This window comes from Spermophilus citellus (assembly GCF_964194105.1).
Source record: "Spermophilus citellus genome assembly, chromosome: 4".
NCBI lineage: Eukaryota > Metazoa > Chordata > Mammalia > Rodentia > Sciuridae > Spermophilus > Spermophilus citellus.
Genome location: NC_138185.1, coordinates 22916928 through 23061106, shown reverse-complemented (window position 1 = coordinate 23061106; position 144179 = coordinate 22916928). Strand labels below are relative to the sequence as shown.

Here is a 144179-nt window from a genome sequence, read left to right as displayed (position 1 = left end):
AGAATGCTGGAGACAAAGTCAGATGGCAGTGAGGAGAAGGTGAGGAGGGGAAGTTTTTGAGAAGCCCAAGAGTGAAGGGAAGGAGAAATGGGTGATAGCCAGAAAGGAATGAAGTTTTGTTTCAGATGGGAGAGAGTTAGGGTTTGTTTCTGTTTGTTTGAGAAATATCTACAGAAGCTATTCAAGCTGTTTGAGAGACCAATTCACCCCCAGTGTGGTGGTGCACGCCTGTTATTCCTGCAACTTGGAAGGCTGAGGCAGGAGCATCACAAGCTTGAAACTAGACTCTACGACTTAGCAAGATCCTGTTTAAAAATAAAAAGATCAGGGGGAATCTGGCTCAGTAGTAAAGTGCCCCTGGCTTCAATTCTCAATACTGGGAAGGAGAAAAAAGAAGTATAGGAGACAACAAGCCATTCACTCCATTGGAAAGAACTGGAGTGAAGTTCCAAAGGTGGTGGTAAAGGATCAGAGCCCAAGCTCAGGTGGAAGCAGATGACAAGAGAGTTAGCAAGGATCAGAATAGGCAATGCACCCAATTGTGGAGCAAGGATCAGTTCATCCCTTTGGAAAGTCACTCTGTGACCGAATCATCTCTCTGATCTCAGCATGTTCATTTGCAAATGGGGAGTGTTGGATTATGGCTCTCAAATTCTAGATTCCATTATTCTAAGCTTTAAAAACTTGGTGAGTCTGGGATTTTATGATCCTAAAATTCTGTTCAAACACTTACTATTCCTAGGATTTTTGATTGTGAGACTGTGAAGTTCTGAGATAGTATGTTTGAAGACTCCTATGATGTGTGTGGACTCCTTTGGCCCTGTGGTCTCACGAGTGAGCTGGTTAGAAAACCTGACTGTCTTTCCAGGCAGAGGTTATTTTGAGGGCTTTGCACCGGCCTCATGGCAGTGCATCCTGGGCCAGGAGCACTGGTATCTCTGCTGAGGCACCACCTGGCCTTAGATTTTGCTAAGTTCCAGAACACCCCAGGCCTGTTGGACGGGGTTCAGAGAGTAGCAGGTGGACAGGGAAAGGGGGAGGCAGAGGGAAGTATCTGAGGGAAGAGGATGGCATTTCCCATTTGCAATTCTTCCTGCAACTCTTTGTAGAAAGGCAGGGAGCAGTGTTCTGGAAGCATGTGAAGGAGGAGGCTGCTCTCCATCCACACCAGAGTGGGATGGATGTTTGGGGTAGAATTCAGAGACCTGAGTTTTAGCTCCAACTCTGTGACCTTGGGCAATTGCTGCCTTTCTCTGGGCCTGTTTCCTTCCCTGGGGTCTTTCCAGTCTGGCCCAGCCTTTCAGCAGTAGAGGTGGCTCTTGGTTCTCTTCCCAGGGACTGTTGGTAAAAGGAAGCTAGATTAGCAATTTCAAGTACTATTTTTGAATGTCTACCTTGGGAAATGTCACACATTTATTCAATCACTCATTCATTCTGTCAACAGCATAGTTCATCTAGCTCAACCTTGTGCTAGGTTTTAAGAGAAAAAAATAAAAACCCCAGTCTTTGTTTGATAAATTACATTAATTAATTAATAGCTTATTCATTTAGCTAAGTTCCAGTCCTGCCTTGCTGTTTTCAATGTTTTACAAGTTACTTGATTTATCTTTGTATCTTTGCCTGAAAATGGGGATAATAATTTCTCATTGCCTCACTGGATTGTTTTAAGAATCAAAACTTCCAAGCCAGGCACAGTGGTACACGCCCTGTAATACCAGCTACTCTGCAAGCCAAGGCAGGAGGATTGCAGATTGAAACCAGCCTGGGAAATTTAGCAAAGCCCTCTCTCAAAATTTGAAATAAAATAAAAAGTTCTAGGGATGTAGCTCAGTGATAGAGAGCTCCTGGGTTCAATCCCCAGTATAGGAAAAAAAATTTTTTTTTGGTGCCAGGATTTGAACCCAGGGGGGCTTAGCCACTGAGCCACATCCCCAGCCCTTTTTGGGGGGGCGGGTACTGGGGATTGAACTCAGAGGCACTTGACCACTGAACCACATCCCCAGCCCTATTTTGTATTTTATTTAGAAACAGGGTCTCACTGAGTTGCTTAGCACCTTGCTCTTTACTGAGGCTGGCTTTGAACTCTCAATCCTCCTGTCTCAGCCTCCCAGTCCTTTTTTATATTTCATTTAGAGACAGGGTCTCTCTGTGCTGCTTAGGGCCTCACTAAGTTGCTGAGGCTGGCTTTGAACTTGGGATCCTCCTGCCTCAACCTCCTGAGCTGCTGGGATTACAGGCACGTGCCACCTCACCTGGTGGAAAATAAAAATCTAAAGAAGTTGTCACATTGTTTGAGGTCAGCCTGGGCAACTATGTCTCATAAAAATAAAATTCTCAAAGAATAGTAATACTGTGAAAATTATAAATGTCTAGATCAAGGAATGGTATTGCTATCATTATATCTATTGTCATTGGTTTATGAGTATGGTTCACTCTCTAAGCAATGTAAAGCACACAAAGATGAGTAAAACCCTGGTTAATTCCATCAAGGGTCTTTTAATATTTGATCAAAATAGCCTGTTTTCTTGTCTTCACATTGCCAATGGCAACTGCTTTTAACAGCTGGAAATGAAGTCAGACTGTTTTTCCTTCCAGCAATGCTGAGGTGTAGTTTAGCGGATTGCCATCCTCCTGGTGGAGAGTTCTGATTCATTCATTTTGTCAGTCAGTCACTTAACAAACCATTACTCAGCCCCTTTTGTGTTAGGCACTGTGCCAGCCCTGGGGATACAAAAAATGTTCCCATCCTCATGGAGCTCAGAATCTGATGGGAGAGAAAAAGAATAAAAAAGAATGCAAATATATAATTTCAGGGAGTGATGAATGCTATGAAGGAAAATTAAGCAAGATAAGTGGATAGGGTGAGATGGGGAGGTTATTTCCGATAAGACGGGCAGGAAAGTCCTCTTGAAGGGCAGAGGCCTAATGAAGAAGAAGTGTTGCAAGTGGAGGAAATGGCAAGTGCAAAGACCATGGAGTGGGAATAGGCTTAGCAAGTCCAAGGAACCGCAAGAAGATTGATGACTGAGCACAGTGTATGAGGGGCAAAGGATGATGGCTATTGAACAGGTAGGCAGGGCTAGATTGGGCCAGACCTGTTGGCCAGTGTGTTTGGATTTTGTTCTAGATGTTTTGGGAAGTCATTGAAGGCTTTACCCCATGGAGGCCGTGAACTAATTGCATTTAGGGAGACTTTTCACATACACTCCTCCCTTTGAAACTCTTCTGCAACCTACAAACAGCAAGAACTATAATTCTCAAGTCACTTGCCTGGTCCTAGATTAGGGGTAGAGCTGGAACTTATCAGTTCTGGAACTTAAGCCAGTTCTCCTTATTCCCAATCTCATATTCAGCAATGTTTCTTCATATTTTGTTGCAAATGAATGAATGTATCAATCAAATTCCTGTTGGGAGTCATTCTGAGCCAGGATCCCAGAGGATGGGGATGCACACTGCCTTTCAGACTGAGACTGGGGACTATGCAGTACCTTCCTCAAGAGTGAAATGACCACAATATATTTGTGTGTATGTCTTCTCTCTGACCAGATGGATGAAGAAACCCCGATGCGGTGTCCCTGATCACCCCCACTTGAGCCGAAGGCGGAGAAACAAGCGCTATGCCCTGACTGGACAGAAGTGGAGGCAAAAACACATCACCTACAGGTGCCTTGACTCCCTCTCCATCCCTGGCCATGGTGCCATGCCCACTCTGTTTTTCCTGTCTGAATATCAGAAGCTTACACAGTAGATGTTTGGAGTTTGGACAAGGTCCATTTGCGTGGGCATTAGGACCAGATGTTGAGAGCCTGTGACTTTTCCTTCCTTGTGGCTTCTAGAGGATGCTGACTCCAACTTTAGGTTTTCAAATTGACCTCGTCCTTTGGGGGCTCATTAATTGTATTCTGTTCAGACACCTGTAGTATTTAGTAACAGAAAGTGGAGTCTGGACTGTTCAGTGACTCTCAGCTATATGAGGACCCATGGCAGAACTCGTTCTCCCTGTGAGTGCTTGTCAAACTCCACTTCCTCTGATCTAGATCCCTTCCCCACCCCAAATTAGCCTGATAGTTTTCACCCGAGATTGCCAACCCAGAATCCCAGTTATTTCTTAAAGAATATAAAAAATAAGAACCTGAATCACAACAGTGTCATTCCTTGACTGTCTGGGAGGGTCAAGGCAGAGCAGGATCAGTATCCAACCAAGTCAGACCAAGTGGAGCTCATCACAGCAAATTCAGAAACTAGAATTCAAGTGGGACTGGGGCAAGGACCAGGCATAGGGCAGGCTCGGGTAGGCTCTCAGTGGCACCTCTCAAAGTGCTGATTCCATTTTGGTGGATTCCCTGGATACAGGGGAAGGACTAAGACAGCAATCCTTAGAGTTAAACTAAGGGCTCTCCTACTGACAAGCTGTTGAGAATAGGACTTTTTCCAAGAAATCTGACAAGAAAAATAAATTTAAGAAGAATCTAGGTTAGAAAGTGGCTAGGTTCTTGGGTCTCCTGAAGAGATTAAGTGGATCAAGAGAAAGAAGTTGCGTTCTAACCCAACTCTGACTTTAACTTTTATTACCCCACCTCTCTGGGCCTCTCTTTCCTTACTTATAAAAAGGGTATGGTAATTGGTGCCCCAGACTTTCATGAGGCAGAGTATTCATAAGTAGCGATGTTCCTTTGAGGAGAATCATGCAATATGGATAGAGTAACCTTAAATAGCTAAATCTATAATGGATTAAATTAGATACCGCCCTATACCAGTTTCTAGGTAGACAAGCTGTAGTTGGTGCCCAAGATTTTTTTAGAGAGACTTTTCTCTTAAACTCCTCTCTACTGTTGAAATATTTTTATAACTATTATAAATGTAGCTATGTTATGTGTTGGGAGGAAAATTAAAACTTTAGAAAATGCTATCAACCAACCTATTTTTTTCCTACAAAGTGGAGTGAAATCCTTTATTCATCACAAATTTTGTCAGATATAAAATGAAAACAATGATTAAAACAAAGCTATCCTGACTGATGCATGTGGTGGGTATTCAGAGTTCTATCTACTTAGGCCCTTCTTTGACCTCTGGGGCAGCTATCAGTACTCTAGAACACAAATGGTGGGGATCACTAGGCTGTATTGTCTCTGACATCTCTTTTAGCTCTCCTGTCCCTGGTTCTCTGTCCCCCACTAATAATCTTCCCCTTTCTTGCCAGCATTCACAACTATACCCCAAAGGTGGGTGAGCTAGACACTCGGAAAGCTATTCGCCAGGCTTTTGATGTGTGGCAGAAGGTAACCCCACTAACCTTTGAAGAGGTGCCATACCATGAGATCAAAAGTGACCGGAAGGAGGCAGACATCATGATCTTCTTTGCTTCTGGATTCCATGGTGATAGCTCCCCATTTGATGGGGAAGGAGGATTCCTGGCCCACGCTTACTTCCCTGGCCCTGGGATTGGAGGAGACACTCACTTTGATTCAGATGAGCCGTGGACGCTAGGAAATGCCAACCATGATGGTAAGGCCATGAGGGGATGGGTGGTTGCTTGGTTGTCAGAGAAAGAAGCTCCAAAGAAGAGCTCAGTGACCACCATAGATGAAATTCCTGCTTTCTAGAGCTTCCTGTCCAAGAACCAAGAAGTGGTGGGAACTGTGATCTCTGAGGATATTCAACTACTAGGGCCAGAGCCACAGAGATTGGTCAGATTGCTTAGGAGATGGACTAGTTGAGCTCAGGCAGGGTTAAGTCAAGAATAAGATAAAATGTTTCAGAAGCTGAAGAACAAGATAAAAAGGCACTGATGCTAAAAGCAGCCAGCTCTGGCCCCAGTTACTCTAATAGGCGCCATAATTACTCCAGATCCTTAGACAACTTGCCCAGCACCACTATGATTCAATAAATATTCATTAAGCTGGAATCAAAATTGTGCAGTAACAGTAAAAATACCCTTTAGTGTTCCTTATACATATTTACTCACAAGGCACTTGCTTAGTACATAGGCAAGGATACCTGATTATACCCAATTTTAAGATGAAGAGTTCAGGGCTCAAATGGCATAAGTGGTAGGTGGAAACACTGGAGATCAAACACTGGTTCAACTACCTGATGATGTTATAGGGACAAAAAATTCACCTTTAGAATTCTTGTGTGTAAAGCAAGAGCTGCAGTAGGTGATCTTTTACTCTAATGTGACAGGATACAAAGTTACACAAAAGACCACAGGAGGATCTGAATGTTAAAAAAATAATAATAAAAATAGACATGGTCTCTGTTCTCTTGAAGTCGAGACAATATGTCCAGAGAAATAATGACAGTCACAAGGCAGACCCTCCTGAAGGCTGATGCAGATATACCAAGAAAATGCAGTGGGAGTCTGGAGGAAAGAGAAATGGTTCACCTTTTAAATTATAGTAGATAACAATCAGTGGATATGTTAACATTTTAAGGCCCATACCAAGTATTTTTCATATCGTAAGTAGACATTAGCATCTCCATTTTATAGATAGGTAAACTGAGGCATAGAGAACCATTAAGTTCCCATAGATGGAGAGTGGTGAAATAAAGGCTTTAAACCTGAGCATTATTACTCTGGAGTCCATATTCTAAGCCACCATGCTAAGTTTTCATGGATCTCAAACTGCAGGGCACATCAAAATTACCTAGAGACCACTTTTAAGAATGCAGATTCTAAGCTCCAGGTCCCTACCCTTTTGCCATTCTGATTCTCTGGGTCCAGAGTCTGCACATGGCCTGATCAGTTAATTCCCCTAGTGCTTCTGATGCAGGTGTTCTGCCACCTTGAGAAATACCATCTTCATCCCTGACGTTTCCCTAACCAGTCCAATCATAAAGAACCGACTAAGGATCTTGTAGAAACATGGGTTCTAGGCCCTTCCCCTGGAGATCCTGATTTTAAAGCTCAAGCAAGTTTGGGAAACAGTGGGCATTATTTTCTGCCCTTGGTGCTGCTTCAGGCTGCAAGCAGACTCTTCCAAGGCTCAGGTAGGGACGTCCTGCTTGAGAACATTCCAAGTTATTGCATGGGTCAGGGGCTGGCCACTCAGGTAATCTGTCAGAAATTGGTTTAGCCAGAGCTCAGCCTAAACATAGTTATGAAACTGTTGAATTTTTCTCCATCCTTTTTTCTCTTCAGATTTTTGAACTCTTTCCCATGAAGCACTGTTTCCTCTGCCCTGGTATCTCTCCCCAAAGTTTCCTGGCTTTCTGCATACCTATTTTTTATCTCATTCTTATATTCTTATATTTTGACTTGTGTCAACAAATGGCTACCTGTGCTGATAAGATGTGAAGAGAAGAAAAATAATATTCTGATCCCCTTTTATGTGCCAGGCACTGTTAGCTGATAAGGTTTTAGTTATAGCCCTGATAGAGACAAATGAATTTTCAAAGGGTTGTTGTCCAAAGGAAGTGCTAGGAAGATATCCTACTCCTTTGGCTCCCCTTCTGCCCAGTTCTGGGGGTTGCACTCCCATACTTACTCCCTGATATTGGACAATTTATTGGCCCCAGACCCCAGATCCCAAGAACTAATGGCATGTGTGGGAAGGTTCTGGAACCTGTGGATGGGTACCATCACAGAACCTCACCCACCTCATTCCAAGAACAGCTAACATCTTCTTTGGACAAGAGTCGGGACTTTGCTCTTGAAATCCAGGCATGAACCAGATGCAGATCATAATATAGCAGTAGACCCCTGGCTGGTGAGCTGGTAAACATTGCCCCAAGATGGGTTTTGGAATGAGAGGAAAGAAATCAAGATTTTTTGAGTACCTGTGTATTGTCTCATATAATTTCCACAGAGACTCAGCAAGGGAAGGTGGGGAATAGGGTCTCCTGGGAAATTTCTGATTATTGGTTTTCTTTTTTCCTAAAATGTCATTATGGAATATTTCATACTCATACAAGGACGAAGAATGATTATGATCCCCAGGTACCCACCACCTGCTTCAGTGATCAACACTGTAAAACTTCATTTTACTATCCCCTCCCACTTTTATTTTTTGGATGTTGTTTTAAAGAAAATCCCAGGTGTAATATCATTTCACCTGTATATACTTTAGTATATGCCTCTAACAGACACTTTCTTTTAATATAACCATTATCAAACCAAACAAAATTAAATCTAGTATGTTTTCACCTTTCCAAATTACCTCAAAAACTTCTTTCACATTTGTTTGCTTGAATCAGGATTCAATCAAGATTCACACATCACACATGGCTGTACTGTCAGAATCCCCCAGTCCCAGGGTATTTAAATCCTGTGGAATCACTGAATTATGATACTGGTTCTATCTAATTCCCCACCTTGTTGGAGTCTGTGAAGGGGCAAAAGCTACCCACAACACCTTTAAGCCTGTTTCTGGTGCTAGTTCCAGAAACTTACTGTGTCCTCATTTCTTTCAAATGAGTCAACTAGTCGAGGTCAGCAGACACTAAGCTCTGCTGGAGAGGGAGCCCAGCCCTGTGCTGCTCCTGCATTGGGAAAGGTGACAAGACAGGACGAGCCATCATGACCAAACCCTACTTCCACACTTAGGTCACTAACTTTTTCCCCACAGTGGGGAGGAGGCGGAGGCAGGGCAGCAGAGATTATAACCTTCATTTTACAGATGAGAAAAGTGAAGTTTTGCTGAGGGGTTCAGAAATTCCCCAATTGTAAGGAAGTGGCAGAGCCAGGTGTGAATCTGGGACTCTGTATGTCTTTAACATCCTTCCCCACGCAGGAGCTTCTGCTGCAGGTAGCCCAAAGATCACTCCTAGGAAAATACTGAGATTTTGGCACTGATGCTTCCTGGGTCTGAAGGATTGGCCTGCCGAGCCAGAGCTTGCCCCATGGAGCTCGCAGTCCTGGGGCAGTGAGAGTGTGCACTAGTGGTATAATTAATGCAGGCTGGAGAGCAGCCAGCGGCTAAAGATGCTTCAGAGAGAATGCTGCCAGAGTGCGGAGGAGTTCACAGCCAGCTGGGAACTCCAGGCAGACTTCCTGGAAGATAGGCGTTGAGCTCATTGTTGAAGAAGAGAGGGTATTCCAGGTGCAGGGAACAGCACTGGCAAGAGAATACAGGTGAAGGGGATTCCTTTGGAGAGTTGGGGGAGTCAATGAGAAAGGGATCGCCAAATAGGGAAGTCCTGAGGGAAGTGAACAAGTAGCTGGTGAACTGTTAGGGACATTCCAGGAGGCTCAGGGACTTTGGGAGCACTTGCTATTGAGGAAGCTGGTCCTCACACAGCTCGGCACAGCTCTCCTAATTAATGAGATACCTCTGTGCAAGGAGCCAGTATAAGCACTTGACATACCTTGCCTCATCTTCACCCCATTCTTAGGAAGATGGTACCATTATTCCCTTCATTTAACAGAGGAAGAGATTTAAAATGTCACACTGCTAGGACATGGCAGAAATGGGATTCAGAGCCAGGCTATCTGGCTGCCAGAGACTACACTCCTGACCACTCTGCCTCCTGCCTCCAACCTCTTGGGGAGAGAAGACCCTGAAGAGCCTTCTGCCTAGAGTCTTCTCCGTAACAGACCTGGGCTAGTACCTTTGCTTTGCTCACAGATTCAAGTAGTCCTCCTGCCCCTCTCCTTCCCTTTCCTCCCTAGAATTCTCTTGGATTTTTGTGCAGTAAGGTACTGGCTCCCCAGCTCTTCTCTCTCCCTTGATCCCTGGAAAAACTCTGTAGATCCCCTTCCTTCAAGGGGTTCTTCCTCTTCTCTGCAGACGCAGGCTCAGGCAGAGGACAGAGGCTGAGTCCGCCCATGTGCTCAGAACCCTGCTCCCAGCTGAGATCCCTGTGGATGGCCCCCAGGGAGAAACCTGGTCAGGAGACAGGCAGTGAACAGCTTGTCCCAGGGCAAGGAACAGGCCAGGAGCAGAGCCAGTACTGGACCCCAGGAAGCAGAGCTGCCTTCCGCTGGCTCTAGCAGCTGCCTCTGTTTGGGATGAAGCTCAAAGATGAGCTCATGCCTCCCTGTTGCCAGAGGGACCAGGACCTAAGGAAGGAGCTGGGGGCGGCCTGGCCTTCTCCTGCCAGCCTGCCCTTCCCAGCAGAAGGCCAGCCCCAGGCTTTTGGCCAACCTTGTGTTGATCTTGCCCATCCTCCTTCCTCTCTGGTGCTCAAAATCAGCCTTGCTGAAGACACTGGTGATGCCAGTGGAGTGGCAGGCTTGTGCTTCCCATGGCCTGGGTCTGCCCCAGGGGTTCTTCTCTTTTCCCAAGACCTTAACCAGAAAAGTCAAACAATTCCCACCCCCGTCTGACCCTCATAGGAACTGGCTGGACTGGGATAGGGCTAAAGGGCTTAGCCAGGGGGGTGCTGGGGCCAGAGCAGGCATCAGGATTTCTGACTACTTCCCAGGCCCTGGTAGCCTCCCTGGACGTAGAGGTAGCTAGAAGAGGCTGAAACATGCCTGGGGCTGGGAAATACGAGGCGGGGCTCAAGGGACACACAAATGCCTGAGGTCAAGGCAAGCAGGGGTCTGCAACAGGGCAGAAGAGAGCCAGGACTGTTAATACAGTGGATCTCTGGTTCTGGCATTTCTTTCCCAAAGCTGAGGTTACTTAATCTCCCCCAAATTCAGGCCTTGCTCTGTCCTAGGACTAATACAGAAGCTCAGGGGAGCTGGCTCTCAGAGTATCTGGTTGCTGGAGCCTCACAGGCCTTGCACTTCCTTTCTGGTTGATGAACTTGTTCCACTAACTGAGCTTCTGTCTTATGTACAATAACAACAGCAATAACTTTCAGGTCTGTACCATGAACTTCACATATGTCATCTTATTCACCCCTCGCTCAGTCCATGAGGTAGGTTTGATTCTGCCACTTTACAAATGGGGACATGGAGGCTCAGGGGGTAGCCCTGCTGGCCAAGTTCCCAAAGCTGGGAAGAGGAGAGCTGGAAATGAAGGTGATCTCTCTACCCTGGAGATGCTCATCATCACCGCGTCATGCTGCCGCCTCAGTTTCACACCAGGATACTGTGTCCCACTTTCAGCACCTGGATTGTGTTTCTACCCATACTTGAATCCTCTCTTTGATCTTGGCCAGTAGTTCGTTTCTTCCAGGACTGGGGTTTTGCTGAGAATTGCCCCACACCTAGGGCCCTATTCCTGAGGACTCCTGAAGTTGAATGCCAGCCGGCCAACCCCAGGACTTCCTCCACTTATCCCCAGTGCTGCTGCCTTGGCTCAGGCCCTTTTCACCTTCCACTTGGACCCTGGTGCCAGCTTCAGAATTGATGCCCCTGGTCCCCCTGCCTCAGGTCTCATTCTGCTTTAATCCTCCTTCCAACTGCAGTCTGGGTGATTTCATCACACTCCCACTTCCACTCCTGCTCACACCCCCCACCAGCCAAGAAGCTGATCCAAATTCCTTTGTAGGGCATTACAGAGCCCTGCTTGCCAGCCTGGCTGACCTCATCTCTCTCTCTGGCCCTCCCTTCATGCTTTGTTCTAGAGCCAAGTGGAATGAAACCGCTTGTCCCTGGACCTGGCTCATATCATTCTCTCTGCCAGGAATGCCACCCCACCCACTTCCTCCCTTGAATCCATTCTTCTGACCAACTTCCTACTTTTCAAGACTCACCTTTATGAAACTTTCCCTAAGCATCTTCCTCCATGTTTAAATGACCCCTTCCTCCTCGGAATTCCTTTTGACCCTCATAGAACTCTGTTAAAGCACCTGGAACCCTGCACTGCTTACATTGTTTCTTACTCCATGTTACTCTCTATATCAAGAAGTCTGGAAGGCAAAGATTGTGGCTGATTTCTCTGTATATCCCCAATGTCCAGCAGAGGGCCTGGTACAAGGCATATGCTCAGTGTTTGCTCAAGTAATAGATTGACTGACTGATATATACGTGGTGCCCTGGGCACCTTCCATGTTTCTTTGCACAGGGAATGACCTCTTCTTGGTAGCTGTGCATGAACTGGGCCATGCGCTGGGACTGGAGCACTCCAATGACCCCAGCGCCATCATGGCACCCTTCTACCAGTACATGGAGACGCACAACTTCAAGCTGCCCCAGGATGATCTCCAAGGCATCCAGAAGATCTATGGTGTGTGGTAGGGGAGAGGGGCCACGGCTTTTTCTATAGGGCTAGGCTGTGGCTGCCTGCCTATGTGGGAAGCAGGCATGGGGTAGGGAGCTTTGTTTCCGATCATGTGCCACCCTTCAGGAGGCTTCCCCTTGGCATACTCGGGAAACCTAGAAAAGGGTCCTCGCTGTGACAGGGAGTGACGAAAGTGAAGAGTGACCCACACATTTCCTCTTCTTCACCCTCCCCTCTTCTAAACATCTTCCTCTCATCTCCTGTACTCCATGCCTTCCCACTGGGCACTCTCCTGGGTCTCACCTCCAGCCAAGGAGAGTCACACATCTGCCTGAAAAACAATGATATAGTGTGATGAGTATCATAACCAGAGCTGAGATCTTAAGAAGCCTTCCACCAGGTCTCTCTCCCAGCTCAAGTCACTCTGGCAAGCAAAGTTCTTATTCTGGTCAAATTAACTGAGATGGGAAGACCATATGGGAGCAAATGCTTGTCAACAAAGCCCAGACCCCAGGCAGTGGAGCTCAGGAACAAGACTCCCTCTGAAGGACGTGCCCCCACTAGAGCTCCAGACTGTAATAGATGAAGCAGCAGAGGGCCAGATGCGGGTGGCAAGCACAGGAAGGTGTTTCAAAGTAGAATGGACAGGATCTGCTAACAGATCAGGTGTGGGGATGAGCGGGAGGAGGAGAGAGGCAAGGATAACACCAAGGGTTCTGGCATTTGTAATTGTGGGACAATGGGATTTACCAGGGTGCAACCAAAGACCTAGGCTGGGACACTGGCTTGGGATCTTTAATGTCCAATACAACAGATACTAGTGACAAATGGCTACTGAAATTGAAATGTATATTAATTAAAATTAAATGAAGTAAAGTTTCAGGGGTCTGGGGATATAACTCAGTTGGTAGAGTGCTTGCCTTGCATGCACAAGGCCCTGGGTTCAATCCCCAGCACCACCTAAAAAAAAAAAAATTTAGTTCCTCAATCACACTAAGAATTAGTGCATGTGGCTAGAGACAGTATAGACAGAGGACAATTTTTCCATCATCAGAAAATGTCCTAACTGACAGCTTTAAAACCATGAGCCTGGATGAGCCACCTAAGACAGTGATTAGCAACTTGGTTGCCCATTGGAATCACCTTGGGATTCCAACAAAAAACACTGACACCCAGCCCTTACCCCAGAGATGAGGATTATGTGGTCTGGGGTGCTTCCTGAGCAGGAAAAGTTTTAAATCTCCCAGGTGATTCTCATATGCAGCCCAAGTTGAGAGGCAGGGATGAAAGAAAATGTTGAGAAAGAATAAGAGAAACCTCAGGATATCTGACAGCCCCCAAAGAGGCTGAGAGGTAACAACTCATGAGGTAGCAGGAAAAACATGAGGGTGCAAAGCCTGGAAAAGGAGGAAAGTGTTCCAAGGGCAAGTGTTTACAGGATCTTGCTGCTCAAATGTGAGCCTCAGACCAGAAACATCAGTATCACTTGAGACCTCAAAGACATGCATAATTTCAGGCCCCACCCTAGGCCCTTTGAGTCATAATCTGAATTTTATCAAGATACCTGCATGATTCATATGCTCAATAAAGTTTGAGTCAATAACTGTTGGATTCAACAACATAAAGGTCATTGGCGAGTGGTTTGGGTGGAGAATGGGGCAGAGTGATATTAAGTGGACTGAAGGAATGGAAATGGATGAGAATATGAGGCCTGTGTGAAGGGGAGCAGAGAAAAAAGACATCCTAAAGAAGGACAAGTTTGCTCTTTTAACAGGAGAGCAAAAGCCTGTTATAAAAAACAAAACAAAACCAAAAAAACCCAAGATGTTAGATTTGAGGGTAGAAAGATGAGGTCTCCATCTAGTGGCTGTTTTTATGTATTTCCTCAAAGTTAAATAAGGGAGAGGGGACAGGAAGCCAAAAGGTGACAGAATAAACCTGGAGCTGCCTGGGTGATGATGAGGCAATGGCAGAGGGAGGCAGGGAACAGCTGGCTCCCTCTCTCAGATGTGGCTCCTCTCTCTAGGACCCCCAGCTGAGCCTCTGGAGCCCACAAGACCCCTTCCCACGCTCCCAGTCCGCAGGATCCACTCACCGTCTGAAAGGAAGCATGAGCGCCAGCCCAGACCTCCTCGGCCACCTCTTAGGGACCGACCATCCTCTCCAGGCACCAAACCCAACATCTGTGATGGCAATTTCAACACAGTGGCCCTCTTCCGTGGAGAGATGTTTGTATTTAAGGTAGGGCTAATGGATTGGCACCACCCAGGTGGTCCCCTCCCATTCCTTCTTCCATCACTCCTGCCCTGGAATAAGCTTCTATGGAGACTGGACAGGAGCTGGCCTAGTGTCCAGGACCCAGGGTCTCTTTCTGGTGCTGCGGGGTAAAACAGCTTGTTTCTAGTAGGTGAGCAGGGAAGATTGGTGATCTTGTACCTTTCCAGGGGTTAACGCTAGGGGAAAGGCTGGAGATGGCTTCTAGTCTGTGACCTTGAGCAAGTCACTTCCCTTCTCTGGGCCTCAGTTGTTCATCTGAAACCTGGGGTGGCATATCATTACTCTAACAAGGAGTATATGAATAGCAAATGAGTGACAGGCTCTGCAGACAGCTAGTTTGGAGTGGGGGCTGAGCCAGAGTGACTGAATCTGATTGCAGATTCTTGTTTTTTCTTTGTTTGCTCCACTGGGGATTGACCCCATGGGCACTCTACCACTAAGCTACATCCTAGCCTTTTTTATTTTTATTTTTTAAATTTTGAGACAGGGTCTTAGTTGCAGAGAGTGGCCTTAAACTTGCAATTCTCCTGCCTCAGCCTCAGAGTTGCTGAAATTACAGGAGTGAGCCACCACATCCAGCCTGATTGCAGAGCCTGCCAGCGCCTGAGAGCCTGGTACCGATCAGACTACATCTTGTCAACTGTCCTTTGCCTGCCACTTTAGCCAAGATCTGACTGGACATTAGCCTGCTTGGTGTGTTGCAGGCTGGGTCCTCAGCAGAGCAGACTCCTAATCAGAACGAAGGATTCTGATTAGGGAATAACTCCAGGATCAACATCTGTGGGCAGGAAGAACAGGAAGCAGGACAGGGCAAAGCAGCAAGTTGAGCAGCAGCATTAGCCTGTTGCAGACTTGACCACTCCCACAGGGAGCTCTGGAGCCAGAATGGCCCACTGGAGGCATCCAAGCCGTCAGAACTTTATACCCTCTGCCTCATTCAGTCATTTGGAGAGAAAGGGTTTGACCTCAGGGATGCTCTCTGAAGCCGAGACCAACTCCAAAGGGACTGGTAGTTGAAAACTACCTGCTGGTAGTACTCCCAGCCACCCATGGAAATCTGGATAGAATATTTCTCCACACTTTCTGGAGTTCTACCCAGAAAGCTTCAAGCACTAAGCAAGAATGGGGCAAGGTGGGTCAGCTCGTGATCTACCTCTCACTGAATGGCTCCCTGTCACTTGACCTTCTTTAAGACTGTTTTTATATCTCAGATTGACTTAGAGTTGTGGAGGTCAAAATAAAGTTTGAAAACTGTACCTGGAAGTGCTTTGTAAAATACCTTTAAAAATACTGGCTTTTGTACCATCTTCTATGAATTATATTCCTTCTTTACTTGTTTTTTTTTCTTTTTTTAAAATTTTAATCCTCTCAAAATATTCAAGGTCAAATTCAGATTTAAACACCCCCCATTTACCAGTGTTGGGTTTCCCACCAGCCTGAGGCCTGGCCTGGGTGTTGTCAGTGACTCTCCAATGCCCTCCTGTGGTCACTACGGGCCCCAGCACTTCCTTTCCAGCTTTTCCAAACTTCCTCAGGAAGACCGGGCCTGTCTGCTATCTGTCTCATGGTCCCTGGAGCAGCAAGAACCATCAGGAGGTTTAGGTGAAGAGTTACATGAGCATCCTGTTTTCTTCTGAGAGTTGGAAGCAGAAGATGACAGACTGCATGGAGGGTTGTGAGGCTTGGCCCAAAAGATAATGTGGGGTTGTTGGACCTGAGTCCCAGAGCTGAAGTCATTGGTTCAGAGGCAGGGCCTTACTCCTCTGTTTCCCCAGGACCGCTGGTTTTGGCGCCTGCGCAATAACCGGGTACAGGAGGGCTACCCCATGCAGATCGAGCAGTTCTGGAAGGGCCTACCTGCCCGCATAGATGCAGCCTACGAAAGAGCTGATGGGAGATTTGTGTTCTTCAAAGGTAATGTAACCTATGCTACGGGACCTGGGACAATTTCCTGCACTTCTGGCTTCTTGCCCCCAAGCTCTGCTGGGGCCAAGGAACCAAAGGAATTGACACTCTGGCTCTATGGGCAGAAGATAAGCAAGTGGCACTAGCTACAACCTCTGCCACCAAGTAGCTAGGGAAGACTAATCCTGATCTCTTGCCCACAGGCGACAAATACTGGGTGTTTAAGGAGGTGACAGTGGAACCTGGGTACCCCCACAGCCTGGGAGAGCTGGGCAGCTGCCTGCCTCGTGAAGGCATTGACACGGCTCTGCGGTGGGAACCTGTGGGCAAGACCTACTTTTTCAAAGGCGAGCGGTACTGGCGCTACAGCGAGGAGCGGCGGGCCACAGACCCTGGCTATCCCAAGCCCATCACCGTGTGGAAGGGCATCCCTCAAGCTCCCCAAGGGGCCTTCATCAGCAAGGAAGGGTGTACGTAAGGGCCAGGGCCACACAGGGCTGGGGGGCTGATTTTATGTGGTTCTCCTGGGGGCCCTGAACATATTCTTAGGATCCCCAGGTTTGATAAATGCCCAGGTTTGATTGGCAGCAGACAATCGCCCTGTGTAACTCATAGTGAATTCCCCTGCTTACCAGGTACCAGAGCCACGTTTCCACCTGCAGGATGATTCACAGTAAGCTTTTCCCAGAGGTCAGGCCGGCAACCAGTCACCATGGCTGTCATCAGGTGCTCACAACCTGTCTCTCCATCAATCTAAAAGCTTCTCGGACAGGTCAAGTTTTGCCAGGTGCAGAGTGGGCATCCATAATTATCTGATGATCTGGTCAAAAGCACAGACTAGCTGGGTACAGTGGCATAAGTCTGTAATCCCAACAACTCTGGAGGCTGAGGCAAGAGGATCACAAGTTCAAGACCAGATTTGGAATGTAGCTCAGTGAAAATGTGGCCCTGAGTTCAGACCCCAGTATAAGAAACAAACAAACAACAACAACAACACACACACACACACCAAAAAAAAACATAGACTTAAGCCAGGTTGAGTAGGTTCATATACCACCCCCTTTACTTTGTATGTTTGGGCAAATCATTTAAGTTTTCTCTGTCTCCTCATCCTCAAAATGGGGATAATAATGGCACTTACGCTTATGTAATAGCTTTGTGGTGATTAAAAACATCACACAAAGCATTAGCAGAATACCCACCATATGGCGTATACTATATAAATTTAGCTGCTATCATCATCATCAGCTTGGTGTGTTTCCGTTTATTCAGAATGACAGAATTCATTCATTCCCTCCACAGTAGAAAGCCAGGTGTGTGGGAGGGGCTGGCGATAGAGCAGTGAACATCACTTCCCTAGCTCCTAGTCTAGTGGCAGAAAACAAATGAGGTGGCAACAAAAGCTAGAAGAGAAATTAATGCTGTGAGAGAGTAACCAGGCAGAGGACAGCATATTAGGGACAATTAGGGCTTTCTAAGGACGCATCACAGCTTAGAAAGCCAATGGCCACGGGGCAGAGCTGCTATTTGCTGGCTGTCTTGTGTACTGGGCGCTTTACAAATGTGGTCTCCTTTCAGGGGAGTCTCAGAGACAGGTGACATCAAGGACTTTGACCAATGACAGTCTGAGCCAGGGTGGGGAGCCAGCCAATGAGGAGAGTCTGAGTCAGTTGCTTTGCTGTCTGTGGAGTTGTTGGGCTAGTAGGGTGGTTGCTGCTGATGGCTGCCTAGGGAGTGATTAGCAGAGCTCCCAGCCTGCCCTCCTCCTTTCCTTTCAGCCTTTCCCCTAGAAGGGTCCCAAAGACGGCACTTTTTTTTTTTTTTTTGCACATCTTTTGAAAAATGAAAAATGCTAAGTAAAAAAAAAAGAAAGAAAGAAAGAAAGAAAAGAAAAGAAAAGTCCCTTAATTGTGGAAGGTGTTGTCTCTTGTCAGCAGAAGAAATCTTGCTCCATCTCCCATGGCTCAGGCAGGAGCTGGCCTGAGGCCCTAGAGCTCTGGAGACAGTACTATCAAAGCCTTAAATTGAGGGCTTGATCTGACCCTTGTGGGGAGTATGAAAGAGCTGTGTTCCCAGGCTTAGAATGGTCTTCTCTGGGTTTTTGAGCCCCGTCCCAGTTCTACTTGAAGCCCTTCAGTTGTTTCTCAATAACTTTGAGCTTACAGGAGGGCTGTTCCGGGTCCTGGGTGCCCCTCTCTGCAGATGTGTTGTTTATTCTACAACCCACCAAGCACTGCACCCCTTCAGCTCCATGATTCTGCTCCTTCCACCTAACATGCCACCCCTCCCTCAGAGCTCCCCTCTGCACACTGCCACAGTATCCTGTGTCCTCACATTGCCCCAGAGCAGGTACTGGGAAGTGTCCGGGAGTAGTGATGCTGGGCCCTATTTCTACAGATTACACCTACTTCTACAAGGGCCGGGACTACTGGAAGTTTGACAACCAGAAACTGAGTGTGGAGCCAGGCTACCCACGCAACATTCTGCGTGACTGGATGGGCTGTAACCAGAAGGAGGTGGAGCGGCGTAAGGAGCGGCGGCTGCCTCAGGATGATGTGGACATCATGGTGACCATCAATGATATGCCAGGCTCTGTGAATGCTGTGGCCGTGGTCATCCCCTGCATCCTGTCCCTCTGCATCCTGGTGCTGGTCTACACCATCTTCCAGTTCAAGAACAAGGCAGGCCCTCAGCCTGTCACTTACTATAAGCGGCCAGTCCAGGAGTGGGTGTGAGCAGCCCAGAGCCCTCTCTATCCACTCAGTCTGGCCAGCCAGGCCCTTCCTCACCAGGGTCTGAGGGGCAGTTCTGGCCACTGCCCACAGGGGCCAGCAGGGCCCTAGGCCAGGGTCATACAGCTGAAGTGGTGAGTGCATTGGCCTAGGCTGAGCATGGGGGAGGGGAGTGATGGGGGTTATGCCCCAGGATAGGTGTCTGGCACCCCGCTGCCAGCCTTCTGTCCTCGGTAAACTACTCTTTACTCAAGGGAATAGGCCAGGCCCTGTCAGGAGCAGAGACCATGCCAGAAGAACCCCTGTGGCCACTGCATCCTGTGGTGTCCATGAGGCACCACAGCTCGTCCTGGCTGGGACCCAGTACCCTCCATGGGAAGCCAGCACTAGCTCTCATCCCCTATCTGGGAGATGCCACTAATCCCAGTCCTCTTCTGCCAACACCTGCTGGTCAGATGTCCCCCCATACCCAGCCCACTGTCCTTGAAGGCTATAGGACCCCTGCTGCCAACACAGTGGGCCACAAGACTGGGTTTCCCCTGCTGGCAAACAGCAGATCCCTCAGGAAACCTGCTCTGTTTGTCAGGTCTCCTTTGAGACCTAGGTTTAGGGTCACATGCTGCAGGCAGGGCTGTGGCCCAGCTGGGTCTGACAAGGACCCAGCTGTCACATCGTGAATATTTAAATGTCCTGTCACTATTGTTTAAAGTCCCATTTTGCAAAGGCTGCTTGAGGCTTTAGGTGAATTAGAAGTGACTGTTTTGGTGATGAAGCCAGCTTGGTGGCCCTCCCCCAGGTGATAAGGACCAAGGTGCTGTTAAGGCCACTCTAGCATCCCAACACTAGCTGTGGCCCTGCTCATGGGGCTCAAGAGTTGGGGCAGGAGCTGACCACATTTCCAGAGGCAGACTTGAGTTTGTGATGTCCTCTACTCCCCCTTCTATTAACCCTGTCCCTAGCCCTGCTCCATCCTGTTGCTTGTGGCCTGGAGGCTCAGCCTGACAAGTCAGGTGAAGCAGAGATGACTTCAGGGTCACTGCTGTCATGGCCTTGGAATAAGGGGCCCCAGGCAGCCTTCTGAAGCACTCAGTGCCCATAACCCCCAGCTATATTAAGGCAACTCAAACTCTCAGTCCAGAAGCGGTATTTAGGCCTTGAACTTGACCCTAGAAACCCAGCTCACTGGGCCCATCTTCTGCATTGCTCTTAGGAAAAGGGCACCCCCAAATGGTAGCAGCCCCAAGCCTAGGGGCCTCCCTTTCTGACCTTCTTAGACCTACCCTTCATGTCTGGCAGGAGTTTCCAGGCTCTGCTAGCCTTGCTACAATCTGGCAGAAGCAGCCCTGTTTGTCACTGAGGAACCCTAGGCAAGACCAGTGGGTGCAGTGGCTCTCTGCCAAAGCCAAAAAGAGGTGTTAGGCAAAAAGAGGTGCTGGCAGGGTCCAAGATGCCACTCCTGTCCTCTGAGCCTGCATGGGCCTTGCCCCCACCCTGTGACCTCTGGGCTTTGGTTCGGCTTATCCTGTAGCACTGACAGGGACTCCTGCTGCCCTGGGAAGTGTCTTGAGTAAAATCTCTTGTCCCAGAGGCACCTTTGTGGGTCCACTGTGTCCCCAGTCATCATCATCCTGTTTTTTCTCATTTTGGCCAAGGGCAGGCTCCCTGGGGCAGGCGGGGAACAACTGCAGAGATATTAGCGATTCATAGGTTTGTACAGTGTTTTATACTTTGCAAAGCACTTTATTAGCTCACACCTGTCCACTCACATGAAACTCGTGTAGGCCCTGGGAGGCCAAGGGTAACTCTCATCATGCCCTCAGATGAAGCACAGAGAGGTTGTTACTTGACCAAGCCATCCTATGAGCTGGCTGGGTCTTGTGTTCCCCATCTGTGGACCCCTTTAGGGTCTGAGATAAGTGTCTCCTCTACCCATCTCTTCCTGCCCATCTCCCACCCCAATCCCTCTCCACTCCTCAGGTTGGTGCTCTCACTTATTGAAAGCTCTAGCCATGCCCACCCCCACCCCCGCCCCCCAGGCTCCTTGCTGGCTCCTGGAACAAGGCCAGCTGTCAAAGAGCAGGGGATGGAGGCAGGCAGCCCAGGCTGCAGAAGTGAGGGATGTGAGGCCAGGCCCAGAGAGGGCTCAGCCTAGAGGCTTCCAATCTGGGATTCTCCTGCGGTCATCTGTGTGTCCATCACCCCAGGACAGGGCAGTCAGACAGAGGGGCAAAGTGCTGGTGGCCCCAGAGCCCAGCTTCTCCTCAGCCTGGGGGAATATCACAGCATTTCAGTGTCGGTCACATTTTAAACTGATCAGCCTTTGTATAATGTTTTTTAAATCATTTATAAATAAAACAGAAATACAAAGTGTGTCATTTCCCTGGGGTGTGGGAATAAACATCAGGGTCTGAGTGGCCTTAAGAAGCTTGGGAGAGAACAGGGTGCTTCGCGGTGTAGTGCAGCTGGCCCATCTCAGGCTGGGGAGTAACACATGGAGGATGGGGAGGGTCGCTATGAATGAAATGAAGGCACAAGGAACAAGTTCAGTTCTAGTAATATGGGACAGACACGCCGTAAGGTCAGAAGCCTCAGGTTCTTACTAGGCCCGGCCCAGTTCTGGTTCTGGTTCAGGGAAGCCTGCCCCAGGATGCTGGAGAGAGGACAGGGGTGAGCACGGAGGTCTGAGCTGGGTTTGGGTGCAGGCTGGAGGTGAAAAGTTCGGGGTTAGGGAGAGAGGGTGCCCTCGAGGCGATCGTGCCGAGATTTCCTCCAGCCCCGCGGGACCTTTCTGGATTCCTTGCCGGCTCCTGGCGCCGGGGTGTAGGAGGTACTGGGCGTTGAGAGCCAGGCCGAACAGGGCTGAGGACGGAGGCTGCCGTCAGTACCAGGAGGTGCAGGCGATGAGGAAGCGCACGTCATCCAGCGGCCCCCACGGGTCGGGCTCGGGCTGCCGCTGCGGCTGCGGCCGGGGCCGCTCCGGGCCCTCTGGGGCCGCGGGCTGGGGCTGCGCGGGCTCCGGGCTGCCCTGGCCGCCGCTCAGTTGAGTGCCCATGATCTCTACAGGACAAGAAACCCCCAGGTGCTGGGTCAGCAGCCCCAACCCCGGCGGCCCGCCCTTCCGCCCCGCCCTCACCTCGGGGAGCCGGGTCCCTCACAGACCTTGGGAGGAGCTGCGACTGAAGTCACTGACCTCACTCTCCAGCCAGCCGCCAGAGCGGAAATGAGATATTTGCACCCGGGGGCGGGACCCGTGGACACGCCCAGCCAATCCCGCCCCAGCACCCTGAGGCCCCGCCCCGCAGTCTGGGAACTGAGACCGCTGCCTATAACACTTAAGCTCCAAGTACCTGAGGGATCACCTCCAAGTATTTCAGGTCAGAGGGCAAGAATGCCCTATGGCTGGGTGCCCGAGACCCTTCAGAGGGTCCCCACACTGGCCTGGGAGAGGTAGAACAGATTCATACCCTCTGAAGGCCAGAGAAGACAGGAGGCATAAGTTGGGTGAAAAATACAAGAACTAGAGTGAAGAGTGCTTCTTTTGCTCTGGGATAAAGTCTTCTATCCTGATGACGACGGATAGGGCTATGTATGTCCATCCCACCCAACCTTCATAGGACCCTAGAACGACTGGGAGAGGGCCATTCAGGCAGAGGTTCTCCCAGCAGCACATTCGGAATGGCTAGAAGGCAAGGGGCTCAGTGAATAATGCTTGCCTAGCATGCACCAAGTCCTGGGTTCCATCCCCAACAAATACACACACAAGAAGGACCAGAGAGGCAGCTGCCCTTTAATGGGGTGGCACAGGACAGCAGAACCCTCATCCAGGAGCCAACCAGCATTAACAATCAGCATGACATTGCAGGTTTTTAGAGTAACAACAGATTCAGGAGATGGCACAAGTGAGGGAGCTGGGTGCCCATCCACTCGGTTTCGGTGAGCTCCCTGCCACACCTTGCCAGCATCCAGTACAGACTAGGTGAGGTGTGAGAGGGAGCCAAAGTCCAGAGGCCGAAGCCCATGGAACAGCATGGAGGATGACTCAGGTGAGGCTGTAAAGAGAAGAAGGAACACTGTCAATAGACTTTTCACAGGGCACACCTCACCCCCACTCCTGGACTTTCAATCGATCTCAGTCTTGAAGAGCCACTTTCAGAGAATGACCTGGTCCATCATCCAAGTTGCAACTGCATCCCATGTCACAATCTAGTTTAGAACTCTCAGTGCTTAAAGACTAAAAGTAACTCTTTCCCAATTCAAGTGGGCCAATTTGCTCAACAATTTATTTAGCTATTGATCATAAGGCAGTCTCAGAATATTAGAGAAGGAAGCAAGGGGGCTCAGTTTAGAGGAAAATACATGCCAGATCACAAGTCCCCAGTGGTAGGTCTGGGACCAGAACTTTTGGCCTCCTTTCCCAGAATTCTGCCTTATCAGCACTAAGTAAATACAAAAAGTCACAAATACTACGCTGGAAAATAGTTCTGCTCTGTAAGGACTGGGGTGAAAACACTCTTACTGAAAGTGATAATCATTATAGGATTTTAAAACTGAAGTATGTATTTCTAATTGCCTACCTGGCATCTTCATCATGAGGTCTAATGGGCACCTCAAACAAAATGTGTCCCAAAACCAAAGACAAGTGAGTGATCTACCTTGCTCTCCAATACCCATTTTTTTTTTTGGGGGGGGGGGTGTTACTGGGGATCAAACTCAGGGCATCCCGCCACTAAGCCACATCCCCAGCCCTATTTTGTATTTTATTTAGACAGGGTCTCACTGAGTTGCTTAGTGCCTCACTAAGTTTCTGAGGATGGCTTTGAACTCATGATCCTCCTGTCTCAGCCTCCTGAGCCACTGGGATTACAGGCGTGCACCACTGCACCGGGCTCCAATACCCATCATCTTTACATTATCTAACTGCATAGGCAAGAACTACCAGAAAAACACTGACTAGTGTAGCAATTCTACATGGCTTTAATGGCAGCTTCTAAAATTTTACTGTTAAATGCAACATTTGCTATTTTTTTTTTTTTGGTAGGTATCAATTATCATGTTATGCTATCAATTATCATGTTATAGAAATTCCTTTTCTGTTCTCAGGTTGCTAAAAGCATTTTTGTTCTTCAAATAAATGATTAATTGTATAAGTACTGCCTTCCTTACAAGAGGGGATCTATTTTACTCATTATCACATCACTATTGTCTGGCATATAAAAAGTTGTTGCAGACTGTGGATATATCTCAGTGGTAGAATGTTTGCCTAGCACACAAGAGGGTCCTGGGTTTGATCCTCAGCACCACAGAGAAAAACAAAACAAAACAAACTTTCAGTTGTTCACCTGTACTAACAGCAAAATTAGTATGGTTCCCAAAGTGATCCCATCAAAATTATCCAAGGGTAGCTTATTTAAAAAACAGACCAAAGGGCTGGGGTTGTGGCTCAGTGGTAGAGTGCTCTCCTAGCACTTGTGAGGCCCTGGGTTCGATCCTCAGCACCACATAAAAATAAATAAATAAAATAAAGGTATGTGTCCAACTACAACTAAAAAAAAAAAAAAAAACAGACCAAAACAAGGCCCTACTTCAGCACACAAAAGCTCAAAATTGCAGGCTGACAAAATTTCCTGACATGGTCATGTGGGTGTTCAAAGTTCTCAGTTCTCTGAGAATACTCTCTCCTTCATATTCTCTCTCCATAATTTCTCATCTCTATGTCTGAGGGTTTTCCTTACTCATCCCTGAACAAATACCTACTCATTCCTTGAAACCAGAATAAATAACCTGTCCTTTATGAAACTGCCATATGAAAGGCTTCTCATCAGAGATACCCAAGTCAACTTCTGAGGACAATTACAGTATTTTTTATTTCTCCTCTGAAGACAGGAGAAAAAAGTTATCTGTGGTCACTGTATCTTTTTCCCCCCCTGCTATATTGTAAGCCCCTCAGAGGCAGAATGTAGAACTCAGTTGCCTAACTATCCCCTATGGAGTCTGTTCCTTAGGGATCAACGAACATCAGGCAAACCAATTAAGGAAGAAGAATGAAGGGAAGTTTTACCCATGGAAAATAGTTGTTCAGTTATTTGACATTTGCTCTCTTTTGGTGTTTCTATCCTAAATAGAGACCCCAAACAATTTAATTAAGTTTTCTATCTCCAGAGTTAGGGCTCCCAGTTTTGTTTTGTTTTTTAACCCACAGAAGTCCAGATTGGAATTTTGATGCACTATTCAGCTCCAACCAGTGCCTCAGGTATCAGGTATCTGGGGTCTCTTCAGTAATTAAGAGTAGCTTTCCCACCTTCCCTAGCCAAAAGCTCTTTTCTATTTCAGATCTTGGGCTACTGGCTAAGATACTGACACATGGGCAAATACAAACTGCAAACAAAACACAACCGTGAGCTGGGTGCAGTGGCACCCCTCTGTAATCCCAGTGGCTTGGGAGGCTGAAACAGAAAGATCATAAGTTCAAAGCCAGCCTCAGCAATTTAGGGAAGTCCTAAGCAACTCAGAGAGACCCTGTCTCTAAGAATTAAAATACCAGTGGTTAAGTGCCCCCGAATTCAATCCCTGGTACCAAAAACAACAACAAAACAAAACAAACAAACAACAACAACAAAAAAAAATGGTCAGTAAGCAAATAAGAAGGACCACAGGTCTGCCTACAGAGCTCAGTCTTCAAAGATGAGGATTAGTGGACGCTCAAGAAATGTTTACTGGCTGTATTCCATATTCTGTGACTACAAAGCAGCACGTAGACACAGTCTCACTTGAGGAGAACCTACTAGTACAAACACAATAGGGCTCCCACTCTAACTGGCATCTTTCTTCCCCTTCCCTCAAAAGGCAAAGTATGCTCCTCCCCTGGCCCCAAATACCTGTCAATGAGGGAATCCCGCATGCTAGTGGCGATGGTGCTAGGCTGGGCTTCATTCAGTTTGAAAACACTCTCCACTACCGACAGCTCCGTGCTGGTTGTATCCAGGCCACAGAAGGCACACCAGTCGTTTACCACCATCCCAGCAGCTATCACCTCACTGCCGCGGTTCACGGTGCCTGCCTGCCGTGGGATGGGCTTGGTTTAAGTCATGGTATCAACAGTCAAAGCCTCTCCCTTCCCTATTGAGGACAATCCCACAAAACCACACTCCCCTAGGCCACAGTCCCAATTTCAAACTAGTGCAGGTAATGACTCAGATTCCCAAACACTGGGAGGGATCTGCCTCAGCAGGAGACAGAGGTCAGAGAGCAGGAATCCTTACCACAAGGGGGACCTGAAGAAGAGAAGACAGCTCATCCTGGTCTTCAATTGAAGTCTTGGGATGCACCAGCCCTCCCTGATTGCTAAAGACACAGTAGCTTCCTACTAGCACCTGGTCAGCCACTGTCTGTCTGAAGACTTCCACCTTGAGCACATCAGCCAAGATTTCTTCTGTTTCCTATTAGCCAAAGGTACTGTGATTAGGGCCCAGAACTTAAGGCTCAAGAACCAGGGGTTCTCCAAGCCAGAACTATTCCAGGTTCAGCTCTGACTCCCTCATTTCTCTGCTTTGGAAGCCTCACTCAGAGAAAAGAGAAAGTAGAGCTTACAGCAGAGTCTAGGCCAGCTGCCGAGCACTTAATACCCATGCATGCCCTGAACTGCTAAAGGCCAGTCTCCATATCACCTTTTTTCCTCTAAACCACACTCAATTTCAATTGTCAAGCATTTATCTTGATTCAGGATAAATCAATGGGCCAATCTTTGTGATCCTGAAGGATTAATGCCTTCCAAAGCTTCTGACATTGAGCACACCATGTATGAGCTGTGTCACTATTCCTGAGTGCCTAAAATTTGAGAGCCCAGATATAAGGAGATATCATTTATGATACCTCTAACCTGTGGGACAAGAACAGTGCCTAACCAAAGAAGGCTGGTTCTGTGATTCTTGGGCCAAGCTGGGCTGACTTACCCTATCCAGGTCTGGGTGGACCAAGGCTACATAGTCATTGCAGGTAGTAACATTGCCCAGAGCTGAGAGCCGCTCCTCTACCCGACGGATCTGCACTGAGTCTGGGAGGCAGTTGCGAATGTGTTGCAGCTCCTGATCAGTAGTGTTGTTGGGCACCAGGAGCCCATGCCTGTTCCCTGGAAGACCCCAAATGAAGGGTAGGGCAAAGAAGAACCATGAATATAGGAGATGTTTCTTGTACCCTGAGGGCTCAGGATACAACCAAGCCCAGTCTGATTAGCTTTCCAAGGATGATTGGAGTCTCAGACTCCAGCCTCCAACCCAATAATCTCTATGTCACTCAAGGGGATCAATGGTCCCCTGGGCAGTCCCAAGATGGCCCAGAAATCTATCCCAACAAACCCTGCCCACTTCATCATCATCATCTAGTAGGGGAAGGAGGACTAGTAGGAAAGGCCTTGGGCATGAGTTGTTCATTTTGCTGGCCCAGAGATGTAATTCAGTGGTGGAGCTCTCACCTAGCATGAGTGTGCCTCTAGGTTTGATCTGCAGCACCAGGGGGAGAAAAATTCAGCTAACACTACACACCTATCAGAATAGCTAAGAAATGTAAAACACCATCAGTACCAAGAGTTGTCAAATATGTGTGGAATTTCAACTCAAATACTCACATCCTCTGACAAGAGTATATACTGGTTAACCGCTTCATAAATTTATCTGGCATCACCTACTAAGCTGAATAATCATAGTCTGTAACTCTGCCATTCTACTCTTAGGTAGTATATACCCAATAGAAATATGTACATTTTAATATTTACATACAACACTATTCCTAATAGATCAAGCCAAAAACTGATCAAATAACCAGTCATTAGAATACATGGAGGAATACATCCTAAAAGTAATTATAGGACAAGAAGAATTAACAAAATTTAATTACACTGTGACAACTATGGCTAAACCTCTCCCTATCCCTGAAAGGCCACAACTCTAAACTTCAAAATTCTAAAGTTTAATAAGTTACTCTCATTAAAATACCAAAGACTGGGCTAAATTCTCTCCTTATGTCAAAATTTGCTTCAAGTTCTACTGCCATAATTAGAAATCAGTGTTTTATTATTTTGAGATCAGAGTATTTTAACTGAATCAGAAAGCACTTAGATTTTTAAAAAATTAAAATACAAGAAAAGAAATACAAGGAATAGACTAGTGTATGACCCACATGTGCAGAACTAAAACATAAGAGGTGGTAGTAATGGGATACAGAGCCCGCTTTAAAAAAAAAAAAAAAGGACTGATGGACAGAGTCAACAATCAACAGTGCTGAGAGATTAAGGAATCCCATTCAGAGATGTGGTAAAGGAAAATAAAGATTTAAATGTAGCTGAACAGGATGATCCAGTCATTTTACAGAGGCAGAAATGGATGCTCAGAAAGAGAAAACAAAGTTCCCATAGTAATTGGTGGAGAAAAGATGAGATTTAAATCCTCCTCCACCCTAGGTGTGGAACTTGGTGAGTAACATAGGTTCTCTGAGCCTCAGTTTCATCATCAAATAGGACAGTAACTGCTACTTCCCAGTGTCGTTGTGAAGATGGAGTGTGAATACGAGTGAAAGCACTTACTGCTATTTGTTATATGACTATTCTTGATAAGGCTTTGCCACAGGTTGTCCTTGATCTGGTGACACTCAGACTAGGTCCCACTCAGGCTGGGAGATTACATAGTATATGCAGATAATGAACGAAGCCTGAAAATTCCTAGGTCATTCCAGGTCCTCCTGAGGGATATGATTAGTGATTAATCGTGTTTGGAGGCTCTACTCTCTCCCTCGGCGTCCTCCACCTGCCTTACCCACACACATGCGCCCGATGATGCGGCAGCCGGCGATGGACGCGTGCACCACGGGGATGGTATCGGCGAGCTCGCCCTCGAACACACTGTAGGGACATGGACTTGGTGGTCACGGGCCGGGGGCCTGGAACTCCCGGTATCCCCCCCTTGCCGCCGCCATCGGCCCCGGGCTCCCGCCACACCTGTAGAAGTTCTCTGATCCTCCGATGGCCACCAGGCAGTAGGTGTTGGTAAGTTTGGCAAAGCAACCGATCTCACAGTTGTTCTCGAAGGACGCTCGGACCGCCATGAGGGAGGCCTGGGGGCTACATAACCGGAGAGTTCAGAGCCGGCAAATCTCCCGGCCTCCGGCACTCCCAGCCGCGACCCCGCCCCCTCTGGGCCCCCTCTCAACCTCGGGTCCCGCCCAGTGGGTCACGCCAGGGTCTCCAGCCCCAACTTCTCCCGACTCGGGGCCCGGAGCTGACCCTTACGGCTACCCTTCACACCAGCTCACCAAGCGACGGCAACCTCCACAAGAAAACTCCTTCACACGACAACTCCTTCTCTCCGTTTCCGCCTCGGCTCGGGCAGATTTCCGGGAGAGACACGCGCTCCCCCGCCACGCATGCGGCCACTCTAGCTCCACCCTCTGGGCGGGCTCTATGGTTGCAAAAGACCCAACCTGACCGCGGCTCCGCCCCCAGCACGCCTACTTGTTGGTTCATTCTGAAGCTTTATAGGAAGTACCGTCGATCAAAACCTGCTGCAGGTCGCTTGTGTGGCTTGAAGGACAGGAGGAGCCAGAGATGCTCCTATTTTTTTGTTTGTATGCAGTACTAAGAATTGAACCCAGCTCCTGACACGTGCTGGGCAAGAGCTTTATTACTGAGCTACATCCCCAACCCTAGAAGATAGGTTGATGATGGAGGTATTTGCTGAAATGAAGCCGAAGGAGGAAGGGCAGGTTTGAGAAAGGTGATGAATCTACCTCGGCCATACGGACGAAAATCCAGATTCGGAGCTTAGGCGAGAGTGAAAGACTGATGAATGAGGTTTGGGGCTGAAGCCTGGAGTAGATGAAATCACCCGAGAGAGGGTATCCAGTGGGGAAAATCGAGACCAATATAGTCTGGAGAAGGAGGCGTGGCCAGAGAAGCAAAGAAAACAGGCTGAAGGAGGTATTGGAGAGAAGGGAGGATGGAAGAAGCTAGGTCTTAGGCAGAGGTCAGAGGGGAAGAGGTCCAGGGTGGGCAATTCATGTGGGAGCTGTCTTCAGCAAAGTGTCTCTCACAGGTCCTCTGTCCCTCACTCTCGCCACCACCTATTCCTGGGATAGTGGTCAGATAAGGGCCCTATTCTCATAGACAAAATGAACTTGGCTCACATATTGTAGAATCTAGAAAAGTCTCAGAATTTCTTAGAAAGTTACACTGCAGGCAGAAGGTGCTTGGAACCCCTCACCTCAAGCCTTCACAGGTCCATCTGGTTTCCTCCAGAGCCAACCCCATAATCCTCCTGAATGGTGCCCTTTCCCATCCCCAACCTGCAATTCTATAGCTTGACATTCCTCAGGATACATACACCAGGCTGCTGCTGGGTCTAGCCATATCAGTCTTTATTGATTTGTATCATATATACTGTCCCAGGAAAGTAGTGAGCTCAGGAAAAAGGCCTACAACCTGTCAATCAGTACTTCAAGAGACACTCAGCAAGATGGCATGTGTATGTGTCTGGGTATCCACATGCTCTATTTGTCCTCTCCATTTCACCTCAGACCCACTCACTCAGTCCTTTCTTGGACCTCTCTTCACTTGGCTCGCTCTACCAAGAATTCCTCTTTTCTGTCCCAAACCTCCCCATACTTCAAGGACTGGCTTAAAGGCTACCTGCTCCAAGAAACTTCTCTGACTCTATGTCCTTTTGCTCTCTGTTGCTAATTAATCTTTTGTTCAGTTCATCCCTGTCTTGTTCTCCAGTGGCTTCTGCAAGTAATTCTTATCCCCTAGGGTCTGAGTCTGATTTATCTGTTAGCCCTATGCCATGCCCAGCACAGGGCTGGGAATATAGCTTAGGTGCAAGCAGATACAAGTTGGGGTGTGTGTGTGTCTGTGTTTTGGGTTGTGTGCATATTTATAGTTTTGGATCTTGAGGAGTTCTACAGTGTGTGCTGAATGTGTATATTTTTGTGTAGCCATTCATTTAGCAGATGACATTTATTGAGTATCTCTAAAGTTCTGAGTGGGTTTATCACATGGACCTATGTGTACTTACTTTATGCATCTATGGGTGTGCAACTTGTGGGTGTGTATCCAGTCAGTCCCTCAGGACTCTGGGTCTGGGGCAGGAGATCCAACTGGCTATATCTCTGACTGAGGGATAACCTCCTATCCTCTGGGGCCTGTTCTCCTGGCCGAAGGGTGGCTGAGTTTGGTGTAACCCCAGAGTCGGGGCCTCCTGCTTCTCATCCTGGACATTTTTTTTAAAGAGAGAGAGAGAGAAAAAAAAATTTTTAATATTTATATTTTAGTTTTCGGTGGGCACAACATCTTTATTTTTATATGGTGCTGAGGATCAAACCCAGCGCCCCGCGCATGCCCAGCGAGCGCGCTACCGCTTGGGCCACATCCCCAGCCCTTATATGGACATTTGAGGCAACTCTTAGTGTTTATATTTTGTGCGCATGGAGACATGTGAATTGAATGTCATGTCTGAGAAGAAAACAGAAGCTTTAGACCGAGAGGATAAGATCTGGCAGAGGGCCATATTCTGCCATTTACCTGGACCTGACCACAAATAAATCTTCCAAAATCTGGCCCTCTGCTCCCACATTTGTAAAAAGGGGGAATAATACCTATTAATAACTATTTAACAACAAGAGGTCCATCTTGTAGGATGTTGTGAGGTGGAAGGATAAGAAGAATCACTGATACAACGTGCCCAGGACTCTAGCATATAGTAGGCAACCCTTTGTATATGTGTGTGTGTGTGTGTGTGTGTGTGTGTGTGTTTTGTGTGCGCGTGCACAAGCGTCCACGAGCATGCACTTTCACATACAAGTACACACAAGAATCTTGAACCCCGGGAGTTTCTGACCCAGGCCTACCCTCCCCATAAGCTCTGGCTTTGCTCTTCCACCCCAGGGTTTGGGATCTGAGCAAGTCAAGGCTCAGTGGATAGAAGAAGGATCTGTCCCTGCCAGGAACAGGACTAGGATTCAAAGCGACTGCGAAGCAGCTTGAACTTGGACTTGTTATACTTGGTGATGAGATCCAATTTGCTGTGGCCCAGTGTTAGCCGTTTCTCTTCCCCAAACAGGTCATTACTACTACTATTATGATGGCCACCTACTGGGCCCCCAGGGAGGCCAGGCTCAGGTCCCTGCCTGGCACCCTGCAGTTGATGATATTTGGTGATAAGGTCCAGATTGCTGTGGCCCAGAGTCAGCCGCTTCTCATCCCTAGAGCCCACTCCAGCCACGCAAGAAGGGCTTGGTCCTGGGAGGACATTGGGCCCAGGCCCCTCACTTCGGAATGGGCCAAACTTGGTGATAAGGTCCAGCTGACTGTGGCCCAGGGTCTGCCGTCGCTCATCTGAACCCTGTTTGCCAGGCCTGGCCAAGGAGTTGGTTTCAGGGGGCACTCTGGAGTCCTGGGCCTTGGGGTACTGTACCAGGAGGTCCAGTTGACCACAGCTATGGTTTAGGGATAGCTTCCTGTCCTCTGGGGCACTAGGTCTGAGGGAGCTCGAATCAGGAGCCCCCTCAGGACTCTGGGTCTGGGGCAGGAGATCCAACTGGCTATATCTCTGACTGAGGGATAACCTCCTATCCTCTGGGGCCTGTTCTCCTGGCCGAAGGGTGGCTGAGTTTGGTGTAACCCCAGAGTCGGGGCCTCCTGCTTCTCGGGCTTTAGGGAAGGGGACAAGGAGGTCCAGCTGGCCATGGCTCTGACTCAATGATGGCTTCTTCTCCTCCACTGTCTCCAGGGCTATCCCAGGTACCCAGCGACCTCGTGGAGGGTTGGGTTCTAGGCATCCTGGGAACCCATTCTCTGGGAGCCGGGACAGAGCTCGGACCCCTCGGGAGAAGTGTAGGAGGGGGCGGGGGCAGGGGAGCAGAGGTGACCCCACTGTTGGGGTCAAGGGACCATTGCTACTGTGGTTGAGGGCAGGGGAAGACTGGGACCATGGGGCCGCCCCCAGCTTGCCCAGGTTGACCCTGTAGGACCCTGGAAGGCAGCCATGGTTAGGGTCTGACAGCTGGCGATGCAGAGAAGGCTGGCCATTGGCTTCGTGGTGGGCAAGACTTGGGGAGGAAGACCCCATGCCTGTGTCACTGCAGCCACCGCCTCCCGGTAGAGCGAGGTAGGAAGAACGGCCCATGAGAGGTGAGTGCTTGATACTGCTGAGACTGGTGCTGGTGGGTGAGGAGCAGGTGGGGCTTGGGATACCAGGCCCAAAGGCCAAGGTCACTGGGGGAGGACGTGGCGCCCGGGGAGACAGTGGATCCTCACCACCACAGAAGCCCTCCACAGGCCGTGACTCAGCGTACAGACAGCGGAACTCCCTATCAAAGTCTTCCACGATGCGGCCCCTCAGCTGCAGCACCATGCTGGTATGGGCCTGGCTGCAGAGCCAGGTAAAGCTGGGAACAGAGGGTCAAAGTCAGTTGTCAAAGTACAGGGCCCAGAACTTGGCAGGAGTCATAATCAGGGGAGCATGCCTTGCAAGGGACCAAGACTCCATCCTCATGAGGGCTCATAGTGAAGGGGCAGAGCTGTGACTCCAGATTTGTGCTCATCTCAGCCCTGGCTGGAAGACTTGGGCACATGGCTGTCCACCCCAGGGCCTCAACTTCCCCATATATAAAATGGATCAGGGGAAGTTTTCCTTGAAATCTCTCCCTTGTGCAGTAGTTGTTTTCTATTACAAGGGCATTAAAGTAATCCTTCCCTTAGGGGAGACTCCTCCATGGCTACCTCTCCCACACAGGCCTGAGTCCTGCAGGGTGCTTAGCACACAGCAGGTGCTCAGTATGAGTCTGAAGGGATAGACGGGTGTATGCATGGATGGATGGAAGTTCAAAGTGGTCATCTGAGGTGCCCTCTCCAGCCCACGGCGAAGCTTCAGGCCCCTCCCCACTTGACTTGCTCACCTGTAGCTGCCCACCACCACCTGCTCACAGTCGATGATGACAAATTTCTCCAGGGCCTGTCCTGTGAAGCGGCGGCCTGCCTTGCTGCAGTATGTGTCCCCACACGTGCTCCGCACACGCATTTTCTGGACCAAGGGTAGAGGGTGACCTTAAGAGAGTGGGACTCAAGCCATATCTATGTCCCAAGGTAACAGCTATGGTAACCCAGTTCCCCACTTCCATTGATTCCCCTTGTGATCATTGATCACCCACTGGATCTTCTACCCTCCTGACTCCCCACCACCTCCCTGACTGCAATTCTTGGCTTACACTGACCGGCAGATGCCCCCCATTGAGGTCCATTTTATAGCACATCTCCAGGAAGTGCCTCAGGTGCTCCTGGGCCAGGAGCAGGTAAACAGGGACACCACGCCGGCTGGAAACCTCCATGAGGTCACACAGAAGCTCCATGTCAGTGAATATGTCCATCACCACAGCTATCACCTAGGAGAAGAAAGGGAAGCTCAGCCTTGCCCAGAGCACTGCCTGCATCCTATCCAGTCCAGCCCTGTTCCAAGAAGGAATAATGGTATGGAAACTCAGAGGCCACCAGAGCCTGTGAGAATATCTGAATAGGAAGGGCTTTCAGCAATCCCTAACATGGAGTTTTTAACTTGGCAACAGGGAGATTTGACTGACTTGAACCTTGGCTATATGAAGGTCTTTGTGTTTATCTGTCACCAGATACTCAAAGGTGCTTGTGGATCAACTATATTAATCCAAAGTCCCACTCTGTGTTGAGGAATCAGAAACAGATCCCAAATCCTGATTCCCAGCCTAGTTCCTCATACTCTTCCTACTAACTCCAGCCCTGTCTCTGGCTCAGGGGCTGGAAGGCTAAGGCTCCCCTCTTAAGAGCTATAAGCCAGTTGCTGGGCTCCTCAAAGCCCTTTGCTAAACCTGCCTCAGTTTCTCTGTGAAGCTACATATGTCTTATGTAACACCTTATATTCACAGTTTCCCTTACATCCACTCATGCCAAGTGGAATGGAGTTTCTGCCTAGTTGAGGGCTGGGGCTTGTGCCCCTCTCCCATATAAAGGGCTACCTCGAGAAGCCCTGAAACCTCGCTGGTACTCCCAAGTCTCCGGTGCCTTCTTCCCTTTGCATGTATTTACTGTGAGATTTTCCTTTCCTGGGCAGGGCTGAGAGACAGTAGGTACAAGGCTAGCTGAGAGGCAGGAAGTCAAGATCCCAGTATTATGAGTCTGGAGCCAGAAGAACTGGAAAAAAACCTGGACTCTGCCACTTCCTAGAGATAGATAGGGCCTTGGGTGAATCACTTCACCTCCAAAAGCCTCAGCTGCCTCGTCTGCTAAAGGGAGATAATGATAGCTGCATTCTGAGTTATGGGGAATTAAATATGAAAATGATGGACACACAACAGAAGCTCAATAAATGTGCCTTTCCTGCTGCCTTCTTAACAAATGAGGACGTTAGTCCTTGGGAAAAGGAAGTACTTCCCAAGGTCACTCTGGGAGATAGTGACAGCCCAGTGCAGGAACCTGGCTTCTAGCCCAGGGTGGAAGGGTGTAAATGGGAGTGAATAGGAAAAGCACTGGGGTTGCCCTAGTCTACATCACAGACCTGGCCAGAAGTAGGGAACAAGGACAGGCAGGAAAGATCAAAGGGGGATAGTGATGACAACAACCTCACTAATAACCCCATTCCTGATGTCAATCAGGCCTGGCCCTCCCGTGCCTGGGGCACAGACAGGCTTGCCAGTTGGGCTGTGGAGGTACTGGTGGATCCTGGCATCCTGGCTTCTGATCTCTGCAGCGGGAGTCTATCCCCACCTCAAATCCTTCCAGGGGTCATTGTGTCCATTCTCCTGTCTCCTGAGTAGAGGCCAGGTCTGCGGAGTAAAGCTGTGCTGCTGTGTGGCTGGAGACTCACCAGGCATGACTGCCTCTACCTGCTCTCCCATTGTCTTTCCTCTGAGCCCAGAGGCCTCCATTTCTTGTTCCTCCTTGGTGCAGAGCTAAATGCCCAGCCCTCTAGTGCATGCTGAGGCCCTCACACAGTGCCCCCTCTCTTGCTTCAGGCCCAGCTGGAAAGAGCACAGGAGGGTGAGAGGTAGCCGGGGACAAGGGCCTGAGTCAGAGACCCCTTTTCTTTCCCTTAACCTGACAAGTCCCTGGGCAAGTCCCAGCTTTTCCCTGGCCTTAGTCTTTTTCTCTGTTAGTCAAGGGAGTGTCTCAGATGTTCTTTGAGGTTGGGCTTTTAGTTTGGGGATCATTAAACTCTCTGAGAATCTGGTGAAGGCCCTGGACTCTCTCCCAAGAAAAATGCCATAAGGGCCCCTCTCTGCAATATGTACAACCTCATGTATTTTCAGGGTGGGTGAGAGTCCCAGAGGCCCATGCCCTGTTCTATGCTTATCCATAAAGTTCTTGAGTGCCAAAGGGCTATCAAAGGAAATAAAACACATGTCCACCTTCTGGTACATTGGGATCTAATAGAAGTCAAGAGATGTAGTCCCAGTCCTCTCCTTAGTTGCTGTATGGGCTTGTACTGGTCCCTTCCCTCCTTGGGCCTCAGTTTCCACATTTGTGAAATGAATGAAGAGATGTGTTCCTTACCGTGCGGGCCTGGCTGAAGAGGAAACGAAGCAAATCCTTGATGTTCTTGGCCTTGTCGCTCTGGAAGTGGACCACGGCCTGGGTGGGGCTGAAGCCTGTGGCCTGTGGAACCTCAGGCCAACCCAGGTCCAGGTCTGGGGGGTCTACGTCAGAAGCCATGGGGAAGTAGGTGCCAGAAGTGACTTCAGAAAGCATGCTGAGGCGGTCAGTTCCTAAGGCCTCAGGACTCTGAGCCTCGCTGACCTCAGGGCTCCCACGCACATGGCTTGTCATGTAGTCTATGTCCAGGGTGCTCAGGAAAGGCAGTTCCCGCTCCTCAGAGATGACCCGTAGGTAGGCCGCCTCACCCTGCTCCAGGAGAGCGTCAGCTGCCAGCCGGGCTGCTTCACTGTGCTGCAGCACCAAGGGTGAGCTCTCCCGCCACCACGGCCGCTTCAGCTCCTCCACCCGGCCCCGCAGGTATCCCGCCATGTCCTGGGTCCCTCCAGGCCCTAGGCCTCCCAACATGCCTGCCCAGCTGGCTGCCTCACCCAGCACCAGGCTCCATGGTCTGCACCTAGGTTGGCTGCAGCAGGAAGAAGATACTGGCAGAACCACCTCCTGCCTGCCTGCCCTGTGTGTGGTGGGGGCCCCCCAGCCCGTTTCCATACTAAGTCACAGCCACGCTCCGCCCTGTTGCCCCTGGCCACTGGAACCTGTCAGGTCAGCCCCACCTGTCTGCCTACTGTTGGGACTCGCCTGCCTAAGGAAGCGGCAGTGCCAGGCCCTTAGTGCATGCTGCTGCCTCCCTCCCCTCCCCAGCAATGCCATCCCACCAGCTCCTAGCAAGTCTCCAGCTCTAACCTAAGGACACAGGGAGGTTGGGTCAAGGTCCAGAGAGGCTGGGTTTGCTCAGGGACACACACACACACACACACACACACACACACACACACACACACTCTATGATGGATGTATGACTCAAAGACACCCAGATAAAGACATGAATACACAATAAATAACACTCACAACTGACCAATTACATAGACAACAGGCTGACCCGTAGACCACACATTTTGATCCAACTCATTCATGTTGCCAGGCCCCAATTCTAATTTAAACCCTGGCCATAATCCCAAATACACCACCATGGATAGTGCATGCCATGGCCCACATGTACACACAGCCCAGATAAGGGCTGAACAGAGTGTCACAGAGAACAGCCAAAGACATCAACACTCATCTGTCCCCCACTTAGGCCTCTTTGCTCCCATAATCGTGGTGCCCATAGCTCCCTGCCTCACCCTCACTCTGGCTCTGAGCCCATCCATCCAAGAATATGGAATAGAAGCCTCACCTGTGCCAAAAATGGTAGGAAATGTTTAAATGGAGTCTTTCAGGTTCCACCTACCCTGAAATTCTGAGTTAGAAGGCCTGAAATCCTGAGAAGGTCTACAGGTTGCCTTAACAAGTGCTCTGGTGCAGCAGGGTTTGTCAACCCGAGACATGCTGTTCCAGATGGCCATGTTTCCAGCACCCTCAATTCCAGGGATGCTCTTGGTCTGGTGGGAGTCAGGATCCAGCCCTCCACTTCTCCTCTGGGATGAATTAAGTTTTCGTTTGTTGGTTTGTTTTGCAGCACTGGAAATTGAACCCAGGGCCTGACACATGCTAAGCAAGTGCTCTACAATTGAGCTGCATCCCTACTCCTTTTATTATTTCTTTTCTTTTAAATATTTATTTTTTTAGTTGTAGTTGGACATAATACCTTTATTTATTTATATGTGGTGCTGAGGATCGAACCCAGGGTCTCACACGTGCTAGGCAAGCGCTCTACCACTGAGCCACAACCCCAGCCCTTTATTATTTCTTTTTTTTTTTAGAGAGAATTTTTTAATATTTATTTTTTAGTTTTTGGCAGACACAACATCTTTGTTTGTACGTGGTGCTGAGGATCGAACCCGGGCTGCACGCATGCCAGGCGAGCGCGCTACCGCTTGAGCCACATCCCCAGCCCCCTTTTATTATTTCTTTTGAGACAGGATCTCACTAAGTTTCTGAGGTTGGTCTTGAACTTGTTATACTCCTGCTTCAGCCTCCCAAGTGGCTGCGATTACAGGAATGGGCCATGATACCTGGCTTGGAGTTGAGTATTAAATGGTTAGAGTGTAAAAGGTTGTTTCACAGGGTGTGGACACACAGGAAGGGTGGGAAGAAAATCGGGTAGGCACCTCTTCCCCAGCAAGGGCCAGAGTCCCAGGGTATGTACACTTGTCCTCAGAAGGATGGTTAGAGGCTTCCCTCCAGAGAGGGGTCAGCCTCTGGTAGCTGCAGATGGCGAGGAGTGGGCCAGGCACAAGGGGTCACTTTCCACAGAGGGGTAAAGTCTGATGAGGATGGCGGGAGAGCAGGAGACCTAAAGCCGGGGCTCCACCCTATGCAGTACTGACTGCACTTGCTTTTTCTGCTTTATGAGAACAGAAACTTGCATGGGGAGTTTGGACATGGGGCCTAGAGGCGAGAGGTTCAGGGGAGACATAGGCAAGCCATAGGCCAGAAGCTGAAATGCTTTCTTCCTATCCCAAGTTCAGGGGCAGAAATTGGAACACCAGACCCCCTAAGGAGGCTTTTCCCCAGGGGTGGGGAGGATGCATGAGTGGCAGGTAGTTGGGTAAACAAAGTCAGACTGTGGGAGGATGATGAGCTGTGGGGGCTGCTGAAGTGGCAGGGCCCTCATTAGGGCCTTATCTCCAGATTTGTTGGAAGGGGAGAACCAGCACCTTATCTGGATAATAGAAGGACTTCTGGGAGGGAGGCAGGCATGTAGTGTGTTGCTGAGTTAATTGTGTTTGTCCCTAGTATGCATATGATTTGGGCTCTGAATCTTATTACTTTTTTTTCTTATTACTTTAAAAAAAATTTTAAGTTGTTGATGGACCTTTATTTTTTATTTATTCATTTATATGTGGTGCTAAAATCAAACCCAGTGCCTCACACATGCTAGGCAAGCACTCTACCACTGAGCTACAACCCTGGCCCTTATTACTTTTAATAGTGGTAAAAATAAACAAAAAATCTACTTTTTTTTTGGTACTGAGGATCGACCCACATCCCTACCCTCCCTTTTTAAAAAATTTTAAGACAGAGTCTTACTAAATTGCTGAGGCTAGCTTTGAATTTGTGATCTTCCTGCCTTAGCCTCCAGAGCTGAGGTGTGCATTACCACGCTGGCTAAAGTTTTCCATTTTAACCATTTTGAAGTGTACTTCAGTGGCATTAAGTACACTCACACTGTTGTACAGCCACCACAACCATCCATCTCCAGAATTTTTTTTTTAAGAGAGAGTGAGAGAGGGAGAGAGAGAGAGAGAGAGAGAGAGAGAGAGAGAGAGAGAGAGAGAGACAGAGAGAACTTTAATATTTATTTTTTAGTTATCGGCGGACACAACATCTTTGTTTTTTGTATGTGGTGCTGAGGATCAAATCCGGGCGGCACGCATGCCAGGTGAGCGCGCTACCGCTTGAGCCACATCCCCAGCCCCAGAATTTTTTTTTCAAAACTAAAACTCTATACCCACAAAACAATAGCTCCTCATTTCTCCCTCCTACCCCAACCCCTGGAAACCACCATTCTATTTTGTGTCTATGAATTTGACTGCTCTAGGAGCCTCATTTTGGTGGAATTATGCAGAATTTGTCTTTTGGCGATTGGCTTATTTCACTTAGCATGATGTCCTCAAGTTTCATCCATGTTGTAGCATGTCAAACTGTCCTTCTAGGGCTGAATAATATCCCATTGTATGAATGTGCCCATTTTGCATATCCATTCACCCACAGGTGGACACTTGAGTTGCTTCCACCATTTGACTATTGTGAATAATACTACTTGGAAAAGGGTGTACAGGTGGGTGCGGTGGCTCATGCCTTAATCCCAGTGGCTCAGGAGGCTGAAGGCAGGAGGATTGCAAGTTCAAAGCCAGCCTCAGCAACTTAGAGAGGGCCTAAGCAACTCGGTGAGACCCTGTCTCTAAATAAAATATAAAGTGCTGGAGATGTGGCTCAGTGGTTAAGCCCCTCTGGGTTCAATTCCCAGTACCGGACGAAAGAAAAGAAAAGAAAAGAAAAGAAGAGAAGAGAAGAGAAGAGAAGAGAAGAGAAGAGAGAAAAGAAAAGAAAAGAAGAAAAGAAAAGAAAAGAAAAGAAAAGGAAGGAAGGAAGGAAGGAAGGAAGGAAGGAAGGAAGGAAGGAAGGAAGGAAGGAAGGAAGGAAATAAAATGGATTTACAAATTTGGCTCTGTATTTCTGTGTATTCCCTTCAGGACAAAGTTGGTACTACATTCCATATTTGTAAGTAAAAAGTCATTAATATTGGCAATTCCATATGGTTCAACAAAATATATATACAAATACCTATGCATGACTGTACCTGTGTGTATGTACACATAGCATACTGTCTGGGACATTGTATGCCTGTATTTTAGTCTTTAACTATCTGGTCACATGCCATTGTGTGTAACTGTGAACACGTCTGTGCACAGATCTGTTGTGTGCTGGGTATTTGGGCAGTGGGAACCCTTGACTCCAACTCTGGCCTGCAGTACTGGGTGTGTGTGTGTACAGGGAGACCAGTTGAGAGGAACAGGGGTGGGAAGACTGAGTTGAGGGAAGAGGGTCCCAGGAATCCCTGCCATCCTCCTGGTAATAACAGCATCTACCTCAAATCCAGTCCCCCAGGGCTTCAGGATCAGCTGCCCCTCCCTGTGGGCTGTGTAGATAAAGGGTAATGGGAAGTAAACAAGTGTATCTCAGCTGTGGAGCTGGGCTTTAGGGTGCTAGGAGGCATACAGACAGACCCAAGCCCAGCCCCTGGCTGCAGCGTGTGGGGGACAGGTCCCTTAATGACTGTTATTAAAAGGAACAAAACTATTTTCCTGTCCAGGAGGTGTGTCGGGAGCCTGCCTGGCATTGCTAGGCATTCTCGGGGGCCTTTTAACCTTGTCTCTTCTAAGCTGAGTGGCACCTGGGTAGGTGACTGTCATGTGGGGTGGTGGGAGCAGAGTCTGGCTACAGCTCTCCAGTGTTGCTCTAATGCCAGCATTGCCACAAGCCTGAATTGTGGCACCTCTGGGCCAAGGGAGAGAGCTCTGGTGAGGCACAGAGTGCCCAGATGGCTTTAAACAAGGAAAAGCTACCTAAAAGTTAGAGAGACAAAGCAACAGATGGTTAGGAGTCGGAGACAGAAGGTTTCAACAGCTTACAATGGAAAGCAGGGAGTTCCTTCCAGGCTCGGGGAAGAGAGCCAGGTTGCCCCTGGAAGGAAGGTGGAAGCTGAGGCACATGGAAAAGTGCTTTGAGGACAGCCACTGAAGTCACTCTGAAGAGCCCCAAGAGCTTGCTAAAGATGATGGCACAGAGGTTGGGAAGAGTCCAGAGTAGTATTTAAGGATAACTTAGGAAATGACCCTGAGGGGGACAGTGGCCCAAATTACCAGCCTCCCAGATGCAACCTGGATGGGTGATTCACTATTCGCTGAGTGCCACATAGGTCTTCAGGAAAGCATCTATTCTGAGTTATCTCATCTTGTTACCCCAAGGGCTGGGATGTAGGACTGAGCCTACCTAGGAGCTGTGGTTGTGTCACTGGAAAGAGTCACAGCCTGTGCTTGGAGCAGTGGCTGTGTTGCTTAATGGGAGAGCTGAACTTCTAAGTCACAGGGGCTTAATCTATAAAATGGGATGAAGAGCACCTCCTTCACCAGATTGTTCTGAGATAGAAGTGCTGATCTGCGCCAAGCTCCAACAAAAGTAGTTGCAGTAGCTCAGTGCATGCTGAATTCTAGAGCTTTTCAGGCTGTGAAAGGGAAGGGACTCAATGGAGGCCTGAATGCAGATGAAGCAATGACCAGAAGAACCCAAGGATCTCTTCCTGGATAGTCCCTGGACTTCCACAGGCTAGCCCTGAAGGTCACCACTGGACTGTGCCAGTAGAGTGTAACTGGTCACTCCCACTACTGCCTCTGGGATCCCATCTCTCATTTCACCCATCTCACAGGAGGCAAGGTGGCAAGGTCCTCTCTCCCTCTGCACGCACATGCACATATCTGGCATTCACACCCCCTCTGGAATGCCAAACATTTGGGCAGCCACTTGTAGGAGACTTGTGCCACCAGTGTTTCCATAAGAGGAGGAATTCCCACTCCACTTTCTGGAAGAGAAAGTACCACTTCCTCTTCTGCATCCTTACTTGCTCCTTCCTTCCCAAAGGAAGAGGAATGACTTGTCTGGTGGCTTAGGGAAGGAGCCAGACTCAGGTCTTTCTTGATTCTCCTTTCTCTTTCTCTGCCTCTGGTTAGTTCTGCAGTAGTTCAAGGTATCTCATTCTCCATCCACCTTCTGGGTAAACCTATAGAGGAGATCCTGCCCCTACAAGGGACAGTTCTGCCCTTTCATGGGTGCACAGGATGCTTAGTTGTGGGAGTATCTTAGCAATTTCATTTGGCTAGTGAAATTGTTCTCCAATCAACTGTATCAGTAATAATACTGATAAAACCTTTTTTTTTTTTTTTTTTTTTTTTAGAAAAAGGAAAAAGAAATTGTATTGCTTTGCTAGCAAAGGAGAAACAAGGGGACTCCTGTCCTAGAGGAGTCTCCCCATCAGGGGGGAACATGGATTTTTTTTGGTTTGTTTTTGGTACGGGGGATTGAACCCAGAGCGCCTAACCACTGAGCATCCTTTTTTTTTTAAATTTTGAGACAGGATCTAACTAAGTTGCTTAGAGCCTCTCTAAGTTGCCTAGGCTGGCTTTGAACTTGCAATCCTCCTGCCTCCGCCTCCTTAGTTGCTGGGGTTACAGGTGTGTGCCACCTCATCCATGACAGGGTTTTTTAAAGAGATGATTCAAAGCTACATTCCTCATGTTCTCTGTCAGGAGTTGTAATTGACTTGTTAATTTGGAAGATAGTCATTTCTTAGATCGTCTGGTGCCATCCCCAAGTCTGGATTACTTTTTTCCTGTGGTTGGTGTGTGCTCAAGGACAGATAACTCTGCCTAGGATGGGGAAGAGAGGCAATCCTGTTTTCCCCAAAACCAAGGATGAGGAAAGATTAGGGAAGGGGAGGGAGAGGAAGAGAAAGAACGTGTCTGTTTTAAAAATAAGTTGCAGTGGCAGAGCAGCAAAGGCTACATTCAAAGCATAAAGTGGACCACTGTTACCTTTCCCCACTGTCAATTTCTACATTCTATTTCTATGGAAAGATGGGCTATGGCATCTCTAAACTGCTTCCTATAGAAAGAGGGCAAGTTGGGGAAAGTGACCGAAAGTCCTTGTTCTTTATTAGGTGGGGCATGGACAGTTAAGGGTATTCCACATCAGAGTGGTGCAGAGGTCCATGGTGGCAGTTAGCAGGTGACTGGACAATGCATACCTAGGGAAAGGATCATGTAGATGGCCAAAGAAGTCATGACTTTACTGTATTCAGTTTCCTTTTTCGTTCTTTTTTACATGTTGCTGGACCTTTATTTTATTCATTTATTTCTATGCAGTGCTGAGAATCGAACCCAGTGCCTCACCCATGCTAGGTAAGCGCTTTACCACTTGTGAGCCACAACCCCAGCAGTTTCCTTTTTTTTGAAGTGGACCAAGATGTAGCAACCCATACCATTCCAGGAGAGAAGGCAAGAGTTCCCTGAAGCAAGAGGAGCTTTGGCAGCTGCTGGGACATCCCTTGTCCCTCTCTTTACTTATAGGAATAGCTTCTCTGGTTCAACCCAAGGCAAACTCACTCAACTCCTAACTTTCCAGCAGTTAGCTCTCAACAACTTTGCCAGCCACCTTGCATCCTCAGCATAGAAGTGGCGTTGCTTGGAGTACCAGGCCTGCCCTAGAAAGCTGGAGTGAGGGCTGTTCTCAAGTCCCATCTGAATCACCAATTTGTTATAGAAAACTTGGTCTCTGTCTCCAATGTCAATCTAATAATGAGAACACCGTTTTGAGGAAAAGGAAAAAGAAGTTTTATTGCTTTTTTACCAAAGGAGAAACATAGGGGACTCCTATTCCAGAGGCTGTGATTCTAAGGCATCTGTCTTAGAATGATGTCCATCTGTCTCATGTCTTATTTCCCAATCCATTCTGAACTTGTCCCCTGCTAGCACAGAAAGCCTTTGATGGGTGGTTAGCACCAGGGGCAGGGGTGATGGGGAGAAGGACACCTGGTGGATAGGGTGAGCAACACATGATGGATACAGCGGGGAGAAGGCTGGAAGTGGGCAGAACCAAGCCAAAGTATAAAAGTTCAAACACATTGGGGCTGTCCTGTTCCCTGCTCACAAACCCACCAGATCCCTTCCTTCACACATTATTAGTCCAGTGATTGATAAATTCTAGATTTCTTGGGCATCAAGACCAGTTGGCATGAGCTGTCCTCTCCTTCTGTGCCTCACCTCAAGAATCCCTAGTCTCCCTCCCTGTATGTTCTTCCAATATCTGGCCTCAGGAAAAGATTCCCTTCTTCCAACCAGGACCGATTGGGTTCTCAAGCCAGACCTCCATTTCCATTAGATTTTGATAGCAATAAGAATCTCTGACATCCACGGGAGTTTCCTATTCCCCTAAGTGCTTAACTTTGTGTGTGTGTGTGTGTGTGTGTGTGCGTGTGTGTGTGTGTGTGTGGCAGGGCGTGGGAGGGGAGGTTACCGGGAATTGAACTCAGGGATGCTTAACAACTGAGCCACATCCCCAGCCCTTTTTACTTTTTTTTTTTTAAAGCTGTCGAAAGCAGGCTTTATTATTATTTTTTTGAACTGTTAATATTTATTTTTTATTTTTTGGAGGACGCAACATCTTTGTTTGTATGTGGTGCTGAGGATTGAACCCGGGCCGCACGCATGCCAGGCAAGCGCACTACCGCTTGAGCCACATCCCCAGCCCCCCTTTTTACTTTTTATTTTTGTGGGTGGGGAGGGGGTACTGGGGATTGAACTCAAGGGCACTCCACCCCAGAGCCACATCCCTTTTTTGTATTTTATTTAGAGACCGGTCTCACTGAGTTGCTTAGTGCCTTGCTTTTGCTGAGGCTGGCTCTGAACTGGTGACTCTCTTGCCCCAGCCTTTGAGCTACTGGGCATGGGCCACTGCACCTGGCAGGTGCTCTACATTTAATTGGAATCCCCCCACCTCCTTCACGCATCTCCCTTGAGTTTTCACCTCTCTCCTAAAACCTGCGTGGTTTTTCTGTTTCTTCTCAGCTAGCACGCACATCCCAAAATACCAACAGTTGCTGCCATACTCTGCCGTCTTCACCACTCGTCTATTCTCTTTACAATTATGTTTCTGAATAGTCAGAAACCCTTGAGCTCTCCAGCTCATTCCCTGGCCCCTACTCTGCAGCAGACCCAACTGAGTCCTTCTGGAAGTGACCCTCGAACCTCCTACCACCTCCTGTGAGGGATTCTGCCTCCCTGTCCTAGTCCCTGGGTTACCCTCACCTCTGGGAATTCATGCAGATTCATGATTTCCTCCGTCCTTTCTATTCCTTGCCCTTCCCGGGGGCACCTCTACTGCCTGAAGTCCACCTCCCACCAGCTTGGTTCCCCATGCAGATACCCCAGTGTGCACCAAAAGCAATGGGGTAGGACTGAAGAGACATGTGAGTGTTCATGCTATGGGGTTGTCTCATACCAGTAAGTGTGAACCTGTTTCACTGCCACATGATGGGGCAGCAGTCCCTGCCCTGCCCAGCCTATAGGATGTTGTACTCACCATTTGGAAAAACACAATTCTTTCCCAGCCTGTCTTTCACCAGATGGCACCACCCTTGGCCCCAGGGGAGTTCTGTGGCTGCTCCCCTTCTTTAGGCATTTTGAGCAGTTAGGTGAGTTTTTTCTCTGAGATGTCTCTAGAATTTTTACTTTTCTTTGAATTCCTACTCCCACCCCCTAGAACCTCAACTAGACTCCCTTCCTGGCTGGGCCAATTCATCCTGCACACCACTGTGTATCTCTGATAAGCCTCAACCCTTAGGGCAAATACACCTCCCTGCAGCCTGTCAGATGGCATGGTATCTGGCCAAGCCCACTGCTGGCCCCCTGAACTGTGCAACCTTTCTTTCCTTTAGCAGCCAACTCCACTGGTCCACTTGGGTCTGAAGAGCTTCCTGTTTCTTGCCTTCATCTGGGTAGTTCTACACTTCCTGTTTTTCTTTCCACCTCCCTAAACCCTATCCTGTCTTCAAAGCTTTCCTTATTTCTAACCTTCTTGCGATTTTCCCAGTTAGCCGTCTATGTGCACACACCAGCCCATGTGGCTGGAATAATGCTTTAGGGTTTATTTATTTATTTATTTTTAAACTTCTTAACTACAGCACAACTGCCCCATTCTCCATCTAGAATTCCCTTCCAGAAGTAAAAGCAGAGAACTTGGGTGGTCAGAGCCACACAAGTGTGCACAGCATGCAGGACCTTCCATCATTTCTGTTTCCCTCAGGTGTAACATGAACTTCACACTTACCCCCATAGGACTGTCAATGAGGACTAAATGAGATAATAAGTGAAAATACCAAGCTGTGTCTTAGAGCAGAAATTTTTAAAATAGCAGAGGGCTGGGCTTATGGCTCAGGGGTAGAGCACTTCCCTCACATGTGTGAGGCACTGGGTTCGATTCTCAGCACCACATATAAATAAATGAATAAAATAAAGGTCCATTAACAACTAAAAACAATTTATAAAAATAGCAGCTGAAATGTAGCCTGGGTTTTAATATAAGCTTGCTGTAACAAAGGAGGCTGGGGCACTAGGGTCACCAGTTCAAAGCCAGCTTCAGCAATTAAAAAAAAAATTTAGGCAAAACTGAAACTTCGGAGGCAGTGTTCACATTATTGTTTCTTATTTGCAAACGTTTATAAAACACTTTTCTCCAAAGAGTAAGGAAAATGTTTGTATTTTTTTGATGAATTAGCAGACAGACTTTCTTTTATGTGACAATGGGAACCTTAAGGCTTTCCCTTTTCCATACTGGGCTGCCAGAGGGTCAAGTGCAGATCTCCTCACTGACCTGAGGGAGGCAGTGTGGTCTGGAGAATGAGCAGGAGTGCTGGGGTCACATGATGTAGGCTGAAGCACTCTTGGATAACTCTCTAGACCTCTCTGAACTTTAGTCTCCTCAGTTGTGGAAAAGGGATAAGAAAAATGATGAGGATAACAACTATTTTACAGGACTGGGTGAAACAATGCATTTAAAATACTTTATTATAAAGAAGTCAGGAAAGTTGACGATTAACAGCCTAGGATTTCTATTTTTCCCCCCTCTTCCCTTGCAATAATATGTGCATGTTATCTTTCAAACTTTGCTTTAATATAGCCTTAGTTTTATTATAAACATGTCTCTTAAATTTGCTGTGATTCCCCCTCCCCCAGAAGTATGGAACACAAATGACAAAATCATTCCTAAAAAGCAATCTCTCTAGAGGCAAGAGATCATATCCTTCTCTTGTTTTGTAAAATAACAGTTTACATTAGAAAAACATCAGCTGGAGCTTTTAGTTTTGGTTCCTATGCTGAAGCAAAAGGAGGTGCTTAATATTTTACTATTACTGTTCAAACAAGCTGAACTGTAGGTCAGACTTGAGAATGGTCTAGAAAGGAATTTTTTTTTTTAATTGGGCTTATACTGATAATGACTGATGATTTTAGTCGTTCATTCATTTTCTCATTTATTGAAGTATACACAGATACCGTATATACTTCGATACTCTGCTGAGCACTGGGTGATCCACACCAACACAGCATCCGCTCTACATGGAAGCTCCTCACAAGGCTATGTGCGAGGCGGCTGTGTGGGAGAAAAAAATCACCACATGTGGCAAGGGAGGTGCTAAGTGAGCAGAGGACACTGTAAAGAGTCCTGTGGACAGTGTGCCCAGGCCTGAGGGAAACAGGAGAGGTGACATTCGAGGAAACTTGGGATTTCTTTAGTCAGCAGTGAAAGAGATGAGTTCTGGTGGAGAAAACACACGATGTGGTCCCTTCTGGTAACGCCAAGTGGTTCATTTGCTCAGGGAAGAAATGGGTTAGAGAGGCTGGAATGGAAAGGGGTCAAAGAAGAGCCTGAAGCCTCCAAGTCACTTGGCTTTTTATCTTGAAGGGGAGACAGGCTGGCATCGGGACATCAGAGACATGACAGATCCAATCTGGCTCTTTCAAACATTGCTTGAAATGTCACGTGTTGCTGTGTCTGATGATTACTGAATCCTGTGGATACAGGCTCTGCAAGCAAGGACCATCTATTTGCTGCTGGAGGGATTCAGCTAGAACTTGCAAGAACATAGGCCAACCAAGATGTTATGAAGGGCAATCAAGTTCTGGACCAGGGCTGACCCAAGTGACCTTTAAAGTTCCTTCCCAAGCTGAGGTGCTGGAATTCTAAAGGAAGCCCAGTAGCTAAACTGATGTGAGCTGGGATCTGTGGTTAGGGAGCTTCTGGGCAGCAAATGGGTTAATGCTCAAATAACTTTTATATATGAATTAATGTGCAGAGCTGGGAGCCAAAATCTGTTCCATTAATTTTTCCATCCATTCCAGGAGCAGTTAGGTACACACAGTAAAGTTTATTTTGGTGCATGGTATACTTCACTCCATTAAAAATAAATTAATCAGCAAATTCCTGCCTGGCTCAGCTCTGGTTTATGTAAATAGTGCCCAGCTGTAATGAGTTACAAGGTGTTATTATCTCACACACACAGAGGAGGCTTCACTCTGGAGCTCCGCTTGCAACAAAAGCATCTTAAATAAACCAAGAGAAGGCGGTTTGATTTGTAATGTTTTCACAGAAGTGGGATATACCTCACCCATATAGAGTTTCTTTATATGACTCATTTTATAGCAAGTTCAGTGAAGGACTTTTGATGGGGGAAGGAGGGGCAAGATGGTTCCCCGCCCCCTTTCTTCATTTTAAGAAAATCCCCCAAGAAATGATCCACACTCCGAGGGAGGAGGGGAACTGGTACTCCAGTGCTCAGACAAGGTGGCTCTGCAGCACATTTTCCAGGGTTGGAAAAGGGATAGAGAGCTTGGCATGGGACTGGGTCGAGGGAAGGTACAATGAGGCCAGGAAGAATGTTCTTTTTGCCCCCATATCTCATATAAGGGGAGGCCCAAGAGAGGAAAGACAGCATATTTTTCACTCCCTTCACTGGGGGTTAACAAAGGGACCTTTGTTCTTGAGGCCTCTTTAAATGACTTAGGATGCCACAAGCCCCCTTGGCCATTAGACCTCTCCAGGCTACCAGAGGATGGCCTGGCAGACTGTGTGTTGGCCAGAGTGACACATCTCTGAGAACCAGAGGCATCGGCAGCAGCAGAGACTCTGACCTCTCCCCTCTCTCTCTTAACTGAGTTGGGCAGTGCTCCTTAGCCTATGGCATCCATCACCTCATAGAAATTCCTAAAAGGTCCTGGAATAAATAAAAGCCATGGCAGAGATAAGTCTCTGTTTCTTTTAATGGCCAACTCAACCCTATATCTCAAAGCTGGAGGACAGAGTGTGGCTACCCGTCTTGACCCGGCAGCATTGCAAACTGCTCCTAGGCTACAGCAAGCCATTGATAGAGGTTATCTCCTTTCTAACCTACCCCAGCCCTTGGTAAGCCTCTAGGAAGAGCTGTCAGTCACAAGTGGTGCTGGAAGGACTTGGGGAGTATGTGCTTCAGGGTGCTCTTTCTTGGGGATCCTCTTGACGATGTGTCAGAAGAGCTAGGGGTTTTCCCTGTACTACTACCCCCAAGCAGATCAGACTCCAGGGCACACTAAGAGGAAACAACATAAATGGGGCCAGGTATTTGACAGCTGCTGTTCAAAGGTCAGTTCAGGCCACTTTCTGCAGGATCCTGGGCCAAACAGGCACTTCTCTTGCTGAGGTTCCTCAAAGCCAGCTGGCCACCTGTCTGGAGGGACCAGCCTCTCAAAGACCCTCATCATTATAAGTGGGAGCATGGGGCTTCAGGATGCTCTGTGGATTCTTCTCCACCAGAGGACGCCAGTTCACCTCCCCTGTCAGAAGCAGATCCTCACCGTTCATGGAGTCCAGGTACTGCATCTGCAGCAGGAAGAGCAGGGATCAGAGGACAAGGACAGGGGCTGGACACACAAAAGGTGGCATAATGAACCAGCTTCCTCAAGAAGAGGAAGGGGAGGGAGTCTGGGGCTTCTGACCATCCAACTTTCAGGCCAGGTGACTCTGATTTCCCAGATTATTACTTTAAGGAGATCTGGAGAAACAAGTCTGGGGGAAGAAGCTCCCTGGAAAGATTTGAGGGAATTCCCCATCACACCTCTGAACTTACACACCCCAGTGACATTTATCCCCCTGCTGCACTCTCCCTACAAAGTTTTTGCAGGCCAGAAAGTCAGTCTGCAACTTACAGAAGTCACCCCATCCAACACTGCTGGGAGAAAAGAATCCCAATTTTACTCCTTCCCTTCTCGGAGATCTATGTTCCCTTGTTTGAGGGGGGACAGAATGTGTACCTTCATGGACACGTGGAAAGATAAAGTTATCTGCACAGAGCTGATCACCCAAACTTTTTCTTTTTTCTCTTTTTTGCTAATACATATATATGCCTTTTGTCTTCCAGAGTGCCCCATCTAGGACGGGTGGGGAAGTCTGACAGAGCCTCACAGTTCTGCTGTTAGGATGGTCATCATCCCAGAAATGCCCCTGCTGCTCTCCTATAGCTTTCACCACTGATCCTCAGTGTTCCTGCTGAAACTGGGGAAGGTGGGGTGGGAACCAAATGCCTATCCTTCTGCTCCCCACAAATGACAGATGTTCTGACATTTGGAGAAAGTGATCATGTCCACTCTGGGCTTTCTTCTAACTAACTTCTTATTAACCTCCAGCCCATTTGGCACTCGGAGGGTGAGCTCCAGTTGCCACTGCCCTGGTCAATGCCATGCCCCTGAATGCTTTTAGACCTGCCCAAGGACTCCAGGTGCACAACCCTCCATGTGGAGAAGGAACACCTATGATGCAGGCAAACAGAAGGAGCTTCAGGGGAAAGGGTGAGGTAGTTCTGCAAGAGACAGATGGGCTAATGAGGAGGTGAAAGCATCTCTGGAGGAGTCCCTGGCTGCCTGCTAGTAAGGAGGGCTGCAGATGGGAAATGCTTCCAAGTGGACAGCAACATCTCCTGTGATAACTGGATCACAGCAAGAAGCACCACTATATCTAGACAGATGTGGCTTCCTTGGGGGAAAGGGAAGACCAGGAGCTTCATCTTAAGCCTAGGATTATATCCCTCTTCCAAGAACTTATCACTCTTATTGACCCATCTTCAGACTGCTGAACCTTGAACTCAACCCCAGCCTCTTGATATACTTCAGGTCTAGAATTTCACATGTCCTATGTCTTTTTCCAGGGCAAGAAGCTCAACTAAACTGCCATCTTTCCTAAAGTCCACTCCTCTTTCTAGTGACTACATTTCTGCCCCTAAGCTACCACTGCCTATCTTCTGAGTTGTAAACCTCCACATGACCCACACTGGTTACCAAGCAGCACCAGGAATAGGACTGGAGTCTGCTCAAGGTTCAGCTTCCTGATTTTCCTTGATCCACCTGGACAGAACACACCTCTCTGTTGGTCCTTCCCCAACACTCTGTCTACCTGGATCACAGGGCAGACTGACTTACTCCAGGACTAGCCATGTGCCTGACTGGCTCCTCAAACGCAGGACTAGCCCTATTTAATCTGCTCTCCCAGCAATAGGGCCTGGCATGGCAAGTGCTCAAAGGATTGCTGACAGAACTGGGTCCCCATCAAAGTTCCCTGCTTTCCTAAGGGCCCCATCACTGTTTTTCTGACTCTCACTGGGGCTATATAAGAACTTCTATATAGGGATATTGGTTGTATCAACCCCTTCTTTGGGGTCCCTGGAGAGGTCCCAGCTGTGCCTTTGTTGTGTGTGGCCTCTGGCATATGCCCACCATGGCAGATGGAAAAGTTGGGTGGGTCTCTCAGAAAACAGCATTTGCTTTGCCAATTGCTACTCCTGTCTGAGGGCGAGTCCAGTTAACAGTGTGAGTCTCAGAATTCTCCGTGGGTGGAGCACTCTGGCCCCAGTGCCTTCTCCCTGGCTCTGACAGATTTGAATAGTCAAACAGAAGTTCTGGCTTCTGGGGTTCTCTACCCTCTGAGTCTGAAGAGCCTCAATATGTCACCTTTCCAGCAATCAACTAGGTAGTCCTATTGGCCATGACTGCAAAAGAGCCGATAGCCCTTCCTTTTCCCGACTGTTGGAGGTTTGAAGACCGTGGATACAGGTGAACCAGAGAACTACTGGGTGAGGCCCCTTCAGCCCCAGGGCCAGGTCCATGAAGCAGAGTGTGACTCATGGGCAGCCAAGCTGATGAGCTGTCTGCAGCAGCTGAGGCCTTTAGTGGTGACATGAATCACCCAGCTTGGGGTCTGAGGCCAACTGTGTAAGCTGACTCACTGGGAGACCCTGGAAAAGCCTCCATGTTCTCCTGCTATCACTTGGCCTACTCATCTAGAAAGTTTGAGTTTCTCATCTTTATAGAATCTGGGGACAGGGAGATCAAGGAGTTAATTCTCCACGGGGTTGAGAAAGCTGTGTAGTAATGCAGTCCTTGCAGTGGAGCTTCTCCTAGAAGCTCTGGTGTCAGGGAGCCCTGGGGAGCTAGAGAGATGAGGACTTGAAGTGGGGAGACCCTGCTAGACAGTGAACAGCAGCCAGTGGGAAGATTCTGGGGGTGTATCTGTGGAATACTGCTTAGAACCTGGTCCTGCAAGTCAGGAACAGGAAATGCATCCTGGGCTCTAAGTGGATATAGAAGGGGGCTACATAGGTGGGCCAATATGCCCCATGCCTGTATATATCTTTCAGGACTCCGTGAGCCCAGCATTTAGTACAGTACCTGGCACACAGTAGGCAATGCAATGCATAGAGAATGGATAACAACTATAATTTTCTGAAAGCAGGAAGTTACTCAGTGTCCTTCCTTCTCTATTATATTCCCTGGGTCCTTGGCCTAGTTCACAGCTAGACACACAGAGGATGCTGGCTCTTAATCGGTGCCTGCTGCTTACATGATCAAGTCAGAATTCCTGCAGACAGGTCTCTGGCAACTCAGCCTCCCATGTTTCCCTAAAAGTCTAGCACCCATAACCTCAAGATGACCCACTTTTCAAAAGATTCTGCTGGGGGGTAAAGGGCACCCACCTGTTTCCTCACATATTCCACCAACAATTCAAGCTGTCTGGGGTCTTCACATTTCTGGTTGAAGAAGGTTCTCCAGAGGGCAGCAGCCAACCCATGATCATCTGAAAGGATCCCCTGGAACACAGAGTATAACAACTAGTCTTCCAGAGAGTACTGCAGGGCCATGATACAAAAACTGGGGATATTGTGAACACAAGAAAAAACAAAGAACTGGTTCAGAAGGACCTCACAGAGACAGTGAGGGGGAAATGAGGCAGCTGCACCACAGAGCTGGAAAGGGTCTTACAAGAGCACTCAGTCCAACTTCTTCACTTTACACAGAGGAAAAACCTGGGGCCCAGAGGGTACAAGTCACTGGCTGAGGTGATGCAGAGCTGGGACTCACATTTGATTGACCCTCCCAGCACAACAACTCACCATGCCTGGCCCAGCCAATGACTGAGAGGCCAAGAAGAGAAATGGTAGCAGCAGTGCCTGTGCTGCTGCTCACAGCATGGCTGACAGTGTTTTGAGTGTTTTCCCAGGAATGGAAGTGGGTGTGGACTACACCTTCTTGCTTGGTCCAAGGGCACCCATCTATGAGGCAGCTGGTTCTTTCAAGGGAGCCAGGAACCTTGCCTTCACTGTCACTCACCTCTGGGTTGGCCTTGACTGGCCCAGCCTCTCCCTAAGTAGAGGAACAGGCTGTTCAGCAGGATTGCCATGGGCCACAGAGGGCCACCAAGGGCAATGTGCAGAGCCTGAATCTGTATATGCCTGATACTGCCTCTCCTGGCACAGAGAATTCTGCTGGGAAGCCCAAATATCACAGAGGCTAACTAGAGCCATTTTCTAGCTTAGATCTCTCAGGGAGGGAGGGATGGAGGTGACTGAGGGAAAGGTCCTGGGAAATTGCTCTGTCTGAGTGCCAAAATAGTGTGTGGAACTGAAGTGCTGACTTGGAGTTGGAAGGCTGGATCAAGTCCTAGTTCTGCCATGCCAAGCTCAATGGTGATGGTTAAACCTGAGCCTCATACTTCTCAGCTATTAAAGAGATGAAAATACTTGCTCTATTTACAGCATCTTTGAATTATAAAAAATAAGATAATGTGCCAGGCATGGTGGTGCTCACCTGTAATCCCAACAACATGAGAGGCTAAGGCAGAAGGAACTCAAGTTCCAGGCTAGCCTCAGCAACCTAGTGAGACTCCATCTCAAAAAAAAAAAAAAAAAAAAAAAAAAAGGACTGAGGACGTAGCTCAGTGGTAGAACACCTCTAGTTCAATCTCTTGTAACAAAAAAAGTTTTTAAATAAAAATAAGATAATGTAAAGGCATTTTTAAAGTATAATATGTTGAATACAAGCACTTAGAAGCATGCTGTAGCTGGCAGCTGTGGATACAGTCAAGACAACAGCAGGATCTGAAGCCAGACTGCCAGAGTTCAAATGTAGCTCTGAAGCTGGGTGCAGAGTCACACACCTGTAATCCCAGCACTCAGGAGGCTGAGGAGGGAGGATCACTTAAGCTCAGAAGTTTGAGGCCAGTCTGGACAACATAGCAAGACCCTTTCTCAAGAAAAGAAAAAAATAAAGCTAGCTCTGTAATTCTTTTTTTTAGTTGTTGATGGGCCTTTTATTTTATTCATTTATTTATATGTGGTGCTGAGAATTGAACCCAATGCCTCACACATGTGAGGCAAGTGCTCTATCACTGAGCCACAATTCCACCCCTAGCTCTGTTACTTGATGGCTGTGTGGCCTCTGAAAAGTCATTAACCTTTCCCGAGCCTCAGTTCTCATGAGTAAACAAGAATAATCCCCTTCCTGAGCCTCAGTTTCTCATGAATTAAACAAGAATAATTCTCATCTCATAGAGCTACTGTAAGCATTAAAAGACAATACCTGTGAAAGGCTCTGTAAGTGGTAAACATTGCAAAGACCCAGGAGCACTTGTTCCATTTTATTTGATGGTCTGGTCTCTAGGGCATTGTGGTATTTGAGGTCTGGTTCCAGGCCTGCTGCCAGGAAGGGCCATGTTCAGTGTGGGAAGGTGACAATTTGGTGGAAAAGTATTCCACCTGCTCCAGACACCCTCTACTAAATACCTCACAGTCCCACAGCTGAAGATTGTCCTGGCAACAGGGCTGAGTCAGGAAAACACGCTTCTTCTGGCAGATGGCAATAGGGACCCAGGACAAGCTCAGGCACATCACCATTCTCCAAGCTATTTGCTAACACAACACCCTGCCTTTGTCTAGAGTGCCCTGGGCACAGGCTAGAGTGTTGCTGGCAGAGAACCACATGCGTAATATGTGAAAAACTGAGAATGGGAGTGGGTATCACAGGGGCTTGAAGAATTTGCAGAGCCCAGGACAGGAAGATCCTGGCAGCCATGGCCTGCTACAAACAGGCAGCCTCAATTGGTATGCAAGAAGGCTGGGGCAGGGAAAATCCATAAGCAGGAATTTCTGAGCAATCTGAGGAAGACTCAGGACTTGATAACAGTGGCAACAACCTGACTCTTCCAGATCGTCAGGGTTCCTTCATGCAGACGGCTCTTAATGAGTACATATGACATGTAGCACAGATACTATTACCCCCATGTGAAAGATAAGTACTGAGGCTCAAGGGTTAGTTAGGCTAATTGGTGATAGAAGTAGATCCAGCTAGCACTGCTGAGGTCAGGGGATGCTGCTGCCTCACTCTAGGCATGATGTGGTACCTGGCACACAGTGCAAGTGATCAGAAAATAGCTGATCACCCACCGGACTGCTAGTAACTCAGTAAAAACAAATGGGAGACTGGCCTGGGAGTGTAAATTTCAAATAAAGGAAGCAGAAAAGGAAAAGGGTTGCTTAGGAGCTAAGCATTTGGTTGCACAATTTTCCTCATGACTTCTTTCCCTCACAATACAAAGAGAGCATCCCTTCAGGAAATTAAGATACCCTGGTGGAAAGAAACTGAGAGGAAGTCAAGGGGCTGTCCTGGCACTAGTGGATCTGGTTACAGTGATGGGTTTAGAATGGCAGAGTTTCACTTGGATGAGACTGATTTAACACTACTGTGCACTTAGCATGATACTAAGAACAGAGTCAAAGTAACCTGGGCTCAGCTCTCAGGGAGCCTGCAATCTTAGTGGGAGGGGAGGGACAAAGCTAGTGCACATCAAACAGCTGCACAGAATGAAGTTGGAAAGAGTGAACAAATGCTAAGCTGCATGGTAGACCCCAACCTATGGGCTGCACAGGACCTCCTTATTCTTCAGCCTTAGATCTCTGATGACTCCTCATTCCCCTGTTCTTCTCTATCACTGCATTCTATTTGTAATTAGACATTTATTTACTTGTTTACTTGCTGCTTGTTTACTGTCTGCTTGTCTCTCAGTAATAAGGTAATTTTTGTAGGAAAGAGACCATGTTTACTTGATTCACCAATATATTCCCAGTGCATGGTAGACACCCAATAAACACAGGCTAAATGGACAGGAATGTTGAAATGTGGAGTCAAAGCACCAGAGATCTAGAAAGGTCAGGGAAAGTTGTGGAGACATGAGCTTTAAAGAATGGGGAAAATGTAGACAGCTGCAAGACACTGTAAGCAAGAGAGAACATTAGTGCATTAAATATACACACAGGGCTGGATGTGGTGGAACACACCTGTAATTTCAGCCACTCAGGAGGCTGAGGCAGGAGGACGAAAGTTTGAGGTCAGCCTGAGCAACTTGGCTGGCTTCAAATACTGTCTCAAAAGAAAATTAAATTTAAAAAGGAGAGGATGGCATGGTGGCCTACAGTTATAATCCCAGTGACTTGGAAGGCTGGATCACAAATTTGAGGTCAACTTGAACAACTTAGTGAGACCTGTCTCAAAATAAAATTTTGTGTGTGTGTGTGTGTGTGTGTGTGTGTATAACACAGACACACACATATGTATTTATACATACACACATATATAATATAGTGTGTGTGTGTGTGTATATATATATATTTAAAGGACTGGGCTCAGTGACCCATGCCTATAATTCTAGCTCAGGAGGATGAGACAGAAGGACCAAAATTCCAGGCTAGCCTCAGCAACTTAGCAAAGCCCTCAGCAACTTTGTGAGACCTGGGGTGGAGTGCACTGGGTTCAATCCCCAGCAGTGCACCAAAAAAATTAAAAAAAAAAAAAAAAAAAAAAAGGTACCCCAGGTAACTTGTGATCTGGTGTGTTCAGGTAAAATGGTCCTACCAGAATGGACTGGAACAGATACCATTCAGTGCATTTTTATTAATGCTGATGAATGAATTTATATATATATATATATATATATATATGGAGAGAGAGAAAGAGAAAGAATTCTGACATCAGAATGCATCTAATTTAGCAACCAATATGTACCAGGTGAGTGATACACACTTGTACCTCGAAACTCAGAAGTCTAAAGGAGGAGGATGGCAAGAAGTTCAGGCCCTGCCCCAGCAACTAAGCAAGACCCTGTCTCAAAACAAAAAAATAAAAAGATTGAGGATGTAGCAAAAAAAAAAAAAAAAAAAAAAAAAAAAAAAAAAAAAAAAAGCAACTAATATGCACAGATAAGCAATGTTTCTCAATTCTCATATCAAAGCTCATATTAAACTAGAGATGTGTATGGTATGTAGTCTAAATTGCTCTCTTATAACTGAGGATAGCTAGTAGGTTGGGAATCTGGAGACCCCAATTTAAATTTTAACTAGTCCCATGATCTGAAGCAAGTCATTTAACTTAATTTGGAGACAAGTTTATCTTCTGGCTTTCATTACTGTCTTTCTGATAACACTTCACGCAGCCTGAACTCCACTGCCTCATGTTCACCCCTTTGTGCATTTCCTCCCCTCTTTACTGCTCACCTACTGCAATGCCAAGCACTACTCTGGCAACAGAAATATACACAGTAGGCACTGCTACCTCCCAGAAGAAAATCTACACCCAGCCAGGGTGACAGTTAATGCTAATATAGTAAGAGCTGTGAGAGTCCAGGGAGGGCTGAATGAGCTAAGCCTGGTGAAGGTCAGGGATCACTTCCTAGGAGGGGTGATGCTTGCATTAAATCTGGAGGTAATGAGTACACTGAATACAAAGACAAGTGGTTTATTCCCCCTCCCCACCAAAAAAAAAAAAGGTCTGGTGAATCCTGGTGGTATGTATACAGGTGCTCATTCTCTGTCTTTTAACTTTTCTGTGGGGGTGGATGATGGGAGATGAGCTAGACACTACAACATGGATGAACCTTGAAGACATTATGCTAAATGAAACAAGTCAGGCACAAAAGGACAAATACAGTGAAATTCCATTTACATGAGGATCCTAGAGTGCTCCAATTCACAGAGACAAAAAGTAAAACTGTTGCCAAGGGATGGAGGAAAGAGGGTATAGAGGAATCAGTGTTCAGAGCACAACAAGACAAATATACTTACAGCCACTATTCTGAACGTTTAAAATTGTTAAAATGGAAAATTTTATATTATGTATATTTTTGAGTAAAAAATGATGAGATAGAGTTAAATGTTCTGATATGGAAGGATTCCCAAGATACATGGTTCAGTAAAGAAAAGTAAGCTGAAGAATAGTGTATAGAGTGTAACTCTCCATTTGCATAAAGGAGAAAAAATATGTTTATTTATGCACAGATAATATCTAGAAGGACATCCAAAAAGCTATTAATAATATTAGTTTTCCTCTGGGGCAGAGAAAAGGGCAAAAGAGAAAATGGGGCCTTCTATTTATATTTCAACCACTTATGTAGAATTTCACAAACTTTTTAAATGAATATGTACTACTTTTATAATTAAAGAAAAAAAAGTACGTAATTTGCCTGGCTATCATGCTATCTACATGTGAATGTCCCTCTCTCTGGGAGCAAATGGGGCTGAGACAGTGTCTGACTTGCCAGTGTCTATCTATCCAATACCCAGCAGGCACTCAAGTACTGACTACTTTAAGATGTGACCACATTATTTAGTGCTGTCTTTTCCAAGCACTGGTGAACCAGTCAATGAGATGAAGAAATAGATATTAAGCCATAACGACAGGCAGTAAAGATGGTCCTGAAGCTTCCTTCAGATCAAAAGCCTTTGTTAGGGAAGGCCACTGTTCTGCCCAAGACCTGACATGTGATCTTACCTCATCATATCCCAAGATTGCTGCATAGAAATTATTTGTCATGAGGATCATGTTCTTCTTCAGGACATAGGAATTAACCTACAAAAACAAAGGGCAAAACAAAATAGATGAAAGAAAGGAAAAAAGCCCAAAAGTATGACCTTAGGCTCTTTGCTGTCACAGACTGTTAGTAGAACAAAGAGAAAGAAATCTTAAGTCTAACTGCCAGTCCAGTCCCAATACCTTTTGTCTATCAGAATTCTCAATTCGCCAACTTTTTTTTTTTAGGTTTTATGTCAAACTACACAAAGCAATCAGTTTGATGAACTGATCAAACTACACATCTGGTTTTGTGTTAGATAATATGAACATGATATATAAGAAATGGTGTCTTAATTGGATGAACATAGTCTACTATGGAAAAAGAGCATATAAAACAACAACAACACCACTGCAACCTGTTGTCTCAAACCTTACTCAAAATGTGCTAAGAGAGAAATGAATTTCAGAGCAATGACTTCTTGTTGGGAATGAGTGCTCCAGGAAGTAACACTTAAGTGGACCTGGGACAAAGTCTGACAGGCATGACAGGAGGCAGAGGAGAGGGGCCATTCAAGACAGGGAGAACACAAAAGGAAAAAAAAAAAAAAAGACAGGGAGAACAAAGTGCAGAGGTGAGCAGCAGGAAAAAGAATACCTGGGAGTGTTGAGGAAGGGGAATGGGCAGAAATACTGGAAAAGTATGTTGGCACCTGGTTAGGAAATGTCTCAAGGGCTGCTCAGAAGAGCTTGTCATAATGAAAGACAAAAAGAAGGAAGCTGTCAGAGGTGGGAAGAGGAGGGAGAAAGGCATGACTGTGAGATGGTGAGGAGCACCGAGGGCCTCTGAGGATGTGGAGAGGAGCGAAGAATGAGATGGGCAACTTGGAAGCAGTAAGACTAATGCTGAGAGACTGTTTTAGAAAGGCAATTCTTGGGATTGTAGAGTCCCTCAGAGAATTAGGGAATAGTCAAGGGCACCTTCAGAGCCTGGAGTTCACTGGATGTTTTGACCTTCAGGCAGTAAGTAATACGCTTCAGGGCAAGGTCCAAGTTTTAGTCTTCTCGGGGATCCAAGCAGAAAGCTCTTGTAGTATGTAACACAGAGTAAGGACTCGCTATTTAACCTAACTGGTTTTAGAAACCACCAAACATTATTTGGAACTTATAGGAGAATAACAACCCTCTCCATGACCTCGTCCACCATAATCTCCATTTACTGAGTACCTGCTATGGGCCAGGTGCTTTATTAACATCATCTCTTCTAATCCCCACTAGAAGTTCACAGAGGCAGATAGATGTGTGTTATAATCACCTACATGTGACTGCCTGAGGCACCCACGGAGGTGAAGTGACTTGCCCTAAGTCACACAGCAAATCAGCGATAAAACTGGGATTGGCATTCAGGTCAGTCTGAATACAAAGTCCATACTGCCTTCCATTCCACAGATGCCTGCCTCCAAGAGGAAAATTTTACTTAGGATCACAAATCAAAAGACTGAGAGTGATCTTATCCTGTGGTCATAACTATTGTCTGAAGAAGAGCAGGAAAGGCAAAAGGATTTGGATTTAGAATCAAAATCCTGAATCCAAGTCACAGTTCTGCTATGTACATCAGATATGATCTTCAGCAAGTAAAATAACCTCTCCAAGTCCATTTTTTTGTCTTTTAAATGCCCTGCACACAAGGCTTATTTTCAAGAGCAAATGAGTTAGTGTATATTCATTCATTAATTTAACAACATATGTTGAAAGCCTTCGTAAACTGCACAGGGCAAGGAATTATGAGTAATAACTTCTGGTTTGTTTCTGTAAAACTAAAACCAGTTCCAATACTTTATAGTCATGGATAATTTTCAAAAACAAAAAGAGAAATGTGAAGCTCAAGGCTGGAAAATGTGAGATTGGTGGCAGAGGGGAGTGCAAACCACAACCTTTCCCACCATCTTCAACCAGGGTGGCATCAGCCATCCATCCTCTGTGTTCTCAGAGCACTGTGTACACTTTTCCCCCTGGGTACACAACATGGTTTAGAGTTGCTTATGCACCTGCCTCTCTCACCAAACTAGAAGCTACAAGGGTCACAGACATTGTGACTGATTAATCTCAGCACCCCAACAGGTGGTCCATAGCCAGAGACAGGGGTGGGGCACATACAGATATGCTATTAACAGAATCTTTACAAGGGTACCACTCAGAGCATGTTTGGTTCAATGACACCGTTGCTTTGTTCTGTTTGGGGTTTTGCTACTAAACAACTTCCATGTTTCTGAAAAATCCAGAAACATATCACCAAACTTCTGCTCATCTTCCAAATGGACCAGGAAAAAGAAAATCAAGAAAACACACCAGAGCTAGAGTTCATTCCTTCTGGCTTGTGAAGATGCAACTCTGACTCAAACTACTTAATACCCATTTGGAAGCTCTCCCTGCTCCCAGGCCAGTTGTTTTCTTAACTGTGCAAGAAGCACCTGAGCCACAAAAAGACATCAGGGGTGTCAAACACCATAAAGCAGGAGGACCTCTCAGAGGAAAACATTCACAAATCTGCTCTGTGGAACCAGTGTACATGTTGAATCACACCATTAAGCTCTGGAGCTAGAAGAACCCTCAGAGATCGCCTACCTCAATACCCCTGAGGAGATGGCCCAAAAGGGGATAGACACTCATCCAAGGTCACACATCAAGTTAGTGCCAGAACCAGGATTAGAATCTAATTTCTGGGCCAGTACTTTTCCTACTTCACCCTTTGCAGAGTATTTTCAGAGATCACCAACATATTAATCTGCAAACCTCAGTTCTTGCTTCCCTGAAAGACCCAAGTATGAACAAAAACACATTCTCCTCTTGGGATACACCTGCATCCTGGCTGTCTGTTGCCCAGAAAAAACAAACTGCAGGAGTGGAGCTCTTTATTAGCAAGGTTCCTCTACCTCCTGGTCCTCTATTCTAAGTCCAATGACCTATAAGCTGCTTCTCCCCGTCACCTCCAATTGAGAGATGGCAAGCTGCCACAGACAGGGATGGTTTTCAGATCTCATCACCAGGCTGGATTAGATCATGAAAAGGACTCTTCCTGGAAGACAGTGGAAGCTCAATCAGTGCAGACACGTGATCTATAGGCAACAGGTGAGGGAAAGTGACAGCAGCTTCCTGAACTACTGAACTCACCTCACTGGGCCTTTCTTGCCAGCCTAACAGTGAAGAGGAACTGAATATTCCCTCTGGTGAACCCTACTGGATTTTATTCCCTACTTAAGCTCTTGTTTGCTGGTATGCAGGTTCTCTTTCTACTTATTGCCAGATCATTCTGTATGGAGCACCAAGCCTGTAGAGATGCCCCCAGCAGAAGAGAAACTCCTCCCAGATAATGTTGGGCTGCTTGCTTATTAAACTCTTATCCTTTCCATAATGATTTGCTTTTTATAAAAACCCATACATACTGCACTACCACATGGGAAAGGTTCCTTTTATATCAGTTACTCATATTTTCCCATTTATTTAAGCTATTAAAATTCATGCAGATATTTTATAAGCCATCAGGATTCGGTGCCTGGTATTACTGAATGTTTAATAATAAACTAAACAGAAGAAATCAGAGGGTTAAATGATGACTGCAATTCCTGTAATGACTTAATTAAATTTTTATTGAGTACATAAACTATGATGTCATTTCTAGCCAACCATGGCTCTGCTTTCCCAGCATGTCACAGGGTGGGAGCACTCAATAGGAGGCTAAGCTAAATGAGCAGCAGGTCTCTGCTGAAATGGGGAGGGGAGCAAGGCTCACGTAACACACTCAATAAATTATCCGTTCATTTTTAAACAAAGTCCGTGAGTTATAATATATTTGCCATGCACTTTTTATGACATAATAAAAATGTTACCTTAAGGATTACTTAACACATACTACAAATGTTATAGCAGAGGCAGGCACAAGGGGCAAAGAAAACAAACATAAGCAGGCCAGGGACGGGTCCTGGAGTTTATGTCCCAAGGGAACAACGTAGTATATTAAAAAGGGAATGCAAAAAAAAAAAAAAAAAGTGGGGGGGATACAAGAGTTCAGGGCTACTAATCAGCAGATTAATGAATGACAACCAACAGGGAACACAGCAATAAGGAATCTTGCAAGGCACATGTTCAATTAATGTAGTATTCTCAAGGAGGAATATTAACTTTAAAGAGATGCCAGTTCATTTGAGGCCAATTCACTGCCCCTTTCCCCCTTTTCACTGTTGCAGCTCTTAAAGACATTCATGTAACTGCTTAACAGAGGAACCAGACTATGTGAATAGAAGAACTGAAAGGAGATCCAGTTCGAAGTTCTCCATAAGCTCTAGAAGGTACTTTGAGATTGGTCCTTGGTATCTTTTCTGCCTCACCTCCTCTTGCCTCCCCACTTTCATCTAAGAGTTGACTCTGCAATTTCCACAGCTATGTCATGGTCTCTGACATTTCAGCCATGTTGCTGCCAGGAATCCTTCTCTTCTTTATCTACTAATGGAAGGGATGCTAATACCTTCTTGCCTTCTAAGACCTAGCTCCCAAATTACATTCTCTACAAAGCCTCTCCCCTCCCCAATCCACAGGTGCCACAAAAATTATTAGAATCCTGAAGCAGGTCCCATAATTCACTGTGACCAAGTGCCAAGAGCTGTGCTTAGAGCTTTATGCATATTAGCTTAATCCTTCCCAATGACTCTATGGCACAGGTATTGCTATTATCTCCACTTTAGAAAAGAGGAAGCTGAGGGGCTGAGGTTGTAGCTCAGTGGTAGAGTGCTTGCTTAGCACAGGTGAGGCTCTGGGTTCAATCCTCAGCACCACATAAACATAAATAAATAAAATAAAGGTATTGTATCATCTACAACTAGAAAAAATAAAAATTAAAAAAAAAGAAAAGAGGAAGCTGATGTCTGGGAAAGTTAAGGCTACTCAGCTAGGAACTAGTCGAATAAAGGTTAGAAGACAGAGCAGTACAATTCCATTAATAATCCATGTTACTATAAATAATGTGGTTACCCTTCATGTGCCCCACACCTCAGCTTAATTGTAGAGGCAAAACAAAAAATGTCAAAATAGTCTTGGGTAAGCACAACTCAGAGATTCCCAATTCCAGTGGTAGCTAGAGATGGTATCATCAGACACCCCTAGTATAACACCAAGCACCGCCCCTAGGAAAACTGGGGAGAAGGAAAAAAGGTGCAATTATGGTGAGGGGAGGGGGAATCAAAGAAGATGGGTATAGAAAACACAAGAACTGATACAGGTAAGAATAAGCTATAAGATTACTGACTTGAGGCAAAGGTGCTAATAGTAGCAGAACAAGAATTTGTTAAGAGGGCTGGGGATGTGGCTCAAGCGGTAGCTCGCTCGCCTGGCATGCGTGCAGCCGGGGTTCGATCCTCAGCACCACATACAAACAAAGATGTTATGTCCACCGAAAACTCAAAAAAATAAATATTAAAAAAAAAAAAAGAATTTGTTAGAGTGAATGAATGACAAAGGGTGACCAGTGCTGAAGAATAGGAATATACCAAAGTCATCATAAGGCAACAATGCAATATAAGATTGCAGGTTGCGTTTTCATCATCTTTTTAGTAGACACCCACCAATGCTATATCATTAATACTTTGCAGAAACATCACATGCTATGGTCAAGTGGTAATATGAAAATCAGCTGGCCTATTTAAATTTAATGTTAGAAATTAGCCCACTGTGGGGGCTGAGGTTGTGGCTCAATGGTAGAGCGCTTGCCTAGCACATGTGAGGCACTGAGTTTAATCCTCAGCATCACATAAAAATAAATAAATAAAATAAAGGTATTGTGTCCAACTACAACTAAAAATTAAAAATATTAAAAAAAAGAAATTAGCCCCCTGTGAAATATTATGTGAGATACATAAGTGGGGTGAGAATAGATAGACGAAAGAGAAGGACACACAGAGAGAACATATACAAAAGTATGTACGTAACTCACTTAGTTACATTAGGACTAAAAGAATTACTGAGGGTCTTTTAGCAGTGATCCAAAAATACAAACAATTCTGCATGTATGTGTGCATGCATATGTGCACACGAGTGCACAAGTTCACATACTAGACAGTTATAGAGTAAAATGACAATACCAAGAAGAAAGAAAATTAAATATAACAAAATATGACAGATGAATAACTTTGATTTCTTCTTCCCTTTTTAGAAAATTATGTGAAAACCCAAGTAAAACATATTCCAGTTGTGCTGAAAGGCCAACTTAAACAAGACAAGGCATGATCCTTTTATTTATTTGTTTGTGTGTTGTAGATGGACATGATACCTTTCTTTTATTTATTTATTTTTATGTGGCACTAAGAACTGATTCCAGTGTCTCACATGTGCTAGGCAAGTGCTCTACCACTGAGCTACAATCCCAGCCTGCATGATCCTTTTTAAAATCCAATTTTAAAACATCATTTCAAATTTTTAATGTATCAGGAAGCTTGCTATGAGATGCTTTCTATAAAAAAGAAGTCCCTTCTTATTTGCTTATCTTGAAAATTCCAGTATTTTTTTAAAATATTCATTTTTTAGTTGTTTAGGTGGATACAATAGCTTTATTTTATTTTTATGTGGTACTGAGGATCGAACCTAGTGCCTCACAGGTGCTAAGCGAGCGATCTACCACTTGAGCCTCAACCCCAGCCCCAAAATTCCAGTTTTGTTGCTTGGGATTTATGCATTCAAAATCTCCAGAGCCTGATAACATCCTGAAAAATAAGGTATTTGGTTGGCAGGCAGAAATGCAGAATAAGAACCTTAATTTCTGAATGGCCACAAAGAACAAAAGTATTTTCCACAGGTTTGTTAAATAGCAAATCAAAAAAAAAAAAAAAGATGGTTGACCTCAGAAATTACAGCCATTTATCCAACTGACAAGGCATTTGAACACATCAGAGTTAAAAGTCCATAATCACCTTGAAAAGCAGCTGATGAGGTATATTAAGGCCATAGGAAGACCAAACTATCATACCAGCTTAATTTTTTTAGTTGTTCCAATAGCCAATCATACACATGACAGCATTTCTTTTTTTTTTTTTTAAAGAGAGAGTGAGAGAGGAGAGAGAGTGAGAGAGAGAGAGAGAGAGAATTTTTAATATTTATTTTTTAGTTCTCGGCGGACACAACATCTTTGTTTGTATGTGGTGCTGAGGATCGAACCCGGGCCGCACGCTTGCGAGGCGAGCGCGCTACCGCTTGAGCCACATCCCCAGCCCACATGACAGCATTTCGACTCATTGTACATATGGGGCACAACTTTTCATTTCTCTGGTTGCACATGATTCAGAACCACACCATTCATGCAATTATACATGCACATATGGTAATAACATCCATCTCATTCCACCATCTTTCCCACTCCCAGATCGACTCCTGTTCCCTTATTCCCCTCTGCCAAATCCAAAGTTCCTCCATTCTTCCCTTGCCTCAGCATGCACATATCAGACAAAACATTTGGCTTTTGTTTTGTGGGGAGACTGGCTTAAATTTTCTTCAATGTCAGAACATATAATAATACCTGGCTTAAAAAATACTTTTTTATCAACAAATTGATGGTACAGAGTTATGAAGGAAGCAATCATGGGGCTTTTATTTAAAATCTGTACTGATAATGGTTATCATGGTGGTGGTGGTAATGATGGTGGTATATTGTATTTGATTTGATAATATTCTCATGTTTATGATCTTATTTGTGCCTCACAAATATAACTTTTTTTAAATATTTATATATTTTTTAGTTTTTGGCGGAAACAACATCTTTGTTTTTATGTGGTGCTGAGGATCGAACCCAGGCCGCATGCATGCCAGGCGAGCACGCTACCACTTGAGCCACATCCCCAGCCCACAGAACTATAACTTTGCCCTTCAGTAACTCACGACTTAAATGCTATTGTTGTCCTAATTCAATAAACAAGGAAACAGAAGCTCAAAAATGTTAAGTGGCTTGCCCCCAAATCATACTCTACTTGTAGTGGCAGCTTCTGGGACTTTTAACTCAAATGGCCAGTCCCACCTTTCTGTTTCTGATGAGTTATATCAGAAGTGAAGAATCACAAGCCCAAAGCTAAAATAGCTAATTTTATACACTGTAAAACAAGAATAAATGGAAATGATCTAATTGTTGGCAGAATTATCCTAAAAACAAGAGGAGATTCAACAAAGTACAGAATAGTCTGCCTAGACCAAAATAAATACATACATACATGATGGAGGTAAGACTGGTGGTAGGCATGACACAGACTCAGAGCAAAATTCTCATCATGAACTAATAAATCAGAAATGTGAAAAGGAAACCACAATTGGACACATTAAAAGAAAAGCTGTGGGCTGGGGTTGTGGCTCAGAGGTAGAGTGCTGGCTTAGCATGCATGAGGCACTGGGTTCGATCCTCAGCACCACATAAAAATAAAATAAGATATTGTGTCCACCTACAACTAAAAAACAAATGTTTTTTAAAAAGCTGTATACAAAGATCAAAGAGTTTTCTCTATTACTGTAATAGTTACAAATTTTTCTTTTAGCTATTAAACTTAAGAATAAACAGAAAATGGGGCTGGGGATGTGGCTCAAGCAGTAGCGCGCTCGCCTGGCATGCGTGTGGCCCGGGTTCGATCCTCAGCACCACATACAAACAAAGATGTTGTGTCCGCCGAGAACTAAAAAATAAATATTTTTTTTAAAAAAAAGAATAAACAGAAAAAAACAGAGAAATTTCGAAGAATGTTCCATAGATATGGCCACAATGGGCTGGCACTGGCTAAAGGTCATGGCACTTAATATGCTATGACCAACCGAAACATCCAGAGACGGCTCCATGGATTGGTCTGGTTGCTTGCATCATGAGTCTCAAAAGATCAATATATCTCAGAATTATTCCTATGCTATCTGAAATGATATTCTCCACACCCCCTCCCTTTCCTTAGGTCAATGACCTACTTTTCCCACCATATGAGTTGGAAAGCTGCTGATTCTGGAACCCTATTCCCTCTTCACAGAGATGGGCACATAGCTCAAGCTGACTAATCAGATTCTTCTTACATCTGAAGAATAGAGATAGTCAAAGATAAAAGGCAGCTAAAGTTCTGTGGCCCCAAAAAGACTGCATATAAGTTTCTGCTACTAATATAAGGGTCCTTCGTTGCCCTGTATTTTTTCCTTTCTGAAGTCTGTCGTTAAACTCTCCTTTCCATTCTGTGGGCCTTGTTACCTTCCAAAAAATTCCTTTGCTTAAATTAGCTGGGGTCAATCTCTGTTGCTTGCAATCAATGGATATAATGTCATTCACCAATTCATTAAAAACTAACATTGGCTAACATTTGTTGAGTCTTACCATGCACCAGAAACTGCACTAAAAGCTTTTTATATGTTATCTCTTTAGTTTTCACAACAATCCTAAAAAGGGGATGTTACTATTCTTGTTTTATAGAAAAGGTATCACCTTGTCTTTCTGTGAACTGTTGAAGTTTTCTCATTTTTTTTTAACTTCACTTCCACCAGGAACAATCACTGTGCTACTTTAACAATCTGTTTAGAAGCTGAAAACTCCCCACCTTCCACCGAATTAGACTGTGAGCTTCTTGAGGGCTGAGATAGCATGTTGCTCAGCACACACCAATAGAACAAGTCAATGTTTTTGCAGTAATCACTTCTGGTAGTGAGAAGTCCATGCACTTTCAGTCTTTAAGAAAGCTCCCCGAGTATAAGAATTTCAGAAGTGGCTGAGTAAGTCAGGGTACGTGCTGTGCTGCTTCCCTAGTTTTCAAACACAACACTACTCTGGCTCAAGAGGCCCAGTTTCCATTATGTGTCTGTCTTCACTTGGCCTTTGAAACCTCACACCCTTTTCAAATCAATCTCTTCCACTGAAATATGTTTCAAAGTCACCTCTAGTTACATTACTATCACCTGCTAGAGTCCTAGACTTGGTGTCAACATGCTCACTCACTCATACAGAAGTCTAAAGTCAAGAGGAAAGCTTCCAGCTGAACGGAGCAGAAACTTCACAACTGTCAGGCTCACTCTAACCAGATGACAGTCAACTAACTCTCAAAAGTAAACCAGTTAAACATCAAACAATTGACCTTTCATCCCAGTCTGCTCTATAACAAGTGCTGAGGAAGAATAACAGGAAGCTTTCTAAGGAGTGTCTTTCTATTCAAGTTTCAGAAAGGGCTAATGGTCTGCTAACAAGTAATAGTGCATGAAATTTTCAATTAGGGTTTGATTTTCTATTGTGAAATATAAGATTTGGAAAGTGAAAACAATTTAACTTATTAGTGATTACTAATGGCCAATAATGAGGGTAGAACCAAGTAAGACAATTACCTGAAATGTAAGCAAAAGACAATTCCATTCACACAACAAAGATGGCTATAATTTAAAATTAAAAAAGGAAAACAAGTGCTGGCATAGATATAGAAAAGTCGGAACCCTCATTTGTTGCTGGAGGGAATATAAAATGGTGCAGCCATTTTAGAAAAGAGTTTGGTCGTTTCTCAAAAGGTGAAACATAGATGTACTCTATGACCCAGCAATACTACTTGGACACAATACCTTTATTTTATCTATTTATTTTTATGTGATGCTTAGGATCAAACCCAATAATGCTGCTGTGAACACTGGTGCCCAAGTATCTATTCCAGAGCCTGCTTGTATTCTTTTTGGATGTATGTTTAAGAGTAGAGAAGTGGGGCTGGAGTTGTGGCTCAGTAGTACAGCGCTTGCCTGACTAGCCACAACTCCAGCCCCACTTCTCTACTCTTAAACATACATCCAAAAAGAATACAAGCAGGCTCTGGAATAGATACTTGGGCACCAATGTTCACAGCAGCATTATTCACAACAGCCAAAAAGTGGAAACAACCCGAGTATCCATTGACAGATGAATAGATCAACAAAATGTGGTATAATCCTATGATGGAATATTACCCAGCCAATAAAAACTCTGATATATCATGGATGGACTTTGCAAACTTATAATTAGTGAAATAAGTCAAACATAGAAGGACAAATAGTGTGTGATTCTACTTATAAGAGATATTTAAGATAGGCAAATTCATAGAGACAGAAAGAAAACAAAGTACCTGGAGCTGAGGACAGGGAGAATGGGGAGTCATTATTTAATGGGTGGAGTTTTTGTTGGGGATGATGAAAGGTTTTGGATAAAGATAGTGATAATGGTTCTACAACAGTGTGAATGTACTTAATGCCATTAAATTGTACATTTATAAATGGTGAAAATGATAGATACTGTAATGTATATTTTACCATAATAAAAGAAAATTACTACAAATGATTCTTCTCAAACAGGTATTTCAATCCAAGACTTAACTCTGTGTATATCAGAGCCTCTCTTTCATTCTTCATAGTAGTACCAGAACTAATTTCTTTATCTCACTAGACTACCAGTTGTCTGAGTACAGATTCTACATTTCTTGCATATTTAATAAGCATGTATTGAGTGCTTGCTATATTCTAGGCATTGCAGTATTGCTGGAGGTAAAATGATGAATAAAATACTTGTCCTCAAAGAGTTCCCGATCTCAGGTGGAAGTCATACCTAGTACACCATGTAAAAAAAGGCAATGGTGTGGAAACTGAAAGGCTTCAGAGAAGATGTAGCATGCCTTATACTGTGTATTAGAGGGAGAACAGGTATGTTCAGAAAGAGTGGTATAAAGAGCCACAGAGAAAGGAATGGTATGACATTTTCAGAGAAAAGTTCTTAGCCAAGAGCTCATGGTGGACAAAGTAGAAGGCAGAGCCCAAGAGGCAAACTGTGTTATCTCTAAGTGCCCCTAAATGCCACATGAAGGAAAGACAGGAAGGGCTCTAAGCATAAAAATGCTCATAGGCAGATTTACCTTTGAAAAGTAATCCTATGGATCCCAGTGCTGGGGGAAGGATAGAGGCAGGAACCCCAGGGAGGCTGTGCAATAATCTAGGTGACAATCAGTAAGGAACAGTCAATGTAAGCAGCAATGGGAGTAAAGAAGAAGGAGTACATTCAAGAGAAACGTCTAGAGCAGGATCAACAGGGTTGGGTTATCAAATGGAGGAAGCGAAAGAAAGTGAGGCTGGTGACTTGCACATGATCAGAACTCACTGAAGAAAGTGAAAAGAGAAAAAGAAACGTAAGATGAAGAAAGAATGAAACAATTATATGCAATTGTATACTGATGACTTTCTGACCCTGGCAGCACTTAGTGTAGACAACCAGTCTTAACAGAGTTTTAGCAATCACTGTGCCCCTAATGTCTTCTATGTGGTGGTAATGGAAAATTTTACTTGGACAAGATGTAATATGAGCAAGATGTGTATTTAGCTTGAGCTCGGCAGGCGTCTCTGGGGGAGCAAGGGTACAACACACCAGGGTCTAGGAGCCTGAACTTCCTTTCCAATAATTTGTTCACTACATGTCAGGAGATGTCATTTCTCTGGGTTCTCTGAATTCTACCTGAAGCCATGAGGTCTGACCACTGGCACTGAGAAGATGCAGACAAACTCAAGTTTCCAGAGACATTAGTAGGCTCCTAATTGCACCCTGGGCCTTGTGATTGCATTTACGAGTGCAGAAAAGCTGCAGGCACTCTTTGCTGTTTTAATGATTTTTCTATTAAATGTAGGCAGACTGGGTACAGTGGAAAACTACAGGATGCTTGTTCCCCATCACTCCTGGCCATCTCAAATGCATAGACATATGAGCCAACAGAGGAAAATAATCAATAAGTGAACGAGTTCTTTCCTAATGAGCCAAGGTTATATCACTTGTCATGGATGCTGAGGACCTAAACAACATAGAGGACTTAAAGGTAATAATGAGATCATTGGCTCCAACATCCTTTTCTACTCAGCAATCCTAAAATAGATATAAAATCTAACCCCTTACCACATAGAGGTTCCTAGCCCCTTCATTCCACAGCCCTGCCTCCTCCTTTTCCAGCAGTGGGAAATAGAAGAGTGGCAGTCACCCTAATGAACCAAATCACACAAGTTAACTGATGACCCCACTGAGGCACAGTAGACCAGACCAAAGTCTACAGCCCAAAGAAATAGTAAAGCAGACATTTGCATTGTTTACCACAGACCACAGGATGGTTATCTTCATTGCTGTGTCCTTATTGCCTACCATTCAGAGGAGTACAATTTTCAAAAGACTGCCCCATTGTAATCTGAGCAGAAGGTGGCTCCAAGCTGTAGAGATGAGGAAACAAAGGCCCAGTGACTTGTCCAGAGATCACTCAGATGATAAATGGTCAATATGTCCACAGAAACAAGGTATTCTGATACCTAGTCCAACTCTGTTTGTCTGAGACAGGGTTTCAGGTTTCTTCAGGACTGTCCTGAACTCCTGGGTTCAAGTGATTCTCCTGTTTCAGCCTCCTGAATGCAGGGGCAATATTCTTTTAAGGCTCAAATAGACTTGCCATTCAGTTGAAGAGTTCTGTAGAAGTATCCTAGGAATGAATGAACTGAATCCTGGCATAAGTGATAGGATCATTCCTACCTGAGTGGAGAGGAGCCCCACAGTGAGGCAAGGAGTGAGGTTCAGATATCCCTAAAATAAAACTAATGCTTGGCCTTATCCCCATGCCTAAGAGTAATTCTCTATTTATTTATTTTTGGCTTTTTTTTTTCCAGTAAAATTCTGCTTAAAGGGTATTTTATCCAAGGGAAAGAGAAAAAAATCAGCTAAAATGTGGTGTCTATTAGAGAGCCCTCTTTAGTGGTCTGTATTCAAGTCCCAACTTGGGTCTAAAAAATGGGCTAGAATCTAAGTTCAGGCCCAGGAGCAGTTTCCCCACCTTGTGATTCTAGAAGAAAAATCACTCTGAGCTTCAGTTTTTCCCATCAAAACTATGCAAGATTGCCTTTCTTTTTTCTTTTTATAATAACATGTGAGGAAAAATGCTTAACATTAATAAAATGAATAACAGTACTAAGTATCTACCTAACTCTCAGGCAGTGCTGAAAGAGCCTCATGTGTAGAAACTTCTTTAACCCTCACAATGCTGAAGTGGGCAGACAGCCCTATTTTATGAAGAGGAAACTGAGGCACAGAAATTAGGTACCTTGTCTAAGGACACAGGGCTGGCATGGGATCCAAATCCCAGTCTGGCTTTTGTGCATGAATCACACTGTGACACTGCCTTAGAAAGGAAGTAATGAAGCCAACCCACTCCTCCACTTGGAGTTGGGGTTGGAAGTCTTCGTCCTCTCCTCAGCACCTGGGGATCTTGCCTACTCTTCTGCCCTCTCCTCCCATCACATTCGGCCCTGATGTGGAATAGCTTATCTAGGAAGCCTGCAGCAAAAGCAAATCAAAACAGCAGTTGAACTCATATCTCACCTGTTAATTTATTTAGGTTGGATCTGAACCTAGGAAAGATTCCACTCATTTCTCTTCTTGGCATAAACTAGATTGCAAGTCCTGTAAAATCTCTCTGGTATATGAAACCAATAGTATTTAGGGATTAGCACTAAATGGTGTGGGACAAAAATGTTCCTTGAATAAATGAATAAATAAAACAATCCTTAAGAGAGCCATACAAATTAATGTTGCTACTGAACCTAAAAGAAATATTCCATAATGCCTTCATTAAATGTATATTCCATGCTGTTCCTGGATTGAGCACTGTTCTAGGAGTTGAGGCTATAACAGTAAAGAGATAGTTCTAGAAAGGGGAAGAGGGTACACAAGAAGTAAAATAAATCAATGAAATACATAGAATGACAGGTGGTAATTTAGTGCTATTGCCCTAATCCTGCCATTGAGGTCCCTAAGATGAGCACTGCCCAGTGCTATGAAGGGTATAGAAATGTGGGGACAGATTGGGAGTCCACTGCTGCTAAAAGGCAGCAAGCCCTGACATGAGGTAGGACACACCACTCAGGAACAGAACAAGGGATACTTACTGGAGGCTTTACTATAAAATTCTGGGGAATAAGATCATATTTTGGTCCCCTCTGTATCCCCAGGCAAAAAATGCACAGAGAAGGTAACAGTGAGCCTTTTATGATGGTGTAGGGTATCAGGGACTGTAAGGGAAGCAGGTCCCCACACACACCACTGCTCTGCATCACCACGCCTGACAGATGAGAAAGGAGCTAGATGAACCCTTCAAAGAAGGAGGCTCTTCTTTGGCAGGTCACCTTGGGACCTAAAGCATAATAGACATAAACACCTTCTGTCTTTGAAAGAGAAAGGGAATCGCCATAAATATCTGTATTCAACGTACTAAAGACAACAGGGTGCATTTAAAATCCAAAAAAAAATCTTAGCAAAAGGACATGGAGCAGGGTTGAAGAGGAGTGGAGTGGGGGACGCTTAGAAGGCCACTGAGGACTCAGTGGGAATCATCTTTTTCTCCCCCCAATAACCACATACAAACCACAAGTCTGCTGATTCTTAACCCCAGCAGCTAAACTGCCCACGGCCTAAAAAAAGACCAATACACAGTTTACACCTTTTATTATTCTGATAGAAATGTCTCTCCTGGGAGCAGAAAGGGGTCAAAAGTCCAACACCAAAAATATATATCTTTATAAGTCATAAGCAAAGAAGCATTACAGTAGACAGTTCTTAAAAAAAAAAAAAAAAAGCCACAGTGAAGAGGGCAGAGTAGGAGGTGTTAGAAAACTCACTCCAAATAATTTATTCACTGGGAACCACAAAGGGCTTTCCCAAGAACAGCAAAAACACCATTAATTTCCCCAGTACCCTCCTTTCGAAGGGCTCCAAACACTTCACACGTAGCATTTTAAATTGTCCTCAAAGGCTCCAAAATAAGGAGTTACTATTTCCCTACATACAGATGGAGAAACTAAAACATTCACATCCACCCTGCTCTACCCAAGTCATTCTAATGGATCAGGCCAACATCAACTGAGTGCAGCTAGGCTGACCAGGAGACCCAGCCAGGCTGATCAGGAGATACAAAGAAGACATGGTCTCCATCCTCCAGAAATCCAGAGTTCAATGGGGTACAAGGGAAGAATATAATACACCTTTAATGAGTATGCAAGGTGCTTTTGGAAAGGTCTATATACAGTGCTTTGGGACTTATATTTATCAGTGCCTAATATATGCTAGGCACTATGCTAAGTCATAGAGATAAGGAGAGGTGAAGAGAGGTGAAGAGATTTGCCCAGGGTCTCAAGGCCATGTTGTGGCAGAGGTAGGATAAGAACCCAGGTCTCTCTGGCTGCAAAGTCCATATGATGGGAGGTGACTGCTTGGGAAACTGGAAGCTGGCTTCTGGACTTTTTAGCACAGCATTTCCTTACCTGAGAGGTAAACAGCAGAAACACACTAGGGTCTTCACTAGATTTTGGCCCGTTTCCCTGGTACAGAATTGCATATGCATTACTAACCTGGATTCTTCAATACAGACAGTTTCTGAAGGTCAAGAAGCAAATAGCAGGTGTGCTTTCTAAAAGGGCAAAGAGCAGAAAAGTCCTGAGCCCTCTTTGTTCCTTTGATGGGGAATGAAAACAGAATAGAACCCAAAGGTTCGGGATCCTCCGACTGACTTTAACAGAAGATCTACAGCCTACAGCAAAAGGCATGGTGGCCAGTATCCTTTGCTCAGAGACAACTCCTGCAGGAGAAGGAGCCCTCTGCTAGAGATCCCTGAAGAAGGGCATACCTTGGTGACAGCTCTGCAGACCTCACCTGATGGTGGTATTCTCTGCTTATTTTGCCATAACTCCATTGTGGAGGCCAAGGGAGAAAGTGCCAGACTTAGAGGAAGGAGAGCCTAAGAGGTAACAGGCTACAGTCCCCAGGCCAGACAGGTTACAGAGAACATGGCCAGCCCTGGGGAATGCCTGGGTCTCAGCAAAGGCCAGGTTAATAAACAGTTCTATTTTAAGCCCACAGAATTTCAGACAGATGGGGGAAGGAGAAGGTCCTCCAAACTCTGGAAACAAAGTTGAACCTGGAACTAGGGAAGCTGAATTTCTATTCTAGCATTTAACTCATGGCATCCTTTGGTAATTGTTTCTAAATCTTAATTTCAACCTAAGAAAACAACAACAAAAACGCTTTGATGGAGCAAGCTACTAACTATCTCATTCAACATAAGTGACTCACTCCTATGAATGGATAGGCTACTTCATTATTTGCTCATTCATTATTCCTTAAATGCTCCCTACTTAAAAGGGGGGGGGCGGAGCTGTATATCAGTGGTAGAGTGCTTGCCTAGCACTTGTGAGGCACTGGGTTCAATCCTCAGCACCACATAAAAATAATTAAATAAAATAAAGATATTATGGGAAAAGATTCTTTTTTTTAAAAAAAAAGGTTTAGGGCTGGGGATGTGGCTCAAGCGGTAGCGCGCTCGCCTGGCATGCCTGCGGCCCGGGTTTGATCCTCAACACCACATACAAAAAAACAAAGATGTTGTGTCCGCTGATAACTAAAAAATAAATATTAAAAAAAAAAAGGTTTAAATTGACTTAAACAAAAAGTGTATTCAAGTGGGCTGCGGTTGTATCTCAGTGGTAAAGTGCTTGCCCAGCATGTGTGAGGAACTGGGTTTGATTCTCAGCACCACATATAAATAAAATAAAGGTCAATTGACAACTAAAAAAATATTTTTTAAAAAAAGTGTATCTGATGGCCAGAAGGGCATAGGTCTTGAAACCATTCAGATGTGGCTTTGTGACTTCCTATAGTGGCCACAGGCAAGGGCTTTAACTTCTCTGCCCGTTGCCTCTCCTAATTCGTAAACTTGGGACACACTCAACTATATTTAAGGTAACCTGTAAGGACTAAATAAGATGATGTCTGCAAAATACCTGATACAGAGTATGGCTCATACAAAGAATGCATCTCAACCAAAATAAAAGTCAAATTAAAGAGTTAAGTAATAAAATGTGCATGTGCAAGAAAGAAGATAATGAATAATTCTATCAAAACATCTAAATAAGGGAGTTCTGTACTTTCTGATCATCATGGCAAAAAGGAAAGCAGGACTGTTACACCATTCTTATTGTTTCATGAAGGGAAGCATGTAAATTCATCAGGACAGATAATGTTGGGTTTTTTTTAAATTTTTTTTTTTAACTGGGAATTGAACCTAGAGGCTCTTATTATATTTTATTTTAAGACAGGATCTCATTAAGTTGCTTCAGGCCTCACTAAGTTGTGGAGGCTGACTTTGAACTTGTGATCCTCCTATCTCAGCCTCCTGAGCAGCTGGGATTGCAAGCATGTGCCACCACATCCGGAAGATAAAGTTCTTAATGTTCAATGCAGAGAGGCACACATACCTGAGAGTGAATGTGTATTCATACACACACACACACACACACACACACACACACACACACACTTCTACCATTTCTCCCAAAGAAACAGGGAAAATGGCTCTCAAGAGTCCTGCTGCCCCTCTGACACAATTCTGCTGCCTACAGTAAAGTACTGCAAGAGTTAAAACATTTTTGTGCCAATATTTTAAGAGTGCAGAAGGTTCCAAATTACATGTAAAATAAACAATGCCAGACTGTGAAAACTCTTGGCTGCAATGTTCTCTGATGTTAACAAGAGTTTCTTTATTACTGTAACCTTTCAGAAGTGAATAAAAATTATTTCTCTGCCCTAGTTTTGCCCTCCAGTAAAAGGGAAGAGAACAGTGACCATGGAAAGAGCTGTACAATGACCCCTCGTGAAGGCTGGGGGGCTAGGAAGGGGTGGTTGAAACACAAAGCCTTCCATATATGTTTCTAGTCAAATTTAGAAATTTAGTTTGGGCTGTGCCAATCATATTGTAGAATTCTACACTGCTAATATTTTTATGTAACTAAAACCCTTAGAGGGATAAGAGGGCATTTGCAGGAACCCAAAGTAAGCTTGTGCTACAAAGAAACCCAAATCTTAACCAAGGTTCCTCAACCATTCAATGAACCTCAGTACTTAGAAATTGAGCTAAAGTCTTGAAGTGCCCTAAAACAAAACAAAACAACATGGAAGAAGATCCATATGAGGCCAGTACTGTAAAGAGAATTTGCTTTCACCATTGCAGGAAAAGGGAAAAAGTCACTAAATGAATCCAAAGGTATGCCCTCTCATACCACTCTGTGGCTTTATCCACACTTGTCTTATCTGGAAAGCTCTTCTAGTCTAGCAAACACCCACTTTACCAGAAATATCCAACCTAAATGTCATCTATCCTGAGCTATTCTCCTCTGGGCATTCTTAGCAAATTTTAAAACATTATAATTCCTTAATATTATAATTATCTGTTCATACATTTGTCTTCTCCTACTTGACCTGGGAGTCAGGGATAATATCTCAGCCATCCTTGTATCTCTAGTGCTTAGCATAGTACCTGGAAGTTAGCAGGCCCACAATAAAATGGACGGTTAGATGGATAAAACCTTGTTTGTGTCTGGGAACAGAAATCAGCCAGAGAATGATGAACTGCTAAAAAAACAGAACACAAGCTCTGGGATTTAACACAAGGCTAGCTTTTCAGACTTTCACAGAGTTACAAAATGTTAAGTCTGGAAGAGAATGTAGAAATCATCTAACTCACCTCCCCAGAGAGGTGAGGAGATCTGACTTATTCAAGCTCACCCATAGAGTAGCCAGGCTGGCCAGAATTCCTTCCATTATACCACACTGTCCTTTCTTATTACAGTCTGAAATGGTGGGTGTAAATGTTTATTTGCTGGCAGAATAAGAAATGGGATTACAACTATATATTGTGAAACTGTTACTTCATTATAAGCAAATGAACTTTGGATATCATCCTAGGAATCCAAATCACTTGATAAAAGATACAATATCTGAGTTCCTCAAAAAAGCTAACATATAGTCACCATAGGACCCAGCAATCCCCAAGAGACCTGAACACATATGTTCAGATGAAAACCGTATGTCAATGTTCATAATAGCATTATTCATAAAGCTAAAAAGTAGAAAAAACTCCAGTGTCCAATACTTAATAAAATGTGATACATCCAGACAATAGACTATCCATAAAAAGGAATGAAATACTGAAATATGCTACAACAGGGATGAACCTTGAAAACAGTATGCTAACTGAACAGAGCCAAAACTAAAAGGCTGCTTATTATATCATTCCATTTATATAAAATGTCCAGAATAGGTAAATTCATAGAGAGGCAAAGTAAGATCCTGGTTTCCAGGGGCTGGGGAGAGGGGGGGATGAGCAATGACGTTAATGTATTCAGGGTTTGTTTCTGAGGTGATAAAAATGTTCTGGAATGGGCTGGGGGAGTAGCTTAGGGGTAGAGTGCTTGCTTGCATGCAAGAGTCCCTGAGTTCATCCCCAGTACCACAAAGGGGAAAAAAAAAAAAGCTCTGGAATTAGATAGTGGTGAGGGCAGTGTAACACTGTGAATTTACTAAAATGGTGAATAGTATGGTGTGTGGTTTGGTTTGGTTTTGTTTGGGGGCAGGTACTGGGGATTAAACACAGGGCATTCTACCACTGAGCTACATCAGCAGCCCTTTTTAATTTTTTGAGACAGGGTCTTGATAAGTTGCCCAGGCTGGCCTCAAATTTATGAGCCTCTAGCCTCAGCCTTCCAAGTCACTGAGATTACAAGTGTGCATCACTGTACCTGGCAAATATTATGCTATAGTGAACTATATCTTAATTTTTTACTTTATTTTACTTTGGTACTAGAGGTTGAACCCAGAGGAGCTTTATCACTGAGCCATATCCTCAGCCCTTTTTATTATTTTTTTGAGACAGGGTCTCATTTGTTGCTGAGAGACTTGCTAAATTGCTGAGGCTGCCCTTGAACTTGCAATCCTCCTGCCTCATCCTCCCGAGTTGCTGGGATTATAGGCATGCACCACAACAGTCTCTTAATTTTTTAAATTGGAAAAATGGAATCTCTGTCCTCTAGGAACTAACACTCAAACTGGAAGATCTAGGACAGACTTAAGGATCAACAGGTTCAGCGCTATGTGACATGTATTACGGAAGTTAGAGGGAGACTGAAAGAACACTTGACTACTGATATGGAGACTGGCCTGAATTATCTTGGTGAGCCCTATATTGCAATCATATATATTCTTACAAGAAAGAGGCAGAGGGAGATTTGACCCAGACAGAAAAATATGGAGGCAGAGATTACAGTGATATAGCCACAAGTCAAGGAACATCAGCAGTCACTAAGCTGGAAGGGGCAAAAACAGATTTTCCCCTAGAGCCCCCAAAAGAAGCACAACCCTGCCATGATTTGACTGCAGTCCAGTGAAACTGATCTTTGCCTCCAGCACTACAGGAGAATATATCTTTTTCTGTTTTAAGCCATGTTTGTGGTAATCTGTTATAGGTGCTAAAGGAAACAAATATACTAATCTGAGCCTTAACTTCATCACCTATCAAATGAGGATAGTGTACTATCTATCTCAAATGCTATCTATCTTGCAGGTATGAATGTTGTAAGATGTGGTAAATGTTAAATGGTGCTTATAAAGTGTGTGGCAAAGAGAAACCACTCAGTAAATGTTAGCTCTTACTATCAGATAACTCTATTCTGCATTAAGTTGACATTCCCAATTTTCACGTGGCATTACTGCATGCTCATACCCTGCTCCTCCTGTAACAGCTGGCCCAGAAGACCAGAGTTCTCTTCTGTCCGTTTCTAATTTATACTCGTCTCTCCCAGCTTCACCATCTGTTAAAGGATACAATCAGCCAGGCATCATGGCGCATGCCTGCCTGAAGTACCAGCAATTTGAAAGGCTGAAGTAAGAGGATCACAAATTTGAGATCAGCCTCAACAACTCAGTGGGACCTTGTCTCCAAAATAAAAAATGAAAAGGACTGAGGATATAGGTGAGTGGTGGAGCACCCCTGGTTTCAATCCCCAGTACCACAGGGGAAAACAACAACAACAAAAATATAGGGTCAGATAAGACCAGTGATTCTCAAACTGGAAGATTTGTTTAAAAAAAAAAAAATTACTGGATCCTATCTGCGAAGTTTCTGATTCAGCAGTCCAGTATGCAACCCCAGAATTTGCATTCTTAACAAATTCCCAAGTGATATCGAGGCTGCAGATCATTTCAAGGTTCCTTTCCAATTTTAAGTCTAAGATTCCTCAGGAACATGCAACAGATATAGCACTTAAGTAATAAGCACTGCTATGCCATGCTGGAATAGCCTTAAAATTAATTTCTTTTGCTAAGTAAGAGAGGGAGGGCTGGGAGGGGGATCATGAGGTACCTGGTAAAGATTAAGTTTTAACTTCTGGGGGCTGGGGATGTGGCTCAAGCGGTAGCATGCTCGCCTGGCATGCGTGCGGCCCGGGTTCGATTCTCCAGCACCACATACAAACAAAGATGTTGTGTCCGCCAATAACTAATAAAAATATTAAAAAAGAAAAAGTTTTAACTTCTGAACTACGCAGAATGAGAAATCTGAAGCAATAGTGGGAACAGGAAGAAGCTGCCCCCTTATCCAACAAACTGGCCCCATTTTAATTTATCTTAATCCCACCTTTCTGCCTTTCCACCATACCCCACCCCCATTCCCTCCTCTAGAAACACATCTAGGTGTCTCCTGAATTCATTTATAGGCTTTGCAGTGCACAGTATAATACCGCCTTTGTTCGTCTCCTGGCCCAACCCCTCCACTCCCGGTGTTCAGTCTTAGTATTCCCCTACTCTTAAAAAAACACAACCAAGGAGTCTCTGAAAAATAACTGTAAAATCAACTAAGGCAAATTCATATGATGTGGAGACATTCATCAGACTCTATGCTGGAAAAGAAAACAAATTCAGAACATTGTCAGCATTCTTGTCTTTTTCTCCCCTTAATCTCTATTAGTCCTGTTGAGTAGGAAACCTTTGCCGTATTGGATTCGAGAGTCTTAAAAAAAAAAAAAAAAAAGAGGCCTCAGGTTTGGGATGGAACCTAAGAAATGGAATGTCTCCAGATTCAAGAGCTGTCTTTTAGTCTCTGGAAGTCTTTGGTAATAAGACATGAGAGAAGGCTGCATTTGGGGGATGGTATCATGGAGAATTGGAAACTGGCATGTCCCAGCTGTGGTCCTCATTCTGCTGTTTTCTAACTGTATGACCCAGGGCAAACCAATGACCTTCTCTGGGCCTCTATATCCTCAACAAAGAAACAGGAGTAGACCCAGATCTATGATCCCTAATTAGAGATATGCATCAAACATCTTTTCAAAATGTATACACCTGTGCAATCTTTTCACCTCTTGAGAATCACTGAATTAGAGACTCTCTGAGGCTCTCAGTGTAACATTCTAAGGTTCTTTTACCCTATAAAGTAGATTAGAAATGTAACTAAAGAGCCAAGAACCCATAAGTCAGAGCAAGAAGAGAAAAATCCACTTTAAAAAAAAATATATATATATATATATATTTATATTTATATTTTAGTTGTCAATGGGCCTTTATTATTTATTTATATGTGGTGCTAAGAATCAAACCCAGTGCTTCATGCATGCTAGGCAAGTGCTCTACCACTGAGCTACAACTCCAGCCCCTCCACATTTTTTGTGGGGAAAAGGAGGGTCATAGACATTGAATGCAGGTGTGATCAGAAAAGATGGTTCATTAAGTCAGTATTAGGGAGACAGTGCTAGCTGAATGCTAAGAGCAGAAGCCAAGTACCTATGTAACTAAGTAGTAACTAAGTAGTAATTATATTACTCATTCTGCATAAAACAGAAGTTAAAACTTAATCTTTAGCCAGGATCCTTATCCTATCCAATGCAAGTGACCTACATAAACCAGTAATTACAGAACACCACAGTACATTGTTATCTCAGAAGTCTGTACAGAGTGTTGAAGCAATACAGAGGCGAGAGGGGCAAATATACTATCATTATTGGCAAGTGATGGGAAGTGTCTTGGAGGAGACACTATCTAGCTGTGTCCAACAGCACCATGAGCAGAGGAGATGGGATAATATCACTTTAGACAGAGGGAACAGCATAAACAAAAGCCTAGAAGTACAAATCAATATGGCACACCACGCATCAATAAAATTCTAAAATTAGTGCAATGTTTTTGTGTGTGCATACATGCAAACATTTTTCTCTGGGGGTGGGATGGTAACAATTTGTTGGAAATTAGACTAGAAAGGTGGAATGGAATCAGAGCATGACTACTTCTTTTTACTCTAATTTTTTAAAAAGATATAAGAGCAATATAACAAAAATGTGTTTAATCTTTAGATTCATGATCATTAATATATTGTGACAGCTGCTTCATCTCTGTATGTCCATATACCCATTTTGTTTTGTTAAACCACTTGAAGATAACTTGCAGATATTAAAACATTCTACCCCTACAGCACATTCTCATATACCTACAAAGGATTCTATATACATTCTATATACATTGCCAAGAAGTTTAAATTTTGTCCTAATATGTGATGAGAGTCCTCGGATGTTTCCAAAATGAGAAGGGCATGATTGGATGAGATTTAGGAAATCTGTCAGTTATATGGTGGGAGGGTTCCCTAGAGTGAGGAATGACCAAGAATTCATTTAGAAGCTACTTACAATAAAGGAGAGATGATTAAAGTATAGCATTGGAACAGAGGAGAGGAAAAAACCTAGAGATATTTTCTAACAGAGAACTGCAAGGCCAAGTGGATGCAGAGGATGAGGCGGGAGTTGAGAATGGTTTTAAGCATTACAGCTTGGGGACTGGATTGCCGGTGACATCAGAAGTGAGACAAAAAGAACAGTTTTATGGAGCTATTTGTCCCCTGCCTCTTGAGTGAAATTTGAGAGAAACATTAGTGACCCCTGAAAGGTAAAATGGAAAATGGTTTAGGCTGTGGGCCCCACTCCCATGCATTCAGCTCTAAGTTATCTTATGGTCATGAAACAAAAAATGTCAACACAAATCTAGACATCCATAGAGACGGAAAGCAAAAGGAATAGGAGGGGAAGAAGATGTAACTTGTTCTGAAAGAATGAGCTGAACTGGGAACACTCAGCAAGAGGAGTTTTTAAGGTGGAGCATTATGGAAAGTGTGAGTGCCCCAAGGCAGCTAGGGGTCTGAAAAATTCTCTGAGACAAAATGAAGACACCAAAAGAGAATTAAATTCATTCATTTATTCATTCAGTTGAGAAACATCTACTAAACACCTAGAATGTGCAAAGTTCCATTTCAGGTTCTGTAGGCATAAAAAGACAAAGTCGACTTCAGGAACTCACTACAACTGAAGGTAAAAACGGGCCATGAGACACATAATCAAGAGCATGGGGAGTTTCATGCTTTGGTTGATTTCAAATATACAAGAGCTTATCACTCCTCTTTCAGGGACACATCCCTAAAGGAGGGAGTCCAGCAAGCCATTCACAAGGACAAGCGATTGAGCCATCAGACTGGCAACCCAGTGCATGACCCAGGCTCCTGGTCAGTTAGGAAACTGCTTAAATATCTACTCCATGCTCTCTTGTCACGTCTTAAGGCCTGGGGATAGGAAACTTGTGTAGAGAAAGGAATGCATCCACTAGAGGTACATCTTCAGTTGGACTCAGCTTAAATTCATGAGCCAATTACCAAATAGAATTACTTTGCCTTCTAAGAATTTAGTTTTCTCTCTCCTGAGTATCCACTCCAACCATTCAGGCCATTTAAAACTTTCAAAAGAACTATTGATATCTGAGAACAAACACATATTCTTATTTTCATGGCCTTGAGCCCAAAGGATTGTTCTTTCTTTACACTGACACAGTTCATACATATGGACCTAAAAACTACACCTTTATCACAGTCCTTGTCTTTAAAACAAATATCTTTTTGCCTAGGGTGAGCAAGGCTCTGGTTCGATCCCCAGCACAGCAAAAATATCTTTGACAATGAGTTTCAATTCAGACCTAGAGATAGCAAAATTTGTACTTTTACTTTTGGTAAAAGTTTTGTTGACAATCTCTGTGTGTGTGTGTGTGTGTGTGTGTGTGTGTGCGCGCGCGCGCGCACAATACTGCTCAAAAAATTTTATGGGGGAGGAAATGGGAGGGAGTTTTGGAGACTTTGAAGGAAATTTTCACAAAAACTAAAGCCTTTGTTAAGATTTAAAAGCCTCCTAGTTTAGAAATACATGCTATTGGGCTGGGGATGTGGCTCAAGCAGTAGCGCACTCGCCTGGCATGCGTGCGGCCCGGTTTCGATCCTCAGCACCACATACAAACAAAGATGTTGTGTCCACCGAAAACTAAAAAAATAAATAAATATTTTTTAAAATTCTCTCTCTCTCTCTCTCTCTCTTTAAAAAAAAAAAAGAAAAAGAAAAAGAAATACATGCTATATATAAACTTTTTCTCTCAGTATTTGAGACTGAACCTAGTGCATTGTACCATTGAGCTACATCCCCAATCCTTTTAATTAAATTAGTTAATTAATTAATTTCTTTATTTTTTTGGTACAGGGGGTTGAACCCAGGGGCATTTAACCATTGAGCCACATCCCCAGCCATTTTTAATATTTTTTTTAGAGACAGGGTCTCACTGAGTTGCTTAGAGCCTAAGTTGCTGAGGTTGGCTTTGAACATGCAATCTTCCTGCCTTCGCCTCCTGAGCTGCTGGGATCCTTTTTATCTTTTGAAACAAAGTCTACCTAGATTGCCCAGGCTGGCCTCAAATTTGCAATTGTCTTGTCTCTGCCTACAGAGTAACTAAGGTTTCAGGCATGCTCCACTATGCCTTGCTAAACTTTCTTTTTTTTTTTTTTTTCCCTTAGAATCAAATAATTCCATCAGAAAATGGGAAAGCATGGGGGGGGGGGGACAACAAAATTGCCAGTAAGGGAAATGTTATCCCATTTCTTTTTCTTCCAATTTTTAAGACTAACACAGCAAACCAATATCTTCAGAATAAAAAGGATATTTCCCTGAACCATTTTTTTTCAATACTTATTCTGGGCTTCCAAAGCTGTTTTCTTTCATTCTTTAGATATTTACTGGGTACCCATTCAGCCCAGCCAAGAGGCAATTATAGGTACTTTGGAGAATACAAAGAGGGACATATGATCCTGTCCCCAGGAATTTACCTGGAAGTCTGTCAACATACATGAATGATCATGATACAAAATAGAATAAGTGCCTGAGGAAAGGTACATGAAAATTATTATGTACTTGCAGCTAAGGAAAACTGGGGCTGGTTTCCAGTTTGGTGAAGGCATTGGGGCTGGAGCGTTAGGGCAGTCTAGGTGTATGCACCAAATGAAGAAAGACGCAAAACAAGAACAGCAAGACATTCGGCCTGGCTGGAGGGAAGAGTATATGAAAGCAAGGATGGAATGTGATGTTCACTGAGTGCTAAGTGCCAGGCATATGTGCTAGAAAGTTTCACATATTTAAGGTTCAAGAACTAGGGGAAATGAGTTTGGAAAGGTGGTCTGGAGTGTGATCACTGAGAACCTTGCAATGCAAAACACTGTTCTGAGGCAGAAGTTAACGAAGAAGTCCAGTTTAGCCCACAGCTTTACCACCTTTCCCTCTGCACCATTCCATCAAGCAGCTCTGCTATGGTGAGAGCAGGAGACCAGGTGATGAAAGTAGGCTCATTCTTATTCTGTCATACTACTATCAAGAAATCATCTGAACCATTTGACCCAGCTATTGCCCTTCTCGGACTATTCCCTGAAGACCTTAAAAGAGCATGCTACAGGGATACTGCCACATCGATGTTCATAGCAGCACAATTCACAATAGCTAGACTGTGGAACCAACCCAGATGCCCTTCAATAGATGAATGGATAAAAAAAATGTGGCATCTATACACAATGGAGTACTACGCAGCACTAAAAAAATGACAAAATCATAGAATTTGCAGGGAAATGGATGGCACTAGAGCAGATTATGCTTAGTGAAGCTAGACAATCCCTAAAAAAACAAATACCAAATGTCTTCTTTGATATAATGAGTGCAACTATAAACAGAGCAGGGAGGAAGAGCAGGAAGAAAAGATTAACATTAAACAGAGACATGAGATGGGAGGGAAAGGGAGAGAAAAGGGAAATTGCATGGAAATGAAGGGAGACCCTCATTGCTATACAAAATTACATATAAGAGGTTGTGAGAGGAATGGGAAAATAAACAAGGAGAGAAATGAATTACAGTAGATGGGGTAGAGAGAGAAGATGTGAGGGAAGGGGAGGGGGGATAGTAGGGGATAGGAAAGGTAGCAGAATACAACAGTTACTAATAGGGCATTATGTAAAATTGTGGATGTGTAACCGACATGATTCTGCAATCTGCATTTGGGGTAAAAACTGGGAGTTCATAACCCACTTCAATCTAATGTATGAAATATGATATGTCAAGAGCTTTGTAATGTTGTGAACAACCAATAAAAAACAGACTGTCTTGTAAAAAAAAAAAAAAAAGAAAGAAATCATCTGAAGTCTTGCTGAGGCAACTGGCATGCCAAGGACCACCGATAGGATGAATTGTAATTTCTGAAGTACAGCTCACTCCCACCCCTTCCCACCTCTGCCTCCCTGGCTTGGAAAGCTTAAACCTGTTCATTGTAAGCCACAAGGTGGAGATGTCTGGCAGAGCAGAACTGAGAGGAAGTCATTTAGTCAGCCTAAGGTTACCATTAACACTTTGAGCCACTGCCTTGAGCTAATTTTTATGTTTGTTTTTTAAGTTTGGTTGAAATGTCACAAATGGAAAAATTAAGTAAAGCGCCCCGGTTAGCCACAAGACTGGACACACCTGGCTGCAAACCCAGCAAAAGAAACTTACTTCATTAGTAGAGAGAAGCAGAGAGTGAAATTTACATCTAAAATCTGCCTGCGCTAGGAGAAAGTGCTGAGGCCAAAGGCGCTGTCTGTTTTTACAGCTGTGTCAAGTCTTAGTTCTTACTCTTACCAACACTCAGGAGTGCGGCAAGGGCCCAAGGAAAAATGGTCTCCAACCTCTTCAGCTGCAACTCAGCTCACAAAGGTTTTTAAGAACCAGTTAATGAAATAAAACAAGACCAGATGAGGTGATATAATGAACTTTATTTCCACAGCTAATTTATATGTTTAAATCCCAAATAATATTTTTTTTAAAAGTCAGAACACTCTAAATTATTGATGTGATTTTTGAAACCTCAAATTTAACACTTGCTTTTTATACCAGCTTCACTGATGATATATGAGTCTGCCCCATTTTTGCAATCGTTGGGCTCCTAAAAAGCTGGTAAAAAGAAAACTTTGGTAAAATGAAAGTTCTCCCACCTATATGAAATGAGAACTCTAATGTCAAAGGAGTTCTTGATTGGAATTCTAATTCCAAAGGAGTTGTTGATTAAAATTTCTGATTCATTAGTTTGCCATTGGCTCTCATGGTTCTTGATCTTACCCACACCAACCCACTCAAAGTAATGGCCTCTAAGAATTCTTTCACATGAGAAAAATCACCACTATATTGATCTGTTTTAAAAATTTTACTTGTTATATGGGTTTTCTTACAGAGGTATAACTGAGATGCCAAATAACACAGAGATAGATTTGCAAATTACCACCTTCAAATCATAGGTTTTCAAAGCTGAAAAGAAACTTGGAAATCATGTAGTTAGACCCATCACCACCTGGTGCTTTCTTTTTAATGAAGAAATGAGGCACAGAAGATACAAAGAGGAAAGACTTACCAGTCTGGGTGAGTACCAGGCCTAACTGGCTCCATGTTACCTACTACTTTTCTCCAGCCACATGTCCCATTTCTTCCAGTTGTATGCTCACAGAAGACTGAGATTCCCTCTACACACATACAACTCAGACGTGGTTAATGTACTAATGTCTTGCTATACAAAGGGGTCTGTTTATACCATGAGGTTGGAAAGGTCGGGATCAAGTCAATTATAATAGAAAAGCAAAAAGAGTAATTCCTCAACTCTTCCAAATCTCTATTATTTTAAATCATTGTCTTTTACTTATAGCCTTTATAACTAAATCAGAGCTTCGACATCTCTTCATGAAGGCAGTTTAAGAACCTGTACTAAAGGAATCACCTACAACCTTGCTATTCAAAGTGTGGCTACCTCCTCCCCATTCCTGCATCATTAGCAACATCAGCACGACCTGGAAGCTTTTTAGAAATGTAGATTCTTAGCATGGTGGTACATGCCTATAATCCCAGCAACTCTGGAGGCTAAGGCAGGAGGATTCAGTGACGTAGCAAACTCCTGCCTCAAAATTTTTTAAAAGGATAGGGTGAACAGATCAGTGCTTGAGTGCCCCTGGGTTCAATTCCCAGGACCAAAAAAAAAAAAAAAAAAAAAAATCACTTCTCTGACCCCATCCCAAAACCTACTGAATCAGAATCTGTATTTTAATTTTAATAAGATCCTCAGGTAAACTATAGATAGGCACATTAAAGTCCGAGGAACACTGATCTAAAACACTTCCTTTCAGGGCAGCAAAGAGTGGGGAAAAAATGGCTGGATAAAATAGGGGCACACTAATTCCTGTAGGACTGCACTGATATACAAATGGACCAGAGACTAGTAAATCAGGCATGATTTATCTGATAAATAAGGTGACTTTGAAACAGAATTCCAAGCTGGGCACAGTGGTGCACGCCTGTAATCCCAGCGGTTCGGGAGGCTGAGGCAGGAGAATCACAAGTTTAAAGCCAGCCTCAGCAAAAGTGAGGGGTTAAGCAACTCAGTGAGACCCTGTCTCTAAATAAAATACAAAGTAGGGCTGGGGATGTGGCTCAGTGGTCAAGTGTCCCTGAGTTCAATCCCTAAAACCAAAAAAACAAAAACAAAAACAAAAATTCCAGAGGCAGAAGTTCAATTTACTGACTCATTCTGACAAATATTCAATCAATGTTTATTACATAAGCAAAAAACTGAACAAAACAGCTTCCTGCTTTTATAAAGCCTACAGTTAAATAGAAGGGAGATTACACAAAAATAACACAGGAGAGGGCTCGAAATGTTGAATATTGTGATAGAGATGTGAAAGGAAATTCATGGAAGTGGGGGACAATGAAAAGATTCCTGTGGTCCAGGAGTCAGCAATTTATGGCTTACTAAGCTATTCAGGATGGGACAGCTGTGACCCACATGGCTCCAGTGGCCCAACTTCCAGCAGAGTTTAGTCAACAGTGATAAGAAAAACAAGTTCACTAATAGAAGAGCTACTGGGTGACCAAGTGGCTGGCAGTGAGCCAAGGCTTTGGCTGGCCAGAGGGTATCACTGGTCATCATTAAATGGGATGCTGTGTGTTGCCACAGAACTGCATACTGAGAACTTGAGGGCATGTGGAACAGTCAGCTGCATGAATAGCTTAAAGGTTGCTGATTTCATTCAACAGCCAAGAGAGCTGACAAGCGCAACAGTGAGAAAAATGAAAATGGAACTAGAGACAATTACAAAGAAAGTTCAATACTGATTTCAAAATGATGATGATGATGATGATGATGATGATGATGATGATGATGATAATGAGTTAAAACTTTGATACATGTTACCACTTTTTAAGAATGAACAGAAAATGCCAACGGCCTGTTGTCCCAGGGAATGCCATGTAAATGTCAATGAAAATACTTAAGCAAACCCATGTTTGCCAAGCTTCCTATAGATGCAGCTCCTTCAAAGACATATGAGAATCTGAAAAAACCCTCAACCCAGGTTCCCAAGAGGCAACCATCCCCTCCATGATGTAGTCTCAAAAACTACAATTTTACACACAGAATAAACACAAATGCCAACAGACAATAGCATAGGAATGTGTGAAGATAGTTACAATAAATAAAAGTAAAACATGAAGCATGGAAAGAAAGTTGCATATAAGTACATAAAGAAAACACACTACATATTTTCTATAGATAGCATAGGAAAGAATCTTAAAAGATACACGCCAGGGCTGGGGTTGTGGATCAGAGGTACAGTGCTTGCCTAGCATATGTGTGAGGCACTGAGTTCGATCCTCAGCACCACATAAAAATATAGATATTGTGTTCACCTATAACTAAAAAACATTTTTTTTTAATTTAAAAAAAAAAAAAGATACACACCAAAATGGAAATCGCAGTTATTTCTTGGAAAGAGATAAATGGCCAGGATTGAGATTGATGTTTAAAGAAATTTTAGCCTTAGTTAACACATTTTGAATTTAAAAAAACAAGTGTAAGTAAAAACATTTTTAATACATATTAGTGAAAAAAGCCAAGACTCAGAATAGAGTACATAGTGTAAGCCCACCTGTGTCATGTTAAAAGAATATACATTTATATATTTGTATTTGTATAGAAAATACTAGAAAAATATACATCAATTCTGACCTGCGGTTACTTATGGGGAGTTGAAATAAGAAAAATACACTTGTTTTTTACATTAAGCACTTTCTACTGCTTGTTTTTATTCTATGAGCATGTGCGACTTTTCTATTAAATTAAACCATTTTGTGACCCAGTCAGATGGTTCTCCCAAGCTGGAAGATAACAAATTAGGAAATAACAAGGAACTACTAAAAATTAATGGTCTAGAGATAAAACATAATTGCTTCTCAGTCTTTTGGCTATGATCAAGTATGGAGATAAAAATAGACAAAATTACTGTTTATATAATAAATAATATCCCAATGTTTTGGTTTTATTCTTCTACTGTCATCATACTCCTGGTGACATATATACCATATACTCTCCTTTATAAGGCTAATTATTAAATGTACTGATGTATGTTTTCAGTGGATATTCTGCTGAAGTTTTCTATGTTGCTAGTGATCGAGGAGCTTGCTTTTTCAGCTCCTGAGAATAGTGCAAGAACTGAAATATTTATAACATGATTTTTATATCAGAACTGGTTCACATATTACATTAGTATCAAAAGCAAAGTGTCCTTAAACTGGATTAGTATTTGATTCCCTTCTTTACCCATTCCATCCCTTCTATCACCATGATTTGGGACGTGTAACCCCTCTCCATACCCAGGATGTCCTCACACTGATAAACCACAATAACATGTATAAACACATAATGTATCTGTAGTGTGTCAGTCTCAATAGAGGTAGAAAAGTAACACCAGCTGAAATGCCTCTAGACATAAGGCAGCATTTTCACAGAAATCCAAAGCAAGGCCACTCTAAAACAGATAAAACCCCACACTCCAGTCAGGCAATCCCTCACCAGAGTTGTCCAGATCCAGATCTGACATCCAGCACTTACCCCCATGACTCTGCCACGCTGCTCAACATCTTCCCACATAAAATGAACTATGATACGACACATATATTTCCCACTCCGGCCTTCCTGCTTCATTCGGACTAGACACATCCTAGTGGGAAGAAGACAGAGGCTGTTAGGCATTGTTCACACCTTACATTTACATCAGAGTGATTTTAGCAAAGGGCATCGAATCAAAAAACTGGAAGTGACCTTTTTAAAAAAATGTTTATTCACATACAATGCAGACTTTATAAACTGTATTAACCTTAATTGTACAGTTTGATGAATTTTTACACAATATTATCCATGAAAGCATCACCCAGATAGATATGGGTTATTCAGAGCACCTCAGAAGGCTCCCTCACACGTGGAAGAGACCACATTTAGTTGTGAAAAGATAAGCAAATTTGAACCCTTCATTTTACTGATGGAAACAGGAATCCTAAAGAATAAAAGTAATTTTCCTGACACCACAAAGTCATCTATTTACTGAGTAAAGAACAACACTGTCCCTATAGTAGCCACTAGAAATCTGTGGCTATTGAGCACTTTAAATGTGAATAAATCTAAAGACTTCAAAGATTTAGTCCAAGAAAGAGAAGAGAAAATATCCAATTTTTAAAATTTATTTCATGTTGAAATAATATTTCAGATGAGTTAAAGAAAATATATTATTAATTTCATTTGTTCCTTTTTGCTTTTAAAACTCTCAGCCACTTAGGAGGCTGAGTCAGGAGGACCCCAAGGATCCCAAGTTCAAATCCAGTCTTAGCAACTTAGCAAGGCCTTACATAACTCAGTGACACCCTGTTTCTAATAAAATATTTAAAAAGGGCTGGAGATGTGGTTCAGTGGTTAAGCACCCTTGGGTTCAATCCTTGGAATAAGAGAAGAAAAAAAAAACTTAGCTACAACAAAATTTTAAATTACAGGTATAGCTTGCATTGTATTTCTGTTCGATAACACTTGTCTAGAACACAGATCATAGAAAGTATTATAATTACTTTTTTTAAAGTATTAAATTGTTTCACCCACTTGATGTAAATTCCACTGAAAGCAAAGATCAAGCTTTGTTTTTTTTTCAACATTGTATCTCCATGTAGAAGACATTCAATAGATATGTACTGAATAACTAAATGAATAAACATAATAAGGCCAAGTTTAGGGCCCTTTCCCTATGCCACATAGCCAGAGGGTTCTCTGCTTATAACCTCAAATATGAAGATAAAAGTTATATTTTATTAACTAATAAATATTATATTTAATTATATATAAGAATATAAGCAAGATCACCAACCTCTCAAATTGGTTCCTAATTTTATAACCATACTGATTTCTACTGTCTATCATTAATTGTTAAGTAGCTACAACAGACCAGTCACCTAAAAGACAATTCCTGCTGTAATTATGGAATGATCAGTCTAAACTGACAATTCTCTCTCCTAATGTAATTAATCCTGCCCATTAAAATCTACTAGCAACAGCGTGGTACAATGGGACGATTCCAGCCTGGCCTGCCTAAACATCTCTTTTCATGACTAAGATGGAGAAAGAAAACATACTTATCAAACTGCCAAATGACAAGAAGCTACACAGAAAAACAAATATGCTAGATGACCCAACCATGAGCCAAAAATATTTCAAACAGGCTGTGTCAATGGCTGAAGAACAAATGCAGGGGTACAAGGATAGATGAGACACAACTACCTACATGTGAAAACATCTTACAGGTAAAGTCAACAAAATGATGATGTTGCCTCCCAATTAAAGTGATTTTAGAGGGGCTGGGGATGTGGCTCAAGCGGTAGCGCGCTCGCCTGGCATGCGTGCGGCCCGGGTTCGATTCTCAGCACCACATACCAACAAAGATGTTGTGTCCGCCGAGAACTAAAAAATAAATATTAAAAATTCTCTCTCTCTCTCTCTCTCTCTCTCTCTCCCTTTCTCCTCTCTCACTCTATCTTTAAAAAAAAAAAAAGTGATTTTAGATATAGCTGTGGAACTATATCCTCAACATGCAAAGTGAGACTTTGGTTCTACTCAGCACAGATCAAGATATATTTGGAATAGCAGAATCTACTGACTACAGTTTTGAACATTATATTTTAAGAGACAAAAGGATACAGTTAGATGGAAGAATAAGTTCTGGTGTTCCACTGCACAATAGGGTGACCACAGTTAACAATAATATATTACATATTCTATGATAGTAGAAGCAAATGTGACTCCATTTTGTTTTATGACTTCATCCTGTAGAACGACCATGCCAAGTAGAAGGGTCATGACTGGGGTGATGTTCTTTTCCTATTGCTATAGAAACCTTAAGAACAATGGGGCATTGTTTCTGTAACTAGGATAACAGGACTCTGTTTCTGTAACTGGGTTGACTGGGCTAACTGTGATTGGTTAGGCTTCCCGCCACTTGACTGCACTCTCCCGCTTCTGTAACTTGCTTGCTTGCATTGGCTAGACCCTCCAACATTCCTTTTGCAGTTTTCAGTCTTATAAGGAGCACCCCTGCAATTGTTCGGGGCTGATCAGGGGAACAGCTTTATGTTCTGGTCAGCCGCCACTAGTGTGCTTCAATAAAGGCTTGATTTGATTATACATGAGTGGTCTGGAAGTCAGTTTATGAAACTCCGGGACAAAGCTTTAACTATAACAATTCCAAACAGCTGGAAGAGAGATTTTCAATGTTCTCACCCTGAAGAAATAGTATATATATGAGGTGATGGATATGCTAATTACTCTGACTTGATTACTATATAATGTAACATATATCAAATTTCACATTAGAGCTGGGGCTATAGCTCAATTGGTGGAGTGCTTGCCTCACATGCACAAGGCCCTGGGTTCAATCCCTAGCACCAAAAAAAAAAAAAAAAAAAAAAAAAAACATTATAGCTGGGTGCAGTGGCACACACCTGTAATCCCAGTGGCTCAGGAAGCTGAGACAGGAGAATCCCGAATTCAAGCCAGCCTCAGCAAAGGCGAGGCACTAAGCAACTCAGTGAGACCCTGTCTCGGAATAAAATACAAAATAGGGCTGGGGATGTGGTTCAGTGGTTGAGTACCCCTGAGTTCAATCCCTGGTTCCCAAAAAAAAAAAATCACATTATACCCCTTAAATATATATAATTATGTGTCAATTAAAAATAAAATAAAATTTAAAGAGAGAAAAGTAGAAGAGATAAAAGATAAGAAGGCATCTAACTTGGAGAAAAATAGGAGAGGGGCCTTTAACATAACAGAGAAGTGACTAGACTGTTTATCCAAGAGTGTGAATTAAAACCAAGGGGTGGGCCATAGAGGGAGAAAGATTTACTCAATAGTGAACAACAAGATCTGAATGACAGCTGGGCATGGAAGCTCATGCCTGTAATCTCAGCGACGTGGGAGGGTCAGACAGGAAGACTGCAAGTTCAAGGGCAGCCTCAGTAACTTAGCAAGACTCTGTCTCAAAATAAAAAACAAAAAGGGCTGAGGATGTGGTTCAGTGATTAAGTACCGCTGGGGAGAGGGAGGGGGCGGGGGAGGGGGGGAGGGGAGGAGGAGGAAGAGGAGGAAGAGGAGGAAGAGGAAGAGGAGGAAGAGGAGGAAGAGGAGGAAGAGGAGGAAGAGGAAGAGGAGGAAGAGGAAGAGGAAGAGGAAGAGGAAGAGGAAGAAGAAGAAGAAGAAGAAGAAGAAGAAGAAGAAGAAGACGACGACGACGACGACGACGACTTCTTGAATAATAGAACAAACGACTGACCTCAAAAAGTACAGTACTTGCCCATTACTGAATAAATGTTTGTTTGGGAACACAGCTCATACAGAAGGCTGACTACCTGATCTCTAATGTGATTCAATGTTACGATTCTTTATTTGTAACCTCTAAAGTGAACCCAATTAGTGCCTAAGAAATAACACTTAGAGACAATAATGAAACAAGTTATGGAAAAAGACTGGCCTACTTTATATGATACAGGACATATTCAGAAACAAACTGGGGAAAGTTCAACAGTCCTTTCTCACAAGACTTTTCTAAAAGTTAATCAAATCACTCATGTCAGTCTCTCACCTGAAAAGACACTGTGTGTTTTGATGCTTAAGTATCGTCAGAGGCCAATTCATCAACACCAATAGTGAGGTAATGGAATTCTTCATTTATTTGAAAATTCTGTAGTTTGTTAATACACCTGCCCTCTGAGGTTTAAAAGGCATGGATTTTTCTCAGACCATAAACTTTCTAACTATATCAACATGGGGTGAAGTGTTTTGGGTTTCACAGCACAGCTCATTCATAGCTCTTATAGATAACAGTTGCTCAAATGATTGAAAAGATAATACAAAATAAAGACACTCTCAAGAAGGTGACTGACAATTCATCCGATGAACATATCTGAGCTCCTACTGTGTGGAGGTATATGACTGGTGTGGGTATTTCAGTGATGGGTAAAGCTAGAACCCAGCTTTCAAGGAGCAGTTTGTCTCCTTGGGGAGGTAACATATGCCACATGCAAACAGCCCTAAAAGACAATGTGATAAGTATCCCAGGATAAAGTGCAATGGAGTTTAAGAGGATTATTTTTGACTGGGATCAGAGAAAGCTTCATGGAAAAGGAGACATTGTACCCGGGGCTTAGAAGAATAGCTGAAGTTGGATAAGCAGAGACAAAAAAAAAAAAAAAAAAAAGGTGTGGGGGGGGACTTTCTAGGACTGGGGATGTAGCTCAGAGTTAGAGCATTTGAAAGACCTTGGGTTTAATCCCCAACACTGGCTTTCCAACAAATAGAATATTAAAAGCAAAGGCAGGGATATGGAAGAGGTCAGCACATGGTAAAGGAAAAATGAATACCTAGATGTGTGGGAGGGCAGGTTATAGGAAACAGGAAAATGAATCTAGAAAAGTCATGAAGGGTTTGAAATGTCCTACTAAGAAAAAGTCTAAGACTAAGGAGACCAAAGTGTGCCAGTGGAAGAAGAAATGTAGTAAGATTTTGGCATTCAAAACAGATGAGAGCAAATGAAAAGTTAACCCTTTCTTCCCAGCCTCAGCCCTGCAATTAAATATTAATGTCACCAGGGCTAAAAAATTACAACTTTGGTAAATATTTGCTTTAAAAGAACAATGGTAATCAGAGCTGTTGATCCAAAAACACTCACTGAAGACAGTACTGCCTTTTGAGAGATACTTAATCAGCAAAGTTTGTTATAACCTGCACCTAACAGTTAAGAAAATATGAATTGAAGTCTGTAAATGCAAGGAGGGAAAATGTGAATTACTACTAAAACAATGTAGCAAATTAGTTTGATGGATATTTGATTGATACAAAACACTTTCAAATATAAAGCTCTACAGCAAAATTTCAGCTTAAGTTTTAAACCAAACCAGGAGGGGGATAGGGTTGTAGCTCAGTGGTAGAGTACTTATTTGCCTAGCACACATGAGGCACTGAGTTCAATCCTCAGCACTACATAAAAATAAATAAATAAAATAAAGGTAATATGACCATCTATAACTAAAAAAAAAAAAAATTAGGAATCATTTCTTCTAACAACAGCTAGTGTGCTAATGATTCCCATGAATTCTAGGAAAATAAGATCCAATCCTCAGGGCTGTTCAATCACCAGCACTATTCAGTTTCTAAAAGCTCAATTAATTTTTGCCCTAAGTTTGTGAATCACATTCTTTATGTAATGAAGGACAGAAAAATAGTCCTATTGTGAAGAACATTTGTGTTTATCCCATTCAAGGGAAAAGCAGAGCTGAAGATTGGGCCCACAGCTGGACAGCCAGCCTCCTGGGAAGTCCAGACAAGAGGCTGAAGGCCAATTCCTAGACTACTTGACCTTGAAGCTTATCACAGTCTACTCCTTTCTCTGTTAACAACTGTTGTGAACAGGTAATATGTGTACAAGGTAATAAAAACAAAGTCTCCTTGCTACTTTCCTCCCCCAGCCAATCATAGTAACTAGTTTCTTAGGAATCCCTCCTGGGTGAATACCTATTCATCCTTTTACATAAATGGGAAGCTTCTTTTCTTTCCCTTTTTTCACAATGGCAACATTCTACATACATTATTTTTACATTGAGAAATCTCTTATATATTATCATATAAGATGGAAGTGAAGAGAGCTCAATTACAACTCTATTTCATCCACAGATACCACAGTTGTCCCAACGGAGTCTTTTATGAACACCAGAGATAATTGATTTTTACTAATTTACAACAATTGTTAAGGTAACATCTGATCTAGGCTAAATTCAGTTCATCTGCAAATTTTCCTATTCTAAAAATGACTAAAGAAAAAAAAAACTTAGGGGCTGGGGATGTGGCTCAAGCGGTAGCGCGCTCGCCTGGCACGCGTACAGCCCGGGTTCGATCCTCAGCACCACATACAAAGATGTTGTGTCTGCCAATAACTAAAAAATAAATAAATAATAAATTTTTTTAAAAAAAGAAAAAAACTTAAATAGTAAAAATGAACAAGAGCTATAATTAACAACAAAGGCAACTGTGTGTCAGACACTAGACTAAGGGCTTTGGACATGTTTCATTTAATCTTTATAATTCTATGAGGCTACTATTTCCTACAGTCTCATTTCACAGCTGAGAAAACCAAGTCCTAGTAGCCCATTCATATGTCAAAGCTGAGGTCTGAACCTACACAATATGATCCCACAGTCATATTGTGTTTGCCTTCTTAAACAACTAGAACAAACCCACCAGAACCCTTTTACTGTATTTTTTTACTTAATCCTCACAAGGGCAGTAATTTAAGTTTCAAAACAAACATCACATTAGAAATAGCATATCGGAAGAGAAAAGACTAGCTAACTTTAGGCAAGCATGTCTATAACGACAAAATATAGCCAGGCATGAGGGTGCACACCTGTAGTCCCAACTATTCAAGAGGGTGCAGTAGGAGGATCACTGGAGCTTAGGAGTTCGAGAGCAGCCTGGGCAACATATGAGACCTTGTCTCAAAACAAAACAAAAAGTAACTGTTGGCTGTCTAACAGGAAAGGGGGAAATTAAAAATTTATTTGAAATACACACACATACACACAAAAATGGCACAGCAATATAACAGGGTAAATCTACCCACTGCGACTCAAAAACAACTGTATGGCAAAATACAGTTAAGAGTTACCAGGACTGGAGCTGGAGCTCAGCAGTAGAGTGCCCCTGAGTTCAATACCCATATGGCAAAAAGTAAAAATAAAATGAGAGAGAGAGAGAGAGAGAGAGAGAGGGAGAGAGAGAGAGAGAATATGAATGAGGCTTGGCTGAGTATAAGAGTAGAGCACTTGCCTAGCATGCATGAGGCCCTGGGTCCAGCCCATTACTGCCCCCCCCCCAAAAAAAAGTTATCAGGACAGCCTGAACCATCCAGGGAATATTAAGGCATGTTGGAAGGTGAAAGGAAAAATGATAAAACAAATTCAGAATGATTAACCCAAACAAAGACTTTAGGATTCTAGATCTCACTGCAAAATAAAGCCAACACTTGCCACATCTGACCATACAAAATCAACATTTTAAGTCATTAGTAAGCTAGCCAACAATTGAGAATACTAGGTTTTTTCTTTTTTTTTTTTTTTTTAATGTGTGTATGTATGTGTTACCAAAGACTAAACCAAGGGGTTCACAAGTCACTGAGCTAGCTATATTCCCAGCCCTTTCTATTTTTTTATTTTGAGACAGAATCTCACTAAGGTGCCCAGGCTAGTCTTGAACTTGCAGTCCTCCTGCCTTCTGAGTCACTGGGATTCCAGGCCAAGAATACTAGGTTTAAACAAAAGAATAGAAGAGCTCTACTTCATTTCATACAGTGAATGCATATCTCATAATAAATGTGTGTTAAAGGTTGACAAGTCAAATCATATTTTGCCACTGAGTCAACTTCATAATTTCAGGACTCTTTTTTTTTTTTTTTTTTTAAATTGAAAGAGAGAGGGGAGAGAGAGAGAGAGAGAGAGAGAGAGAGAGAGAGAGAGAGAGAGAGAGAGATAATTTTTTTAATATTTATTTTTTAGTTATTGGCGGACACAACATCTTTGTTTGTATGTGGTGCCGAGGATCGAACCAGGGCCGCATGCATACCAGGCAAGCGCGCTACCGCTTGAGCCACATCCCCAGCCCTTCAGGACTCTTTTGGAGGGGAGTCTTCCATGCTAAAACATAAAAATTGCCCTTAAGAAGCAAAATAGAGTTGGGCATAATGGAGCACGTGAAATATCCTAGGTTCAATTCTCAGCAGGAAAAAAAAGAATGCAAAATAAACATTAAAAAGAGATTAACAATAAGATCATAATATTAAATAATTGATTTAATCATTCATTAACAAGTATTTATTAAGCATCTATTCTGAATATAGACTTAATCTGTGCATAAATTATTCTCTGTTTAGGAACAATTCCAATTGCTTCTCCCAAGTTTGATTGTTCTAAAACCTACAATTTATTATTGAAGTTTTAAGCTTCTCAGTTCTATCCTGTCTCTCAGTGATCCCAGTGGCTCATAAATAATACTGATCTCTTTTACATATAAGGAAGGCAAACAACCCAGCTAGCAAAGTAAAGAAAAAAAAAGAGGAGTGTTCAAGCCTTCAATTTGATGGTTCCCTAATCTCTCCAAAAGGCAAAGCAGAGAGACAGGAGACAAAGGAAGAAAAACTCTTTGACTAGGAATCTCAAATAATAAAAGGCTAAAGATATTGACTTTGCCTTGTGACATAATAATAATGAGCACTATCACTTAATAAGTCCTCTAATATAAGATTTGGTGTATTTATATTCATTGTCTCTCAATCTACATAATCATTAAACCATTAGAACTGTTCCCATTTCACAGAAAAGAAAACTGAGGAGCTTAAGTAACTTAAGGTCCCACAAAGGAGAAAGGAAGAGCTACAATGAAGTCTCAGCTTCCTTCCACTCCCACAAGCCACAATGTCTCCAATTCTGTTTCCTCCATTCGGTGACAGTACAACACCAGGAGTCTCTTCCCACTAAATAAGACAACTGGTAAAACAACAACACTGTCTGCAGAGTTAAAAGGAATGGGAGTATTTCCTAGCCACAACTTCCTTTCCTTGTCCTCAGACTGCAAGGGAAGAATTTCTGTTATTCTTGATGCTGACCTCCTGCCACGTATTGGCAGCTCAGGGCATCCTGTCTCACTTGTCTGTTTGGGCGCTCTGACAATGCCAGTTGTGTTTTGGCCTTGCTTTGCCCACATGGTAGTTTATGACCTGCTCCAAGGGGATTTTAATTTTGAATTCAATGAAGATCAGTGGGCGCTTGGGCAGGTTTGTCACACTGGCTGCTATGAAGGAATCCCAAAAGGGACTTTTTCACAAAGCTTGTTTCCCTTACTCTGTCACCAGCCAAGGCCAAGAAAGCAGAGCCTACATGGCCACACTCAAGCCCTAGCAGTGTGCTAATGAATGGTTCATTTATTTGTGAGCTGGCACACTGACTCTTTCCCAGGGCTATGTACATGGCTATCTCCATCTGGATTCCTAAACTCCCTCTCCACAAAGTCTAACCATTCTGTGGGGGGAGCATGGGGCAATAGACAGTCTGTAAGCAAACAGATAAGTGTGGGGGAGGCACATTCTGGAGCCATCTCACCCAACAATGAGCCACCTCTAAGAGCTACACCTGTGGCCTGCCTGTTGGATCCACCATGAAGAACAAGCTCCTGGGTAGCAGGAACCAATGCACTTACATTATACAAAGCTGATATAGTGCTGCTGTATAGGCCTTTGATTTGGGGCAGAAGGGGGAAGCTACAATGTGGGTATGTGAACAGAGCAACTGTGGCTGAGGGAGGGAGAAAGAAGATGCGCACATGGCCAGGGAACACCATATATGGCAGGTCTGGATTGCTGGAATCTGGCAGGAGCCTAAATGCCCTACAACTACATCAAAACTGCCTTGGTGGTTTTAAAGAGCCCCCTGCAAAAGCTGCCAGCATCTGCCTGGGCAGTTCTCTAGCTGGACTGAGTCTGGCACTCATCTGCTTTCCAACCCTTCCCACCCCCACAATTTACTTCCTTCTCTTCTTTCCCAGAGGCTTCTTCACTTCAGCTTATAAAATATTCTGGTGTTTCCCCATCTTAAAATAAAAAGCAACAAAATGCTTTCCTACCATCCCTCTAGTGATCATCTTCTCATCTTACTTTGTTAATTGAAACTTCTTTTTTTTTTTTCATACTTAAACCATCTTTATTTACAAAACACTATCATAAGAATTAGAGTTCCATTTAGCTTCAATTGGAGCAAAAGTATAGTCACTTAAGTAAAAGCAGTTACTTAAAAACTAAAATTGAGAGATAAGTCAAATTCCTTTTGAAGAGAGAGCAAAAACATCAGGTTTCTTGTTGTGGTTCTGGATGTTGAGTAGTAGGCTCATTTGCAGGTGAAGGAACCCTGCAGGGAACTTACTTCTACTTTCAGAATGCAGGGGTGGGGGGAGCAAATCCAGTTCTTGGGGGAAAGTGGTGAGGAAAATACCTCCCTGCATAGACATTTCGCATTGGAAATGGAGGGGGTGGTGGGCCTGGTGGAAAATAATCTCCAGGTGCTCCATACCTGTTTCCTGGAGGAGGTGGAGGAAAAAAAGGTCCTCTTGTCATGAACTGACTCCTTGGGTCTACTGGAAACAAGGCACCTCTGACTGGAGGGAAAGGTGCAAAAACAGAGCCAGAGCCAGTTGCTTGGTTTTCAGCAGGGAGAGGTGACTCAGGCACCTCAGAGTCCCAGAGATCGACTATGGTCTCCTCTCTACTGGATTGCCTTTGTGAAGACATAGGCCCATCCCCTTTATCCAAAGGAGGCATATTAGAACTTCTGAGTTCTGCTGGTCCCGATGGTCTACCACAATTTGAATAACATCCACCTTGCCTTTGTAGAGGAAGATGTGGATCAGAAGAATATGGTTGGCCTGGCGGAGGGATCATCATCTTGCGGGCCTGTTCCCATGAAGGCGACAGGGGCCCAGTGCCAGAAGGTGCTCTCTGAAGATCAGTGAACCTATCACAGCTGGATTTTCTTCTTTCACTGCTAGTCGGATGGTCCAGAGGATTCTCCAGGCCCTTTGAGCCTCTTCCTCCTCCCACTGGAGCCAAAGGTGAGAGTGTGAGTGGACCCTTCTTTTCCAAATGGGGAGGTCTCCTTTCAGATGAAGGCCACCCCAATGGTGAGGGCCCATTTGGGGAAGGCTTTCTGCCCAATGCTGAGTTGGAAAATCCAGTGCATGATATGGATCTTTTTCTACAGAAACTTCTTAAAAAGTAGTTTACAATGACTTATTCCCATCCTAATAACTCCTCAAGCTCATATCCTGTGGTTCTAGCCCCCAGAAGGCCAATGCAAAAGTTCTCAACCAGTTCAGGCATTTCCCTGTGCTCCCATGTGATCTGTACTATAGGATCCCCATATAATTTTCAGGATTTACCAAGATACAGAAGTACAGTGCCTGCCATACAGCTTGGGATCAATAAGTGCCTACTATTCTGTTCACATTCAGAGTAAGAGACCCACAGCCGCTTGGCCACCAAGAGAGGACACTGAAGCAGGAATCAAAGCATTGCAGAAGGAGCAGTTCACATAGTTAGCTTTGGATTTGTCTTAGATATTCCACTCTAATTAAGTGGACTGTGAGAAATCCACAATTTCCAAAACTGTCTTCTCATTTGTAAATGAGGAAATTGAACTAGATCTGTGGGGTTTTTTGGTTTGTTTGATTTTGTGCTGCTGGGGATCAAACCCAGGGCCTAGTGCATACAAGGCAAGCACTCTACCAACTGAGCAATATCCCCAGCCTCTAGATCTGTAGTTTTTAAAGTATCATATCCCCAGCCCCTGGGTCTGTGGTTTTTAAAGTATCATCTGAGTTTCCATGGAGGTACTTAAGGGTCTTTTATAGTAAGCATATTGTACAGATATGAAGTCCACCTCCTTCAACCCAAGTAGCAATCCTTTTGTCTATTTATATAACTATGATTGAGCATAAGATTTCATTTTTAAAAAGAACTCTGCTAGTAAGAAGTTTGAAAACCAGTAGATCCCTCCACCTGGAGTGCTTTCTCATCCACTCTTTCATTTACTTCTACTCATCCTTTAAGTGTCAGTGTAAATGTCACCTTTGCAGTGAAGTTCTCCCAAATACACTCCCCAATTAAATTAGGTTAGGGAAATGGGTACTAAGATACAGTTAGAAAGGAACAAGTTCTGTTGTGCTATTACACAGTAGGATGAGTAGAGATAATAGTAATAAACTATAGATTTTAAAAAACTAGAAGAGGGATGTAGCTCAGTGGTACAATGCTTGCCTAGAGAGCATGAGGCCCTGAGTTTGATCCCCGCAACACACAAGCTAAAAGAAAGGATTTTAAAAGTTTTCACCATAAAGAAATGAAAAATGGATAAATGTTTGAGAGATATGCTTAACCTGATTTAAACATTATACAACATATACATGTAGCATATCAAAATCATGCATACATGTAGGTATCAAAGTAGAACATTAATGTGTATGTACAACTTTTATGTTTTAATATATCAGTTAAAACAAATTTAATTTTTTAAAATGGAAAAAATGTACAAAAGGAACAAGAAGAGGAACTAACTTCAGAGGGAAGGGAAAGCTTCAAAGGGAAGATAACACCTTAACTGGATATTAAAGGAAAAACTGGAGTTTGTCAAGTGGAGGGAAGAAAGGAGAAAGGCCTTTCACAGAGAAGAAACTTGCAGAATGGCACCAATTAATAGTAGTAGAGGCAGCACATCTGCTGGGACAGAAATGCCATGCTAAAAAACTTGAGAGAGGAGGGGGATCCAAGTTGGAATGAGAAGACCATGGAATGGGGAGCGGGAAGCCAGAGGCCAAATAAAATATCAGAGATTACCCAACACTGTAAAGGTAAGTTTTATAAAACTTTACTCTAAGATACCTGTATGGACTGTGGGTCACAAAGTAAAATGCATGTAACTACGGCTCAGGGTCAAAAAAAGTTTGAATTAGGTGACAGGTAAAGGGATGGGAAGGAAAAGTCAAGAACTGCAGGCTTTTGGTATACACACCTGAATGGATTCACAATGCCACTGGCCATGATAAGGAAAAGAGGAGGAGGGGTGCTTTTATCAGGTCCTCATAGGGATGCTGGATAACTCAGCAGCCTAGCAGTTTTTCAGCAGCCACAGTCAATTCTAATCTTGTTCAGCAAAGACAATGGACACATAGTCACTACGACTGCAAGCTCACATGAATACACAACTGATAATGGCCTTCTAGGAACTGGAAGGCTCCCAGTCCTAAATCCCAATTCACAGAAAAAGCATCTACTCTTCTTCCAGAGACCTAACAGGATATGAAAAATTCTGTCCCTAGTCTAGGAGTCTACAGGAAACCATCACCCTTGGGAACACAAACAAGCACTCTGGAAAGTCTGCTACCAGAATATTTTTATTTATTAGGAGTTTGGTTTTGGTCTTGTTTGAGAGGGCTAGGGAAGTCTTTCTATTTTTATGACTGTTTTCAAAGCTTCCCCACCTCTCCTTCACAGCCCTACCTCCAAGAGGTATTTCAATCCCCATACCTCTAGCAAGTCTACTGAACCCTAAAATTTGGAAATTGGCTATTCCTTGCTTACACTCCTGGAGCCTCAAGCAAAGAGGACAGAGCTCAAAGAACAACTTCTCTATAGATTTGAGATAGATCCATCACTCCTGTATCTCTTAGAGAGTTCTCCAATTCTTCTTGGAGGCTCACAGCACAATTGGTAGCATTTGACGACTTTTATGGTGACCTTTCCACTACATTCCTCTCCAAACTGGCTGCCCTCAAACATTCCATATTCTTGTATGTGTTCTGGCTTTTGCTCCTGATAATCTCTAACCTAACATGCCCTCCCTTGCTCTGACAGAAATTCTACTCCCACTTTGTGGCATATCTCAAATATTACCTCTGCTACTGAGCTACCCTTTATCCAATGCCCCTCTGACTTGCTGCCTCCAAATCTGGATTTGTATACCACAGCACCTGCTTGTGCCCTGCACACAGCACTCTATTATCATCCAGTATGGACTGTGTATCATCCAGTTTGATCCCATACTTTGTCTGCTTCCCACTGAACTAAAGTTTCTTGAACACAGACTGTTAAAGCCTTTCCAACACCCCATGGTCTTGAACACATAGTAGGTCCTAAGCTACTGATTCATTCCCCCAACACCTGCAGATAATCAGAACTAAAGGCAAGGGAGAGGGTAAAAGGGAGAGCAAGTGTAGATCTGAAGCGGAAAGCCTCCCTCCCCTGCTTAACTGGTGGTGGTACACCCACTCCTCTGTGAAATTTAACCAGCCTCAGTAATGAAGGCTCAGTAAGCATAGTTTGGAAACTTTAAAGAACTACAAGTAGTTTCAAGGTTCTCCCAGCTGCTGTTAGTCAGGTATTGACCTTGGGATGTGGTCATAGGGATTATATATTTTATTTTGCCATCCACTCCCTCTACCAACTTTGATACCCCTAGCTATATGAGCAATAAAGAGTCTTTTATACAGGGTCTGAATATTATCTTTGAGCTCCTCTGGGAACAGTTTAGCCTTCTCTCAACCCTCCCACCTTTCCAGTGAGTAATTCTACAGTACTACCTCTGCAGTCCTCGGCTCTTGAAAAAGTAGTTTTCCTCTCACTATATCCAGCTTCCCTTCCACACCCTCTCCCTAACCTTCACCGTAAAGAGCAGAGGAAGACAGTGTGCCTTCTCAGCCACCTAAAAGCCATAGCACATTTCAAAGAATAACAGGTAAAGCTAGGAAGGGATTTGATATTGCAGCTTTCTCTGTGATCCCAACATCACTACTTATTCACATTTATTATAGAACTTAGCCATTTCAAATTATAACAGATCATTTTACATGTTTTAGTCTCCCCTATTACACTGTGAGATTCTTAAGAATCCAAGCAAAGTGCTCTCAGGACATAGTGCATTCAATAAACTAACAACTCATGAAAAAATAACACAAAATAAAATGCCACCCTAGGCACCTTAGCCAAACTCAGTGATGGTATGAGTTTAAACGAAACACTTCAGAAGTGATCAAAACCAAAAAGTCTTTATATAGTAGTCAGCAATGTGATGCAAAGCTCAGCTGAAGGCAATTTCAAACAAGGGTCCTTTTGACAGGGCAGCCATTGCCCACGTTCCTCAGATACTATGGTCAAAGTAGTAAACGTGGTTCTCCAGAATGTACTTCCCCAAGATCTGGCAGTGTGAAAATACATTCCCCAGCCCCCCACTTCAACGACTCCTATATCCCTCTGACCTTTAATACTGTGTAACAGTAGATGAAAAATTGATTTTCTTTGGCTACTTATTTCATACCTGAAGAAAAAATATACTGTTTAAGGTGTCAAATATTTTTACACGCAACAAACCTGGCATGAATCTAACCTGTATGCACATTTTGGAGGTACAGGCGTAAATGTCAGTGCTATAATTTGTTATAGGGTTTCTGATGACCAGCAGTGAAAATGACCACGGTTTCTCACAATTCAAACCACTTTTACGTAAATGTGAACTTTTCCTAAAACAGCCAAGGGAGAGAACTTTCCATCCAAGCTCATAGAGTCCCTTAGAGATACTGATAGCATTGTTCACTGGGTTAGGTGTTCTTTCAAAAAAATCCTACAAATATTAGTTTCTTTCTGGGCCTATGCTTTGACCTTTAATAAAAATGTGCTTCAAGACACCAGTTATTAAAATGAAAGGAACAATTTTTCATGTCTGAACAACTGCCATTTCACATAATCAGGCCCTCAGAAGGCCATACCTTACAAGTCAACAGTGTTTAAAAAAAAAAAAAAATTTGGTTACTTCATTTAAATTGCTCACTTACCAAACATGAAGTAGGGTTATAAGAAACCATGAATTGAAAGTATCAGGCATCTGGCACCCTAGAAAATAATAATAAAGCATAAATGTGAGAATTTAGATGAAGCATATTAATTATATTTAAAATACTGGTAAGGGTTTGTTCAATGAAAATATTTGGCAGTGTAGTACTCTCAGATTATGCTACTACGGAGAAGAGCGGTGGAAACATAAGGCAAGACCATGGGCTGAAAGAGTACTGCATACAGTAGTCCAGCTTTCTAGTTTCAGCCTTTGCTATATGGCCTTGGGCAAATCACATCCTTCCTCTCAGTCTCAGTTTTCTCATTTTGCACAAGGTGGCCTAGAGTAGTCCCTAGGATACCCTCCAACTTCCACATGATTCTATAGTATTTTCCCTTCCTGGGCTTGAATTCTATTTTTTTTTTTTAATAAGCACTAATAAGACTAAGCTATATTCTCAGCCCTGATCTGTAATCTTTTTTTTAAATATTTTATTTACATTTTAGTTTTCGGCAGACACAACATCTTTGTTTGTATGTGGTGCTGAGAATCGAACCCGGGCCGCACCCATGCCAGGGGAGTGCACTACCGCTTGAGCCATATCCCCAGCCCCATGGGCTTGAATTCTAAAAATCTAAGCGAAGACCACCTCCCCTACTCTACTCAAATATCATCTTTTTTTCACTGTAGCCTTACTGAGAAATTTAAGCCTTTCTGGTCTCCTTTTCCTATCTTCTTTAAGGTGACCCAGTGGTGTGGTCATGGTTATACTTAACGATTTACCCAAATAACCAGGAGAAAAAAGTGGGATTCTTGAGAGTTGTAGCTGAACAAGAAAGCAGATTTTACCTAATCAAAGGCTTTCATCACCCCCAGGAATGACAAAACTGGGCAGGGCTTCTTCTTGGTTTCAGATTCCACAAATCAGATCTGTGATCAAACATCCAAGCCTCTCAATTCTCAGATCTCTAAAATGTTTCTGGCTGGAAAAGGGATCTCCCACTGAATGTGCCCTCCTTATTACATGACAAGGAGAAAAGCTGGAGCAAAAGGATGAAGAAGCAAGAGAATCTGAGAAATTTGGACACTTCTGGCAGAGTCTATCCTTTGGAGCAATGACTCAAGAAAGAAGTCGAATTCTCTTTCAGCAATTGATGAGGTATACAATTACTAAATGATAATGAATAGGGATCACTTGGAGATAAAAACATAGGCATGATCCTTTGAGGTACACTAACACTACCAATACTAATAAGGAGCAGAAATTCATTGTGGGTTTACTATGTGCCAGACATTATGTGCTTCACATGTATTAGCTCAACCAATCCTCCCAACAACCCTATTAGGTAAGAATTGATATTATCCTCATTTGACAGGTGAGAAAACTTAGAGAGATTAAGATAATTGCTCAAAGTCATATAGCCATGAAATAAGACACCTGGCATCAAATTCACATCTGCTTGATTCCAAATACTATGCTCTTTTTGGTGGGGAGAGTGTGTGTGTGGTACAGGAAATTGAATCCAAGAGCTCTACCATGGAGCTATATCCCCAACCCTTTTTATTTTTTATTTTGAGACAGGGTCTCACTAAATTGCCCAGGCTGACCTCAAATTGGTAACCCACCTGCCTCTGCCTCCTGAGTCACTGGGATTACAAGCATGCACCACAACGCCTGGCCCAAATACTGTGTTTATAATTGCTACTCTAACTGCCTAAGAAGGGAAACCAACATCCAACAGGGCTCATGCTACATGCCAGGTCTACTACTAGTCATCTTAATATATTATCACACTTAATCCTCACTTTAACCCTGGAGGAAAGCATTGTAATCTTCTCTTTAGAGGTGAGGAAACAGACTCAGAAAGGCTAAGTGACTTGCGGGCAGCCACAATATTAAGATGCTAGTGGCAGGGCTGGGGTTTGAATCCAGGTCTGTCACTAAGTGACACCAAAATACTCTGGAGAGCCTACTGGGAGGTGCCCTGCAGCTGTCAAGTGGACTTCCTCTCTGAGCCCAGCAGGAGGGAGGTGAAGGCTGGCCTGGCCAGGCTCAGCTATTAAGACACACGCCATCTGAGAGTGGGCCAACAGCCCTCCACCTAGAACCAGAATAGCCCTGAGAAACTCTCAAGCCTGGATCTGAAGTTGGGTCTTTTCTTGGATGCTAGAACAAAACATTAAAAAGAAAAGTTTTCTTGGAAGTCTGTCTTTCAATCTGGAAAATGAAATTTGGCTGCTTCTAAAGGACAATCTGTTCAACTGCTAACTCTACATCAAAGCTTCTCAGCAGCCTCCAGGAGCCTTTCCAATTTTCTCAGAGAGGGAATCAGCACTTAGACTGGAAAGCACAGACAGACAGGCCAGCAGCTGGACCTGGGTCACAATTTCCCCTTCTTGGGGTCAGCTCAGGGCTGAGGATGAGAAGAGAGCTGGTACATGATTGAGTCCTTGTACCCACTGGTGTTGAAACAGAAACCCACAGAGAAAAGCCCTAAAAATAACACCAATGAAGGCTGACTGTGAGCAACACAAAAGTACAGCAGATTCTTTAGCTCGACCAAAAGTCCTTACATACTTCAAAATTAAAACCTGCAAAAGCCTTTGCAATGATCACATTCCTCCAGCGCATATATGGAGCATTATTTTCTGAGACTAGGTACACTTCCTTTCTTTACACCAAGTTAAAAAAAATTTAAATAATCCATTACTGTTGAAGGAAGGCAGTATTAACACATTTTAATATGGGGTCAGGCTGGGTACTTTTAATCCCAGCAGCTCGGGAGGCTGAGGCAGGAGGATCACAAGTTCAAGGCCAGCCTCAGCAATGGCAAAGCACTAAACAACTCAGTGAGACCCTGTCTCTAAATAAAATACAAAATACGGCTGGGGATGTGGCTCAGTGGTCAAGTGCCCCTGAATTCAATCCCCAGTACAAAAATAAATAAATTATATATATACACACACACACACACACATAAACACACACAGAGTCAGACTGTATGGTTCAAAACCTTGACTCTTTCCCTTACTTGCTACATGACTCTGGGTTAAGTTACTTAGCCTCTCAGTGCCTCAGCTGTCTTCTCTGTATAAATGGGGAGAATAAGATAACCTACCTTAAACAGTCTTTGTGAGGATTCAATTAGCTAAGGCCTATAAAATGTTTAATGAAATGGTTTGTATTTAATAGGCACTCAAAAAATACTTGTTATTGTTTTATAATGAATTATTTAAATATTAGGGTTTAAATTATCTTTGAAAATCCTTACTAATAGTTAAGATTGCATCAAAAAAATGACAGGGGTGAACCTTGACTGAGTTTTGAACTAAGAACTTATTAATTAAGGCTTCTCCTCTCCAAGGTAATCAGCTTCTTAAGGACTAATGACACAAAAACTCTGCAGGCAATGGTGTGGGATTAAATAAGTTTTACTGATTGGCCACCTCTACTCTAGTGGTTTTTTTTTTTTTTTTTCTTTTTCTTTTTCTTTGTAAGGGGGATTGAACTTAGGGACACTCAACCACTGAGCCATATCCCCAGCCTTATTTTTTTATTTTTTTTTTAAGAGACAGGATCTCACTGAATTGCCCAGTGCCTCACTTTTTGCTGAGGCTGGCTTTGAACTTAAGATCCTCCTGCCTTAGCCTCCTAAGCCACTAGGATTACAAGCGTGCACCACTTCGCCTGGCCAAACTGCTCTTAGTAGAACTGATCTCCTAACACCAGTCAGAAAACTGCCATGTATTGTAGGCATGCTGCTCGATTATGATGGGCAAGGGGCATTAATCAAACATCTTAGAAACAAAAGCAGTTGCTCATATTAGAAACAACAGTAGCTGAAAATTTTTTTTTTCATTTTAACACTTGTTATAAAAAATGTGCTGCATAGAGAAAGGCTAGGGTTGTGGCTCAGCAGTACAGCACTGGCCTCACACAGGCACCACATAAATAAATAAAATACAGGTATTGTGTCCAAATACCACTAAAAAATATTTTTTTAAAAAAATGTGCTGCTTTCCAATATTTATGAATTCTCTAAAAATCCATTTTTTATAAACTTCTGACAATAATTTTGTAATCAGAGAAGAAAATCTATTTATTTTCAACAATTAAATTAAATTAGACTTAAAAAAGAATGAAAGAAAAGAAACAACAGAAGCTACTAAGGTATCTTATCACTCAGAATCCCCAATATCTAACTCTCTAGATTTAAACCTATGAACACCAAGGCTGTGAAATGACAGAGAGTCTATAACTCTTTTGTGAGAGACTGTCCAGGAGTTTGACAGGCATAACATATTGTGAGTAAACAACTCACTCACATATAATCCTCAAGAAAGGGCTCTCTCTAGCTTCACTTTTGCTGAGGAAGGATAATGCTGGCCAGTTGCCTGAGGCTCTCAAGTCTCAGGACTCTAAAAGGTAAGCCCTACAAGATCGAACATCAGAGTGAACAATGGCCAACGTAAAGGTGTGACAGGATATGTGTTTGTGTGTGTGTGTGTGTTTGTGTGTTTCCTTTTCTGATTCTAAACTTGCCTGGCCTACTCTATAGAATCCAAGCGACAAGAAATTCTCATTATTTTAAAGATTTTTTTTTTTAATCTTTTGCCTCCAGATGGTACTTTCCAAATTTGCTCCCTTTTTATTCACTAGCTGTAAGTGAAACCACTTTGGTTTGATTTTAAAACTTAACCTACCCGTGAATGATAAAGATGAGTATACTACAAATGAACTACTATTGGTCTTTAAGGGCAATTTTCTAAGTCTTAGAAAATCTTAGACCCTAGAGGGGTGTCACTGAAATATTTACTGACACCTTAGACAACTATATTGAATGACAAAGCTAAGACAAAGCCCGCTGAGATATATACACCATAGCATATAGAAACAGTTTATATAACACTATAACACACATCTCACAGATGTGGCTCTCATTGAAATATAATCAAGTATGCTGGGTGCAGTGGCACATGCCTATAATCCCAGTGCCTTGGGAGGCTAAGGCAGGACGATCACAAATTCAAGGCCAGCCTCAGCAATTTAGTGAGTTCCTAAGCAATTTGGCAAGACCTTATCTCAAAAAACAAAAAGGGCTAGGGATGTGGTTCAGAGGTAAAGCATCTGGGTTCAATCCCTAGTACCAACATAATAGTAAAACTATTAATATAGATCACAATTCCTAACCTGCAGTTATATTCATTCATAGGCAATGTTACAGTGGGAAAATCTCTAGATTTTAAGAAAGACAACACAGGTACAAGGCCTGGCTCTCAACTGTTTCTGAAAACAAAACAAAAATAAACTTTTCTTAAGTTTGTAGTTTACAACAGGCTATGAATTGAAACTTGACATATTAACTTAGATATGTAATAATAATCTTATTATTCGACACTATAATACTAAGTAGCTAAAGAACCTTCAATAATGAAGAGCTTATTAAAACAAAATAGCTCATAAACATTCTTTTAAATTAAGTATACTAAATTTAAGTTACTGTTGAATAAAATAATAATAGATATCTGAGAATGAAGTTTTTATTCAAAAGAACAGCCAGATATGGTGGCACACACCTGAAATCTCAACTACTCAGGAAACTGAAGCAGGGATAACAGGTTTGAGACCAGCATGGGCAACTCAGCAAAATCTTGTCTAAAAATAAAATTAAAAAAAAAAAAAAGAACTGTCGGGCTGGGGTTGTAGCTCAGTGGTACAGCACTTGCCTAGCACATGTGAGGCACTGGGTTGGATCCTCAGCACCACATAAAAATAAATTTTAAAAAATAGGGCTGGGGATGTGGCTCAAGCGGTAGCGCGCTCGCCTGGCATGCGTGCGGCCCGGGTTCGATCCTCAGCACCACATACCAACAAAGATGTTGTGTCCGCCGAGAACTAAAAAATAAATATTAAAAATTCTCTCTCTCTCTCTCTCTCTCTCTCTCTCTCTCTCTCTTGCTCTCTCTCTCTCTCACTCTCTCTTTAAAAAAAAATTTAAAAAATAAAGGTATTGTGTCCATCTACAATTAAAAATTTTTTTAAAAAAAAGGACTGGGGCAAGTGCAGTGGCACAAGCCTGTGATCCTGGTGGCTTTAGAGGCTGAGGCAGGAGAATGGCAAGTTCAAAGCCAGCCTCAGTGAAAGCGAGGCACTAAGCAATTCAGTGAGACCATGTCTCTAAATAAAATACAAAACAGGGCTGGGGATGTGGCTAGGTGGTTGAGTGCCCCTGAATTCAATCCCCAGAACCCAAAAAGAAAAGAAAGACTGGAGATGTAGCTCAGTATGCACAAGGAACTGGGTTCAATACCCAGCACCACAAATAAAAGAAAAAGAAAAAAATATGTATGTATATATGATGGGAAATATTTAAGTATATGAATTCAAGAAACCACTTAAGGAAAAAAATAGCTTTTAATAATAATAGTTTATTCATTATGTAGGAAATTATATTTCCTCCTTTTGGACTAATTCATCCTACAATGAGAAATTGTTATAGCTTTTGACGAAGAATAAGTAAGAAATGGAAAATGGACAATTAATTGAGATTACAACTGAATATGGTACTTCAAGTCTCTAATGTCAGTCTGCTGAAACAGTAAAATAAAACAACTTGTGTTTGATTTTTAAAAACAGAATAGTTATTGGGGCTGAGACTATAGCTCATTGGCAGAGCACTCGCCTAGCACATGTAAGGCACTGGGTTCAATCCTTAGCACCACATAAAAATGAAACAAATAAAATAAAGGCATGCTGTCCATCTATGACTACAAAAAAATTTTTTTAAACAGAATAGTTATTAAATAATCAAGACTGCATCTATCTTTCTTCATTATTGCGAACATTACTGCAACACATTATAAATGTGTGGTCAGAAAACAATATCAGATTCATAAACCTTCTAGGTGTTTGCTCTTTTGAGGAAATGGCTATACTATAGCACACTCTTCCTTCTAAAATCTGTGGAACTGGAAATGGTTTCAATTCTTCCAGTAATTTCATAAGTACTCATTTTAATTAACTTTGTTAATAGCTACAACAGTTTATAGCATCAAAATTAATATTGTATTGATAAAATCAACAGCCAGGGGAGGTCTAAGCTAGTAAAACCCTTTTGGAAAGCAATTTATCAATCAGCTATAAACAATAAAATTATATGAGCCTTTTAAACCAATAGTCCTTTAACAGAAGAAAAATCTTGAGGCTTACTCCAGAATTGACTAAAACAATTAAAAACTAGAAACAAAGGAAGAATGACTGGCAAAAAGTCCATGTCAAAATGCTAACTAAGGGCTGGGGCTGTAGCTCAGTGGCAGAGTGCTTGCACTCTGAGCACATGTGAGGCACTGGGTTCGATCTTTAGCACTGCATAAAAATAAACAAATAAATAAAGGCATGCTGTCCACACACAACTACCCCCCCAAAAAATTTTTAAATGCAAATTAAAACATCCTCAATGTAAAACAGGTGTGGTCACTACAAGTTCTCTGACTTAAAAAAGACACATGTACAGGAGGATGATAAAGTCAAAGTACTAGACAAATTTGTAGGGGTTTTCCAAATTTGTTAAAAAAAATGATTTATTTCTATTAATCTGTTGTTTTTTATTCTACCAAGAGAAAAACAGCTTGTATTATATACTTGTGCAGGAAAAATTGTTTCACAAATGATTTTTTAAATGTCTATCCTATTAAAATGCATCCATAAAAATGAAAAATAGATTCACTTTCCTGTCCAGAATTATTAAATGGTAACTTACTTAGAAAGAATTCCTCGAAGTCAGTTTTCTCCACACAGCTAGTATACATGCGCAGGGCTGCAATCTTAATTTTCTAGACAAAGAGAACAAAAAACTTAACACAGGACCAAGAGGATATTCCAGTATCATAAGAAATGGGTCATAAAATCATACATCTCTTCAACTAGAAGGGTCTAAAACCTATCTCTAAGCAATTTAATCTAATACAGTTTTTTTTGGGGGGGTTGGTACTGGGGATTGAACCCTGGAACACTTAACCACTGAGCACACATCCCTAGGCTCCCACTCCCCCTGCCTTTTTTTTTTTTTTTTTTTTGAGACAGGATATTGCTAATTGACTTAACCCCTGGCCAAGATGCATGCAGACTGACTTTAAATTTGCCATCCTCCTGCCTGAGGGAAAGGATCCCTATAATCCCTAGCCGTGCAGAGATTGGAGATTACGGGTGTGCACCACAACTCTCCACCCAGCTGACATTTTTTTCCAGCCATTTTCTAGCCACAACTTTATACAATGTTAAGAATGTTAGCATGAAAATGTCAAAGATTTCTCTCAATACTTAAATGAAATCACTCCTTTTAATTTTTCACCACATGTGAACTTCTAAACCGATGTTCAACATTATCCACAACAACTCTTTATACTCTGAAATCCTTTATATTAAAAAATTACTTAGGGTTGGGGTTGTAGCTCAATGGTAAAGAACTTGCCTAGTACTGGTGAGGCACTGGATTCAATCCTCAGCACGCATAAAAATAAATAAATAAAATTACCTATTATTTTTACCAAAATCAAATAAAAACCTTTCATCTTTTCCTCAAAAACATTACTAATCAGTCTATAAATCTTTTATTTTGGGGGAGGGGGGGATCTTTTCCATATTGTCTTTAGTTTTAATAGTTTGTAGATTAACAATACTGTATATATAAACAAAAGTTTCTAATGAATATAAAATACAGTAGAACACTCAACCTTTTTCTATTTCCCAAAGTAATAAGAATTTTCTCAGGATTTTATTTATTTGTTTGTTTGTTTGTTTGTTTGTTTTTGGTGCCAGGGATACTGTACCACTGAGCCACATCACATCTCTATCCCTTTTTCTTTTTAGACAGGATCTTACTAAATTGCTTGGGGCCTTGCTAAATTGTTGAGGCTGGCCTCAAACTTGCAATCCTCCTGCCTTCAACCTCCCAAGTCACTGGGATTACAGGCGTATGCCACCCTGCCCAGCTTAGGATCTTGATATAAATGACAATTCTAACTTATTTGCTAACCTATATACTTAAGATTTGTATATTTTACTGTATGTAATTTATGCCTTAATAAAGACAAATCTAAAAATCAAAAGTAAATTCCTTTGAATTGTGCCTGATGTGACACTGTACACCTGGAATCCCTGCTACTCAGGAGGCTGGGCAGAAAGATCATTAGTTTGAGACCAGCCTAAGCAATTTAGTGATACCTTGTCTCAAAATGAAATTAGGAAGGTGTGGGGATGTAGTGCAATGGTAGAGGCAAGCACAAGGCAAGCAAAAGCCCTGGGTTCAATCCCCAGTACTGGGTAGGGGAGGGGAAGAGCTAAACTGAATTGTTAAAAGTCTGAAGACCAACTCAGTGCTACAGAAACATATTTTCAAGGATTTTTAAAACATCTCATTAAGAGGGCAAGGTATCACACACCTGTAATCCCAGTGATTTGGGAGGCTGAGGTGGGAGGATTGAAAGTTCAAGGCTAACCTCAGCAACTCAATGAGACCCTGTCTAAAAAAAAAAAAAAAAAAAAGTGGGGAGCTAAGGACATGACTAAGGACATGACTCATGACTCAAAGTACCCCTGGATTCAATCCCCAGAACCCCCACACCAAAATTTTTTTTTTTTCCATTAAGGATACAACTAACTTAAATTAGCACATCAAGGAAACCACTTGTAGAAGTTTTATTTTTCTTTCTTAAAAAGACAGGAAGGGGCTGGGGTTGTAGCTCAGCTGTAGAGCGCTTGACTAGTAAGTGCGAGGCCCTGGGTTCGATCCTCAGCACCACATAAAAATAAAAAAACAAAATAAAGGTATTGTGTACAACTAAAAAATAAATATTAAAAAAAAAGACAGGGAAGTGTTCTCTTCAGCAGCACATATACTAAAATTGGAATGATAAAGAAAAGATTAGCGGGGCTGGGGATGTGGCTCAAGCGGTAGAGCGCTCGCCTGGCATGCATGCGGCCCGGGTTCGATCCTCAGCACCACATACCAACAAAGATGTTGTGTCCGCCAAAATCTAAAAATAAACATTAAAATTCTCTCTCTCTCTCTCTCTCTCTCTCTCTCTCTCCCCTCTCTCTCACTAAAAAAAAAAAAAAAAAAAAAAAAATTAAAAAAAAAGATTAGCATTGCCCCTTTGCAAGAATGACACACAAATCTGTGAAGCGTTCCATATTTTTGTGTACAACCAGTGACTTGAAAAATTGTGCTCTATATGTGTAATATGAAATGAATTGCATTCTGCCATCATATATAAATAAATAATTTAGTAAAAATAAAATAATTTTTAAAAAAGGAAAAGTTAAAACTCAAATATGCAAACAAAAAACATGCACAGACTAAGAATGGCATAGCAATTGAAGACAAGCAATGTCCAATTCACTGGAACTGTTAATAAAACTTCAAATCACCAAAGATAAACTATACCCAATGCTACACAATGTTCATATTTTTCTATACATTCTAGAGTCAAAAAAAAAAAACCCAAAACCAAAACAGTATCTCTGATGAGCAGAAATGCCTATAATAAATTAAGCCAGGATTATGTTTCTGATTGTAATGAAGATTTGTTAATTTGAGGTCTATCACATTTTCAAAGCCTTTTATCTAAAGCTTATATGGAAAAAAAAAACGAACACATAAACAAATGAAAATCAGATATATAAGTCTGGGGAGTAAATCAGCAGTTTAGAAGTCTACCTTTAAATAAAATTCATGGTAAAACTCTAAAAAAGAAGAGCAAATTAAACCGAAAAGCAAGCAGAAAGAATGATAGCCTAAAAAACAGAAACCAATGAAAAATAATATAGAAAATCAAAGAACCTAAATTTGGTTCTTTTAAAATATCAGTAAAATTAGCCAGAGGAGAGGAAGAAAAGAAAATACTGGGGAATCACAGTAACCAAATTATATTGTTACATGTACAAATATGTAACAATAAATCTCACCATTATGTATAATAATTATGTACAACTATAATGCATCAATAAAAATATGGAAAAAATAAAATCAAACTGGAAAAATTTGAAAATAAATAAATAAAATTAGCCAGATTTATCAAAGAAATAAAACAGAGGATTTAAAGTGCCAATATCAAGAATCAGAGAGGGGACATAACTACACATCTTAAAGGCATTAATAGGATAATGAGAGAATATTATGAACAACCACGGGCAATGAATGTGATTACTTAAATAAAATGGGCAGATTTTTGAAAGCTACAAACTAGCAAAACTCACAAGGATAAATAAATAACAGGTATAGTCCTGTATCTCTCAAAGAAATTTGATTTGTGGTTAAAAACTTTCCCATAAAGAAAACTGCAGGTCCAGATGGCATCTTAGAGAATTACACCCAATATTTATTTTTATTTTGTGCTACTGGGAATTAACTTGGGGGACCTCAACCACTGAGCTACATCCCTCAATCCCTTTTACTTTTTGTTTTGAGACAAGGGTTTCCCTAAATTCCTAGGCTGACCTCAAGCCTGAGATCTTCCTGTCTCAGCCTTCCTGGTCCCTGAGATTATAGGCATGTACCATCACACCTGTCTCGTGTCATTTCTTTAAATGTTGGGTACAGCCACACACTCTTCTAATCCCAGCAACTCCAAGGCTAAGGCAGGAGGACTAGGAGGCTGAGGCAGGAAGATTGCAAGTTCAAGGCCAGCCTAGGCAACTTAATGAAACCCAGTCTCAAAACAAAAAAATAAAAAGGGCTGGGGGACGTAACTCAGCAGTAGAGCACCCCTGGATGGGATCCCCAGTATTAAAAAAAAAAAGGAAAGAAAGAAAGAAAAGAAAAAGAAATAAAGAAGGAAACAATACCAAAGCTACACTTCTGGTAAAGTAGAGGAAAAGAACATTTCACAACTCATTTATAAAACCATTATCCTGATATCAAAATCAGTCATTAGGAGAAAGCTAAACTGCTGGGCGTGATGCTATAATCCCAGCAGCTTGAGTGGCTGAGACAGGAGGACTTCGAGTTCAAAGCCAGCCTTAGCCCTGGCAAGGAGCTAAACAACTCAGTGAGATCCTGTTTCTAAATAAAATATAAAATAGGGCTGGGGATGTGGCTTAGTGGTTGAGTACCCCTGAGTTCAATCCCTGGTACCAAAAAAAAGAAAGCAAGCTAGGGGCTGGGGATGTGGCTCAAGCGTTAGCGCGCTCGCCTGGCATGCATGTGACCCGGGTTCGATCCTCAGCACCATATACAAACAAAGATGTTGTGTCCGCCAAAAACTAAAAAAATAAGTATTGAAAAAATTCCCTCTCTCTCCCTCTCTCTTCCCTCTCTCTCTTTAAAAAAAAAAGAGAAAAAAGAAAGAAAGAAAGCTAAACTTTAGAATTATAATCTTCATAAACATAGTTGCAAAATTTCTTAATAAAATATATAAAAAGGACAATATATCATGATCAAGTGGGATTTATCCATAAATGCAAGTTGATTCAACACTGGCAAATCAATCGATGTAATTCACCCATATCAAAATATAAAAATAAGAGAAGAAAACCTGTTTAACTTTGTTAACATCTGCAGTTATTTTAAGTACTTAACCACAGAATACATTTTGGGAAGCACTGATCTGTACAATCCTCTAAATAATGCTATCATTATACTACTATTATGGCCTTCTCAGGTCTATTCCTAACCTTGAGATGGGAATTCTGGAAATCCCTTAGTTTTCCACCTCATTTGACAATGTTCTAGGAGCTGAAAATAGAGAGGAAAACAAAACAGACAAAAATCTGTGCCCTTTAGAAACTTATGGCCTTGTCCAACTCTAGATCAGTTTATAATTTTAACTAAAATCCCTAATTGTTTATTTCTTTCTCTTTATTTTTTTTTTTAATCCTGCAGTTTCCTTTAGGTTCCTCTATATAAAGTCTGTTAGGTTCACAATTAATCACCCTGCCCTAGGAAAAGCAGACTTGCCTCCAAGGACCACAACTCTCCTTGAGAAGGAAGCTTTCCCCCATAATATGTTCATGAAAAAGCACTCATTACAAATAATGAAGAGTTCACCAGATTGGCTTGGATATTTATACAGTGCTCAAACTGTAGAAATCAAGAGCATTTTACAGTTCTTCACTTTTCCTGCAGCAAAGCCAAGTCTTTATAGTTGGGTGAGCCATTTTCCTGGACAAATCTCTAAAGCAAGTCCCTGAAGATTATCACACAAGGACTGGACATAATAAATGGAAATAAGTTATCCAAGAATTATGCATTAATATAAGTTAAAGAGGTAAATGGACTAAATTTCCACCAAGTCAATATAAGCTGTTCTGGTCCTTGGATGATTTCATGTTTATTTCATTCTAACTTTGGAAGGCTTCGTCAGGCTACTTGACCGAAACAGAAGTATCTAGGACAGCTTTAGGATGATCTCCCAGAAACTGATAGTTTCTGTACTGAATTCTATGCATTCTATTCTGTACTGGAATTCCTTCTTCAGCATTCTTGACTCATGAATGGGCCCCTGTTCAAATAAGATCAATGACTTTTTGCAAGGCTACCTATCCTACTGAAGAACAGTTCTTAGATTTTCATTTTATTGAACTTAAATCTGCTTCATATAATATTCATTAGACATTTTTCTGGCCATTGGGTAACTCAGATAAGCATCCCTGTTTCCTTCAACCATTCTTTATTCAACAGTTTCTAAACTTCCACAAGACTCACTGTCCAACTCTGAATATATTCCAGTTTTTCATGTCCTTCAGAACAAAAATAAATTTTTGGCTCAATGCTAATACAAAACCTATCCATTCCATGGCATGTGCTTGAATCATGGCATGTGCTGTCCTTTCTTATGTGATATTGCTATACAAATATAATGTAAAAGAGTGGTTATTTCAGGACACTACAAGAAATAAGGAAAAGCTACATTTAAAATCCTAATTATGGGCTGGGGCTGTGGCTCAGTGGTAGAGCACTTGCCTCACATGTGTGAGGTACTGGGTTCAATCCTCAGCACTACATAAAAATAAGTAAAGATACCGTATGTCCATCTACAACTAAAAAAAATTTTTTTTAAAAAAGTTTTTAAAAATCCTAATTATGACTCTAAAGAAAAATGGGAACTATACATGAAAACATTAAAGAAAAGTATAAAGACATTTGATACTGCTGACATGGACAGATAAGCCAGCATTTTACTTCCTAATGAAATACATAAAGAATTCTGTAAATGCAATCAAATACAAGTGTCTAGCCATAGATTTCTGAGTTAACATTGTTGAAAGGGCTCTTTAGTTTTTCAAAATGGAGGCTGGATGGTGGTACACACCAGTAATCCCAGCAACTTGGAGGCTGATATAGAAGCATCAAAAGTTCAAGGCTGGCGGGCTGGGAATGTGGCTCAGAACTAAAAAATAAATATTAAAAATTCTCTCTCTCTCTCTCTCTCTCTCTCTCTCTCTCTCTCCTCTCTCACTCTCTCTTTAAAAAAAAAAAAAAAAAAAAAAAAAAGTTCAAGGCTGAGGCTGGGGATGTGGCTCGCCTGGCATGCGTGCAGCCCAGGTTCAATCCTCAGCACCACATACAAACAAAGATGTTGTGTCTGCCAAAAACTGAAAAATAAATACTAAAATATATTCTCTCTCTCTCTCTCTCTCTCTCTCTCTCTCTCTCTCTCTCTCTCTCCCTCCCTCCCTCCCTCCCTCTCTCCCTCCCTCTCCCTCTCTCCCTCTCTCCCTCTTAAAAAAAAAAAAAAAGTTCAAGGCTGTGCCAGGCACACACACCTTTAATCTCAGGAGGCTGAGGCAGGAGGATCACAAATTCAAAGCCAGCCTCAGCAAAAGCAAGGCACTAAGCAACTCAGTGAGACCTTGTCTCTAAATAAAATACAAATTAGGGCTGGGGATGTGGCTGGGTGGTTGAGTGCCCGAGTTCAATCCCCAGTACCAAAAAAAAAAAAAAAAAAATTAAAGGCTCCTCTGAGCAACTTAGCAAGACCCTATCTATAAATAAAAAGTAAAAAGAGTTGGGGAGGGCTGGGGATGTGGCTCAAGCGATAGCGCGCTCGCCTGGCATGCGTGCGGCCCGGGTTCGATCCTCAGCACCACATACCAACAAAGATGTTGTGTCTGCCCAGAACTAAAAAAAAAAAAAAAAAAAAAAAGAGTTGGGGAGCTAGGGTGGTGGCTCAGTGATAGAGCATTTGCCTAGCATGTGTGAGGCACTGGGTTCAATTCTCAGCACCGCATATAAATAAATAAAATAAAGGTCCATTGACAACTAAAAAATATCTTTAAAAAAAAGGGGGTGGGGTCAGGGATATAGCTCAGCAGTAAAGAGCCTCTCAGTTCAATTCTTGGAAATAAAGGGGAAGTGGGGGAGTTGTATCTAGATTTTCCCAACACAACCATAGTAGAATGGTAGACTTTGGTATTTTGCTGTCATAAGTTTTAAAAACAAAGATTATAGAAAGTAGACAATGCCACATCACAAAAATATTTTTTAATGCAAACATTAGGAATTTAGTTGAGGTCACAAAGGGAACTAAAAAAAATCAGAGGCTAACCTAAGCTACAAGAGTGAAGAAATGTTCTTGATGATTTAGTAATCCTCCAAATGGTAGCCAATTTTCCCTCTGGAATCATTAAAAAAAAAAAAAAAAAAAACAGACTAGACAAAGCATATGGTAATAACCAAGTGGAACCAAATCACCAAGAAATGAATAAAACAATAAATTTTTCTTTTCTTTCTTTTTTCTGCTTTCATTTCCCTCTTCTAATTTTCAAACAAAACATATTTCAAGTTTTAAAATCTAAATCACTACCTTTTTTAAAAAATAGGGGGAAAGATTCTGGTTAATACATTACTAAATAAGTCAATAATTTAATAACCGTCAAAGAATTAAGATGAAAAATACATACATATACACACACACACACACACACACACACACACACACACACACATATATAACTTTAATAAACAATATTTCCTAGATGATTTGGAAAGTACCTCATAACCTCAGGGTCTCAAGAATATCATTACTACTTAGCATTTGTGCCCTCTCTATACATTTCAAAAATCCCCTAATAACAAATAAACAAATTCTTGTGCAATCACTGCTGACTTTTCAGAATTCACATACAAAGCAAAACCTCTATCTGCTGTAGTAATGACTGTTAGGAAGAGAAAGCAAGTAAAAAGAAACAAAGAGTAGAGTCCATATTAAAACTGAAATTCTAATTTGAATCCAACTTGTTAAAACGGTATAAATGTCATTACTTATTTTCAGCAAAGTTATGACATTTTCTAGAAATGTCTTTCCTACCACTTTGTGTTGGTATGCTCTGACTACAACTGATAATGATTAGACTTATCAAATATTCTAGCAACCTTGAAAGGCATTAAGAGACACCTTGCCACAGTGATAGAATAGTCATAGGAAATAAGTGGGATGAGAAGAACAGAATCACTAATGTTCTATTACTAAATTGATTAAAGGTATAAATAAGAACCAGTATACACCTGATACAGAGAGAACACTCATTCATTTACAGCAACCACTGTACAAGAAATAAGGTGCTAGGTCAAGTATTGACAAGAAGTCAATTATAACAAAGTCATGGAGTCAATTTTAATAAAAAAGATGCTTTTTCTAAAATTTTAAAGAATGTCACTATAATGACCTAGGGAAAAAAATCACTTAATGAAAATGGATTCATCCTACACTACGGGTGTGACTCTATATCATGTACAGCCAGAGTAATGAGAAGTTGTATTCCACTCGTGTATAATGTGTCAAAATACATTCTACTGTCATGTATAACTAATTAGAACAAATTAGAAAATAAAATAATTTTTTTAAAAAATGAATTCATTGGAGACTTATGCTTCCTTAAGAATGCCGCCCGTCTGACCCTCTGCACTCTTCTACATGGCATACCATGTAGCAAGGGCCTGAAAGGTGCAATCTTACTGGGTGCCTGCTACTGTAAGCTGCTTCCAAGGCAGCTCACAACTAAAAAAGGAGTATTTCAGTCCCACATGCTACATTTCAGTCTCAGTGATCAAGAAGTGGGGGCTTGAGGAGGGGAGTGCATTTCTAAGAAATTATCAAAACAACATATGAATTTCATGAGAGCAAACAAGCTTTTAAAAAATCTTCTATGGGAAAGAGAAAGAACAAAACCCAAAATAAAAAAATGAGAAGAATTTAGAAGACTTTACCCATTTACTATATTTCAATGGTCCTGTGAATCCCATGGCTTCTATTATCTTCGTGAAAGCACCAACCTTCTCTTCAACAGGCTGTAGGGAATCCTTGGTAGCAGAAAGCTATTTAGTCAAATAGCCAAAGAGAAAGAAACCAAAATAAGTTATAAAAAAAAAAAATTGTATAGACATTTTATTCCCTACAATTTTTTTTTTCTTTTTGTACTGAGGACTGAACCCACAGGCACTTTTACCACTAAGCTATATCTCTAGCCCTTTTTTATTTTCTGTTTTGAGACAGTCTTGCTAAGTTACTGAGGGTCTCACTAAGTTGCCTAGAACTTGCAATCCTCCTGCCTCAGCCTCCCTCCTAAGTCACTGAGATTACAGGTGTGTGCTACTAAGCCTGCCTTACCTTCAATTTTTTTGTATGTGGGGTTTGGGGGTAGGTACCAGGGATTGACTTTACGGGCTCTCAACCACTAAGCCACATGCCCAGCCCTATTTTGTATTTTATTTAGAGATAGGGTCTCACTGAGTTGCTTAGTGCCTCACTTCGGCTGAGGCTGGCTTTGAACTCAAGATCCCCTACCTCAGTCTCGGTTTCCTACAATTTTTATTTTTCATTTCATTAGACATCAGAACAGTGCAAATACAGCTGAAATGGTTTTTTGGTTTTTTTGAGAGAGAGAGAGAGAGAATTTTTTAATATTTATTTTTTAGTTTTTGGCAGACACAACATCTTTGTTTTTGTATGTGGTGCTGAGGATCGAACCCGGGCCGCACACATGCCAGGTGAACGCGCTACTGCTTGAGCCACATCCCCAGCCCCAGCTGAAATGTTATCTAATACATGTCTTCCAAATTACAAAGCAAGTGATATCCACTTCACTGACCATGGGCTTATGAGTCCATGTCTAGGAAACGATAAATTTAGGATCTTTACAATAAAAACTATATCAAAAAAGAGTACTTTCAAAATGAAATTTTTTGGTTGTTGTTGGTATTGTTTGTTTAGGGTTTTTTGGGAACTTAGCACATACTAGGCAAGCATTCTACCATGGAGCTATATTTCTACTCCTTAATAGGAATCTTGATCCCCATCTCCTAAAGAAAAATTCTGTGAAGAGAAATATTCTGTTTATTGGTTTGTAAAAGGAAAAGTGAGAAAAATACTATTTGAAAACAGGCAAATCATCCAAAACCACAGTCAACCAAACTAAACCCTGAATACAACGTTTTTCAACTCTTGTATTTTTTTTTTTTTTGGTACCGGGGATTGAACTCAGGGTCACTAGACCACGGAGCCACATCCCCAGCCCTATTTTTTGTATTTTATTTAGAGTTGTTTAGTGCCTTGCTTTTACTGAGAATGGCTTTGAACTCACGATACTCCTGCCTCAGCTTCTTGAGCCACTGGGATTACAGGCATGTGCCACTGCACCCAGCCTTATATTCTTAGTACATGTTTTAGTTAATTTGTTGCAACTGTGACTAAAAGACCTGAAAAGAATAATTTTAGGAGGAAAGTTTATTTGGAGGCTCATGGTTTCAGAGGTCTCTGTCCACAAATAATTGGCTCTATTCCTCAGGAATGGCGATAAAACTGAACATCATGGCAGAAAGGTGTGTCAAAGAGAAGCGGCTCACATGATGATCAGCAAGGAGACAGAGACTCTACTCTCCAGATACAAAATATATACTCCAAGGTATGTCTCCCCACCTTCAGCTTCACCTACCTGCCTTTAGTTACCACTCAAGTTAATTCCATCAGGGGATAAATTCACCAATTGGTTAAGGCTCTCATTACCCAATCATTCCACCTCTGAATGTTCTTGCATGTCTCCAACATAAGCTTCTGGAGGACATCTAATGCCCAAACCATAACAGTACAATAAATATACAAAACATAAATATTGCAATTTGAAAATAAACTCCAAGGAAAACCTGTTCTAATACTAAGCTCTCCAAAGAAAAGCAAGCTATCTAAACCAATTAAACAACTCTAAAAGTTAAATAATTTGTCCAAAATCCATGAAGAATCTTCTCCTCTAAAATGCTTCCCAGACAAGACAGTACAGTGAAGAAACACAGGACTAATTTTAGAAGGCTGAGGTTCAAATAATTCAGTTTGTCTGTTACCATCCTTTGTAACATTGAGCAAATCATTTCAACTCTCCAAGCCTCACTTCTATATTTGCTTAAATTCCTTGCCACACAGAAGGAAAGATATTGTTGAGATCAAAATAAGAACATCTGGAGGCTGGGGCTGTAGCTCAGTGGTAAAGTGCCCGCCTCACATGTGTAAGGCACTGGGTTCAATCCTCAGCTCCATATAAAAATAAACATGCTGGGCTGGGGATGTGGCTCAAGCGGAAGTGCGCTCGCCTGGCATGCATGCGGCCCGGGTTCGATCCTCAGCACCACATACAAACAAAGATGTTATGTCTGCTGAAAACTAAAAAATAAAAAGTTAAAAATTTCTCTCTCTCTCTCTCTCTCTCTCTCTCTCTAAAAAAAAAAAAAAGTTTAAAAAAAATAAATAAACATGCTGTATGTTATCTACAACTAAAAAAATATTTAAAAAAGAACATCTGATCAGGTATGATGGTGCATGCTTCTAAATCCCAGAAACTCAGATGGCTGAGGCAGGAGGATTGCAAGTCAAGGACAGCCTCAGCAATTTAGTGAGACCTTATTTCAAAATAAAAAAGGTATTGTGTGTCCACCTACAACTAAAAAATAAATATTAAAAAAAAAAAAAAAAGACCAGGTGTGGTAGCACATGCCTATAATCCTAGCAACTTGGGAGGCTGAGGCAGAAGGATCACAAGTTCAAAGCTAGTTTCAGCAACTTAGCAAGACCATCTCAAAAAAAGGACTAAGGATGTGGCTCAGTGTTAAATGTCCCTAGGTTCAGTCCCCAGTACAAAAAAATATAAATAAATAAATAAATAAAAAAGGCTGAGGTGCTCAGTGTAGAGTACCCCTGGGTTCAATTCCCAGCACCACACAAACATATAAAAGAACATCTGGGGGCTGGGGTTGTGGCTCAGCGGCAAAGTGCTCACCTAGCACGTGTGAGGCCCTAGGTTCGATCCTCAGCACCACATAAAAATAAAATAAAGATATTATGTCCAACTACAACTAAAAAATAAATAAATAATAAAAAAGAACATCTGTCTGAAAGCACTACATAAACATAGAAAACATTAATAATTCTCACCTTATTTGTGGTGTGATAATTCCTACTTTGCTGCACATCTGTTCCAGGAATCTGTTCTGACCCACCACATGTTCGGGATTGGCTCATCTGGGGCAACTGGGATATAAAAAAACAAACATAAGCAACAATGAACATGCACTTGGAGAGTTAATCTGAGAAAACTGCTTTAAAATAGGACTACAGGTGCTATCCAACCCTGTTTAACATAGTTCCTGGTGATGTGATCACCAAGAGGACCCAAGATCAGCCCCTGAAATGGTGTCTCATACATGGTAGGTGCTCAATAGATACCTAATAAATACTTGAAGAAATAAAAGGATTCAGCCCTGGAAACATGGAATTAAATCTGAGTCAACTTTAGGAAACAGAATTATAGATTATAGATACTTATTTTATATATATATATATACTATTTATATATATATACACTATACTATTATACTAATTATACTACATATATAGTACTAATTATAGATACTTATTATAATTCTGTTTCCTAAAGTTGACTCAGATTTTGTATCTAAATATCAGCAGCTGTGCAGTACACAGAGGTAAAAACCCCAAAGACATTAAGTTTAAATTTAAAACCTGTTTCAGTCACCTACAAACTCAGTGGCTATGGGTAACTTACTGAACCTCATTTATTGCAGTGAGGATTAAAGGGGACAATTATATAAAGTGACTCTCACAAAATAGATATTCAATAAACAGAAATTTTCATCACCAACATCATCATCAACATCATTGTTCAGACCATAACTGGTTTCCTTTTATGTCACACAGCATTTGAAAACAATTTGGTATTTAATAGCTAATATTTATAATTATTATGTGCCATGTACTATGCTAACTGCCATATAAAAATCCTTCTATCCTTCTTTAATCTTCACCACAACTTTACTAGATTGCTGTTTTTATTAAGAACAATACACAGTTTTGGAAACATAAAAGAGAAAACTACATGCAAGAGATCTTCATTGTAGCATTACTTACAAGAGTGAAAACTGAGGGGAAAGTCCAATGAGGAGAGTTAATTAAACTAAGGCACTCAATGGATAATCAGGTAACCACTGCTATTTTTAACAGGCTTTTTAAAGCAGTTTTTAGGTTCATAGCAAAATCCAGCAAGAAGCACAGAGTTCCCACATGCCCTCTTCCCCATAACGCACAACTTCCCCCATTAACAACATGTCACACCAAAGTAGTACATTTCTTAAAATGTACCCTGTCCCATTCTAGCACCCAAAGCCATGGTTACATTAGAAATTATTATTTTTAACACAAAAATGCTAATAATATGGATATAGGCAAAACCATAAATGTATATGGGTAAATCTAGGAAGCAACACACAGAAAAAGGGTCATTTTGTTACATTAGAATTATGGGTAATAGCTAGGATGTGCCTCGGTGGTAGAGTGCTTGCCTAGTATGCATGGAGCTGTGGGTTCAATCCCCAGTACTGGTGGGAGAAAAAAGAACTGTGACTAAGTTTAGGAATCTAGTTTCCAAACCCTCAGTAAGTTTTATTACCTTTACAATAAAAAAGGGTGGGGAGGGAGCAGGAAGAGAGTTAATCCCTCAACTCTGGTTTATTCCAAGAAGAGATGGGACACATGGAATGAAAATGATTTTCCTCTTTAATCTTAATGAAGGAAAATAGAATTTCTAATTGTGGAACATTACTATTCACATTTCTTTCCAAACAAGGATATTAAAAGATTAGTCAGAATCCTTCTGGTAAGTCCCAGGGACATTTGTGCTTTATTTAATTCCTGGGTATCAAGCAGGCTTTATAAAACAGGGACTAAACAGAACACCTCCCATGACATCACACACATCATTATAATAGTCCATCTAGAACACAATAGTCCATCTAGAATGCAAAGCATTTAAACCAGTTCAAAGAACACAACCAAGAACAGTTTCAATAAGCTGTGCTTCAGACTAATTTCTCTTTCTATTAGGTTGTATAATCTTTCTCTGGCCCACAGCTCTAAGAATAATCAATGGATTTCTTCTCTGACTGCACCATCACCTACTGTATTTTTGTACCTCCTTTATTAATAAGTAAAAACATTTCACACTATCCTGAACTACTGAAGTATCTATGTACTTAGTACCAAGGACAACATCTAACTGTCCCACACCTATACTTATCTATAAACACACATACTTTTTTGTACTACCCACTCTTGCCTTTGCTCTCTCAAAAAGATTCATTTGACCATTTAAGACCTCAATTTTTTGTTTTAATTGAAAGGACATCAATAAATAACTTTTTAAAAGACAACAGATAACATGAAATACTGTCACTTTTTTCAAAGAGGCTTTCTCTGAACACCTTATCTAAAAACAGGTTCCTTTCAACCTGTTATTCTCTGTCATAGTATCAGTCTGTTCATTTCCTTGATGGTCTCACTATAATGTATAATTACATATTTATTCATGTATTTGTTTACTCTCAATCACCACTACCCAAAAATAAACATCAGGGTAAGAACGAGGTATCACTAGAATCAAGTACAGTGCATTACACAAGGGAAACCCTCGAATATGTTGAATGAATGAATCTTACACCTGTACACTTTTTTACTTCTGATCATTTCCTTCCTGATCTTATCTACACATTCATCAAATAATATATGCTTCATTCTCCCAACCTCTATTAAATGCCCAGGATATGCCAGTCCTTATGCAGGATTCTGGATACAGACAGAATCCTCATTCTCAAAGGACTCATAATCTTGTGAAGAAGAGGAAAAACTTTACCGAATATCACATTTTAAATTGTCACTCATCACAAAACAAACAAACAAACAAACAAAAATAACCCAAGAGTTAGCAAGAACGTAGAGCAACTAGAATTCTCAGACACTGCTGGTGGGAGTGTAAAATGTTAAGTCACTTTGGAAAAATACTTGGCAGTATCTACTTAAACTGAATGTATATACAACCTCTAAGACTCAGCAATTCTCTTTCATTACCAAACAGAAATATATACATATGTTCACTAAAACATGTGAACAAGAATGATTATAGCAACATTATTCATAAAAGCCCCAAAATTGAAGCAACCCAATTATTCATCAATGAAATAGATAAATAAACTGTGGCATATTCATATAATAAAATACTATACAATGAGAATTAATAAACTATAACTACAAAAAAACAACATGGATGAATTTCTAGAACAAGTCTGAGTGACAGCAGACAAACTACATACTATATGTATGTAAACAAAGCAAACTAATCTACAGTGTTCAAAATGAAGACTAGTTAACCCTGGTGGAGGCAGTGACTAGAAAGGGATGGAGGTGTCTGTAGTCCGGGTAATGTTCTTCCTCCATGTGGATGCTGGGTACGTTTACTTTGTAATAATTCACTAAGCTATACGCATATGACTTGTGCCATTTTCTATCACTTATATCTCAATAAAATGTAAAAAAAATGCTTAAAAAGATGTGAAATAAGCAGTGTGGACAATATAAATTTGGAAATGAAAAAGAATAACCTGGAGTCATTCTAGAAGAGGACAAGATAAAGAAGAAAAAATGAGGAAGCCTGGTGCAGTGGAAAGAGAATACAGAGTCAGAGATTTAGACTGAAGCTCCACTTCTGTCCGTCTTTTAAAAACAAATGAAACAACATAAAAGGGGTGTGCAAACTACATCACATAACAAAAGTAAAGACCTGTTCTAGACATCTACAGTGATAAACTCTTTTGCAGTTGGCCCCTGGTTAAAAGGAACGTAAGATCTCATCTGTTTTTAACTGCTTTAGTACTGGAAATTGAACACGAGGCACTTTACCACTGAGCTACATCCCCAGCCCTTTTATTTTTTATTTTGAGACAGGGTCTTCTAAGTTGCTTAGAGCCTTGCTGAGCCTGGCCTCAAACTTCTGATCCTCCAGCTTTAGCCTCCTGAGTCGCTGGAATTACAGATGTGGGCCACCTCACCCAGCTAAAATTTCACCTTTATTTTTGCTTTCAAAAGAGTTCTTGGAGCTGGAATTATAGCTCAGTGGTAGAGCGCTTGCCTAGCAATGTATGAGGCACTGTGTTCAATCCTCAGCACCACAGAAAAATAAAGACGTTGTGTCTATATACAACAACAACAAAAAAAATTTAAAAAAAAAAAAGAGTTCTGAAAATCAAGAGACTTCTTTGATGAGAGACAGAGAAAGAGAAACAGACTGAAGCAATTCTTAAATGCCATAGAGGTGTGTGTGTCTTATAGTTTAGCAAAACTATAAGATCCACCAGAGCACAGGCCATCTTCCACCTCTTTTATTTTCTGTCCCAAAGCTCAACACTATTCTGGGCATGTAGTCAGTATTCAATAAAAACTAGGTGGATTTTTCTTCTATTTTTTTTTTTTTTTCAAAGAGAGGGATAACCTGGAGAAGGTCCAAAAAAGAACCACAGGAATGATCAAAGGGATGAATAAAAGGTCCTAGTAGAAGGTTAAAATGAATTGAGTCTGTTTAGCTTGGAGAAAAGGCAACTAAAGAATTAAAGAGTAACTTAGAATAGCACTTGAGCTGGAAGAAATCTCAGTGATCTTCTAGTCTAACCTTTTTTCACTTCACAGATGAGGAAACTAAAACCAAGGGAGAGGTTACAACTTGGTAAAGGTAGTTTTAGGACAAAAAAAAAAAAAATTGAGGTTCATTTCATACCTAAAGAGAAAACTCACACAAGTAACATGAAAATGCAGAGCAATAAAACTTGCAATTATAACCTACTGAAGCTCTCCTGTGTGCCCAGAACCTTTATGTCTTACTTATTTCATAACAACTTTGTTCAGCTAATACTATTTCTTACCCATTTTAAAAATTAGGACACTAAATACAGTTCATTAAGAATTGCTATGTTCTGTCCCTTCTAATAAGCTACCTTAAAAAACCTGAGTACAGTTCAACAACACAGGTTCAGGCACATTTAACAACCAGATAATTTTATTGGAGAATAATATTTAGAAATACCATTCTCCATTAAAAGGAACCAAGGTTCCTTGAAGAAATGATTGAATCTAGAGTTAGAATAAGGAAAATATAACCTAAAACATCTTGTGGTACAAGGAAATAAGGGAGCATTCAAAAAATGATGAGGGCATGGGGAAAGAAAATTGAAGGTGTTCTCATTAGCCAATATTGTGACAAATGGATCAATAAAACAACTAATTAGAAAATGGATTATAAATCATGGAAGAAAATAAACATCCATGAGTTCATACTGATATAAATAATTAAGTAAGTAAATAAGTAGGGAAGAACTGACAGATCTTCCTTACAAAAGACCTCTAGTTAATAAATGTAAGAATGATGGAAATAGAAAATACTAGGCAAACACCACAGTAATTACTGTTGTAATCAGAAACCATCAATAGAGCAATCATACATAGCTAGGCATAGTGGCACATAACAAAATAACAAAAGTTCCTTAACAAATTAGAGGCCAGTCTGGACAGCTCAGCAAAACCTTGTCTCAAAATAATAGCTGGGAACCTAGCTCAGTGGTAGAGTGCCTCTGGGTTTAATCCCCAATAGCAAACAAACAAACAAATAAAAAATTATCATATTATCATATAATCCAGCTAACCCAGCAATCCAATCTGGGCATACATCCAAAAGAATTCAAAAGATCTCACTATATTATATTATAATTCACTATAGCAGGTTTTGTTTGAGGTACTGGATATTGAACCCAGGGTGCTCCTCCACTGAGCTGCATCCCCAGCTCTTTTTTCATTTTTTATTTTGAGACAGGTCTCACACTAAGTTGCCCAGTCTGGCCTTGAACTTTCACTCCTCCTGCCTCAACCTGAAGAGTAGCTAGGATTTCAGGTATGCTCCATCATGCCCAGCTCACTATAGCACTACTATGAGATGAAAGAAACCCAAATGCTCACTGACCCAAATGGATTAAAAAATGTGATATATATGCAATGGAATATTATTCAGCCTTTAAAAGCAAAAAGTAAATCCTGTCACATGCTACAACATGGATGAACCATAAAGACATTATACTAAGTGAGGTAAGCCAGTCTCAAAAAGTCACATACAATTCCACTTATGAGGTACCTAGAGTAATGGAACACCCTTTTAAAAATAAGAAAAAATAGGGGCTAGGGATATGGCTCAGTAGTAGAGTACTTGCCCAGTATCATGAGGCTTGGGTTAGATCCCCAGCACCAAAAAATAAATAAAAATAAAAATAAAAAATGTGTGTGTTTAAGCTTATGATGGCAAAGGAGAATAATTTTAATATCAAATAAAGGCTATCTAAATAACATGCATAAAATCTGCTCTAATAAATGAAAAGCTGGAATATAAAATTTTGTGGATATTTGTTAAGGAACTTAAGGGAAAAAAATTAGTATATACACACAAACAAAGGCAGGAAAAAACCACTGGAGATCAAAATACCAATGTTTTCAGATGTGAAGTCATAGGTGACTTTTATTCACTTTATTACTAAAGTATTTGTATGAATAACAAAAATAAGGAGAAATAAAGCCATTCAAAATATGTCCAATATTAACTATATTATAATGAATCACGTAGTCAATAGTAAACTAAGGCCTCGAAAAACTGTTTTTTGGATTTTACATTCATAAAAAGGAAAAAGAAGAAGAACATTTCATACCCCAAATAAAAGCAGCATAAAGTAGCTTCGAAAAGAAACTGAAAAAAGTTAACTCTATGATGAATATCTGGAAAAGTTCCCCAACAATAAAAATCATCGGACTGTAACGTGGTATCCTAGGCTAAGTTCCATTGCTGGGATATTTAGAAGCAACGCCCAAGACACCATACTGCAGGAATCAGTCCTGAGCTAGCACAGAGAGACCCAGAGCGGTCTCAGGAGGTTTTTCCATCACACAATTTGGTTAGCTAATCTATAAATACATGACATTTGCACATAAACACTAGGTTTTCATATCCACCAAAGAAACAACAAACCTTACCTGGGAAGTGCCAGACAGAGCCCTGCTCCACTGTCCTTGGGTAGGAGACACTGGTAGCAATCGGCTGCATACTGGAATCCACTGGGAGATGCTAGTCTGGTTCCTCTAGGGGGAAAAAAAAAAAAAAAAACATTGTCTGTCAGGAACCTATATCAGACTCCATATGTAGAAGGCACAGTGTACCTGAGATATTGTGATCTACGAAGAAATTTGTATTTGGTCTTCATCTCTAATTCCAGGCATAGAGTTCCTAAAACTCTTAAAATTTCTGAGTCATAGAAGGAAGTTTTGTGTTTATAATAAGCCCCTTTCAACTTTACCTGAGTTTACATTAATGAGATGACCCTTAGAAGATGAGAGGCTGGTTGCCAAAAGAATGAACCGCATAAGTAGAGGGCTAGAACTTTCACTCCAACATTTAAACATTCCAATAACCACCCAGTTACCTAGGTATATTGTTTTTACTCCATACTGTATACTACATACCCAGAAAAGGAAGAAGATATGTATAGAATAAGCAACTTCCCAATGTCACATGGTTAATAAACAGCAGGTTTAGGATTAGAACCCAGGCAGCCCAACTCCAGAATCCATGCTCACATGAAAAGGTAAAGGGATTATCTCCAAGGTCCCTTCTAGCTTTAACACTAGCCATAGGTAAGTTTTGTAGTTGTTTTGTTTGTTTTGCTTTGTTTTATGGTATCAAAGATTGAACCCAGGGGCAATTAACTATTGAGCCACATCCCCAGCTCTTCTTATACTTTATATTAAGACAGGGCCTCGCTAAATTACTGAGGCTGTCCTTGAACTTAAAATCCTCCTGCCTCAGCCTCCCAAGACACTGGGATCATAGGCATGTACCACCATGCCTAGCTAGGTAGAGAACTGATTAAAATAGCAAACTGTGGAAAAAGCCAAGCACTTGGAATCAGAAAGCAATGGGATGCTTCTTGGTTCCTCTGTTCACAAGCTACATATTAGTTAACAGCCTATGTGGGGCTTGGTTATCTTTTCTGTAAAATGAAGATTAAATCCCTACTTCTCATGATTAAAAAAAAAAAACTAACAAATGTAGCATGCAGTATGTTCAATATTAAGTATTAAGCTAAATCTGATCTCCACTTTCCTGGGGTAGGGGTGGGATGGAGAAAGGCATTAGTATTTTAAACATTCAGATGCTATCTAAAGTGTCTCACAGTTCTAAAATCGTAATTAACTGTTCCTTTCTAAAAGAACATTTGTAAAAGCACTATGATAATCAAACAATACACACCCAGGCAATATTATCATTATGAATAATTTTTACTGAATTATATAGGCTTCCCTTTACCCTGCAAACTATCATAGCAGCAAGAACCATTTTCTTAAAATATTATTTTTAACCTAGCATACTGAATCCCTGTTCCTGGGGGAAAGACAGTATTAGATCCCTATAAGCCTCTGGTTACAAAATTTTTATCAACTAATAGATAACTTTGTTTTATGTGTGCCCAGCTTAACAGTCATCAGCACTAATCTCACAGCCAATGGCACTACAACTCACCCCTGAACAAAACTTAGATATCTGACACTTGTAAAGGACACCACAGCCTTCTAACACTTGGCCATGCTAGACAACATTCCAGCATTACATTTGGGGGCAGTTTAAACAAATATATCACCAACAAAGCACAAAATGTGAAAAACATGGTACTACACAGACCCCTAAAAGGATACTTTTTACAGTTTCAAAGTTGAAATAAGAGGGCAGAGTGTTGCCTTGTTCAACTTCAGCTGGGAACAGTGTACACTAGTGGCTCAAATTTCTCACCCTGTACATGTCTGCAAATGACTAAAAGTACTTGAATTATTGATTTTGTTATTACAAATAAAATTTAGCAACCAGGTAATAATTAACAAATACAGAATACATGAATAAAGATTGATTATAATCACCATATTTACTCAATAATCCCCCTGTGATACCTATATTCTGAATGCCATGGTTACTATATCAATTCCATAGTCCAAACACAGAAACTACTGTAACAAACTCCTACAGGTTACAATGTACTTTCATTATGAAGCAGCAGAGAATCTCTAACCCACTCTTTGAAAAACTACTGAGCTGGGGATGCAGTTCAGTGGTACAGCACGTGCCTACTATCCAAAGGCCCCGGGTTCCATCCCCAGCACCATTAAAAAAAAAAAAAAAAAAAAAAGAATTATTACTGAACACACAGCCTTCTCCCACTTTGTTGAGTTTGTCCAATATGAGTTTTCAGAAGATTGATTACATACAGGAAGGATGATCAAAACAGTAAATACATTAAGGGGGAGGGTCAGGTTTCTATGAGAGAAAGGAGTTAATAAATATGGCAAGGAAGAAGGGTAGAATAACCCCTGTGATGGTAGATTGAATTGGATATAGAGTAATTGGTGTGTTTAATATATGGACATATAATAAAGAAATGCATACATGTTCATGTATATTATTTCCTACCTATGTCCTCATAGGGCCTAGAAGCAATGACACCCCAATAGCAATGAACACACACATCCAGATTTGCTTTCTAAATAGCAATATCTACTTGAAGGATCTAGGCTACTCTGGGGAAAGTCAACTCCAGAATGGGGCTGATGCTCCTCAAAGCCTTGTTCTCAAAGAACGCATATTATTTGATCAGCCTGACCATCCCTTCCCCTTTACTCAGCCTTCTCTTAGTACAGATCTTCATCATTCTAGGATTATTTAAATGGCTTCAGACCAACTTGAGGACTCTAATCTCAGCCCCCTCTGATTGACCCATCTACAACTGCTGCAGGAATCTATTAAAACAAAAATCTAGTAATAGGAATGAGTATTTATTATGTACACAGCCTATAATCCCAGTGACTCCAGAGGCTGAGCCAGTAAGATCACAAGTTCAAGGCCAGCCTGAGCAACTTAGTGAAATCTTGTCTCAAAATAAAAACTGAAAGAAAAAAAAAAAAAAAAAAGGCTGGGAATGTAGCTCTATGGTATAGTGTCCTGGGGGTTCAATCCTCAGTGCTGGGGGGAAGAAAAAATAAACACAAGTCTTTCCCTGATCACTTATGGTTGTGGAGGAAAAGGAACAACAAACAGGAGAAACTTACTGCAAAGAGCCACAGAGAAACTTGGGAGTGATGGATATGTTCATTACTTTTAGTGTAGTGACAGCTTTTCAGTATCAAAACTGTGTCAAAACTTAACAAATTGTACAATTAAATAGTGTAATTTATTGTGTTGTTTATTCCTCAATTTAGAAAAATTAGGGGGAAAAATAAGTGAATAAAAAAACCTTTAAAAGAAGGTTAAAACTTGCTTAAAATACTTCAAAGGCCTTCAGAATAAAATTCATGATATCCTAAAGCATGACACTCTAGGTCTCTTCCATTTCTCTGAGTGCTCCTAATCCAGTCAAACAGATTTAGTTATAGCTCCTTGATTGACTAACACTAAAATAAACTAATTCTTTTTCTCTATGGCTTTCTCCCATATCTCACTATCTCACTTACTTCAAGCATCTCCTTCCTGTCTTCAAGTGCCCTTCTATTCTGCTCCCATCTATCTGTATCTGGTATAAACTTCTAATATCACTTTCCAAGTATTCTATTAGTAGCTTTTTCTCTCTCCTATTGGATTATAAATTTGAATTAAGGTTTGGATTTTTCATGCAGTGCTTTGTGTAGTTCCTAAAATGTAGTGAACACCCAAAACAGTTGCTGAATTAAAAAGGAAGGGGATTCCACCTCTTGGGTCCCCTTCTTCCTCCGGGAGAAGTCTTTTCTGCTGTCCTTTAATAAACTTCTAATTTCTACTCTGAAAAAAAAAAAAAAAGGAAGGAATCATTTAAACATAGCAATTGATTGTCTAATCAACCCTAGCAACCTTACTGATTAAGAAAATCTGAGGATTAGAGAACTTGCTCAAGGTCACATCCACCATAAGTAGTCACTTTCAACTAATCCTCAGGGAGTTTTCATTGCCTTATCACATATCACGTTACAAGAAGACCTTGAGGGCTTGGGTTGTGGCTCAGAGGTAGAGTGCTTGCCTAGCATGTGTGAGGCACTGGTTTAGATCCTCAGCACCACATAAAAATAAAATAAAGATATTGTGTCCACCTATAACTAAAAAAGTAAATATTAAAAAAAAAGAAGACCTTATAGCTAGGCACTGGGAGGCTGAGGCAGGAGGATCACAAGTTCAAAGTCAGTCTCAGCAGATTAGTAAGGTATTTAGCAACTCAGTGAGACCCTGTCTCTAAATAAAATATAAAAAAAGAGCTGGGAATGTGGCTCAGTGGTTAAGAACCCCTGGATTCAATCCCTGGTACCAGAAAAAAAAAAAAAAGACCTTAGAGAAACAGGTTCAATGGTGCACACCCATGATGCATATTATTCCAGCCACTAAGAAGGCTGAGGAAAGAGGACTGAAAATTCAAGGTCAGTTTGGAAAACTTAGTGAGACCCTGTCTCAAAATAAAATTTAAGTGTGTGGGGGGGGGGGGCATGGTGGCACGTGCCTTTGATCCCAGCAACTAGGTGGCTGGGAGGGTGTTGAGGAAGGAGAATGGCAAGTTCAAGGACAGCCTAAGCAACTCAGTGAGACCCTTTCTCATAATATAAAGAACTAGGGATATGGCTGAGTGATTAAGTACCCCTGGATTAAATCCCCAACACCAAAAAAATTAACAAAAATAAAATTTAAGATGCAGCTAGGGATATAGTTCATTTGGTAGAGTGCTTTCCTTGCATACACAAGGCCCTGGGTTCAATCCCCAGCACCACAAAAATAAATAAATAAATAAATTTATTAATTAATTAAAAAGAAAGTCTCCTATTATTTAAAAAAAAATTGGGGGGCAGGGGTTGCTGGGGATGTAGCTCAACAATAGTACCACACAGGGTTCAATCCCCAGTACCAAGAAGAAGGCAGCAGGGAGGAGGAGACCATCTCAGGGAATCAGACGATAAAGTGAAAGGGATTTTCCTTTTCTTTTTTTTTTTAATATCTAATTTTTTAGGTGTAGATGGACACAACACAACACCTTTATTTTTATATGGTGCTGAGGATCACACCCGGGTCCCGCCCGTGCTAGGCGAGCACTCTACCACTGAGCCATAATCCCAACCTGATTTTCCTTTTCTAAACTTACACTCACTATATCAAAAAGATAATTAACCTGGGCATGGTGGTACACACACCTGCAATCCCAGCAATTCAGGAGGCTGAGGCAGGAGGATCAGAATTTCAAGACCAGACTCAGCAATTCAGCAAGACCTTGTCTCAAAATTTTTAAAAAGGAAGGCTGGAGATGTAGTTCAGTGGTAGAGCACCCCTGGGTTCAATCCCCAGTACCAAAAATAATAATAATAATAATTAGAGAAGAAACAGGGGAGGGGGAGGAAAAGATGAGTCTAATCGAGGGGAGGTGAAGAGGTGGTTTCTATGGATGCTACCATCTAAAAAGTAGTATGCTCAGGGACAAGACTATATAAGAGGCTGGGGCAGTAGCTCAGCAGCGAGACTTGCCTAGCATGCATAAGGCACTGGGTTCAATCCTCAGCACCACATAAAAAATAAACAAATAAATAAAATAAAGGCATTCTATCTATCTACAGCTACAAGAAAAATAAAAAGATTTTTAAAAAGAATATATAGGATAGCTGGGGCAGCCACTAACTTCCAAGACAAATCAAGGTGTTCAACTCATCTTGATTGCCCAATAAACTTTTCATCTTTTTCCCCCAAATATCCATCTTAAAAACCAAATAATTAGTCAGGTGCAGTGATGCATGCCTGTAATCCTAGTGGGTTGGTAGGCTGAGACAGGAGAATCGCCAGTTCAAAGTCAGCCTCAGCACTGGCAAGGCGCTAAGCAACTCAATGAGACCCTATCTCTAAATAAAATACAAAATAAGACTGGGGATGTGGCTCAGTGGTCAACTGCCCCTGAGTTCAATCCCCAGTGCAAAAACAAAACAAATAATTTAGAGCTGGGGGTGTAGCTCAGGGGTAGAGCACTTGCCCAGCATGTGCTAAACACTGGAGTCAATTCACAGGACTACCAAAAGTAAATAAATAATTTAGAACATACTAGTTGCCATTTCCCCAGATGTCCTTAGATCTGAATCAATTCGTATTTTGGCATCAACAATTAATTCACCAAATAAATCTTCCTGTAAGTTACAGGAACTAATCCTCAAATATTCACTGAGCTGCTGCTGTATAAGGGTATAGCACTTTGCTAGGCTGGCAAGAAATTTTAGATGCAAAATTGCAGTCATATACTGTAAGCCATATATTAAAATATTAAAACTGCAAGTGTAAAATAACAATTCAAAAGATGGCCAGAGGCAGGAATAGGCGATGTCTGTTATAAAAAACAGTGTGCTTGACCCAGTTTTTTAAAGACTTTCTAAAATTAACTGTCCCATTCCTCTACAATTAGGAATTAAACTCTGTATCCTGAACACATTTTTTTTTCTGCTGCCACTTTCTTCCACCCTTAATTTCTAAATGTCGGAGTATGCTAGAAAGAGTGAATCTCAAGAGGATTGGAAATAAGTCTCAAAAGGTGCAGTAGCTTCCCATATAGGTACTAAAGAGCTTAGCAGTCTTGCACTGGGGTTGTAGCTCAGTGATAGAGCTCTTGCCTCACACATGCTAGGTGTCGATTCTCAACACCTCTTGTAAATAAATAAATAAAATAAAGATCCATCAACAACTAATAAAAATATTTTTTTTAAAAAAGAGTTTAGTAGTCTTTACTTCATTCACTCATGCAAAAAAGTCTCTATTGTATGTGCCAGACACTATGCTAAGCAAAGTGAAAACGACAGATGTGGCCGGGGTTTTCGTGCAGCTTTCAACCTCAAAATCTTCAGTCAACTTTATACTTAAGAATTGATTAGGAACCCACTTGAATCAAACTGTGAAATATGATATATTAAGAACTATGTAATGTTTTGAACGACCAACAACAACAAAAAAAAAGGATTGATTAGGGTCTCTAAAAAAAAAAAAAAAAACTCACGAGAACCTCGGAATCCAAAAGGACTGTAAAGAGACAAATGTCCATTTTTCACATTGGGACTTTTAAGCCCGAAAGTGTTTTGCCAAGGTCACACTTGAGCATCAGTGACAGGGACTAGAACTCAGGTCTTCCGCAACTCTAGTCAGTGCCCCTGGGCGCTCCTCTCCCTGAGCGGAAGTGGTGCCCGAGGAAAAGCAAACCTCCTCAAATAAAGGTCCACTGTCACTCTCTCCCTACTTGAAAGAGGGAAAAGCGCAGCCCAAACCAGGGGTACGGAGAAGTGGAGAGCTGCCTCAGTTTCCCCGCGGAAAGGCGGCCACGCAGCCACGCTACAGCACAGGCTCCCCTCGTGCACATCCTTCCACATCCTCCCGCCCCGCCCTCCCCAATTCCAAGCCGGAGACCCGGCAGGCCACCATAGAAAACTGCTCCTGCACTCACAAGGACTCGCACCAGCAACGCCATGTTCCTCAACAACCATTTCCGGGTGAAGGGTGGCCTTCCGGAATCCCCGCTGCCACCACCCCTTCACTACGTTCAGGGTTTTTTTTTTTGCGGGAGGGAGACAGGCAGCCGCGGCGCAGGCGCACAGGGGCGGCGCTCGCGCTTGCTTCTACCCAGTGGCTGTGCGCGTGGCTGTCGGGCCCAGCGCGCGTCGCCGCACCGGGTCTCTCCTTTCTTGGTTCCACGTCACAGTGGCTCAAGCCCTCCCCCCACGCCGCTTCGTGGACCCCGGCCTTTCGCATCCCTCTCCTCCACCAGCTCCCCAGCCTCACGCCTCAGCAACCCCG

General features: G+C 42.5%; 5 protein-coding genes across 9 annotated transcripts in view; 1 reads left to right on the top strand and 4 right to left on the bottom strand.

Moving 5' to 3' along the window:
* Positions 1-19637, top strand: part of MMP24 (matrix metallopeptidase 24) — a 39361-nt gene extending 19724 nt beyond the window's left edge. Inside the window, exons 3-9 of the mRNA XM_081289749.1 lie at positions 3547-3663; positions 5201-5505; positions 11901-12062; positions 14083-14297; positions 16109-16247; positions 16442-16708; positions 18636-19637. Coding sequence (XP_081145875.1) covers positions 3547-3663; positions 5201-5505; positions 11901-12062; positions 14083-14297; positions 16109-16247; positions 16442-16708; positions 18636-18973 — 1543 coding nt within the window. The 3' untranslated portion in view covers positions 18974-19637. The remainder of the gene's footprint in view (positions 1-3546; positions 3664-5200; positions 5506-11900; positions 12063-14082; positions 14298-16108; positions 16248-16441; positions 16709-18635) is intronic.
* Positions 19638-21347: 1710 nt separating this feature from the next.
* On the bottom strand, positions 21348-22196 carry MMP24OS (MMP24 opposite strand). The gene is made up of 2 exons (XM_081289750.1): positions 22130-22196; positions 21348-22027 (listed from the first exon to the last, which is right to left on the bottom strand). The coding sequence occupies exon 2, from the start codon at positions 22020-22022 to the stop codon at positions 21849-21851; it is 174 nt and encodes a 57-aa protein (XP_081145876.1). The 5' UTR covers positions 22023-22027; positions 22130-22196; the 3' UTR covers positions 21348-21848.
* A 540-nt stretch (positions 22197-22736) lies between these two features.
* Positions 22737-29400, bottom strand: EIF6 (eukaryotic translation initiation factor 6). Of its 3 annotated transcripts, none has more exons than XM_081291130.1 (7): positions 29270-29400; positions 28956-29078; positions 28774-28859; positions 26920-27095; positions 26230-26406; positions 25846-26027; positions 22737-23019 (listed from the first exon to the last, which is right to left on the bottom strand). In XM_081291130.1, the coding sequence occupies exons 2-7, from the start codon at positions 29060-29062 to the stop codon at positions 23010-23012; spliced, it is 738 nt and encodes a 245-aa protein (XP_081147256.1). In that variant the 5' UTR covers positions 29063-29078; positions 29270-29400; the 3' UTR covers positions 22737-23009. The 3 variants fall into 3 exon arrangements, with proteins under 3 accessions (XP_081147256.1, XP_081147255.1, XP_081147257.1); XM_081291129.1 differs by having other exon boundaries at positions 29262-29384; XM_081291131.1 differs by having other exon boundaries at positions 29241-29331.
* A 2562-nt stretch (positions 29401-31962) lies between these two features.
* FAM83C (family with sequence similarity 83 member C) lies at positions 31963-37049 on the bottom strand (the record flags this gene model as incomplete). Its single annotated transcript, XM_081292283.1, has 4 exons — positions 36528-37049; positions 34223-34390; positions 33908-34032; positions 31963-33397 (listed from the first exon to the last, which is right to left on the bottom strand). The coding sequence occupies exons 1-4, from the start codon at positions 37032-37034 to the stop codon at positions 31963-31965; spliced, it is 2235 nt and encodes a 744-aa protein (XP_081148409.1). The 5' UTR covers positions 37035-37049.
* Positions 37050-49087: 12038 nt separating this feature from the next.
* Positions 49088-143938, bottom strand: UQCC1 (ubiquinol-cytochrome c reductase complex assembly factor 1). Of its 3 annotated transcripts, XM_081291126.1 has the most exons (10): positions 143830-143938; positions 136346-136450; positions 129371-129466; positions 126160-126267; positions 116713-116785; positions 108954-109011; positions 93060-93168; positions 59858-59935; positions 53737-53850; positions 49088-50594 (listed from the first exon to the last, which is right to left on the bottom strand). In XM_081291126.1, the coding sequence occupies exons 1-10, from the start codon at positions 143851-143853 to the stop codon at positions 50460-50462; spliced, it is 900 nt and encodes a 299-aa protein (XP_081147252.1). In that variant the 5' UTR covers positions 143854-143938; the 3' UTR covers positions 49088-50459. The 3 variants fall into 3 exon arrangements, with proteins under 3 accessions (XP_081147252.1, XP_081147253.1, XP_081147254.1); XM_081291127.1 differs by lacking the exon at positions 59858-59935; XM_081291128.1 differs by lacking the exon at positions 126160-126267.
* Positions 143939-144179: the final 241 nt, after the last annotated feature.

What these genes read in the sequence shown, in the direction of transcription:
- MMP24OS (XM_081289750.1), bottom strand. Translation starts at nt 22,022, where the DNA reads ATGGGCACTCAACTGAGCGGCGGCCAGGGCAGCCCGGAGCCCGCGCAG.
- EIF6 (XM_081291130.1), bottom strand. Translation starts at nt 29,062, where the DNA reads ATGGCGGTCCGAGCGTCCTTCGAGAACAACTGTGAGATCGGTTGCTTT. An exon ending in CATCGGGCGCATGTGTGTGG is followed by an intron (nt 27,096 to 28,773) that starts GTAAGGCAGGTG and finishes GGGGTCTTCCAG; the next exon opens with GGAACAGGCATGGGCTCCTG. An exon ending in TTCTTCAGGTCCCCCTTGTG is followed by an intron (nt 26,028 to 26,229) that starts GTAAGGATTCCT and finishes ATCCCACGGCAG; the next exon opens with GCAGGCACCGTGAACCGCGG.
- UQCC1 (XM_081291126.1), bottom strand. Translation starts at nt 143,853, where the DNA reads ATGGCGTTGCTGGTGCGAGTCCTT. An exon ending in CGTTGCTGGTGCGAGTCCTT is followed by an intron (nt 136,451 to 143,829) that starts GTGAGTGCAGGA and finishes TTTTCCCCCTAG; the next exon opens with AGGAACCAGACTAGCATCTC. An exon ending in CATTGAAATATAGTAAATGG is followed by an intron (nt 116,786 to 126,159) that starts GTAAAGTCTTCT and finishes CTCTTTGTCTAG; the next exon opens with AAAATTAAGATTGCAGCCCT.